This window comes from Eleutherodactylus coqui, chromosome 1 (genome assembly GCF_035609145.1).
Source record: "Eleutherodactylus coqui strain aEleCoq1 chromosome 1, aEleCoq1.hap1, whole genome shotgun sequence".
In the NCBI taxonomy this organism is placed as follows: Eukaryota; Metazoa; Chordata; class Amphibia; order Anura; family Eleutherodactylidae; genus Eleutherodactylus; species Eleutherodactylus coqui.
In genome coordinates, this window is record NC_089837.1 from 282,764,121 (window position 1) to 282,908,299 (window position 144,179).

At 43.6% G+C, this 144,179-nt stretch overlaps 2 protein-coding genes across 3 annotated transcripts; one reads left to right on the forward strand and one right to left on the reverse strand.

Annotated features, from left to right (window-relative positions):
- Positions 1 to 24,961: 24,961 nt before the first annotated feature.
- On the forward strand, positions 24,962 to 37,909 carry TIMM17A (translocase of inner mitochondrial membrane 17A). Its single transcript, XM_066609363.1, has 6 exons — positions 24,962 to 25,039; positions 25,324 to 25,423; positions 28,263 to 28,326; positions 33,173 to 33,301; positions 34,854 to 34,964; positions 35,139 to 37,909. The coding sequence occupies exons 1-6, from the start codon at positions 25,014 to 25,016 to the stop codon at positions 35,210 to 35,212; spliced, it is 504 nt and encodes a 167-aa protein (XP_066465460.1). The 5' UTR covers positions 24,962 to 25,013; the 3' UTR covers positions 35,213 to 37,909.
- Positions 37,910 to 46,062: 8,153 nt separating this feature from the next.
- Positions 46,063 to 108,145, reverse strand: HEATR6 (HEAT repeat containing 6). Of its 2 annotated transcripts, XM_066609373.1 has the most exons (20): positions 107,849 to 108,145; positions 104,812 to 104,919; positions 102,437 to 102,577; positions 100,082 to 100,197; positions 93,379 to 93,493; positions 88,568 to 88,669; positions 86,411 to 86,548; positions 82,084 to 82,355; positions 81,269 to 81,446; positions 80,955 to 81,161; positions 74,637 to 74,736; positions 74,134 to 74,492; positions 70,057 to 70,179; positions 69,649 to 69,735; positions 61,887 to 62,021; positions 56,103 to 56,225; positions 49,264 to 49,388; positions 49,094 to 49,190; positions 48,440 to 48,644; positions 46,063 to 47,234 (listed from the first exon to the last, which is right to left on the reverse strand). In XM_066609373.1, exons 1-20 carry the CDS (start codon positions 108,110 to 108,112, stop codon positions 46,699 to 46,701), a joined length of 3,531 nt encoding a protein of 1,176 aa, XP_066465470.1. In that variant the 5' UTR covers positions 108,113 to 108,145; the 3' UTR covers positions 46,063 to 46,698. The 2 variants fall into 2 exon arrangements, with proteins under 2 accessions (XP_066465470.1, XP_066465477.1); XM_066609380.1 differs by lacking the exons at positions 102,437 to 102,577; positions 104,812 to 104,919; positions 107,849 to 108,145 and adding an exon at positions 100,487 to 100,594.
- Positions 108,146 to 144,179: the final 36,034 nt, after the last annotated feature.

A 144,179-nucleotide genomic window follows, 5' to 3' on the forward strand; every position in this document is an offset into this window, starting at 1 on the left:
GAAGCTGTGAGCGCAGCTGGAGAAAGCACAACACACAGTGCCTCCAACACCCTAGTAAAGTGTGATTATGCTCACTGTGTACCTAATCTGGTGCAGTGAATGCCCTGTTGGGGGGCTTTATATTGAGATTTTGGACAAAAACTGAGAGCCAGGATGAGATCTCATTGCCACTTAATTAGGGAGCTGCATTATAACCAGCAGTTCTCTGCTTCTTTTCCGAGGGACCTATAACTATCCCAGCAGTGTAGAGCTCAGTATGCCATATAGCCACATGTATTGGGATCCTTTTCTCTGGGGAACTGAGACCTAAGTCCACACTGGCAGAGCAGAGCAGAGTTTGCCACACACTAGTCTGTACGGTTTCCCCGGGAGTGAGCCATCAGTGGCCCATAACTGAACAAGCCCCTTTGGTGCTTCTTTGCTCCCAGTTCCTCCCAAATGTCTGGACTACTGGTCATACATGGGATCTTTGAACAACTCTGTGTTTTTGAGCGATAATCGTTGCGTCTAAACCAGCCTTAAAAAGTGGGTTTTTGTTGGCATGATATAGTTTTTTAAAATAAACCTTGCAGTATACATTCAAACTTCAGAACTAGATATTTTAAGCAATTGATACCAGTAATATAATGTTACTAGGGACACAATTAAGAACTGATGAGCCATATAGCATAATTTTAGTTAAATTTATCGTGTAATTGCAATTTTGCTGTGTTGCGATTTTAACATTAACAAGCCCCATGGACACCCGGAAAAAAAAAAAAGCTGAGAATTTCGCTGTGAAAAAAGAACGTTAGTGGGTAGGCACCCTTAATAAGAATTTGGCTTGCAGTCCCAAGCTGGGCCATTGCAATCTGGCAGAATACCAAAGTGAAGCAGCTACTGTTAGCCTATCCGAGGGTGAGCCATCAGTGGCCCATAACTGAACAACCCCCTTGGTCCTTCTTTGCTCCAAGTTCTTCTCAACTGTCGGGACTACTGGTCACACATGGGATCTTTGGACAACTCTGTGTGCAGTAGTGCCTGGAAATGGGGAGGGCATGGCAACATAAGGCTAAGTTCACACAGGGCGGATTTGCCGCGGAAATTCTGTCCGAAACTACGCTGTGGTAAATCTGCCTGTGGCCGCTAATCCCGGTGTTAGCCAGCTATGTGGACAAGATATTTTAAAAATCTCGTCCACACGGGACGGCCAATCCGTCACGGCACAGCTGGCAGAAGCCTCCGCTGTGGCGCGGATTCCCCTGGGTGCAGCATGTCAATTTTCTTTTTCAGTTGTGGACGAGCTCTCCTCTATGGGAACGCTGGCCGCAATGGAAAAGCATGCGGCCAAGCCGCTCCAAGACCCGCGGCTAAGTGCTGCGGGTTTTGAAGCAGCACTTTCGAGAGGGAAATCTTGCGGCTTTTGGCTGCAGCTAAACCGCAAGATTTCCAGCAGGATTCCACCCTGTGGGAACCCACCCTAAGCGATATTTGCAAATAAGTGTTGGACCACTTCTGTTGGAAAGCTGGGCAACCATCAAGACAGGAATTGGAAAGCTTTCGTTTCCACCTGTCTTGATCACAAAATAAAAATGAAAGGGGGCTGTTCTTCCTTGCACACCTAAATAGAACCTGAGTCCAGCACTAGAGGAAGCCATTGAAGTAACTACTCTTACCTTTCCACAGGTTCGGGCCATAGAAATAAAAGTAACTACATTAAATTTATGCAAAAATAATATAACTGGATTCAAAGGGGGGAGGAAATGGGAATAGTAACCACTGAACAGCCTGAAAATACTCTGGATTTTAAATCACTAGATCCCACAGAACAAAATTGCATCTGAGCATGTTCGGTTTTTTTTGTAGATTGTCCCAGAATATCATGGAAATGGACAAGCAGAACAGGTTGTGCATTGATGGCCAATATTGGTAATCTGGAGGAAAAAACAATCCTTTCCTGGGACATATCCGAGGACGTTGGAAATGATAGCACTCGCTGCAATGTGTCTTCTGGCTTGAAGATAAGCAGTGACTTGAGGTATGCTGTTGGAACCAAATTTGATTTCACACCATTGTGGCGCAGTGGAAATTTTTGTTGTTTTTTTTGTTGAACCATTGGGTAAACCAATCTAGAACGCAGAAGCAGTGTTTTTCTGTCTTTGTACAAGTCCACACAGATCTTCCCGGAGAGACCCATGTGGCACAGAGTGTTAGAGAAGCAGAAATCCCTGCGTGTTTCAGGTAGCTGGCCCAAGGTTGACTCAGCCTTGCATCAGTAAAATAGGGAAGGGGGGGAGTTAAAGGTGACTGGGGAAGAAAATGACAAACAACCCCACAAAAACAGTCTGCTTGCACCAGGGAACTTTGCCTTTGCCTACCTTTAGATCTTTGCCAAGCTCTCACCAAGGATGTGACTCCTGAACCGGAGAGTATGGCTGCTAACTTGGTTGGACCCAGAATGGGTATGGATATTTTCTCTGAGGAGGACTGGTTGAAAAAGGAAGAATGGACCACACACTAATGGGGTCTGGAGAAAGGATAAACTCCTGTGCTTTTCCCGCACATTCTACACCATGATGTCACACCTGAGCCATGAGCTATCGCATCAATCTAAAGAGGTACTGTGTGGTATAGTGTCTTCTGTTTGATTTACCCCAGGGTTCAACACTGCTGCGACGTGATTTGTACAGTGCTGCATGGTATGTGCCAGTTACAATCCAGACCAACTGGTCAACGTATCTCCTCGCTGTGAGCCAGACTAACCGTTTGAGTGACTGCAGGTGACTGCATACAGCTACCAGAGGTAGGTGTCTTGAAGTTTATATTAGTTTGCATATATTTTATTCTACAAGCCACGCCAATGCCCAACCTACAGCTAGGAGAATGACAAATGAAGTAATTATACAAATATACATGTACATATATGGTGTACCAGTAGTCATGAAAAATAATCGAGTAGAGGACTAAGAAAATGTGTACCTCTATTAGACCTGTCCCTAGTCATAAGACTGAGTTGAGTTCCTATGAAGTTTTGATTGGTAGGGCCCCTATAAAAGGCCTATATTTTCTCCAGTCCCAATTAGGCAAAACGAGAAAAGTTTAGCACCATGTTAGCCAGTGAAGCAAAATGTGACTGTATAAATATATAGACAGGCGTGGCGGAGGAGTAGGTGCTCTTCTCTCCCCTAAACATACCTACCAGGTCATCCTCCCCCCTGTACCCTCACTCACTTTACCATCATTTGAGGTACATATGCTACGTCTTTTCCGCCCGCTGTCCATGCGAGTAGCAGTTATCTACCGCCCCCCAGGTGCCGCTCGCCTGTTTTTGGACCACTTTGCTGCCTGGCTCCCCCACTTCCTATCCTGCAAAATCCCAACCCTCATCTTAGGTGATTTTAACATCTCCACTAATGACCCCATCTCCCCATCTGCCTCTCAGCTTCTTTCGCTCACCTCCTCCCTTGGTCTCTCTCAACTCACAGCCTCTCCCACTCACAGGGATGGCAGTACTCTGGATCTGGTCTTCTCCATCTCTGCTCTGCTTCCAACTTCACTAACTCCCCTCTCCCACTCTCGGATCATAACCTCCTCTTTTTCTCTGTCACGCTCCCTAACATCTCTCCAGACCCACCTACCTACCGTACCTACAGGAACTTTGAGGCCATTCACACCGAGGACTTTGCTGTGTCTGTACAGTCCTCTCTGTCCCCTATCTCTCTCCTCTCCTGCCTCAACCTGGCTGCCGATCACTACAACACCGCTCTCAAACATGCCCTGGATGAAGCGGCGCCCCCCCAGGATCTAAGCCATCTGATGTAGAACGCGGCAACCCTGGCTCACGCCTCAAACGCGCTTCATCTGGCGGTGCTCTAGAAGTGCTGAACGGCTGTGGAGCAATACGCAAACATCTGCGGACTTTCACCACTACAAATTCATGCTCAAAACCTACAACCTTGCCATCCATTATACCAAACAAGTCTACTTCACCTTTCTTGTGTCTTCATTATCGCACAACCCTAAACGGCTCTTTGATACTTTTCACTCCCTTCTCAGCCCTAAACCGCAGCCCCCTGTGATGGATCTCAGTGCTGTAGAGTTGGCTGCCTACGTCAAAAAGAAAATTGATGACATCCATCAAGAAATAACTTCCCAATCCCAGACTAACCCTGACCCTAGTCTTGTCAGCACTGCATCTAGCTCCTGCTCACTGTCTGTACCTTAGACCAACGACAGAGGAAGAAGTCTCCAGATTGCTCTTCTCTGCTCGCCCCACCACCTGCGCTAGGTACCCTCTCCCCTCACAACTCCTCCGATCCCTCTCCACAGTGGTCATCTCCCATCTCACCACTATATTCAACCTCTCTTTGACCTCTGTCATCTTTCCCTCTTCTTTCAAACATGCCATCATATCCCCACTGCTAAAGAAGCCGACTCTTGACACGACTGATGCTGCCAACTACCGACCCATCTCAAACCTCCCCTTCATCTCCAAACTACTAGAACGCCTGGTTTACTCCCACCTTGTAAGCTATCTATCAGAGAACTCTCTCCTCGACCCCCTACAGTCTGGCTTCCGACCCGAACACTCAACAGAAACTGCCCTTACAAGGGTATCAAACGACCTACTGACAGCCAAATCTAGGGGCGATTACCCCCTACTGATCCTCCTTGACCTCTCCGCAGCATTTGACACTGTCCACCCCAAACTCCTCCTCAGTATGTTTCGCTCCATCCACCTAAGGGACACTGCTCTCTTCTGGTTCTCCTCCTACCTATGTGACCGCTCTTTCAGTGTCTCCTTTGCTGGCTCTACTTCCCCTCCTCTTCCCCTTCCTGTTGGGGTCCCCCAAGATTCGGTCTTCGGCCCCCTCCTTTTCTCTATCTACACATAGACCCTGTTGGACAAACCATCAGGAGATTTGGCCTCCAATACCACCTCTACGCTGATGACACCCAGCTATACATCTTTTCCCGTGACATCTCTGCACCTTTCCTCCAAAACATCGCCGACTGTCTGACCGCTGTCTCTAACACTATGTCCTCTCTCTACCTAAAACTAAACCTCTCTAAAACTGACTTATTGGTATTTCCATCCCCTACTAACCGACCTCATCCTGACATGTCCATCTCGGTGTGTGGCGCCACCATAACTCCTAGACAACATGCCTTGGGCTTATATTTGACTCCGATCTCTCATTTACCCCCTACATCCAATCTCTCGCCCGAACATGTCAGCTGCACCTCAATAACATCCCAAGAATCCACTCTTTTCTCACCATAGACACGCTAAAAACGCTTATTGTTGCCCTCATCCACTCACGGCTCGATTATTGCAACTCGTTGCTGATCGGCCTCCCCTGCACCAGACTCTACCCCCTCCAATCCATCCTGAATGCAGCAGCCAGGCTCATATTCCTGTCCAGACGCTACTCAGACGCCTCTGCCCTGTGCCAGTCATTGCACTGGCTGCCCGCTAAATACAGAATTCAATTTAAACTTACTACCTTCATCCACAAAGCCCTCCACAGCGCAGCACCCCCATATATTGCCTCCCTCATCTCAATCCATCACCCAGCCCGGGCTCTCTGTTCTGCTAACGAAACTAGACTGCGCACCCCTCTAATTAGAACTTCTCACTCCCGCCTCCAAGACTTCTCCAGAGCAGCACCGGTCCTCTGGTACACACTACCAAAGGATACCCAGGCAATCCAGGACTTTAAAAACTTCAGGCGTGCTCTAAAAACGCACCTCTTCAGGGAGGCATACCACATTCCCTAAACAAACTCCTCTGTACGCCGCTTAATAACATGCTCCCTGGCCTACTGACTGCAATCCCTGCTAGCAGTCTTAAACCGCTCTTGCAGTCATACCGATTCTGCCGTCACACGGCTAAATCTCTGACTATTGTCTGTGTATAGCATCCCTCACTCTCCACCTTGCCATACTGTGCACATCTCCAGCCCCTTTACCTTCTGTATCACCCCACTATTTGTAGTATGTAAGCTCGTTGGAGCAGGACCCTCACCTCTATTGTTTCCATCAACTGATTACTATTGTAACCGTGGTTCTGTAATTTTTGTATTTTTGTCTCACTGTATTCCCCCTATGTAAGCGCTGCGGAATATGTTGGTGCTATACAAATAAAGATTATTATTATATATATACAGTCACATTTTGCTCCATTGCATATAATATACATCTTCAGATGTATTCCATTAGCCTGAAGAGGCACCTTAAGTAGGTTCAAAAGCTCACTATGACATCAGGTCTTTTTGCTAGCCATTAAAAGGTATCATATGTATAATATCACTTTGTTTCTCTTACTGAGAACAGTCACATTTTATTCCAGTGCCAGCATGCGAATCTCACTTCCCATGTGAGTATTTTATGATAACAGTTAACTGTCACTCCTAAATGTGTTTTCCTTGATTTCAAATCCAAACTTAAAGTTGTGTTTTAAGGTTACTGGGTTGTCCTCAGAAGGACATATTGGGAAAAGGTTCGGAACCGAGACTTGATGGACCATACCAGATCCAGTTGAGTGTCACTTCAGTCAAACTAAAAAGAAAAGATAATTGGGTCCATGCAAGTCTCCATCCGAAAGAAAGAATTGAATACCCGCTAGACTATGCATATCTTTTAAGTTAGGGTTATAGTACCATGGGTTTGGGGCTTGATGGATATGTTAGAGAATAATATGTTAGAAAATAATTGAGACAATATATGTGTTAAAAATCATGAAGTACTTGTTGTAGAAAATTGAAGACCTGTTTTATGTATACGCATGCTCCTATAATATTGTCCTCTACGCTTTTGTGTGTATACCCCTCGTTACCTCATTATGAAGAAGGTCATGTTTTAAAAAATAAAACAAATGTTGTATATATTCATGTGCATTAATATGTATGTATGTGTGTATATATATAAATATATATATATATGTGTGTGTAATATATATATATTTTGGCAAGGGGGGTACTCTTGCCTGCTGGATCGCTGACTTCTAGACCGGAATGGGCACCAGCCGTGTAGAAACACTCTCTGGAGACATGGAAATTTCTTTAACCCTGGCTCCTGCCAGTCTTTATTCACGGCACCAACAACATAACAGAGTCCAGATCACGTACTTCAGTACAACATAAAGTTCATATATACACACCACACCTGCGTGTTGAGGTTAGGGGCGTCACCCTGTCAACCTCTTGCCTTTCCAGGCCACCAGCCTGCAGCACCTCACTCTGCTGCGCTGGTTCTTCCCCTCACTCTTTGGCAGGAACTGGCTTTTATCTGGTTCCTGCTCCACCCCTTGGTTAACCCTCGCAACAGAAGTCCTGTCTCTGGCCCTCTACAGGCCCTTCTGTGTACTGCACTACTACAATATATATATATATATATATATATATTATGTATATACATATATATATATATATACATACATATACACACACACACACTATATGAAGAAAAGTATTTGTGCACTGCGGAAAATCAGCAAATATGCAAATACTGAGTTTGCCGAACAGTATGCTGGGAAGGGCATGGATAAAATAAAAAAGCTGCTCGTTTTGTAATAACCATTCATCCGATCGAACAATTGTGGGACGAGCTGGAGCGATGGGTACGACACCGCCACCCATGCCCATCTTCACAACAATTTCTTCTCACGAGTAATGGCGAGCTATTCCTGCCCAGACATAGAGAACCTGTGGAAGGTATGCCTCGACGTGTTGCCGCTGTAATACAATAAAAGGAGGGCCGACACGTTACTAAATAAAATAATAAAGCGCTTTCTCTGAAAAACATACAGTGTCCAAATACTTTTGTCCACATAGTGTACGTATATGTATTTTTTCTTGGCACCCGTGTGTTGTTACAAGAACACCAGAGCACAATTGCCCCAGGAATGGTCACACATGGCTCAGTGACACCTGGTTAGTTCTCATGAACTGGGGATCATCATGCCATCTCATTTGTGCAGGAGAAAGTGTCACTATAGACTGTATCCTTCCTGGTCAAGATGTGTATGTACAGAACTCACAATAATGTAGTGCCTCTGTTTTCAAATCACACCCTCTATGGGGATTACAATGGGCTACCTAATAAGATAGTATACAATATGTGAGATAAGATGCTAGAAAATCGGGCCAGAACTATGCTCTGCCTATTTAGATGACATCACACGGTAGTAGTCATGCTAAATTTTGTGTTACTGCATAATGGTCTGTCATAAATGATAAGCTTTGAGTGCACATTTTTTTTCCAGGGAAGCTGCAGATAATTGGCTGAGGACAATAGTAAAGGTCCTTTTAGATGGGACAAATGTCGAGCAAATGATGCCCAACACTCGTCCGTGCACATACTAGGTCCCATGCACCTGCATCATTCATATCATTAGCTCTCAGCATAAACAATGGATGATGAGCTGATCGCTCATTGTTCAGTGTAAACAGCGGCCGTTCAGTATTGAACGGCCACTCCTGCAGCCACCTCGCCCCCTGCTGGCCGCTCCCGTGCAGGAGCATCATTTGTCCAACATTTGTCCCTTCTAAATGGACCCTAATCCTCAGGTAATGTTTATGAACTAGGCTTACTAGATGATTTTATTTGCCCAATCATACTACAGATGAAAGATTAGTTAATGCAAGCTACCAATTGTCTAGATTGTAAAATGTTTCAATATTTGGGCTTGCCAACCAACTAACGCAAGATTAAAGGGGTTGTCCCGCGGCAGCAAGTGGGTCTATACACTTCTGTATGGCCATATTAATGCACTTTGTAATGTACATTGTGCATTAATTATGAGCCATACAGAAGTTATAAAAAGTTTTTCACTTACCTGCTCCGTTGCTGGCGTCCTCGTCTCCATGGTTGCCGTCTAATTTTCGCCGTCTAAAATGGTCGAATGGCCAAATTAGACGCGCTTGCGCAGTCCGGGTCTTCTGCTTTTCTGAATGGGGCTCCGTGTAGCTCCGTGTAGCTCCGCCCCGTCACGTGCCGATTCCAGCCAATCAGGAGGCTGGAATCGGCAATGGACCGCACAGAAGAGCTGCGGTCCACGGAGGAAGAAGATCCCGGCGGCCATCTTCAATCGGTAAGTATAGAAGTCACCGGAGCGCGGGGATTCAGGTAAGCGCTGAGCGGTTTTTTTTTTAAGTCCCTGCATCGGGGTTGTCTCGCGCCGAACGGGGGGGAGGGTTGAAAAAAAAAAAAACCCGTTTCGGCGCGGGACAACCCCTTTAATTAATTGACTGTTGTTACTAACCAATACACAATAGTGTTGGGTTACTGCCCAAGAGTGGCATATGCTAGTATGTTTTGGATTTTGTTACATTTAGATATTATTATGCATCAAACACCTGACTACAATTTAGAGCTAAAGGGAATCCTGTATAGTGGTTGAAGCCTGTGATAGACCTTTCACACTGCTGAGTAATAGTGAAGTAATAGCTCTGGGAGTATCACTGGTGGGGGTATAACTAATGGTAGGGTAATAAATGACAAATCATGGGATTTAGCAAGAGCACTTAATGCTACCTTATAGGCTTTTGACTTATTACTCTTGGATGTACAAGGTACTTAGGATGCTATTCTACAGAACAGATTGATGTTATTTGATTAAAAAAGTAAGAAGCCTTGTAGTATTAGCTTTTTTAATCTCACTAATAGTTTGATTGACTTCCTGGTTTCTGGTTCAGTGTATTTTGTTTTTTTTTTCTTTATACTTTGTAATGTAGTGGTAAATTGTACATTCCTTAGCTGTTGCATTCAGTGCATACCTGATCTGGTATTTATACAATAATTGATTCACAGGTCTGTTAATACACAGATTTGTAATTGATGTTTTGTTAAAAAGAAAAAATATGGTTATGTTGTTTAGGTGAAATCCAACTCAGATATGACTTAATGGTTGCGTCATGCTTCGTCCTCTATCCTAGTATGCAGCATATATGAATCCTCTGCTGTGAGACCCAGGGTTAGAATAGAGGCCTTAGGGACGAGCTGGGACCACCCTATGTGGGTGTAGTCAGGGGACCATGGATGGTTTCTAGAAACCTCAGTATTCCTGGTTAGGCAAAAATCAGAGGGCAGTGCTCCAGAGTGGGAGAGGAGTTTTCTATATAGAACTAATTAGTGGTATTAGAGTAGAATGCTTTTAACTTCCCTAGAGCAGTGGTGGCAAATCTGTGGCATGCGTGACAGAAGCGGCACGCAGAGCCCTCCCTGCTGCCACACGCCATCGTCAGCCATTCAACACATTAGTGAATACCGGCAGGGACCGCAGCTCCCCTGCCGGTATTCACTCAGCTGCGCTGCTAGCAGCACTGATCCCGGTGCACAATGTGACGTCAGTATGCAGCCGGGATCCTCCTTCCTCCTCCCCTGACGTCTCCTCTTAGGTTCCGTAAAAGCAGGGGGAGAAGGCGTACAGGAGCACACTGACATCACAGTGTTTACCCGGGATCAGCACTGAGCAGCAACACCAAGCAGAGGAGCAGCGGAGCTTCCACAAGGAGGAGGGGATAAGGATGTGGGTCTCGGGGGGGAAGGTGGTGGGGGGTTGGAGCCGCTGTGGGATGTCACTATTATATTGGTGGCCACTGTGGGGTGTCACTATTACTACTGGGGGCCGCTGTGGGATGTCAATATTATACTGGGGCCGCTGAACGGTGTCACTATTACACTGGGGCCACTGTGGGATGTCACCAATACTGCTGGGGGCCGCTGTGGGATGTCACCATTACTACTTGGGGTCGCTATAGTTTGTCACCATTACTACTAGGGGTCGCTGTGGGGGGTTACTATTACTACTGGGGGCCACTGTGGGAAGGACGCTATTACTGCTGGTGCCACTGTGGGAGGGGGGGTTGTCACTATTACCGCTGGGGCCACTGAGGGGGTCACTATTTCACTATTACCGCTGGGGCCACTGAAGGGGGGGGCACTATTATAGCTGCGGCCACTGGGGGGGGTCACTATTTTTTCTGTGGTCACTATTACTGCTGGGGCATGTTTACGTGTAGTGCAAATCGGCAGGGCTGTTTCAAATGGATAGCATGCAGATTTTGACTGCTTTTTGGATGCAAAAATGCCGCCACTACTTGTCCACCTCCTTAGCAGCAAAGCAGCCAGACACAAGTGACAACTCGAATTCAATAATGCCAACATTTCCATCTTTCCAGATTTCTCAGCTGCCCTACAAAACCCAGAGCCACATTTATCATCAAGCACAGATTGCAATCTGTGGACATAAAGTATTTCATAGTGTTTCCAGCTCGCCTTCACATCACTCACAATGACTGTACCAACTTTTTCTCGTCTCCTGGAGAGGCGGAGGACTGGTTTAATCAGCTGCCGAGGCCTCCAAGGTGTTAATTATCCTTGGATATGCAAGAACCGGTAACATAAGATATGTGATCCTGGCGGGTGGGGCCCCCGTGTGGGTCCAAGCAGGGAGTCTACCCCTGGTCCCACCCTTCCATATCCTCCATCCTCCTTTTCTCTTTCCTTCCCCCCCCCCCACCCCCTTCATTCCTTGCCAGGGGGACATGCTTGGGCTGCCTCACAATCTCCGACAGTGAGACTTTAAATCATGATGGGTTGTAATATTTGGGGAAATGTTTCTCTATATTTCCACGGGGTCTGGAGCTCCAAAGGGAAAGCAAAAATTTTTAAACTTTGGCCCTATATAACAACACCTGTTGGGTGCACACTTTATCCCTTAAACCTTTTCTAGTTTCAAGCTTTGAAAGCTGACGTTAAGTTTCTGACTTGCTTGGATAAGCAGTGAAATGTTATTTCTAAGTGTTCATTTCTGTGGCTTGGTTGCCTTATTAGGCTTGCACAATTATTTTCAGAACATGACAAACTGGTACATTACCCTTGCTGAGGGATCAAATCTTCACACAGACTTCCCAGAGCCTAGTTAGGATGTCTAAGAACATCCTACCAAGTGATGATAGACAAATCACTCATGACTAGTATTACCATAATGTACTAGAATGTTCGTGAAATGGGAAACCCAAAAAAATACATTAAACATGACTGGAGAGTTCATCCATTTTGGCTAAGCCTCTTTGACCCACATGATCGAATCCCCGACTAGTTAGATTGCTTTCTAGAAATTAATAGACCTGGTACAGACCTGGTTTTGCTCTGGGAAACTTTTAAAGCTTATTTGCAGGGCAATTTAAAATCCTCCATTTAGTATGTCAAAAGGGATACATCCGCTGTGAAAATTAGAGGCAGTTTATATTGAAAACCCCACTGATCACAACAAGGACCAATGTTTAAGCCAAGGCAGGCAATACTTTCTATTACAGGAAAAAGTGCATAGGGCTACCTTTTTTGCTAAACCAAAATACTACGAATTTGGTAACCAATATAGGTGTCTGTTTGCTCATCTGGTCCATCAGAACTCGGCGTCTCCCCTGATATTATGTGTCAGGTGGGATAAGGACGAGGTCCTCCTTGATAGTGATTCCAGTTGGGGGTGAGGTTCCAACAGTTCTATAGTGATCCCTATAGTACCAGACTTCAACATTCCCAGAGTGAAATAGATGATTTTCTGCCTAACACCACGTTTCCAACTCTTACTGCAGATCAAAAAATATTTTTGGATGCCCCATTAACTTTAACAGAACTTAGGCAGCACTTTCTGAAATGACTAAAGGAAAATCCACCCAGCTCATATGGCCTTCAGGAAAAGTTTATGTTAAATATAAAGGTACATTTCTTCCCATTTTATTGGCTACATATAATGGGACCTATGACAAGGGATCTCTGCCGATATCCTTTCATGAAGCAACAATCATACTCCTGCTAAAACCAGACAAAGGTCCCCTCGATTGTGGCTCATATAGGCCTATATCCCTCCTGAATATAGATTAAAAATTACTGACTAAAATGCTAGCTAATCACCTTAATTCTATTATTCTAGATTTAATATATTCAAACCAAACAGGTTTCATGCCAGGAAAATCCACTCAGTAAAATTTACGGAGCATACAGGTAGTGGCGCAGATAGGAGAGGCCACGATTGCAAATTGGGCACTTGCTTTTCTAGATGCCACAAAAGCATTTGATTCCATAGAATGGCCATTCCTTTTCGAAGCACTACGGAAAATTGGTTTTAGCAAGGTTTCTCTTAACTGGGTTTCAATGCTCAACAAATCGTCTCGGGCATCTGTTTCGGTAAATGGCTCCTGCTCCCCGTATTTCTGACTGCATAGGGATGTGAGACAGGGTTGTCCTCTAATCCCCCATTCTTTTTACCCTGGCTACAGAACCTCTGGCCACCATGCTTCAGAGGAGTCCATTGTTTAGGGGTGTAGTTATGGGGGAGCACGAGGATCGAGTGGCATAACATACTGACAACCTCATGTTATTTATGTCAAACCCTGAAATTTCTCTCACGTATTCCATATAACTTATAGATCAATATGGAGGCTTTTCGGGTCTCCATATTAACTCGGCAAAATCCGCATTGATGACTCTGTCTAAAGCGAGCCTGCTGTGTAACACTGACTTGCTATGTGGTCTTCAGATTACAGATGACTTTAAATATCTGGGAGTTCGGATCTCTAACAGCTCTGGACGATTCTTAGATTTTAATGTATATCCTCTCATAGACCTATTTAAAAATAAATTTAAAACCTGGTAATCCTTGCCAATTTCAGTTGCCGGACAAGTCAACCTGATAAAAATGATAGCATTGCCGAAATACCGCTATATACTAAAACACACCGCAATAGTAATTCCTTCCTCATTTTTTAGGTCTATGGACTCAAAGGCTGGGGCTGGGGCTGCTCTTCTAGACTTACTCCTATATTACATTGCTAGCCAGTTGGTCCACTTGGGATGCTGGTTGCGAGAAAACCCGCTTCCTAATTCGGAGTCACATATAGCTCCTTTCCTAAAAATCCCCAATTTGTGGCCGGTGTTGGAACACTCCTGTATGGCAAAACCCTGGTCTAACAGAGATGCTTCCCCTGCAGGGTGCCTCTCTGGTATTTCTGGAGAGGTGATACACATACAATCTTTTTCTGCTTTGGTGATTATTTCAAATGCTTATTGAATGAAAAGAAGTAAGGATTTTTTTGATATCTGTAGTTGGATTTACGGTCAACTTCTTATAATGATCTTCATTTTCTAGCATGTTCCTTGCCTCTTGATCGTATGATTGACTGTTAAGGATGACTATCCCTCCTCCTTTGTCTGCTCTTTTAATAATAATATTCCTATTAGTGGATAACTATTTCAGGGAATTCCATTGAGCTTTATTTAGATTGCCAGAAGTGGGTTTCATGGACTCACGTTTTTGTAGATCCTCCAGTACTTTCTGATAAAAGATGTCAATGAATGGTTCTTTGGATTCAACTGGGTAGAATGAACTTCAAGTTGGTGGTAATGGTCTCATTGAAAAGGACATGTATTAGTTCATCTACTTCCAGTGGAGGGGAGGCAGTAGGTAAATCACTTAGATTTGAATTATCTGAAGTTTTTATCTTAAGGTGTCGTTGTAATGTGAGCTTTCTAATAAAACCATTTAGATTCACAAATAAGTCAAAGAGGTTTGGGCCTCTTGAGGGGCTAAATGAAAGGCCCTTACTCAGTAGGTCTATTTCATCATAAGTAAATGAATGATCTGAAAGCTTGAAGATTCCATGTTGTCTAGCTTCATCATTGGAAATTATTATTGAATTGTGGTTTATTTGACATTTTTATTATTCTTCCCTCCTCTAGTCCTCCTTCTTTCACGTAGCTTCTTTTTCTGGGGGTGGGGGTATTGTTGGTGAGTTATTTTTAGAGGAGTCGGTAGTATCGTTGGTGATGACGTTTTCCCCTAAGACAATGGTTGCTTTGTGACATTTACGTTTGGTTTTTGGATAGTGTTTGTCTTTATATTCTTTTTCTCTTTTCGATTTCGATTTGCATGAGTGGGATTTTTCTCTAAAAAAAAGAAACCAAAAACATTTTGCTGCTATTGTTAATAGAGGCCCAGACAGGAGCCATAGTAAAAAGAGTGGATTCGGAGGGGGGGGGAAACGGGTCAGACGTATTGGATACAAAATGGCGATCATGTGACTTAGCCCGTACATGTGACGTCACGACGCATGTGTGTAATGGAACGCAAATATGATGCATATCATTCTAACCAGTGTACTGTACAGACTGCATAACAATGCTGTGACATCATCTAAAAGTGACACATTTATATCATATAGTCCATGATATAGTAAGTGACAGATTTATTGCTGCTAGGCTTGAGAAAGGAGCACAGTAATGCCCCAAAATAAGTTGCCACTGTGTACATATTGCTGTATATTGTATGTTAACTCCTTAGTGATGAAGCCTGTTTGCGCCTTAGTGACGGAGCCAAATTTTGGAAATCTGACATGTGTCACTTTAGCATATCCAAGTGATTCTGACATTGTTTTTTTTGCCACATATTGTACATCATTTAGGTGGTAAAAATAGAGCAATAGAATTTGTGTATATTTATTAAAAGTGCCCAAATTGGATAATTTTTTTTTTAAAAATTGCAAATTTTTAAAAAAAAATATTCGTTTTTCACATTTTCAACTAGAATATCTCAAATATGTGCAAACATACTATACAAATTTTTGATAAGATATATATTTCCATGTGTTGACGTTTTTTTATTCTGAGCGCACATTTGGAAAACTTTTTTTAACCATTTAGGAGACATACAAATTTTATATTACTTATTAACATTTTGAGGAACACTGTGTTTTCCTGCACCAAGCCAAGATTGCAAGGGTTCATAGGTGTCAGAATGATAGATACTCCCACACATGACCCCATTTTAAAAACTACATCCCTTAATGTATTCACAGTTTTTTTCAGGAGTTAATGCAATTTAGAGGACAAAAAATAAAATTTAATATTTTTGCAAATATGTCATTTTAAATCCATATTTTTTTTCTAAAGTGCACATGATAATGAGCAACTGCCGGCCGCCGCCGCTGAACTCCGGCTGCAACGGAAAGGGGAGTATACATTTTTTTTTATTTTTACACATTTCTGGATGAATTGCAAGGAAGGGCTTATATATTTAAGCCCTTCCCAACAATTCATCCCTCGCTCGCCCGCAGCGCATTGCTTTCAATGGAGCCGGCTGTATTGCCGGCTCCATTGAATTCAATGCGCTGGACAGCTCCGGCCGTTTCTAATGAAATGCGGCTAGGAGCAGATTTTTCGGGCGATTTTTTGGCCCCGGTCACGCGATTTGCGGATGCGCATCCTTCATGCGATCCGCAAATCGCGCGAAAAAACGCCCGAGTGACTAAGGCCTGACTAACTCTCTATGTCATGACCAGGGACGATATTTAATCCTAGTGGGAGAACTATATAATAAGCTCTGCATTGTAAATACTTACGCACCAAATGATAACCCAATAGAATTTTTCTTAGCAACTTGTGATATTCTCACTTCTCTAGATTACACCAGAATAATATGGTGCGGAGATTTCAATTTTACTTATGACCCTAACATCGACTCCACTTCTCAGGTCCCTCCCCCGAGGGATAAAAACCTGAGGACTAGGCTCAGAGAAGCATTCCAACTACTATCATTATCAGATACCTGGAGAGAATTCAATCAACACAAGAGAGGTTACACATACTTTACCCCAGCCCACAAACACCACTACAGATTAGACTGGATCCTCACTAACTCCCTGACCCTTCCCTTATTATCCTTCTCTCGTCATCTGGTAAGTATATTGTCAGATCACGACGCAGTCATATCCAAGTTTTTATTTACCCCCCAAACACAAATCCCGTACACAGGAGATTAAATGGAGATTAAATGAAGCCCTCCTCACTAATCCAATGCTAGTCACTACTATACAACAGAAACTTGAGGAATACTTCCACCACAACAGCCTTGATGACACGGAGGTGGACATTTGCTGGCTAGCACATAAACCCGTGATTCGGGGTGTCCTGATCTCCCTAGCATCACAACAAAAAAAAGAGAGAACCCGAGCCCAAACCAATTTAGAACACAAAATCCAAAAACTAGAAATAGCATACACTCAACATCCCTCATACTATTTGAGGAAGGCCATCCAGGACATCAGACTGGAACTAAATGCAATACTGACCCATAAAATGGAAAAGGCGCTCGCCTGGACCCAAGCAACATTTTTTCAATATGCAAATAAACCAGGCAGACTTTTAGCAAAGAAACTCAGAGAAAAACAAACCATTAATACAATCCACAAAATTTAATTTAGGCATGGTCATCTCACCTCCAATGACCCCCGACAAGATATATAGGGTTCTCCACCAATACTATCAAAAACTGTACAAACACCCGCAAACCCCCTCAGAGACCCATACTACAGTTTTTTTCCCCACCTTAAGCTACCCCACTTAACAGAGTTGGGTATATCAGATCTCAACTCTAATATAACTGAGGAAGATGTTGACTGGGGGATCAAGCGCCTTAAGCAGGAATGGTTTTACATCTCTATATTATAAAAAATTTGTCCCAATACTAAAATCCCATCTGGTTAGACTTTTTAACCACATTCTTCACAAAGGCCACATCCATCCAGATTTCCTACAAGCCCTGATTACAGCCATCCCTAAACAGGGAAAAGATCACACTCTTCCCTCTAATTACAGGCCTATATCCCTCCTTAATGTTGATTTAAAACTTTTCACCTCCATAATAGCCAATAGGGTTAACAGGTTACCCTCATTAATACACCGAGACCAAGTGGGCTTCATCCCAGGTAGGCAAGTCCCCGATAATGCAAGAAAAATTCTAAATCTTATTTATATCGCAAATAACACCAAAACCCCATGTCAGTCTTAGCATTAGATATAGAGAAGGCCTTTGATTCTCTCTCATGGCCCTACCTCCAACTGGTTCTTCGCAAAATGGGATTCGTCAACCCTTTCTTAAATGTAATTTCCGCCCTCTATTCCAATCCCTCCGCATATCTTAAAATTCCATCAACCCACCCATCCCCAATTCAAATTCTGAGAGGCACCCGTCAAGGATGCCCACTCTCACCTGCCCTATTTGCATTGGCACTAGAGCCATTGGCCATTGCTATTCGGGAAAACCCCAACATTACTGGAGTACTGGTGGGTAATACCAACAATAAGCTCAGCTTATTCGCCGACGACTTACTTTTAACCTTAACCAAGCCATTAACCTCCTTGCCCAACTTGCTAGTGCTTCTATAAAAATTTAGTCTTATATCTGGACTTAAAATTAATCAGTCAAAATCAGAAGTTCTCTACTGCAATACTCCCTCACATACACAAAAACTAATGGAACTTAATTTTCTGTTTAAAACCCAATGCCACTATCTACCTTATCTAGGAGTTAAGCTCACAAACACACTAGACACCCTATACAAATGGAACTATGAACTGCTCTTCCGTCAACTAAGTTTAGATCTAGTCAGATGGGATTCCCCATACCTTTCGTGGATTGGACGCATTAACAGTATAAAAATGACTTTACTCCCAAAACTGCACTATTTGTTTAGAACACTCCCTATTCCTGTTCCTGCCGTAGATCTCCGAGCCTTTAAAAAAAAAAATACTTGCCTTTATCTGGGCACATTAACGCCCCAGAATTTCCAAACCCATAATGTGTTTGCATAAGAAATATGGAGGTCTTTCTGTTCCATGCATTCTGAAATATTATAAAGCTGCCCGCCTGGTGCAAGTTCCACCTATTTATGCTGGTTCCCAATCCCCATTGTGGACCTCCATTGAGGAAAGTCAATTTTCTCCTTATAACTGGCCCTCCCTACTTTGGACAAAAGCCCCCTTTCCCTCTAACTTTAGAAATAATGCGCCATATTCTATTTTCTCCATCTTGTTATGGAGACAGGTCAGATTCAAATTGAACCCTCAATCCACCCCATCTCCACTCACCCCCCTACTTTACAACCCAGATTTCCCCCCTGGCTTGGATGCGACACAATTTGTATGGTGGGAAACAAATGGTTTGACTTCGCTTTACGACTTTCTCATACATGGCAAATTGATTACAATATCCTCTTTTAATAGTCAATATAAACCACCTCCAGAGTAATAGTGGAGAAGAATGCAGGTTTTCCATTATTGGTCCTCAATCATACCTCCATCGGCCAAAGTAGAGATGAGTCGCATGGAAGCCATATGTAAATTTACGGCCACACATCCAGGCACTCTATCCCATTTCTACAACATCCTGAATAGAACATTACAAAATTCCAAGCTTCCCTTTATGTCACAATGGGAGTCAGAATTGCATTCCTCCTTGTCACTAGGCTGTTGGCAGCACTGCTTTGAGACTTTAAGCAAAGATAGCTGGCAAGTCTCTTTGACAGAGACATCCTTAAAGGTATTACATAGAGCTTATCTGGTACCTGAGAGGCTAAACGTTATCTACCCGGAGATCTCCAATTTAGGTTTCCGAGGATGTAACGACATAGACTCACATCAGCACATCTGGTGGTCATGTTCAATAGCACAAGCTTTTTGGAGAAGGGTCTCCCATCTCATAGCCAATGTGACTGGGATAAGTCCTGGACTCTATGTCCTACTGCTGGGAAATAAACCTGCAGGGATACACAATGCCCCCCTTTAAATTATTGCAATATATTACTATGGCAGCACGTATTTCGATAGCACAGCAGTGGTGAAAACCAACACTCCTATCCCATTTGAACCTCTCATATCCCGCATAAACAAAATTTTATTGAATGAAAAACTCATAGCTATTCGCCAAGACAAAATCTCACAATTTGAAAAGATTTGGAATCCCTGGATAGACTTCGCTAATGTTCCTAACCTACACTATTCTGTGAGACTATAGGAGGAGGGCGGGTCAGTAATAAATTTGGAGAATAAGGATGATATTTTAACAGCTCTATACCCCTATGTTTCAGGAGATTCAAAACACCTTAAAAATGGAGATACTGAGATCAATTCCCTTCTTGTGAGATGTATGGAGAGACTTTGATTATTCCCTGTATACATTTTAAAAAATGTTACCGTTTTTTCTTCTTTTTTTTTGTTTGTTTTTCATATCTGTCTTTGTTAATCCAAAAATGGAATCTCTGCACTCCAACAAAGACTTGATTACATCCCCCTGCATGGTTTTTTTTTGCGGCAGAGTGTTGCCAACCTGAATATTTAAATCAAATAAAACGTTTTGAAACATAATATTATGTCAGTATCCACAACAGGGCCCAAACCAAAAGGAGCAGCCGGTGGCTATTAAAACAGGCATTTTGCTTGAAGGTGAAGTGGTCAAAACGATAGAGAACCCCCACAAATGAACCCATTGTGAAAACTAGATCCCTTAGGGGTGTACTGCGTATTTTGATCCCACAGTTTTTGAATAAATCTAAGCAAAGCAGAAGGAAAAAAAATTCCGATTTTCTTTCTTTTTTTTTTTTGCAATCGTGTCATTTAAAAAAAATTTTTTTTTGGACAGCATACATATGAATGACTTGCGACCCAAAATGGAAACCCCTGTTTGTCCTTTGTTCAGAAACATACCCATTGTGGGCCTAATCTTATGTCCGTATGCACAATGGGGCCCAAAATGACAAGAGCAGCCAGTGGCTTGCAGAACAAACATTTTGCTTGAAGGTGATTTAGGCCCCATTGCACACTTGTAGAACCCTTGAGTGGCCAAAACGACAGGCAACCCCCACAAATGAACCAATTTTGAAAATGAGACCTCTTAAGGAATTCATCTAGGGGTGTACTGTGTATTTTGACTCCACAGTTTTTGAATGAATCTAAATGAAGCAGAAGGAAAAAAATATGATTTTCATTTTTTGGTAAATGAGTCATTTAAAATTTTCTTTTTTTGTACAGCATATGTATGAATGAAGACTTTCACCGCAAAATGAATACCCCATTTGTCCCATGTTCAGAAATATACCCATTGTGGCCCTAATCTTATGTCCGCATGCACAACCGGCCCCAAACCGAAAGGAGCATTAGACTTCAACTGTTTTTAACTTTTACATGATCACGTGACCGAGTAGCCCTCACCGCGGCCCTCAGTCACTGCTCCAGGCTCTCGGCTACATTTACCAGTGAGAAGCACGAAGATTTTAAATTTTTCCCGCCTTCCTTAGTGCCGTAGTCCTTGGTCACATAATTTCATCCTCCCTCACGGATATGATACATGAGGGGAGATGAGGAAGAAGATTTTAAAACTTTTTTTTAACCTTTTTTTTTTTACACTTTTTAAAACTTTTTTATTTTACATGATCGTTGTTATCCATTGGATAACAGTGATCATGTGACCAGGAACTGCATACCATGGCCCCCCGTAAAATTTGCAAGCTCTCGGCTATGTTTGGTAGTCATGAGCATGGAGATATTAAATTACCCTGGTAATCCACGTCTTTTGCGCATTCGTCCACCACTTTGGCGACGGGCGTATGCGCAGAAGCAGTGGTAAGGTCCGCGGATAAATCCGGGGGCCTTAGTTACGTAATTTCATCTTCCCTTATGATAGGGATATGATACATGAGGGAAGATGAAACGTAACCTTTTTAAACTTTTGTATTTACACTTTTTTTATTTTAAGTGATCACTGATAATTATTGGATAACAGTAATTACATCACCAGAAAACACATACAGCGTTCCCTGGTGACATCTCTCTGCTCCTGGCTGCACATAGTAACCAGGATCAGAGGGATTTAAAATTTTCCGGGGCACGAGCCCCTATGTGCATGCGCCCGGTAAATGACATCAGGAGCACATGCGCAGGAGGGAACGTCAGGTCCTGGAAGACCGGGACATCGCAGAGGACGGGGGTGAGTATTTTCACCTTCCCTCATGGCTCCGGTCCGTGAGGGGAGGTGAAACTTTATTTTACCTTTTTAACCCCTTAGTGACCACACTGTTTTGCTTTTTTCCATTTTCGTTTATTCTTTCCTCCCCTTTTAAAAAATCATAACTCCTTTATCCATTGACGTAGCTGTATGAGGGCTTCTTTTTTGCATGACGAGTTGTATTTTTCAATGGTACTATTTAATGTACCATATAATGTACTGACCCCTGAACATTGTTCGGGGGCTTTAAATGCCGCTGTCAGATATGATAGACATTTAAAGGGTTAACAGTCGCGATCAACCGGGTGGCCAAACGAAGCTGTTGCCCGCAGGTGTCAGCTGTAATAAACATCTAACACCTGCGATGTATGGAAGGTGATAGCAGAGCTATCTCCCTTCATACACGTCCTGCAACAGCAGGACGTAAAAAGACTATAGCGTGGTCACTAAGGGGTTAAACTTTACTGTGATTGCCTCTGTCGATTGGATAGCTGTGATCACAGACCCGGGAACCGCTCATTGCGATCTCCGGTGACATCTCCTGGTTCCCAGCTGCCTTCAGTAGCCGGGAACCAGGCGATATCAAATGTCCCGCGCCAATCTTCTCTTCTACACATGCGCAATTTTTCCTTTGGCGCGCGTGCACAGAAGGGTCCGTTCCCGACCAGTTCAGTGGGGGACATCGTGAAGGATGGGGGTGAGTAGTTTTAGCCCCCCTCATGGATGTGGTCCGTGAGGGGAGCTGAAACTCAAATTTTTAAACATTTTTTATTTACTTTAATGTGTCACCAAGGCTCAGAAATCTTCCACAGCGTTCTCTGGTAATCTCTGGTGACCCTGAAATGAACTCCAAACACCATTAATCCCCTACCAACATCTAAATCACCTCAATGCTTCAGATTCCATGAGGCCCCAGGACCTTAATGTCCTTTTGCCATACATTAGATGTCCATATGATTCTGCTGATTTTTGGCACATGATTTGGTAGTGTCCAGTTATTCAGGCTTCTTGGCAGAGGTCATGGATCTCCTCTCAGAGGTTCTGAAAATCCCTGTCCATACAAGCCCTGAAATATGCCTCTTTGGGATACTCGATGAGGAGGTTTGGCAGCACCATATTAGAATATTCTTGAGAGAGGTATTTTCCTTAGTTATGAAGGTAATAACATTACGATGAATGGATCATAGGAATCCCTCAGTGACAATGTGGCAGAAATTGGTCAATTCCACTATTGCTTAAAACTATATAGTTCATAAAGGGCGCAGATGCCCAGGAAAGTTTGATAAGGTATGAAGTCTGTGATATGATTCTCCATTCATGTCCTACCCTCCACAATTACTCTCATTCTCCATTTAAAGATTTCAGAGTCATCCCCATCAACAATCACATTCCTGGACTGGAACCTGAGGCCTACTAACACTGCATGTATATTCCTTCTATTTACCTCTATTTAAGGATTTCTGCTTCTGGTACTTACCTTCTTTGTCAAATGTTATCAGTTGTATGATACTTTGTCATGCTTTTGGTTGTATCACAATGCTACAAAAGATGTTGTATTTACTTACTTTTCAAAAAAAAAAACCCTTGCATCACTTCAGGGAGGCAGTGATCCTCAGTGATCCTCAGCTTTTAGCCACGGCGGAGGATCGCAGAATGTTTCCTTTTGTTTTTAATGGGAAGCCGCATCGCCCTCACATGCACCTAGCATGCGGTGCAAAGCTTTGCCGGCCACATTGAAAACAAATAGGCGACCAGAAAATGCAAACCTGGTGAGAATTATCATTGTATTGCTTCTAAGTTGTGCTGTATCTACTGTATGACATTGTAATGCAAATTTCATAAAAGATTGAAATAAAAAGATGTCTGGAAAAAAACAAAGAATGGGCGACGTGTTGGGAGGTGTTCCCGAAGGAAAGCCCCAAGACAAGACATGCATTCAAAAGAATGGGGTTCATATTCGTGCATGAAAACGTGCGTGAGAGGTATTAGTGTATCTTGACGCCACTGGAAGCTATGGGTTTGACAGGAGGAATGCCCCTATCACACCCCTAGTTCCCAATTGGCTCAAGTTAGGAAGGTCCTAGCAGCCTGTGGAGACATTTCTGCCATCCGTGGATGGTTAGGCTGATGGTTACAGTTCTTGTTAAGGCTTACATTATTACCTGTAAATGCTGCCATGTTACCGCTGTAACATGCCAGCATTTACATTTCATAGTCTAAGCCTAAGAAGAACTGTAACCCTCAGCCTAACCATCCACGGCCGGCAGAAAAATGTATGCAGACGGTGTAGCATGTCACCTCAGTGCCGGCCGGCATTTGAGGCATCCGTCCCATGCGTCCGCCGCCTTAGCCCTGTGTCCCGGCCGCCGGCTGTCAGCTCCCTGTCCGCCAGCTGCATTTGTGTGCTCCGTGAGGGAGCCGCTTACCCACTCCCAACTGGCAATCGGATGCCGAATTCGGCCTATGGGGCCACCGCATGGAAACTTCCTTGCAGATGTGGGTGCGCGGCTGCAGCGCCGGTCGCCGCTGTATCCCCCTTTTTCAAGAAATCTTTAGTGGCCTTCCAGCACCCTCCGCCTAACAAGCTGTGCAGCCAATCAGCATCAGGGGCGTCACCTCCCCCTGTCAATCTTGACTCCACCAAGAATTCCTGGTGGCGTCAAGATACACTAATACCTGCGTGAGATCCACCGTCATGCGCAGGCATACGCAATCATAAATGTGATGATACGCAGCTCCACACATAATTAAAATTTTGGTTTTTTTATGCAGCGTTTTACCATACAGTCGTGTGAGCCTGGCCTTATCATTTTAAAACTGAACTATAGAGAACATGGCTGCTGCTGGGTGGACCTTCTTATAGTAAATCAAATCTAAGTAGCAGAGACCAATAATGGCGAAAGAACAACACTTTGAAATTACAAACGTCAGACATTTTTAGAATACATGAAAAGTAAAAATAACACTGCAAATTTGGAACTATAATATTGCTGCTGCCATCTAAACCTCCTAGGAGCCCATGCATTCTAGCCTCTTCATTACTGCACTGGCTAAAAAGTATGGGCTGCTGGGAGGAATGACTGGTAGCAGAAGATTGACGTTACATGTCCTGGCAGCCAATAGGTGACGAGCCTGGTGAGTCACGTGCTTTGTTCTCTTCCTGTGTCTCCTCTTTTCGACCTTCGCTGACATCATGGAGGAGTACACACGGGAGCCCTGGTAAGTGAGAGCCCGGCGTTTGTGTAGTGTTACCCTGGCAGCGGGTGGGAGTGCGGGGCTGCGATCACTGCATGCGGTACACGCTGCCCGGAGGGCCATTACTGCTGCTTCCATGGATCCTGTATACATGTGTCCCGTTGTGAGCCCATCCCCGCCTGTACCGGCCACTATAGCCGCAGTGACAGCGGCTGTCCTCGGTGTTGCCGCATGTCGTCTTGTACTCGTTCAGGACACGTGATGGGCCGAATGGCGGCTGTGTGTAACAAGTGTCTGTCTTTCTGCAGCCCGTGGAGGATTGTGGATGACTGCGGTGGTGCCTTCACTATGGGCATCATTGGAGGCGGCATTTTTCAAGCCATCAAGGGGTTCAGGAACTCCCCGCAGGTATGTATAGTGTTAGTAATAATAATAATCTTTATTTGTATAGCGCCAACTTATTCCGCAGCGCTTAGTAGGGACTTGCACCTTGCCATGAGAGCGCCCACATATGCTGTGGCTGTAGAGAGTATGACAGGACTGAAGCAGCAGAGAAGTGCAGAGTGTTAGGGCAGCAGAAAAGCAGTCCTGAGCTCTTGCTCACGACCTGAAGGTTGCGGGTTCAGGTAGCAGGCTAAAGGTTGACTCAGCAGTCTTCCATCCTTACGAGGTCAGTAAAATGAGTACCCAGCTTGGTGGGGGGTAATAAATATATTACCTGAAAGCGCTGCGGAATAAGCTGGCGCTGTACAAATAACAAGATTTCTTTCTTTAAGTGTCCTGGTACAAGGATTCCGAATGGCTCCATGCGCTAGTGTCATGTGACCAACCCAGGAACCTATGGGCCTGTGTATTACATATGGAGACTTCTCAGTTGCTACATCCTCTGGAGCAGAGAGCAGCCTGCACACACAGGGCGCCTGCGCATTGGTGGATTTGCATTATGGAATCTGGAGCGGGCGACCGCCTCTGGATTCTGCAGCACTAACCGCCCATGACATGCTATGGCAAAATGTGATTTCCTCAACATGAGCGGAAATCAATTGTGATTTCCTGCTTACGGAGGAGAAATCGCAGCATGCTCCATTTCTGTGCAGATTCCGCACGGCCAGCTTTCATTAAAGTCAATGGAAGACGACCGATCCACGGCCCTTCTGCAATGAATTAGCGGGATGGCTGTGGATTATGCGTCATCACTAGGCGATTATGCGGGAAAAGCAGAGATTTAAAAAAATTAAAAAAAAAGGATTGCAGCATGCTTTATTTCACCGCATACCACATAAGCATGAGCGCTATACTTGTGTATGGGCAGCGTATTCCGTGCTGTCCATATGCAATACATACGCAACCCAGTTTGAAACAGATCGGGGAATTAGAAACAAGGACCTAACACGCAGACACGCACAGTGTGACTGAGTATATGCCCGTGTTATATGCGGTCCTGCACAGTGCACTCACTGCCATACGCAGTCTCTGCCGGCAGTGTTACACATATGGTTGTGTGAATGAGGCTTTAGGCTGGACTCTGAGAAATCTGTGAGCTGATTGCTGTGATAAATTTGGTGCGTTATTTTTCAGCAATCTAACCTTAACTTTATACCACCTATTAGTTGGCTTAGTGCGCAAAAACTCAGAGGGACATTTGGTGGAGATTTTGACGCACAATGTTGTATTAACCCTTTCCAATCCACTGTCTGACGTCTGAAGACATTTTGATTTAAGTCTGTACAGCTCTGATGTTGACAGACGTCCGGCAGGGTATTCTTACTGTATATTACTGGACGCTCTGTTGTAAGGGGCCTCTCCAGCATGTCCCATACCGCAGTACTGGCTCTAGCCAGCAGATGGCGCCATTGTATAATGGTAGAAAGAGAAAGCCCCCTAGGAAACCTTGAATATAAAATTGGATTGCACAGGGTTAAGGACAACCCCTGTGTTGGATGAGTGGTAAAAGTACCTAAAACGCTCAGTCGGTGTGACGCATAGCATGTTTGACATGTTTCTGGAGCACAAAACTGTTGAATTTTCAATATTACATCTCCCCCAGGTATGTGGATGGCCGCCTCTAGAAAACACCTGCCGGGTCTAGAACTGTACTGTTTGGGGACAGCAGGGTTTGTGCTCACACTTTGTAAAATGATATGTTGGAGATGCATCTGCACGGATGGCCCATAGGTGATATACGTTTCTGCAGAGGGTGCCGGATGTACAGCTATTGTATATGCATGCACTCCTGCACTGATGCACCATGGGTAAACAGGCCGCAGATCAGTCTCTTCTGAGTGACTGTAACATATCATATATGTTGTACAGCCTCCTCAATATGCTTTGTGTGTCCAGTCCCAGCTTGTTGTTGTATTTCCATAACTGTAATTCAAGCCACATTGTGTGCCTGTATAGAATTACGGCCCCCCCCCCCCACACACTTGCGTTTTGTTTTTTTTTTTTAATGCGAATGTCATTGGGATTTTCTAATGTTAAAAAGGCATCTCAAGATTGTGCATTGCATGTTTTTTTTAATTTTTTTATTTTTTTGTGCAATGCGTTTTTAACATTAGAAAATGGCATAGACATTCGCGGTAAAAAAAACTAAACGCAATTATAATGCAGCGTTTAAAAAAACCTGCAAGTGTCTGGGAGCCCTTATGCCTCACGCACACGACCGGGTTGGATTCCGACTGCGAGATTCTTGCAGCAGGATGCGACTCGTGCCCCTGCAGTGATCTCTCGCTTTGCTTGTCTGGCGTCCTCTCTCTGCTCTGCAAAGTGCCGGCTGGCGCACAGCCGGACATGAGCAGAGCCGGTGCTGCAGCCGTGACGCTTCTGTGTGAGCCTCTGTGAGGCTTGCACACAAATAGGACGTGCCGCGGTTTTGTTACCGCGCAGATTTTCTGCGAGTTAAATCATGGCTGTCTGCTTCACATTGCGTGCAGGCATGCAATCCAATGGAAGCGTGCAATGGCGGAAATTCCGCGCAGAATCTCACTGTGCATTTCTATCCATTGGCTTTGGGTCTTAGGGCGCTTTCACACGACAGTTTTTTTTCTTTTTTTGTGAGCCAAAACCAGGAGTGGAGAGAAGGTATAATGGAAAGGTTTGCATGTCTTCCATATTTTGGACCCACTCCTGGTTTTGGCTAACAAAAAACTGGACATAACTGTGGTGTGAAGGCGCCCTGTTATATAACACAAATGGTTAATCTGTGTATCCTGGAATAATCAGTAATCTTCTGACTTGTTGTTTGCAGGGTGTTAAGCACCGTATGAAGGGCAGTTTTTTTGCCATTCGAACCCGGGCCCCACAACTAGGAGGTAACACTTCATTCCTCACTTTCCTCCTCTGCATATGTTGATTGGCAATCTCAATATTGCCAGTAACTAGTTTTAAAGTGCCACTCCTGTGATATTTTTTTCTTCTCATTCATGATGTAGCTATCCCCCCAATATATAAAATGAGTTAGAAAGGAACAAATAACCAACGTAACTCTGTCTGAAACTCCTGGCCGCTTCTCCTCAGTTGGTCATGTGATTTCAATTCTGATGAGCTCACATTTACTTGGGGTTAGGTATCCATTTTCTAATCAATTCCTCAGTCTGTTGTTATATGGACACTACCGAGAAGGGGACACAGACACTCCTGTCACAGTTACTGATGTTGATCGCACATCTCCTGTCACACGGTTATAATACAGCTCATCCTCCTAATTGTATACTTATGGGCTCTAGCTTATTTAGGTGGATATAGAATGCAGATGGTGATATTAGTGTTGCAGATATGGTGCAGGTTGTAGCTAGTCATGTCATGTGATGCTGTGCTGTTGCATCCTGGGATTGATGTTAACCCTTTCCAATCCACTGTATAACGTATTCCTACATTCTGATTGAAGCCTGTGCAGCCCTGCTGTTGGAAGACGTCCGGCAGGGTATTCTTACTGTATATTGCCGTCCGCTTTGTTGTCGGGGGGCCTCTTCGGCATGTCACATACTGCAGTACTGGCCAGCAGATGGCACCATTGTATAATGGCAGAATGAGAAAGCCCCCTACGAAACCCTGAATCCAAAATTGGATTGCAAAGGGTTTAAGCAACTTTAAGATGGTGCCTAATAAGTATCAGAAAGAAGGCTGCACTCATGGCAGTGAGTGCAATACGTAGAGAAAATGACAAGAGTGTGACAATCAGGTGAGGGGGGGGGGATGGAAAATGTTTGCACCAGAGTGGCCCTTGTAGGAGTAATGTATATACTACGTACCATTATCTAGTTTCATTCTGATTTTGAACTACATACATAGTCATTGCACATTGTATGTCATCGTGTGCTGTTATGGAAACCTTAACCTTTGCCTGTTCGACAGAGACCTTGGAGTAGAAAGTGTTCTCTACAAGTCAAATTAACTTGAATGATAACCAAACCAGAAGGTCAGGTTTTCAAAAGTAAATGTTACTTCTCAGTGAGCAGCTGTGTCAGTATACACATACTAGTGTACATGGTAGCAGCGCTGGGCTTGGAGTCCCTGCAGCCACTTGAAGGCTTAGGTTGCCTGTCCACAAGCGTTTTTACCTTGTGTTCCCCGCGGCGATAATCCGGCCTTGGGGAAAATAATGCACACTTTCCATAGCTGTGAATTGCCGCGATTCTCTGCTGTCAACCTGTCAGGCTGACTGCGGAAATCCACCTGCAGGCTCCCGCTCCCAGGCGGCGGAGATCCGCCGCGGGATACCGCAACGCCTGTGGACACGCAGCCTTACACTAATGATCAAAAGTGTTAGAACACGTTAATTTTTCGGGGTTTTATTGATATTTACACAATTTAATGTCTCAAATGTATTTTGAAATGAAAGCATAGAACAAATAAACAAGGTAAAATGAATAAAAATAATGGAATGGCAAGTGATCGAGCCAGCAATGATTTTTAGTCCTGCAGAAACTGAACAACAAACGAGTAGCGGCCTCTTGTTTGTCGTTGGCTTGTGTTTAGACTGAACGATTAGCGTTCACTTTTGTTCGTTTGAACAATAGACTAAAGGTGAGTTTAGATGGAATTATTGTGCATTGGCTTTGGGCATTAATATCAGATTGTGTGCCTCATAGCAGACGGACTTGGAACAGAATATTTAATGGTGATTCTAGTAATTTCGCCTCCTGAATTTAAATATGATCTTAGAATTTTTCCATCAGGCAGGATTGTCTTGTGACACATTTCAAGTTCACTAAAATTAGTGAACAACCTACTTCAAATGTAGGATCACTTCTTAAATTGCTGCGTTCCCTCTGCAGTGTGCATAAGGTCAGATCTGTCACTTAGTCGCAAAATCTGGACACTTTGGTACAGGATACTCTTCACTATGTAAGACATTAACTAATATGGCTGCTTAACTAATATTAAAGGAATCGCATCTAAAACAAAATATACAATTAATTATCCCAATTTGTAATCTATTAAATGGCCCTTCTGTTTCCTCTAAATCATTAAATGGCATATGTTGTGTACCATTTTTCTAACCAGTAAGAAGCCTAACACATGATGCGGGGCTCAGTATCATCGTTACACAAGCAAAATATTCCCGTCAATCATCATCAAAAACTTTCTAGGTAAACTGCATTTCACATAATGTTGACTTATAGAAGTACTAATTTTATAAAACTTGGAAGTGTGTGCCACAAAGAAACACTGCCTGATGGAAACATTCTAACTATATATTTGAATTTAGGAGGTGGAAGACTACTAGAATCATCAAATATTCTTGTGAAAAGGGGAAAAAAAATGTTTTGTTTTGTAGGCCAGTGTAATTACAGTGCCGCAGAATGTCAGCTCTGTGTATATAATAGAAACAAAATACGTCTAGTTTCATTTGAACACTGAGGTGCAAGTAGTCAATTACCTTTGCCAATATTTAGTGAAACTCAGGCCTCATGGCCTCATGTCGGGGAAAATAAGAATTAAAATCTGCAGCGTTTTTCCCGCACGCGGATCCGCGCCCCAGAGGAATGCATTGACCACCCGCAGGTAGATAAATACCCGCAGATGGTAATTAAAAAATTTCTTGAGCATGAAAAAAAAGGACATGCTCCATTTTAGTGCGGATCACGCGTGCGGGAGCTCATAGAGCACATAGCTCAATTGATCTCCAGCATGAAAAATAAAAGACAATTACAGTGCATCCGCGTTACAAATCCGCAGCGGATCTGATTTTCCCCGTGGACATGAGGCCTAATACTTCATTGTAACATAGTATGTGAGGCTGAATGAAGATCTTCTTCAGCCTGTTTCAACCCACCTCCCCTTGTTGGTCCAGAGGAAGGCAAAAAAAACCCTAACGAGCCAATTTAGCTCTTTTGGACTTCCTGACTCCATAATGGCAGCCAGAGTAATCCCTGGATCAAGATATGATTAACAACCCTGCTGGACACCTAATGTCTATATCCTGTGGTAATATAGTGCTCTAGAAGGACATCTTGTACCCTCTTAAACTACTCTATAGATTTTGCCATCACTATGTCCTCAGGCAGAGAGTTCTACAGTCTCACTGCTCTTACAGTAAAGAACCCCCTTCGATGTTGGTGATGAAACCTGCTTTCTTCTAGATATACAGGATTCCCTTATTACCGTTGCAGGGTATTAGTGTATCTTGACGCCACCAGGAAGCTAGGGGTTTGACAGGGGGAACGCTCCTCACACCTCTAGCTCCGATTGGCTGGATTTGTCAAGGTACTTGAAGGCCTCTAGCAGGGTCTGCATACAGTTCCCCTTTGCTGTTTCCCTGACAGCGGTCCCTGGCTCCCTCACAAGCCGGTGGTGAGTTATATGCCCCCCCCCCTCTTCCCGTGATTGTGACAAAGGGTGTGTAGACAGCACTTGAGAGGCCAGGAGTGCACATGCAAACACTGCGGCGGCACACTTACAGCTGCGGGGTCCCTGGAGTGCCAACTGCCGCACATCACAGTGCCGACTGCAGACAGAAGTGTCCTCAAAGCCGACAGCCACTCAGGGCAAAACAGAGGGAATGGGAGACTTCCACAATCTGCACATCGCAGCACAACGGTCACTGCACCCTGGCATTTTCTTTGAGGTGACAACCACCGGTGTTTGCGGATTGCCGACACCCGCACATCGCTGCACACCAGCGAGCTCACTCTACTGTGTACTCACAGCCCACAGGCCATAAGAGCGGTGTCGGGATCGTTAGAGTTGCGGGGTGGTCCTGCCTCAGCCCACAACCACACATGCGACCAGATACTTACACCGCCGCCCTCTGTGTACAGCGGGGTGACTGAACAGATTCCAAGTAGCCCACTACACAGACAACATTGGCCACACAGCAGCAAAATGCTCGCAATCCTGATGCTGCTTAAGGACCTTTAGGAATGCAGCCAATAGAGAGCTGGGGGTGTGAAAGGGGCGTATCCATGTCAAACCCCTAGCTTCCTGGTGGCGTCAAGGTACACTAATACCCTGTCACAGTCCTGGGTATAAACAAATCACAGTAGAGATCTTTGTATTGTCCCCTAATGTATTTATACATAGTTATTTGATCGCCCCTTAACCGTCTTTTTTCCAGTGTAAATAATCCCAATTTTGATAGCCTCTCTGGGTATTGTAGTCTGCCCATTCTGTTTATTAATTTAGTTGCGCTTCTTTGAACCCCCTGAAGCACTGCTACATCTTTCCTGATCACTGGTGTCCAGAACTGTGCGCAGTATTCCATGTGAGGCCTGACAGGTGCCTTTTATAGTGGAAGGATAATGTTCTCGTCCCTCGCCCCTATGCCTCTTTTAATGCACCCCAAGACTTTATTAGCTTTAAGCAGCTGACTGGCATTGGTTACTCCAGTTAAATCTACAGTCCACTAGTACCCGCAGGTCCCTTTCCATATTACTTTTCCCTAGCAGTACCCCGTTTAGTGTATATTGGTGACATCGGTTTCTCCTGCCCATGTGCATAACCTTACATTTATCCACATTGAACTTTATTTGCCATTTTTCTGCCCAAGCCCCCAGCTTATCCAGGTCCGTTTGTAGCCGTACCTTGTCCTCCATTGTATTAATTGTCTTGAATACCTTTGTATAGTCTGCAAATATTGATATTTTGCTGTGCAGTCCTTCTATCAGGTCGTTGATAAATATATTGAACAGAATGTTGTGGTTTTATTTTTTTTAGGTAGCTTTGCAGTATGGGGAGGTCTGTTCTCCATGATAGATTGCAGTATGGTTAAAATACGGGGGAAGGAAGATCCCTGGAACTCTATTACTAGTGGGGCGATGACCGGGGCGATACTGGCTGCCAGAAGTAAGTATGGTATCCCTAAGAACAGTGTGCACTTTTTACTTCTGCACTGTGGTTATACAATTCATTGTTTTTATGGAACAGAGGCTTAATAACTAGAGATGAGCGAGCATACTCGTCCGAGCTTGATGCTCGTTCGAGTATTAGGGTGCTCGAGATGCTCGTTACTCGAGACGAGCACCACGTGGTGCTCGTCTCGATTAAACGAGCACTGACCATTAAATTCAATGGAGCCGGCAATATAGCCGGCTCCATTGAAAGCAATGGGCTGCCGGCTAGCGCGGGATGAATTTTCGGGAAGGGCTTAAAAATATAAGCCCTTACCTGCAATTCATCCTGAAATGTGTAAAAAGTAAAAAAAAAAATATACTCACCTGCTCCCGGCCGACGGAGTTCAGCTGCGGCCGGCCGGCAGTTCTCCTGAACTGCTCTCTGTAGTATTCAGCAGCCGGGGATTTAAAATCCCCGCGTGCTGAATGAGCTGCCTCTGATTGGTCACAGCCTGACCAATCAGAGGCAGATCTCACTCACACCCATTCATGAATGGGTAAGTGAATGCTGCCTCTGATTGGCTCAGTGCAGCTCTCAGCTGAATGACAGCAGTTCAGCACCACAGTGCAGGGGACAGCAGGAGAAGACGCAGCTGTGCCCCAGCAGCTGAAGGGAGGTGAGTATCTTATTTTTTTTTTGTTTTTTAAATCGCTTTTAATTCATTTCCAGGGAATGGCTCATATGTAAAGCCCTTCCCTGAAAAAGAATTCAGGTGTGCCAGCAGACCATTGTCTTCAATGGAGTCGCCGGCAGCAGCAGCGGCTCCATTGAAGAGTGCCTGCATTTTCATTCTTTTTTACACTAAAATCTTTCTTTTTCAGGTAAGGGCTTATATTTTTAAGCCCTTCCCGAAAATTCATCCCGCGCTCGCCGGCAGCCCATTGCTTTCAATGGAGCCGGCTGTATTGCCGGCTCCATTGAATTCAATGGGCTAACATCGTTCTTCTCTTCCACAGCTGTTACAGCTATGGCAGAGGAGAACGATCTTTATGCTGACAGTGCGGGGGGGGGGGGGGGGGTCTCACTCTTGCCACTATTGTGGCTTAATAGTGAGACCTCGGAGCCCGAAATGCAGCCTTGCATGTTGCTCCTCGCCTGCCCTATCCATTTCTGTGTTTTTTGTACATGACTTTGGTGATTTGCTAAGATTTTCACAAATGAAAACCTTAGCGGAGCACCAGTCATATACAAAAATGCTCGAGTCACCAATGGGGTTCGTTACTCGAAACAAACTCTCGAGCATCACTGAAAGTTCGACTCGAGTAACGAGTACTCGAGCATTTTGGTGCTTGCTCATCTCTATTAATAACCCTTTTCTTACCCATAGCAACCCATCACAGCACAACTTTATTTTTTCAAGAGCTGAACACAAAATGAAAAGTTGCGTTGTGATAGCTTGCTTTGGCCAAGAAGGACCTTTTTTTTTTTTTTTAGGAAGTTTTTGTAAATCTTCCCTGTTTGGTCTTTCCTAGGATACTAAGTTTGTCAAATTTTATTTTTCCAGATGGTCCTGTTGCCATGGTAGGCTCTGCTGCAATGGGTGGGATTCTTTTGGCTTTGATAGAAGGAGCAGGAATCTTATTGACACGATTTGCCTCTTCACAGTTTGTAAACGGTAAGTGGAGCTGTACAGACTGTTTGGAACGTGAGTTTGAAACCTTGGAGAAACCGGATAGAACCTGCATTTTCCCCCATTTGTTTTCAGTATAAATGCAGTCAATACAGATTGTCTGATATTGGCTCAGGTGTTCATCAAGGTTAATGTGGATTTTATTTTTCCCATTTTAAGGTCCACCACTACCGGAGGACTCCTCACAGCTGAGCCCAGCATCCCCTTTTGGTAGTTACCCACAATACCAGTGAATGACTGACAGGACAGACCTAAACCACATCCTCTGGAACAATCTCCGCCATGCCCTGTGTATATTTGGATTCTTTGCCTTCTGAGTTAGACTTATAGCTGTGAATGCATGGACAACGACAGGATTCTGAACACAAACATAACTTATATTAAACCTGTTTGATAGTTGCATATTGAGGTTCAGCCAGTGACTGCTATAAAATAGCCTGGACACATTAGTTATAGATTCACAGGTTTGCCCCATAGCAAACACCTCTGATGAAAGGCTTTTTAAACCTAATAATATCCAGTATTTATTCTCCTTGGAAAGTCAAATGAAAACATGTAGCTGGAGCAGTAACTCATTCCGTAAAGTCATCAAAAGGCTCAAGAAGTTTTGGCATTTCTGTACACAGTCGATATCGTTTATATTTTGTATCCCATGGATATTGTGCTGTATTCAGTTTACGACAAGTTTTCAGCTGTAAATAACTGGCAGAGTGTTAGAGCCATGAAATCTCATGGCTGTGAATAAGAGCAGTATCTGCTATCTTCTCGTTATACTGCAATCCATACGCCAGAATCAGTCAGTGGTATCTTCTCAGATCCATTTTATATTAACAGAACTCTGCCCTCTACTTTTTCTATTCTAGTAAAGGAGATCCTTATACAAACTATTAGGCAATCCTCTAAATGTAAAAGAATATAGATAGGATCATTTACACATACTGTTATTTTAGCAGAAGACCTGCTCCTTTTGATGACCAACCCAGCTTGAGGTATTCAATATGTTCTAGATCTTTTCCAGATAGTCGGAGAAGAATCTGACTTCAAAATTTCAGCAAATCCAAGGTCCTTAGACCTCCCTAATACAGAGCAGAGCTGTGCCACAATTTTACCTTCACTTTCGGTCGCAACTCCCTACGGCCGACCAAGTATAGCACCCCTCATCATTGATGAGGTGCGCTAAATGTTTAAAAAAAAAAAAAAAAAGACAGTCTGCTCGAAAATCCAGCGCTGCGATTGAGTGGCTGTTTGGGAGGCTCCATTGAAAACAATAAGGACGTTATACCGCAATTAGCTCAGCACTGAAAATATAGCAAAAATTGCGGTAAAAAGCGGCTGTGTGAGGGAGGCCTTAATATTTCTGCCCGTGAGATTTCCAAAACCTTAAAATAACCTCCCCATTTACCTCACGAAAAGGGACAATTAAATATTTAGAGATTCAAATTGCTGCAGACCTAGCACTTCTCTGATAGTAACTATGCTCCTCTTGTTAATTACAAGAAACAGCTAGAGAGCTTGCCTATCCCTTTTATGTCATGAAAGGGTGGGGAAAACAAGCTCCTTTATGTGTCGCAGATGGTCCCAATTCACCTTCCACAGGCCTTCTTAAGTCCCAAAGTTATTTATCAAGTGTCTTTGGAACAACAAACACCCACTTGTAGCATACTCACAATTGATTCAAACAAAATGGGTCTTGTACTACCTGATATTTTTATATATTATATTATAAAGAAGCCATTTGGTTCGTTGGCTTTCATTGGTATCACAATTGACCCTGCATAGCAATAGTCAAAAATCTCTTATCTTTGGACTCCCTGTACTCATACCTCAGATCTAGTAGTTAGCGATATCACAAAAGGAACACTTCAAGTCTTGAGGATAGTACAGACAGGCCAATTTTGTGGTCATCTCCTTTGTCATGAAATGGCTCGAGGAACCAATCAGAGCCATCTCTTGCTGGAGGTGGGGTCTTCAAACCCCATCACTAGCAAAAGATGCTCTATTAGCGTTGACAAGTGCCTGGAGCTTCGGAGAGCAGTGGGAGGGACCCGAACGGTGCCTGCTAGATGAGTACTTTTATTTGATTTTTTTTATTTTTTTCAAAAGTAGTGCAGACAGCTTTTAGCGCTGTCAAAAACGTGGTACCAACCGCTGCCCATTAATTTCAGTTGGCGACGCACAGCTGGAAACTGCCAAAGATAGAACATGCATCACTGTCAAAGTGCAGCATTGAAGACGCTGCATTTTGATGCTTGTGTGAACAGCCCCATTGAAATTAATGGGAGCGTTGTACATCGTTTAGTGCAGCGCTAAACAATGTACAAAACATCAGTGTGAGGGAGGCCTAAAGATTTTTGGCATGAAGTAGATAATTAAAGAAAATGTTTGATTGAGAGTCCTCTTTGTCCAGAACTGCTGCTACTTTTGGATTCTCTCATAGTTTTAAACCTTCTAGATTTGACCTGGATGTTGCCAGCCACTAGACTCTTAATCCTTTTAAACTGGCGCTCACGGACAAAGTTGGAAAGCTATTTCTGTCATTGTTTTTCCATACTCTAAGCTCCTCAAATCTGTATATCTATGAGCAATAGATGGGCACTTCAAGGTCGCAACTTATCTAAACAAATCAGATAACTATTCCATTAGACATCTTATATTTTTCTTGGTCCCTCCTGCACATTGTACCCCTGGAAGTGTATGTATGTCACTCAGTGATGCTGTATGTTATATTAAATTAAACATAATGTACTTTCAATTCACTCACAGTGGAAGATGTGATATTAATGCTCTTTATTCTTAATGGATGTCATGTCTTCATATTTTCTATTTTTTGTTAACATTGAAGACATAACATTGTCTCTGGAGATCTGTGGATTGTAAAATTGTTAACTTTTATTGTTAATAAAAACATTTGAGAAAAGATAAAAGCGGTATTTAGTGTACCGTATTTTTCTGACTATAAGGATGCGATCACATGGGTGACAGCAAATCGCACTCTCAGGAACGCACTCACAGACACCTCACTTATATGATGGGCGGGAAACCGCACCTCTGCATCCTCTATTCTACACATGAACATAGAACCTGCTGCAAGAGAAAAACTGCCCATGTAAATTACACCCATTGCAAATAATTGGTTGTATTTTCATCTCTCAAAAGCACAAAATGCGGGGTTTTTTTTTGGTTTTTTTTTCCTCCCATGTAAATGCACCCTTAGGGTATTTTAACACATGCGTTGTTTTACCCCTGTGTAGGTGTGTAACAAAAAAAAGTGTATCTAAAAGAACCCATGCTTTTCTATGGGTTCTTTCAGATGCACGATTTTTTTCGGCACGCCCCAAAAAAATCGTTCATCAAAAGTGTTTTTTTTCCCCTATCTTTTGACGGCACAGCGCCTGTGGGTCCCATAGACTTCTATTGGAGCCAGCTGACCAAGGGAGGTGGGGAAGGGGCATACTCGCTAATAGTAGCTATGACGTGCTTGAGGCTGCTATTCGTTCACCTAATTTAACACTCAGATAGCCGAGCTGTTAAATTGGGTAAACGAAGAGCAGCTAATTTAATAGCCAAGATAAAAAAAACATATTGAAAAGTGATGCAATTATCAGTGTATGGAGATTAGAGGCTTTGGCTGGGTACATTGGCAAGCGCCTACACCATATTTAACAATGCACTTTCACCATCAAACTCTTTAAGGTTGGATTCTATCTCTCTTACTTCTGGTGAAAAGAACTGTAAAAGGGAGTCTGTCAGCAGTTTTGCATCAACCACTAGGGGGAGAGCCAGAGCATACCTGTGTGTAGTGTGTTCTCAGCAAGTGTCCTGGGGACAGATCTTCTGACTGGATACAGGAGATCATTTTAATGAGCTGAGACACAGCAAAGCCGTAGTGTCCAACCAGCAGACTGCTTCACTGGCAGCCCAGCCTCCACCATACATGTAGCGGCAGAGAATAGACTCGCTTTTAGAAGTCATGGTGTCAGCAAAAACTTCAGGCAGATTCTCTATAATATATACTTTAGGTTTTTAGCTCTAACTAGATTTGCTGTACAGCACTTTAATTACTACTTTATAGTCAAATATTGATAGTACCAGTCTAAGAGTTTTTATATAGGGATTATTAGTACAGCAGATTTTCCTACATCCAATAACCAATTTTTGTTGTGCTGATTTTAAGCTACAAGTTTGCAGCATTTTTTTGTTCCGTTGGGTAAAATTCTGTTCCAAATGGTGTCATGCTGGATCCACAGTGATACTGAAATCCTGATGGATTTCAGTGACTTCTAAATGTGTCAGATTTCTATATTTTTGATGGTGACAAGAAGTGCTGCAGTATGTGCCATTTAATACTGGAAATCCCCAACTGAAGAGCAAGTCAAAATCGACAGTTTTAGGGTGACTACCCACTAGCGTATTTTTTCTGCTGCGAATTTGCTCCTAGTTTTTCTTCCAATTGTCAATGGGACTTCCTAATGTTAAAACCGCGACGCAACTTTGAGTTTTTAACATTAGAAAGTCCCATTGACAATTGGAAGAAAAAATAGGAGCAAATTTGCAGCAGAAAAAAAACGCTAGTGGGTAGTCACTAGAGATGAGCGAACGTACTCGGATAAGCACTACTCGTCCGAGTAATGTGCTTTATCCGAGTATCTCTCCGCTCGTCCTGAAAGATTCGGGGCGCTCCGCTGCTGACAGGTGAGTCGCAGCGGGGCAGAGCGGGCGGGAGAGAAGGAGAGAAAGATCTCCCCTCCGTTCCTCCCCGCTCTCCCCTGCAGCTCCCCGCTCCGCAGCGCGTCCCGAATCTTTCAGCACGAGTACAGCGGTACTCGGATAAGGTACATTACTCGGACGAGTAGTGCTTATCTGAGTACGTTCGCTCATCTCTAGTAGTCACCCTTATGAACATATTCTAAAACCTGTTAGATGGTGACAGTGTACAGCTTTTTTTTTTTTTTGCAGCCCTCACTGTGAGCCTAATAATTGTAATCAGTGTGACATACACACCATACACAGAAGGTAGTGCATCTGTGTAGTAGTTGGAGAAACTTGCTTTTAATTAGGCCTTGTGCACACGGGCGACACGGCATCGCCGCAAGGATATCGCTGCTATTTCTCGCAGTGACACCGCGACTTTTGTAGCACCACATGCAAGGATTTTTGGGGGAGGCTTGCAATATAAGCCCTTACCTGAAAATAAGCCGTAACTGAAGAAAAAATACACATACATCACCTTAGAATTATTTTTAGGGAGTCAATTTTTTTTTCAGCACAAGTGAGCATGGTTACTTCGGCAAGGTTATTCCATGCAATCCAACGGGTGTTCCCTCCATTATAGGCCTAGCCACGTGTCCTGTAAGTAGATTAGGGCCACGTGTTTCTGAACACAACACAAACTTCATTCATATGTTGGGGTTCTCATTGTTTTGGCAGCTCAAGGGCTCTACAAGCGTGCTATGGGGCCTAAATCACCTTCATGCTAAATTTCTGTTCTGAAAGCCACCAACTACTCCTTTCATTTTGGGCGCTGTTGTGCAGCCAAACATAAGATAGGGCCACAATGGGTATGTCTCTGAACACAGGAGAAACAGGGGTATCCATTTTGGGATGCAAGTCTTCATTTTATGTGTGCTGTACAAAAAAAAAAAAAGCTCTTCAAAAAGACAGAATTACCAAAAAAAACAATACTCATTTTTTCCTTGTGCTCTGCTAAAATTCATTCAAAAACTGTGGGGTCAAAATGGGCAGTACACCTGTAGATGAAGTCGTTAAGGGACCCTGCACATTGGGGCAGAAATTCCCGTAGAATTTCTGCCCCCTAGAAGCTGCCATAGGATTGTGTAAGAAAATGCAATCCAAGGCAGACTGCCGCGATTTGTCCTTGCGAAATCACGCATGGAGAACAAATAACGGCATGCTCTATTTCTATGCGGGGCTCTGCGAGTCTCTCACGGAAATGTCACTCCCTGGCCGGTTGCTCCGCTCTCCGCATGCGCTTGCTAGCCAGCAAGGAGCCGGAGCCACGGGAGAGGTGAATGCCGGTCGGGTCACGCTGCGAGAATTCTCACAGCGGGGTCCAACCCGGCCGTCTGCAGGTGGCCTAAGGGGTCTAGTTTTCAAAATAGGGTTATTTATGGGGTGTTTTCTATGGTGTTGGTGTGCTATGGGGCCTAAAAGGCCTTAAAGCAAAATTTCTGTTCTGAAAGACACTGTCATTTTGGGGTTCCATTGTGCATCCACACATATCCATTGTGGCCCTAATCTTATGTCTCTGAACACAGGACAAAGATGTATCAAAAAAAAAAAAAAAAAAAAGAAGATTCCCTAAAAAGAATGCCCACACCTCACACTTTTTGGCATTCTGTAAATATTAAAGGTAATAGTGTAAAAAAGTGTGTGGTATGTCTCAAACCAGAGGTAATTACAGAGGCTGGTTAGGCTGGACACATGGGGTAATCCATCCTCCTTACATTCTTGCTGCAAACCAGATCCTTTTTGGGGGGTATTTCTTGACCACAGAGGCAAAGATGGGGTGTAAACGTGGCACCCTGTGAACCTTCACTGCCCCTCGGCAAGCTTACGAGTCTTAGGAGGTGCGGTCTCACACAGAAGGCAATCAACAACTTGCTTCTCGAACTGCAGAAAGGTGAGCGTTCCCTGGGACTTCTTGTAAGTTAAGTAGGCCTTACAGGTAGTGATCTGAATAATACTGGGCTCACGCAGCCATATGCGGAATCAGTTGGCGGAGACGCACGGTGGATCCCAGAATTGCCCCTGCGTATGGCCGCATAATGTTTTTTGCATAACTGCATACTCACACAAGCAGTCATGCACAGTACATCTTTTGTTTGTTTGTATTTCCTGCACCATTGCTTAGCGCTGTGGGTACCCACAGCCCATACGCAATCTAATTGCGTATGGATTGCGAGTATATCAGTGACCATAGAACACAATAGGGCTTTATGTTGTGAAGAGCGATGGTAAAATAAAGCATGCGGCATGTTTTTGTTTTTTTTTTTACAAGTGGATTACGTAATTCTGACCCGCTAATGTGAACAGAATTGTGTAATCCAATGCATGTGATTGATCCGCAGAACAAACACATGCAGAGTCTGCAATTCCTAGCTGGTCATGTGAGATTGCTACCTTTTTATACCATTGGATAAGTACGATCATAGGGACTAAGGCTTCTGGTCACTGGTCCAGGCTCCGAGCAAGGAGATTTTGCAATTTCCCGGGCCCTCCCTGGCTTCTACACATGCAGCTGCCATTTTGCTGGTGGGCGCATGTGCAGAAGCCAGGGAAGAGGTTTCATCTCACATTACTGATTGCATCAGTGAGGGAAGATGAAACTTGTAAAAACATGCAACGTTTTAAACTTTTTTTTGTGATCGCCATTATCTATTGGATAACAGTGATCACGTAACCGGGGACCGTCTACTACTGCCCTTGGTCACTGCTCCTGTCTCTGCGCTTTTATGCGCCATTTTACAGGGAAAGATTCTTCTATAAAGATGCCATTGGGATTTGGGGTCCTAGACAAGTAATTTCACCACCCCTCATGGATCGGAACCTTTTTTTACTTTTACATGATCGTCATTGGATAACGGTGAATATGTGACCAAGAACCGCACACCGTGGTCCCCAGTGAAATCTCCAGGCTCTCGGCTACCTAGCAGAGAGCAGGGAGATTGTAAATTCCCTGGGAAATTTTCGGCTTCTGCACATGCATCCACCATTTTGCCGAAGGGTGCATGCGCATAAGATGGGCAACAAATCCGGAGGCCTTAGGCAAGTAATTTCATCTCATCTCACAAATACAATTCTAAGGGGGAGATGAAAAGTGTTAATTTTATTTTTTTTTAAACTTTAGATGACTGCCGACGACCTCTTGCTCTTGGCTAACTTTCATAGCTGCGAACAGGGAGATTAAAAAATTTCCCGGGCCCTCCAGCCTTCTGCGCATGTGCATGATATTTTGCCGCTGGTGCGCATGTTCAGAAGCCAGTGGCAGGTTCTTACAGGACCAGATCGCACGGGACGGCACAGAGGCGAGTAGTTTCATTTACCCTCACGGATCCAATCTGTAAGGATATATGAAGATACGTTTTTTTTCAGTAAACGCAATAGTCTTCCCAATCTCAGCTGGCAGCTGTGAAAGTTGGTCACTGAAAAAAACAGCCCGGAGGAAGATTGATGTCCTTCAACTTTTGATGCTGTTGGACACTCTTACGAATTTCTTGGACCTGCAAAATCACAAAAAAACGGTCCTAGACCACATCAAATTAAAGTTTTCATTGGCAACATAATGCAAGCTAATTCATTAGAAGCATCAATACTGCTTGGAGTGGTGGTCAGTGGCAAAAGACGACCTGGCCAACATGCAAATGACCAAAGATGCAGTGGAAAAACAGAACTGCAGGGAGAAGGCTGATTCATAAAGTGTCACAGTCGTACCTGAGTAAACGGATAAGGTTGGATTAGAATATATAAATTATAATCTATATAAGCGTGCATGCATATTCACATACACACGTGTGTGTAATATATATTTTCAAATATGTATATATTACATAGACATGATTATATAAAAAACCCCAAATTTAAAATTCATTGTTATTTGTAATTGAGTATCAGAAATCACAGACTCAGGGTATGTTCACATGTGGCCAAGTCCATTCTATCTAGCCATATTTTTTTTTTCCAGAATGCACGTGAATTTTTACAAGCCCCATTCAGATCTACAAAACAAACGTCAGTTCCTGCTACAAATCAGTCACATGTGTACACTCTTGGCTCTTTGTCAAGCAGTTATTTTTGTCCCCTGCAAGCAATACATTTTTCACCTCTTCCGGACCACTCACTGTAACTATGTCCAGATGTGTGCCATTTGGCAGAACGGACATTTAAATTCATTCTGTTGCCGATTGTGTCCCCCACAGAAACCCCAACACCCGGAATTGTGATCCAACCTCCTCTCTGGTTCTGATGCCATCAGAACCTAACTGATTTGGGTCCCACTGCACCATGGCAACCAATCTTGAACGTACAGGGAAAAGAAAAAAAAGTTGTAGCAACAAACCTTACTAGACTCTGCTGTAAAAAAAAAAAAATCCTCACTCATGTATCCTGTCAGAATGCATGCTGTGTAAAAGCTTCTCTCCCTTCTCCAATCTCACACACTTAAGTGAAATTCACAAAGGGCCCGCCCCATGGGATCTCTGGGGATCACCCAGCTGGATAGGACTCCTAGGAGATGGGAGCGGAAATGCCCTCGCTGGCATACTGTCCATTAAAATTAATAGGAGCTGAAGCAACTATTACACTTCTGCATCTGTCTCTAGAGCTGAAGCCAGCTAGTCAAGTCAGGCCCGCTGAACTGACAGCAGGCTGGGTGATCAGTGTGTCGAACAGAAAAATTAGGGGATTTATTTTTGGATTAAATATTGCAGACTGAGTCAACTACTTTAGAAAGGAACATGAAAATAATGTCTATTTTTCCGTTTCTGCCCATTTGTGTAATGGCTTATTTACACAAACAATATTGTGCACATCACACAACTTGTGCGAATATGAAATCCATTCTTTTAAATGACTTAACATTTACACTAGGGGCCTTGTGTAGCGCAGAGTGTTAAGGTAGCAGTATGCAGTCCTAAGCTCTTGCTCACGACCTGAAGGTTACAGGCTCAATCCCTGCATGGTTCAGGTAGCCGGCTCAAGGTTAACTCAGCCTTCCATCCTCCCTAGGTCAGTAAAATGAGTACCCAGCTTGCTGGGGGGTAATAAATAAGTTACCTGAAAGCTCTGCAGAATAAATTGGCCCTATACAAACAAGTCCTTAGTGATTGTTTTCCTCAGTGTCGCCACATGGGGAAGGGAAAAATAAAATTGAAGCATGTTCTATCTATTTTCAATGGACCCTTACGATATCGCATGACACTTGCATGCCGAGTGATGGGCATACGAGTGCGGTGCAAGGTTTAGCATTGAAGTTAATGGGAAACACGAACCTAACGGGCGTGAGGTTTGCAATTTCACAGAAACACTTCACATCGGTGTGAAATTTGCAAGTTGAGAAGCGTGATATATTGCTCACCCGTGTGAATATAGCTTAAAACCTACTGAAGATTATGAAATAATCTACTCCAATTTGTAAGAGTTAGAATGCTATGTGTGTGCTGCAAAAAAAAAAAAAAAAGGTTGGGTACAGCATTCCAGTATGTGAAATTTTGCTCTGGTCATACAAGACCCAAACTACACTGGTCATGGAAGGATAAAGTCCAAACCAGGACACTAAATCTGGTGCTATATGGGTAAAGAGAAGTTTTAAATAAACATGCAAAGTGTATATGAAGTTCTACCTGAGGTACTTGTTAGTATAAATTTTCATATACAAAGCGTTAAATGACATTTTTCTCAAAACATAAAAAGTTTATTTCAAATTATAGTAGGCTGTACACAACATAAGTTAGAGTGTTTCACATCTGCGCTCAGGGTCCTGCTTTCCTGCTCTGTTTGGAGAGCAGGAAAGTGGAATTCCCGTGGCTAAATAGCTTCGTAGGACAGAGCTGAACAGCGCCAAATGGACCCATTGACTATAATGGGGTCCGTTTGGTTTCTGCTCAGCTGCCCAGCTTTAGACAGAAGAAAAAGCACTGCATGCAATGCTTTTTCTTCTGGTATTTTGAGCCGCAGATGTGAAACTACCCTTAAAATTCCATAAAATGTATAAAAACAGGTAATGGACAAGTAAATGTTTGACAGAGTTAGCAAAAAAGTTAAAGTTGTTTCTCAACAAATAGAACAACTGATGTCCCTAAATTCATAACTAGAGATGAGCGAGCATACTCGCTAAGGGCAATTGCTCGTGCGAGCATTGCCCTTAGCGAGTACCTGCCCGCTCGAGAGACAAGGTTCGGGTGACGGCGCGGGGGAGCGGTGAGTAGCGGCAGTCAGTGGGGGGAGAGAGAGATCTCCCCTCCGTTCCTCCCTGCTCTCCCCCGCAGCTCCCTGCGCGCCGCCGGAACCCGAACCTTGTCTCTCGAGCGGGCAGGTACTCGCTAAGGGCAATGCTCGCACGAGCAATTGCCCTTAGTGAGTATGCTTGCTCATCACTATTCATAACCATTGCCTAAAATATAATAAAATATGCCTACAAGGCTAAAAGTTTCCAGATGATTATTTAAAAACAAATTTATATGATAAACTAAAGATATTGGGGCCTCACATGATTGACATGACTGCCTTAGAATAACTGAGACTAGTTGCTTTGGGCAACAACCAATCTTCTAAACTCCACCGGAAAATGCATGCTAATTGGTTGGTAAACAAGGAGCCTCTTATGGACAGTTTTAATAGACAAGGCTCATTTTGTTCATTTTGCATGTAAATTAAAAGGATTTTCCACCACTTCAAGAAATCCCATTGTAAGGCGTATACAGGTGAAAATACATACTATCTATCTATATCACCATCACTGCTATGGCCAATGCTTGGCTGCCACTGTCACATGTTGAGTGCAGAACATTATTGATGGTGAACAAAGACCACAAGGGCCATATAGAATTTCAAAGAAGAGTATGTAACTGTCTTTATCCATGTGCAGCTTACACTGGGCATACCAAGAAACATTACCTCTGAACAGCAACAGTGGACTTCTAAAAAGTTATATACAGATTTGTAAAAAGAATGTGCATTTTGTTAGTCTATGGATTTAGTTTGGTTAATAGTTTATTTCTTTCTCACAACTCCTTAAAATGTCTGCAAAAAAAGTCTCCTCTGTGATCTTTTTCATGCCCATTGTGGTCTCATGTATACTGTGTATATGGTCTATTGCATTTTTAAGCATCTGATCCCTCTGTTGGTATTCTCCCTGCGTTTCTTCTCCATCTACTCCCGACTTGATATACTGCAGCATGTAATTTCTGATTGCATCTCCTTCCTCCATTAAAGTCTTGCGAATGCAGGGCAGATCTTCTAAGCTTGCCATGTTCAGCAGGTGGATCAATGCCTGGCAGATTTGTGCTCGTAAACTAGCACAGTATTTAAACTCAAGAAAATCTTCTGTGTCCTCACTCTTTTGCAAAGCTGTAATCAAAGAATTCCAGATATTGCCAAACTGCTCAATACTTCCATACTGCTCCCTACTTGCTGGTGTGGCTAATGCCATTGCAGACTTGATTCTGACTTTAAAGTTCTTACAGGATTTGACAACGGTGGTGAGGGCATTATAAGCATCAGCGCTCCATGTGGCTTTACCTGTAAATCAGATATTGTGTATCTTTTAGTATCTCCAGAAGAACAGTATACACTACATACATTAAAAATAACCCAAATTAACCCCTTAAGGGTCCTTTTTTTTTTTTTTTTTTTTTTGAAAGATGGGAGGAAAAACCAAGAAACAAAAAAATTACTAACTTATTTTTCCAGCGACATATTTTTCAATGACACCAGTTAATTTACCAAAAACACCTTTGAGCCATGGATAAGGGGGTGGGCTCTTGTTTTCACGGTGGATAGGCCACAGTAAAAATGACATTCTAGGTCAGTGCGATTACTGCTATACCAAATTTATAAAGTTTGTCATACTACTTTAAACAAAGCTATGGTGGTCAGAATATAGCAACAGTCATTTTTTTATTCAGTCAATGGCATTGTGTGAAGTCTTTTGCAGGGTAACCTGTACTGTCTGCAGGTATTTTGGTGATATATAGAAATTTTTGATCGCTTTTTGACAAAAGAAAAAATAAAATTCTGGTGTAGTGAATTTTTAATTGCATTCCCTATGCAGATTAAACAGTGCATTTTAATAGGGCGATCCTTTACAGATTTTGTGATACCAGGTTTTGTTTTTTTTTAAAGCGATCCTTTGACATTACTGTGGCCAGTGATAGGCTACAGCAGTCACATGTCCCGGTTGGCAGCAACCAGAAGCGGCAGAGTGGTGAATCAATTTTAAATCATGGGAGAACCCTTTTAAGCTCCACATAACATTTTACACTCCATCCATTCCGCCAAGAAGTTCCATCTTTGACTTCATTTTAGTTTTTTTTTTTTTTTTTTAATAGGGCAGAGTAGCTACAAAAATATTGGGAAACTAATGAAAACCTGCCCAAGTGGAGAATGTTTACATAGGCTGGACATAGCATTTTTCACCATGTGTACCTAGCTTTAGGGCCCTTTTATATGAGACAAACTTTTGCCTCCATTCACAATAAACAGGCAGTCGTTCATAAGTGAACGACTGCCTGTTTACATAGGCCAATCAGTTTCTGCATGTAGAAAACTGAACGGAGCAACAAAACGAGAAGCGAACAAAATCTCATTCGACGTTCAGTCGAGGCATGCATTCATGCGATTGATGGAAGAAGCTGAACGATTTATTGCTGCATATAAAAGGGCCCGTACGCAGTCCTGAAAAGACATAGAAATCACATGTTTACAGAGCAATAAGAGCTACTCACCAAGTGGCAGAGCTGTGTTTTTGAACACGTTTCCCAGCGCATAGCATGCATTCCATTTGACTTTCATGGTTCCATCCCCAAGTACTGTAGCAATTAGGGCTTGAATTGAGCTTTCAATGCTTTCACTGAACCTTGGTTTTACAATATGGTATGGCTGCAAAAAATGGAGCAAGTTTCCTAAGGCCCGGACAGCGTTGCTTTTTACCTGAGGGGGAAAAAAAATTTATATTAAGTTTTCCGGTGTTAATATTTCATTCTAAAAAGTCTTTCTGAAGTCTGTTTTATTTTGTGATGCTTACGTAATCCAGAATATTTGATAAGTCAGCATCAGGTACCATAAACGAGAATGTACAGTGAAATACATATGAATGTGTGAATTTTTTTTTTCTTTGACAACAGTTACTAATTTTGGATATTTCCAAGATTTGCATGACTTTTCTGCAGTCTCCCTTCTCACATCACTAAAAATATTCTATGTTTTAATGCATTCCTATGAAGCTGGAAGATTCCCAAATTAGTATGAAACACTTACTGCTATCAACAACAGCATTTTCTTTTTTATTGAAGTTACTTAAAATAATAGTGTGTGGTACCCTTTCCAACTGTTTTATTCTATGCAGTCTCCCTTAAACCACATTTTATACAAGTGCATACCTTGTCTTTGTCTTTTGATGCTTCAGTTGCCGACCTCAGCATTTTCAAAAGCAACAGGTCTGAAAATTCTTCTTGGAAAGTATGTCCCATAGACTCCCTGAAATTACCATAAATAATGATCATCATTGTTAAAAAATATGATTAGAATGATTGATATATGAAATACTTACATATTAACAATTAACGTGTCCGTCAGGTTGCCCAGTGACCACGCTGCTTTCGCACGCACATTTGGGGATTTGTCATTGAGAGACATCAAAATGGCATTCGCTGTATCAGCTACAAACATGACATCCTGCATACAATACATAAGAACCAGAGTAAAATATCACACCAAATTAGAATCATGCTTCTATTTTAAATACCTTTATTTTACAGTGGTCAGTAAATGCAAGTAACAGTCAGCAGGAAAAGTGGTGGGTGTGCATTTTTCTTTAAAAATTTGTCAGAGAATTTATCAAAAAAAAAAAAATCAAAAATAAAAAAATTCTAATGCAAGAATGTTTTGCATAAAACAAAGGGCAGATGTAGGAATTTAAGTGCCCTGACAACAGAGCAGAACAGTTTGAGTTATAGATAAAGACTAGAGATGAGCGAGCGTACTCGGATAAGCACTACTCGCTCGAGTAATTGGCTTTATCCGAGTATCGCTGTGCTCGGGTCTAAAGATTCGGGTGCCGGCACGGAGCGGGGAGCTGCAGGGGAGAGCGGGGAGGAACGGAGGGGAGATCTTTCTCTCCCTCTCTCCCGCCCGCTCTCCCCTGCTCCCCACTGCGACTCACCTGTCAGCCGCAGCGGCACCCGAATCTTTAGACCCGAGCACAGCGATACTCGGATAAAGCCAATTACTCGAGCGAGTAGTGCTTATCAGAGTACGCTCGCTCATCTCTAATAAAGACCATTTACACACAGATTTGTAAAATTTGCATAGTTTTATAGCATTTTTACTACATATTTTGGGCAGAAAAAAAAAACATGGGCAAATCAAGCCGATGACATCACCATTTTTCCCCCCTTAGTGGCATAGTAAGCAGCGTTAAAAATGCTGTAACACGCCACCTTAACCCCTTGCTGGCACAGGGCATAACTGTACATCCTGGCAGGGAGGTACTTAGCACAACTGGACGTACAGTAATGTCATGAGGATAGCACAAAATCAGAAGAGATCCCGCAGGATCCGGCAGCGGGATCCGGTTGTCCCCAATAGCCAAGCTCCCTCTGTAACAGCGGGGGTGCATCAGAGCAGCAACCCCCACCGTTGATCGCGGCATGTGAAGGGTTCACAGAGGGAGCACGCCAGCTACAAGCATCCTGCATTGCCATTACCTATGATCGTAATAACAAGCGATAAGGCATTAATACCTTATCATAGCGATCAATTAAAGTCCCAAATATTTGGTATTGTCGTATTCGCAACGACGTATACAATAAGTTGAACATGCTTTTTATCCTGCATGGCAAAACGTTTTTAAGAAAAAAAACAAAAAAAATGCAATAAGAATCAAAAAAGCCGTATCTACCCTAAAATAGTACCAATAAAAACTACAGCCCGTCTCGCAAAAAATAAGCCCTTACAGCACTCAGTCTATGGAATAAAAAAGGTATAGGACTTTGAATGCAGTGATTTAGAAAAAAAAGTCGCAAAGCTTAAAAAAAAAAAAAAAAAAAAAAAAAAATTATATATAAAAAAAATATTTTTTTTTTTTAGCTTTGCCACTTTTTTTTCTAAATCGCTGCATTCAAAGTTATTATATATATAATTTTGGTATCATTGTAATCGTACCGACCCGCAGAAAAAAAAGTATCGTGTCAGTTATGCTGCATGATTAACGCTGTTCCCTGCCATCATTTTTTTTTTTTTTTTTTGTTTTAGTTTAGTCTATGTACCCAAAAAATGGCACAAGAAAAAAAAAAACCAAAACACTACAGTTCGCCATACAAAAAACAAGCCCTTGTATGGCTGTGTCGATGGAGAAATAAAAGTTACCGCTTTTGAAAAATGGAGATGAAAATTCACCAAAAATCGTTGCATCCTTAAGCCCAGAATAGGCCATGCCCTTAAGGGGTTAAGATTAAAATAGACAAAATTGCTGGCAATTAAGTAATGTGATAGACAGACCCTTATTTCTTATAGTGACGGACTCTGTTCCACTGCATTAGCGCATAGTAAATGTGCTAATATTCAAAAAGTGAACCTGGAAACTATAGGCCTGACTTCTAATGTGGGTAAAACATTTGAAGGGTTTCTAAGAGATGCTAAATCGCTGTGCAACTCCTTATCAGCAACTAAAACTAATTAAAGGATTGGCAGACTACAATACCTAGAAAGGTTATCTAATTTGTAGTTATTGAGATTAGAAAGAAAATAAATAAATAAAAAAAAGGGGGGGGGGGGAACCAGACAGCTGACGGGTGACCTAATAACCATGTATAAATATATCAGGGGACAATACAGATCTCTCTCCCATCATCTGTTTATAACCAGGACCATGACTGTAACAAGGGGTATCCTCAACATCTAGAGGAAAGAAGGTTCCTACACCAACATAGAAGGGGGTTGATTACTGTAAGAGCAGTGAGACTATGGAACTCTCTGCCTGGGGATGTAGTGATGGCAAATTCAATAAAAGAGTTTAAGAGGGGCCTCAACACCTTTCTTGAGTGATACAATATTGCATGTTATAGTCACTGATTACTCCAGAAGGGTTGTTGACTCAGGGATTCATTCTGATTACCATCATTTTACCCCTTGTAGAATTTTTTCTTTTAATATTACAATCAATAGTACCATTGAAAACATATGTTGTCTCACAAAGAACAAGCCCTCATGCAGCTATGCTGCAAAAAACAAACAAACAACAACAACAACAACAACAAAAAAGATTGCAGCAGGAAGGGATTAAGTGGAATTGATGGGGACAAAGTGCGGCTAGAAATTTTGAACGGTAAAAAACTTAGATCATAATGCGCTATAATCTAACCATTTACAAAACGCATCAAAAAGAGCCCACTGGGATGTATAGATGGGTACAGTACTGGGAGAGTAGAATGAATGTCTTTTTACTGTGTGGTGTTTAGAGATGTGAATGGATATTGCAGGGGGAGCAGGGGTTTCTACTTGCATTTTATATATTCTATATAGATTTGTATTGCATGTTATACATCAGAAATAAAACAAAATAAAAGAATATGGGAAGGGAAGTGAAAGACCAGGTAAAAATATACAGCTAATACATACATTTGAGAACCTTGCTATTAGAAGTGGAAAGAACAAAGAGTTCAGAAGGAAAGTAGAGGAGTAAGAGACAGCAGTCACAAACTAAAATGTTTCTAGACAAATACAGAGCATGGAAAACAAGCAAGTAGAATTAGACCTCCTAATGCAGGAAGAGAAATAGGTTGTCATGGGCATCACGGAAACTTGGTGGAATGATACACATGATTGGAATACAAGGCTTTAAGGATACAACTTATTTATAAGAAACAGACCCTTAAAAAAAAAAAAAAAAAAAAAAAAAAAAGGCGGAGACATTGCATGGTATGTTAGGAAAGTATACATTTTCACGGAGAATCAAGCTTCAGAGCATGGTAGTTTTGTAGAAACTGTTTGGGTTAGAATACAAGGAGAGAACAGAAAAGACACCATTGTAGACATTTACTTTAGGCCAAATGCACACGGGCGGAAATTCCCATAGGATTTCCACCTATTCCCACTGCCATAGGATTGCATTAGATAATGCAAAACTATGCAGACAGCCGCGATTTGCACGGGTGAAAACACGCGCGGTAAACAAATTGCGGCATGTCTTATTTTTGTGTGAGCCACTGGGAACGCATCAGCTCTGGTCTGCGCATGTGCGGCTGTAAGACAGCCGGCACAGAGCGAGATGTCAGGAGGTGGTGAGCGCCGGGTCACTACAGGGGCACGGCTTGCAACCCACTGCGAGGATTCTCGCAGCGGGATCTGACCTGGCCGTCTGCAGGAGACCTTAGGCTGCCTGGAAAAGCAGAAGATATGGATTACCGTTTTTTACATCAGATAGCCAAGCTCTCAAAAAAAAAAAAAAAAAAAAAAGAAAAGCATGACATGGGGATCCTGGGAGATTTTCAGTATTCAGATATTTGTTGGGAATCTCTCTCAGGCATAAGTAATGGGTCCAAAAAATTCTTAGGCCTCATATCCACTAGAAAAACAGAATTAGCAAATCCGCTCGTTTTTCTGTGGGTGAGATCTGCAGTTAAATTTTCTCATAGGGAATCATTGGCCATCCACGGTCAATTAAATAGAATTTAACACCCGCGGATGTGATTTAATTCGATTAGCAGATTTCACGTGTGGAAAAAAAAACGCAACATGCTCCATTTTACTGCGGGTGGGCTCCATTCAACTCATTGCAAATGATCTTGCGCAAGCAGTAAAAAATAATTTAAAAAAAATCAAATTAATGGTGACCTGCAGTGCTTCAGCTACAGAAATCCATAGCAGAAATCCGCGCAGATCATATTTTTCTAGTGGACATGAGGCCTTATCCGCTCTTGCTGACAACTTTATCTTCCAAAAAGTAGAAGAGAAAACAAGGGGATCTGCTATCTTGGACCTAATTCTTACCAACAGGGAGGAAATAGCTGAGGAAGCACAGGTGGCTGGGACCTTAGGAAGTAATTATCATGCAATCCTTGAATTTTGGATAAGAAGGGGAGAAAGACCTGAGAAAACTCAGACCTCAAGGTTGGATTTTAGAATGGCAGATTTTAATGGACTCAAAGAGGGTAGGGAGAGTCCAATGTGTTCTTGAAAACTGAAAGGTCTAATAAGGTTGGGAAATATTACAAAATGAGATTCTCAAAGCACAATCATTAACAATTCCTAAAAGAAGGAAGAACGGGAAGCATTTAAAGAAAAGAGACTATGATGGATGAACACAGAACGTGCACACTTTAAAATGGAAGAGAAATGTGTTTAGCAAATGGAAAGAGAAGAAATATCTAAAGAAGAATACAATGCGGTCTGCAGAAACTGTAGGGCAAGTGTCAGAAAAGCTAAAGACAATACCGAATTGAAGTTTGCAACAGAGGCTAAAAGCCATAAAAAAAAAAAAAGGATTTTTATTGATTTATTATTTTTTGGGAGGGGGGGGGGGGTATATGTCAAAAACAAAAGAAAAAATTTAAGGATGCTATAGGAGGTCTACAAAATGAGAGAAAACTGATACGAAAGAGAAATTAAAAATTATGTTGAGAGGGCCAAACTTTTAAACAAATTCACCATTTTCAGACAGTGGATGCAACATCAGCTGATTTTCCCTGTGTTAGTGGTTGAATACAAGGATGCAGGTTTGTGAGCCTGACTTCTATACCGGGAAAGATCTTTGAACAAATTATTAAACAGCATGTATGCAAGTACTTAGATGAGAATGGACTATTTAACCAGAGCCAGCATGGGTTTGTAACAAACAAGTCATGCCAAACTAAATCGAATTTCCTTCTATGACAGAATCACCGACTGTGGTGATCAGGAAAATGCGATGGATATAGTCTATCTTGACTTTAGTCAAGTATCTGACAAAGTAGCTCATACCATACTTAATGAAAAAAATGACCAAATATGGGATCGATAAGGCAACTGTTAGGTGGATTCACAACTGGCTGAATGATCGTGGTCATAAATGGCTGCACATCCAATTGAAAGAATGTGTCAAGTGGGGTACCACAAGGCTCTGTCCTGGACCCAGTGTTAAACATTTTTATAAATGAGGGATAGCTAGCACTACAGAAGAGAGAGAGGATTCAAAACATCTAGAAAAGTTTTAACAGTGGGCGGTGACTAACAGAATGGTATTTAACAAGGAGAAATGCAAAGTTCTACATGTGGGAAAATGAGAAAAATACACACATAATGAGAGGTATTGGGCTAAGCAGCACATGTGAAAAAGATTTGGGTATACTAATAGATCACAGACTGAACATGAGTCAACAGTATGATACAGTAGCAAAAATGACAACCACAATTCTGGGATGTATTAGTAGAAACAGAGTCTAGATCACATGAGGCAATTACTCCCCTCTACTCTTCCTTAGGGCGCGGTCACACGAGCGTAGGCGTATTTACGTTCGCACGTGCGCAGCGTTTAATCGCCGGAAAGAACGTTTTTCGGCGATCATGACCAGAGCTAGAAAGCGTATTATCGTTTGTTCCTACTTTGCAAACTATCTTTTCGGACATCGAATATGCGTTGGCGCGTATTTCGGTCGCGCATGTTCCGTTTTTTTTTCTGGTTGCCGTTTTTACGCGCCGTAAAATCGCCCGTGCGAACGAATACATTGGAAACCAATGCCTCAGATGGTCACGTTTATACGATTGGGCGCAAAAACGCGCCGTTTATGCGCTCGTGTGAACGCACCCTTAGTCAGACCTCATCTGGAATACAGTGTCCAGTTCTAAGCACCAGATTAAAAAAAAAACAAGGACAAATTGGTGCAAGTTCAAAGAAGAGTTACCAAGATGGTGAGCGGTCTGCAAATCATGTCCTATGAGGAACAGTTAAAGGATCTGGGAATGTTTAGCTTACAAAAAAAGACAGCTGAGTGAACACTTAATAGCTGTCTACAAATATCTGAAGGGCTGGCACAATGCGGAGGGATCAGCCCTATTCTCATTTCACAACGAAAGACTAGAATCAATGGGATAAAACTGAAAGGGAGGAGACACAAATTAGATATTAGAAAAAAAAACTTTCTGACAGTGAGGGTGATCAATGAGTGGAACAGGTTACCATGGGAAGTGGTGAGCTCTCCTTCAATGGAAGTGTTCAAACAAAGGCTGGACAGAGATCTGTTTGCTGAATGCAGGATTCACTAAATGTCAAATAGTGCACCCCAATGACCCTGGAGTTCCCTTCCAACTCTACCCATTCTATGATCTCCTTCACTTTCTAAGCTAGCTGACATTACATGACACTGCACCCATTCTCCTACTACACCTCTCTAGAGAGGGGGCATAACGACTAACCTGTCGGAGACATGAAAATAGGATGTATACACCAAGAGCTCGTGCAGCTGCAGCCTTTACCAGAGGATTTTCACTGTGATTCAGACCAAGCAGCAATGTTATGCACAGAATCTGACGGTCATCCTGTAATTACAAAAACAAATACTTAGGATTAGTTGGTTATGATGAGAGTAGCAAATTTAATTGGTAAAATCTTCTGGAATAATGTGTTTTGATAACTTGTGCACAATGCTTTCATTTCAATACACTGCAAATAAGGGAAATATACATTGTTTATAAATGAACGGAGCCTTGATTCCCTTTAATGTCTCTAAAACTATGCAAGTATCTAGCAGTGATCATAGTATGTATCGGCCTAAATAAGCTAGGTTGTACAACTTGCGCAGTGAAACTAAATCAGCTGTACTTCTCCTTTAGTTGAAAATATATCAAAGTACTTTAAGAAGCTGCTCTGTCCATTTTTTTTTTCTAGACAGGTTTTCAGAGCCAATCTAAAAAAATCTTAATCTCTCACCATCTCACACACACACACACACACACACACACACACACACAGAAAGCAATCCAACATCTTGTGGGTTGTGAAAGGTTTTTCCCTCATGGGTTTTTACAGCAACGTGTTGGTATTACATTTTCACTGTTTGAAAAAAAAAAGGACTCCAAATCAGGCACCAAGTATATAAACTCACCCACATATTTAACAGCTCATATTACAGAAGGTATGAAAAGTGTAGCCATTTACAGTGCTTGTTGATTATAAATAAATTCTGTTACAATGATATATTACAGAAGTATTTTAAAAAATTTCAAGCCGAGTATAATTGAGGGTCTGGAACTCACCATAGTCGGAACACAGAAGGTAAAACTAGTATTTAAAATGTAATTGCGGCACTCAACCTGCTGAGCTTACTTCGCTTGGAAATAAACACAATAAGCGGGTCAGTAAAGTAAGGCTCCACTGTGGACTTTGCAGTCTGATCTTTGACGCAGCACAGTGAAATATCTAATGGTCTAACAGTGGGTGCAGTTTTTCCATTTATTTGGAGGTTACACACACAGGCGCGCGCAATAAATTCGGTCTGGAGGTTGTCATCAGCTCTGATTCTTTCAATGACATTTATGTTTACCCTAATGGACCCATACAGTTGTCATCCATGGCACCACTTATGAAAGAGCATGAAAAAAATACCATGATCTGCAGTTAAACTCGACAGTGGTTGATCTGATTGCTCCACTAAAGCAACATCCTACTGATCCTATACTAATTAGGTCAATGAGGATCTGTTGACTGCAATATGACCTGCTTATTAGGTTTGCACTATTTGGAGCCAATTCAAATAAGCTTCCCATTTTGCATATCTAAATTGCTGTATTTCAGAATATAAGACTTGACTGACAGTCAGCAACGGTTCCAGGAAATTAATTTCAAAAGTCATGCTAGGGATCAGAACACTTTAAATGAGAATCGTCCTGTATAAAAGGGGAATTAAACTAGTGAGTGATGTCACCGCTAGTTGTTCACGCTTTTGCAGAATGTTTAAACAGGGAAATCGCCGAGAGCTGTTCACTTCTCGTTTAGTGCTTCACATTCTATGTGATGCACTGAGCGGGGAGTGTTTAAACGCAACAAGCGAACCAGCAACGTTTTTTATGCAGGCTGAAACTGAGTGACAAACAAGTGCACAATGGCTAGCATTTAGACATAATTATTGTGCACTTTCATTTGTTTGAGCGAATTTTGAGTGACAATCATTACATGTAAATAGGCCTTAAGAAGCTTGCATAGGTATGCTGCTTCCAGACACACTGAACAAGCCCTAAATGGTCACTGTTTGAACAATATGTGATTCAATGATACCGAATGAGATAAGTAGATGAATGAATTAAACTGCACTTTTCCTAAAGTGATTTTTCATCACAAAACCTCAATTTTCAAGTGCTGATAACCAGATTTTTTTTTCCTTCTTAACCCTTTCCATTACAATTTGTATCCTGGTTTTCCGCCGAGCCGAAGCAAGAAAGATGCGGCCGTGAGGAAGAGAAGACCTTCCCGGCCCGCTGCGGGTGAGTTAATTCTTTTAAATTCCTATTTTAGGTCTCCCGCGCATCCGGACGGCTTCCATAGGCTTCAATAGAAGCCTGCGGGAGCCGTCCCCGCGGGAGACCCGCACGAAAATGGAGCATGGTCCAGATTTTTTCATGCTCCATTTTTTTTAAAATCCCTTTTATTGACCATCCGCGTGTATTTATCTACCCCGCGGGTGGTCAATGCATCCCTATGGGGTGCGGATCCGCGGGCAGGAGAAGAGTTAAAATCCGCTGCGGACATGAGGCCTTACTCTTTTCTGCCATTATACAGCGGCGTTATATGCTGGCTAAAGCCAGTACTGCATGAGGTAACACGTTGGATAGGCTCTGACAGCAGAGAGGCTGGCAATATACAGTAAGAGAACCCCAACGGATGTCTTCCAAAGTTGGAGCTGTGCAGCCAGAAAGCATGACATCTTCAGAGGTCATCCAGTGGATTGGAAAGGGTTAATCTGCTGTCCACTGCCTGTTAAGTGATGCTCTTTTCTAGTAAGATAAGACCCATAACATGATGTGAAGGAGGGGGTTGACACGTGCTGTTCCCAGATGTCAATAGAGAGAAGAGGGGGACATAGTGGGAGGGAGACACTCACACAGACTGCCAGCAGATAAAAGTAATTGTTCACCATATTATAGCTATTGAATTCACATCTACACTGCTCAGTACTTTTCTAGTGTCTTACATGAGGATGGTGATGGATATTTCTCTGTGTGTTACACAAAGGGAACGCAATTAGCAGTTTTCTCTGTGCAGTGTACAGGGCACATAACATTGAGAGAGAACTGAAAATTAGAGATACAACTCATAATAAATCAGAAATACAGTTTCTCCTCATGTAACAACTTGTTCTGAATGGTCAAATGGACAATTAGGTACACTTTTAAGTCTTATTTACACAGGTTGAGGATTGGGAAATATACATGTTTGCCTGATTGGGCTATGTGAGTATGCCACTGAATAAGTTAATTTATCAGCTTATCACCTTATTTGAGCTGCAACAAAAATCATTGCCGTTAGCCTGATACTACCTGTTCAGCAGGAAAGATGTGCTGCTAAGGTCACGCGCACGCACGCAAACACGTTAACAAAAACATGCTGCGTTTTTAAAACGCATGTTACAGCGTTTAACGCACCCCATTATGATGGGTGATGAGGTGCATTAAAAGCAATAAAACACACGAAAATAAAGTAGACAGCACTCAAAAATCCTGGTGTTAGAAATACCACGTTCAAGCGCTAGTCTGCGAAGCCTCATTGAAATCAATGGAGGTGTTGTACCACAGTTAGCGTGGCGTTTGAAACATCATGCTAATCAGAGTAAAAACCAGGCTGTGTGGGAACAGCCTATTAGGTTCAATGACCAGAGTAAAAACTGCAGGATTCTTTTTTTATATAGTGACATTAAAAATACAAAATTGAAAGAAGTTTTTTTTTTTAATATATACTAGATTTAAACAATATCATTTTCTGACGAGACATTCCCTTTGCAGTTTGTGAATAACTGGGAACATTTTTAATCATTCCGTGCAGTTTAGTCCAGGAGTATCATCTCTCCTTAAGGATAGCACCTAGGTGGGGTGTGGAGACACCTAGAAGGTGAGTGAGGAGAGTTAGAAGTTCATGCAAGCTCCTCTGGAAAATTTATGCAAATAAGGAAGATGGAACAATACCTCTGCAGCGCCACCTATTGGATTGCAGCATTCCTTCAAATCAATTTTAGACCCTTTAACCTCTTAGTGACCAGTGCATTGCCTTTTTACGTCCTGGCCTGCTGGGTTTTAATCTTAGAGGACATAAAAACATGCTTCCTCTAGGAATAAAAGCCCTGCAGGCTCTGGACGTGACAGCTCCATGCTGTCGGTTACCAGAGGTGGCCGACATGCTGGAGCTGTCATCCCGGGCCGCGGGATCCCTCCCCCGGTCACGTGATTGCCGGTATCTGCCGGATACCGATCGCGTTAAAGTCAATGTAAAATAAAAGTTAAAGTTTTAGCTCCCCTGACGGATCCGATCCGTAAGGGGAGCGGAGGATACCCACCCCCGTCCTCTGCGATGTCCCTGAGCGTTCTGGTCCTGCAGGATCTGACGGCATTACGTCATGCGCACGCGCAGAGGGCCGGGAAGCCCAGGAAATTTTAAAACTTCTTGCTCCCGGCTAGTATTAGTAGTCGAGAGCAGGGAGCTGTCACTGGGAGCCGCTATATGCAGTTCTTGGTCATGCGATTGTTGTTATCCATTGGATAACGGCAATCACGTAAAAGTAAAGAAAAAAAAAAAAGCTAAAGTCTCACCTCCCATCTTGGATCCGATCCGTGAGGGGAGGTGAAATTACTGAACTAAGGACACCGGCGATGTCCCCCGATGCGATCCTTATCCGTGGACCTTTCCCAAGCTTTGGCGTATGCGCCCGTCGCCAAAATGGCGGGCACAAGTGCAGAAGCTGGGGAGGGCGCAGGAAATGTAAAATCTCCTTGCTCCTGGCTACTTAAGGTAGCCGAGAGCTTGGAGCAGTAACAGAGGGTTGTGGCAAGCGGTCCTCGGTCACATGATTGCCGTTACTCAATGGATAATGGCGATCACGTAAAAGTTAAAAGACAGTTAAAGTTTGATGCTCAGTTCAGTTTGGGCCCCGTTGTGCACCCAGACAGAAGATTAGGGCCACAATGAGTATGTCTCTTAAAAAGTAATTTTTTTCCTTCTGCTTTGCTTCGATTCATTCAAAAATGGTGGGGTCAAAATACACAGTACCTAGATGAATTCGTTAAGGGGTCAAGTTTTCAAAATGGGGTCATTTGTGAGGATGCTCCATCGTTTTGGCCGCTCTAGGGGTCTACAAGCGTGCAATGGGGCTTAGAACGCCTTCAAGCAAAATGTCTGTTCTGAAAGTTGTATTACAGCCACAATGGGTAGGTTTCTGAACACAGGACGAACGGGGATCCATTTTGGGGTGCAAACCCTCATTTTTATGTGCATTATTATGCAAAAAATCCTGTCTTTAAAATGACATTTGCAAAAATCTTATCAAAAATTTCTATATTATGTTTGCACATATTTGAGCTTTGCAGTTGAAAAGAAAAAAAAAAAAAAAAAAAAGACGACTTTTCAAAAGTTTCCCAATTTTGACGCTTTTAATAAATATACAAAAATTCTATTGCTTATTTTTACCACCTAAATGAATGTGGCGAAAAAACAAAATGTCGGAATCACTTGGATATGTAAAACCTTTCTGGTGTTATTCCATGTTAAAGTACACATGTCAGATTTCCACAATTTGGCTGGGCCATTAAGGCGCAAACAGGCTTGGTCACTAAGGGGTTAAACAAGTCTTAAAACAATGATTGGGAATTGAAAACCAACCCAGAAATCCATATACAGACAGTTGTTTGGGGGGTGATTGCCCCTCATCAGTGTGCTTTACTCATGTCATAGTTTGCTCCAGTGTGCCAAGTATGTTACGCGTCTCATAGTAGGCACAGTTTTTTTCGGATTTATTTCACCAACACAAATAAGGTTCTATAGAATAACAGAAAGTAACACAAAATGGGCAACAAAATTATTAGCTTAGCGTTTGAGCTGTGGCAGGAATGGAACTTCTAATGTCATTGAATGCAGTTATTTTATAACCACCAGTGTGTTGTGGCAGTGTAAGACCTAGAACACCACAAAAATGTAGCATTTTCATAATCTCTACTTACTGGTAAACAGGTGAAAGCCTCTGGCAACACAGATGATAAGGCGTCACAAGCACTTGTCTGTAGAGTAGGATGCTGCTCATTCTGTAAGGCTCCAGGCAAAGGACCACTCAAGATCATGTTCCAAAATGCTGTGGCCTATTAAGCAAAAAGTATCAACAAGAACAATAATTCATACCACCCTATAACATCTAAGTATTGCATTGTCTATAATCGTATGCACTCTTCATGATACATCACAATGAGCACATCATCAATTAGCTCTATAAACTGGAAGATTCTTGGGGGAAAAAAAAAAAAAAAACCTCAACCACCACGAACAGACCCTCTGCAACCATGCCATTTAGGCCGCCTGCACGTGGCACAGCTGGATTCTGCATGTGGATTCCGGCTCTGACCGTGGCTGGCAACCCTGCGTACCAGTCTTCTCATGTTTTTCTGTACTGCAGATGGTTGTGGCAAGCCACCGTCAGACATGCGCAGTACAGGCATGACGGGCACCCGTGACTTTTACGCAGCGCCATTGCAGAAAGACTGCGGATTGAACGGCTTCCATTGACTTTAATGAAAGCAGTCTCGCGGAATCCGTGCAAAAATGCAGCATGCTGCGATTTTTCCTACGTGAATGGAAATCACAATTGATTTCTGCTCGTGTGCAGGAAAAAGTGGATTATACCCACCTGATAATCAGGTTTCCAGTAGTCTCCACGACAGCACCAATGAGATTGCCTCCTCCTGGTAGGACAGGAACATACTGAGAGGTTAAAAGCTCCCCCCCTTCCCCACTTTCCTCAGTGGATTCTAACGAATTGCCGGGGCAGGAGCTAAACTTAAATTTTTTCCCCTAACCGGGGTTTTTTAATTTTTAAATTTATTATTTTATTTTTCTAGGGCGGGAAAGGTACGGGTGCTGTCGTGGAGACTACTGGAAACCTGATTATCAGGTGGGTATAATCCACTTTTTCCCCCAGTCGTCTCCACGACAGCACCAATGAGACGTACCAACTAAAGTTTATTAGGGTGGGATCGCTGCCGAGAGGACTTTGCGGCCGAAGGCCATGTCCTCGTCCTGCTGCACTTTTACCCTATAGTGTTTAGTAAACGTGTGGGGTTTTTTCCAGACTGCGGCCTTGCAAATTTGCTCGACCGAGGCTGAACTGTGTTCGGCCCACGAGGACGCTACTGCCCTTGTGGAATGGGCTTTAAGCGCTAGCGGGATCTCCTTCCCGAGGGCTTTATAGGATTCTATGATGGCCAGGCGGATCCACCTGGCTATGGAATTTTTCGCTGCTTTGCTACCCTTATTTGGGCCACTGAACTGGACGAACAGGTTGTCGTCCCGCCTCCAGTGGCTTGTTGTATCTATGTAGGTTAGGACTGCTCTCCTAACATCCAGGCAGCTTAGGGTTCTTTCCTCCTCGTTTTTTGGGTGGCTGAAGAATGAGGGGATTATTATATCCTGGGACCTATGAAAATCTGACACTACTTTCGGCATAAAGGCCGGGTCTGTTTTAAATATTAGTTTGGTGTCTGTAATTTTCATAAACGGGTGGCGGATGGACAAGGCCTGTAGTTCGCTAACCCGTCTTGCGGATGTAATGGCTACTAGGAAGATGGTCTTGATTGTCAGCATTCTTATAGGTAGCGCTTTGATCGGTTCGAATGGTACCGCTGTCATGGCCCCTAGAACCCAATTAAGGTTCCAGTCTGGGAACAGGTTTATGGGCCTAGGGCGTAATCTAGCTGCTGCTGTTAGGAACCTGTGGACCCATCTATCGTCTGCGAATTTTGTGTCGCAGATAGCGCTAAGGGCTGAAACTTGGACTTTTAGGGTGCTCGGGGAGAGGCCCATCTCTAAGCCCTCCTGCAGGAATTCTAAGATTAGCGGAGTGTCGGGGATAGAATCCCCGCGATCCCTTCCCTGTCTCCATGAGGAAAACTTTCTCCAGACCTTCTGGTAGATCAGGTGGGTCGTCTTTTTCCTACTGGACATTAGGGTTTCTACTACTTTCTCTGAGAATCCTTTCTTTCTTAGCGAGGATTCCTCAAGAGCCATGCCGTTAAATGGAGTTTGTCTAGGCCGGGGTGGTTCAGTGGCCCCTGCGATAGAAGATCCGTCCAGGTAGGCAAGGTGACTGGGTCCTGGACGCTCAGTGTTGTCAGAAGACCGAACCAGCTTCTTTTTGGCCAGAAGGGGGTCACTAGGATTAGCGTGCATCCCTGGGTTCTGAAGTGCTGTAAAACCCTGGGGATTAGTGGTATGGGAGGAAAGGCGTAGGCCAGTCCTTGTCCCCAGTCCTGGCCCAGGGCGTCTACCGCTATCGGACGATCTCCTGGCCGGAGGGAGAAAAAGTTGCCTACTTTTGTGTTCTCCCTGGTTGCGAAGAGGTCCAACTGTGGGGTCCCCCACCGGTTGGTTAAGATTTTGAATGCCTCTGGGGAGAGGGACCACTCTCCTGGGTCTATCTGCTTCCTGCTGAGGAAGTCTGCTTTTCCATTTAGTGTCCCCTTTAAGTGGGTTGCCGTGATCGAGAGGATCCGGCCCTCCGCCCAGTGAAAGATTTTCTGTGCGATGCTTTGCAGTGGGGGAGATCTTGTGCCCCCTTGGTGTCGTATGTGAGCGACCGCGGTGACATTGTCTGACAGTATTTTTATGTGATGGTTCTGTAGCGAGTTGCCCAACTGCTGTAGAACCTGCCAAACTGCCTGTAGTTCTCTGAAATTTGAGGACTGTTCTTTTATCCTCTGAGGCCAGGGACCCTGAAAGAATTGGTTCCCCACATGCGCTCCCCATCCACAGGCGCTTGCGTCTGTTGTGATGTGGATGGCTGGGTTTTGTAGCCAGTGAACCCCTCTCCGCAGGTTCTCTGGGGATGTCCACCAACGCAGGGATGTTTTTGCCCTGTTTGGGATGTACACCCTTGCCCCTAGCGAGGACTGCCTTTTGTCCCACGAGGATAGGACTACGGCCTGTAGGGCTCTGGTGTGGGCCTGGGCCCATGCTACTCCTGGGATGCATGATGTCAAGCTCCCCAGAAGAGACATTGCCTCCCGAATTGTGCAGAATCGTCTTCGTAGGAAGGTTTTGACTATTCTGCGGATTTTTCGTATTCTCTCCTCGGGTAGGTAGGAGCATTGCGATTCTGAGTCGAGAGTTATTCCCAGAAACGTCTTCTGCTTGCCGGGATCTAGGCTGGATTTTTCCCAGTTTATAATCCATCCCAATGATTGGAGAAGTTGTAGCACTGTCTCCAGATGTTTGGTTAGGAGTTTTTTGGACTCTGCTATTAATAGAATATCGTCCAGGTATGGTACTACTAGGATCGATTTTTCTCTCAGGTGGGCGGCTACCTCCGCCATAATCTTGGTAAAGATTCTGGGAGCTGAGGATATCCCGAAGGGCAGGCATCTGAACTGGTGGTGCTCTGTTCTTCCGCCCATGTCCACTGCGAACCGCAGGTATTTCTGTGAATCTTTGTGGATCGGGATGTGAAAATACGCGTCCTTCAGATCGATGGACGCCATGTAGGCTCCTCTGGGGATCAACTTTATTGTCGAGGAGATGGTTTCCATTTTGAATCTCCTGTATCGGACGCAGGTGTTCAGGTCTTTCAGGTTTATTATCGTCCGGTGTTTCCCGCCGGGTTTTTTTTACTAAAAAGAGCCTGGAGTAATAGCCCTGGGTTTCCTCGTTTCGCGGTACGGGAGATATTGCGTTTAACCGCTGCAAGTCGCGCACGCTTTGCCCTAGTAAATGTAGCTGTTTTTTTGGGGCTCGCGTGGTAATAAATTTCCTTCTGGGGATGGATACCAGCTCTATCTGGTATCCGTGCTGTAGGATCTTTGGGATCCATGGGCCCCCGCAGATTGCGGCCCATTGATCCACAAAGCTCCCCAGCCTTGCCCCTACGGGGATGGCGTCAGGGTCTTTGCTTCGGCTCCCCCTGATGGGGGTTGAAGAGGATATTCCTTCCTCTGCCCCCCTTGGGGTAACTCCAGCGGCCTGTCTTGCCCTTGCCTCGGTAGGCCTCGGGCTGCTGCATTGGGGCCCGGGGAAAGGTCTTCACTCTCTGTGGTTTTCCCTCAGGGAACCCTTTTTTCCTGTCGGCCGCCTTCTCTAGAATTTTATCTAGGTCCGGTCCGAATAGAAATTGGCCGTAGAATGGGAGGGCACACAATTTGTTTTTCGAGGCCAGGTCGCCTGACCATGACCTCAGCCATAACACCCTTCTGGCTGAGTTAGCGCGGGCTGTGGCTTTTGCTGAGAGTTTGACGGTCTCGGCCGCGGCGTCCGCTAGGAAGTTAGTGGCCATGCGCAGGATGGGAAGGGAGTTAAGGATCTGATCCCTCGGCGTTTTGTTGGTCAGATGTAGTTCCAGCTGCTCTAACCATACCCCCAGGGTCCGCGCCACGCAAGTGGCTGCGATCCCTGGCCTAAGGATGTTTGCCGCTGCCTCCCATGATTTCTTTAGGAGTCCCTCTGCCTTGCGATCCATGGGGTCTTTTAGCTGTGCGGCATCCTCAAAGGGCAGAGTCGTCCTCTTGGCTACCTTGGCCACCGGGACGTCTACCTTAGGTATTTCGTCCCAGCTTGCGCAAGCTTCCTCCTCCAGGGGGTATCTCCTTTTTACGCCTCGAGCGGAGTAGGAACCTGCGTCTGGTTTACTCCACTCTCTCTGAATTATTTTAGAGATGTTTTTGTGGACCGGGAAGGTATGTTTGCGCCTCTCCCCAAGTCCACTGAATATCTCATCCTGTCGGGTCCGCGGCTCTCTGGGCTGTTCTATTTTTAACGTAGCCCTAACTGATTTAATTAGTTCCGTCAACTCATCTTGATGGAACAAATATTTCCTGTAGTCCTCCTCCTCTGAGGACTCTTCGGCCGCCTGCTCCTCTTGCTCTGATCCGATGGAGTTCTCGGAATCAGAAGACTCCTCGGGAACATATGCCTTTCTTTGGCGTTTCGCTGGCGGTGCCGGCAGTGACGTTAGAGCTGATTGAACCTCTTCCTTCACCAGCTTTCTAACGTCATCCAGGAATCCCCCCGATTCCTCTCTGACTAGCCTAGCCACGCATGCCTTGCATAGAGGCCTCTGATACGTGGCTGGCAGTCTCGTCCCGCATTCCACGCACTTTCGCAGTTTTGTTCTGGGGGGGATGTCTTTTTTATCCCCCTGACAAACAAAGCATTTTTGCGGGTAAACATGCAATTTTTCCATACACAACATACTGGATATTTGCTTTGTATTTTTGCCGCACTGGCTACTTACGGCCGCTGAGGCTGAGGTTTCAGCTGTCTCTGGGGCTGGAGCACTCATCGTTATACCAGTGCTGCAGACACCCTGCGACCTGTGATGCTGGTGTTCTGGCTTCTCTCAGGTTCCTATTTGAATTTTCGCGCTCCTGCGCTAAGCCCCGCCCCCTCCGCTCCTAATGCAGACGCGATGACGTCATCGCGCTGGACGTGAGATGCGGCGCCCCGCCCCCTGCCGTCAAAGGGCTTCCTGGAGCGCCGCGCTGTAATTTCTGCCGGAGGACGAGGGGGACTGAGGCTCCCGCTTTGAACCCCCCATGGGCCGCCGCGGGAGGAACCTGGCCCGGGGGTTACCACCCTGATGTGGCGTCCCGGGAGTCGTCTGGCTGCGAAGGGATGACAGGGTGAGCCACTGCCTTCCGATCCGCCTGTATGCTTTCGCTGGCTTCTCCACCAGCTCCTCTCATAGATCCTGCCTCCTGGCAGGACAGGAAGACACTGAGGAAAGTGGGGAAGGGGGGGAGCTTTTAACCTCTCAGTATGTTCCTGTCCTACCAGGAGGAGGCAATCTCATTGGTGCTGTCGTGGAGACGACTGGGGGAAAAAGCGATTTCCCATAGCATGCTATAAATGTTATACACTGCGGATCTGCGGTGGGGATGCCCACAGCAAAAATCTGTTTGTGTACAGGCAGCCTAATAGTACAACTACAGGCTTATGTGGAAGTTGGGCCTTTGACCTTCTCTGGCACCAATGCCCCAGTGTCCCTGCAATCTAATACTCCCTACAATAAGAAAACTGGATTGGCTCTTAACCCCTTAGTTACCAGCCCATTGCCTTTTTACGACCTGGCCTGCTGGGCTTTATTCCCAGAGGACGTAAAAACATGCTTCCTCTGGGAATTAAAACCCTGCAGGCTCTGGACTCCAAAGTGAATAGACCATAAATAAAATCAGATCCGTAAGGGGAGCTGAGAATACTCACCCCCATCCTCCGCGATGTCCCCAGTCATTCTCGTCCTGCAGAAACAGACGCCGGCGTCTGCACATGCGCGCCAAACGGCATTACGTCACACGCATGCACAGAGGGATGGGAAATTTTAAAACTCCATGCTCCCGGGTACTATGAGTAGCCGAGAGCAGGGAGCTGTCACCGGGAGCTGCTGTATGCGGTTTCCGGTGACATGATCGCTGCTATTCAATAGATAACAGCAATCATGTAAACGTTGAAAAAAAAAAGTTGAAAAAAAAAAAAGAGTAAAATAAAAATAAAAAAAGTTTGTTTTATCTTCCCTCAAGGATCATGTCCACGAGGGGAGTTGAAATTAGGTACCTTAAACCCCCGGATTTATCTGTGGACCTTACCCCAGCTTCTGCGCCCGTCAACAAAATGGCAGACACAAGTGCAAAAACCGCGGATTGCCAGGTTTATTAAAAATCTCCCTGCTCCTGGCTACCAAATGCGGCTGAGTGCCTGGAGATTTCACAGGGGGCCACGGTACGCAGTCCCTGTTCACTTGATCGTCGTTAAAGTAAAAAGCTAAACTTCCACACCCCGTTACGGATCCGATCCGTGATGAGGGGAGGTGAAGTTACTTAACTAAGACCACCGGCGATGTCCCCCGACAAGATCCTTATCTGTGTACCTTTCCCCAGGTTTGGCACATGTGCCCATCACCAAAGTGGCAGACACGCGCAGAAGCTGGGGAGGGCACAGGAAATTTAAAATCTTCTTTCTCTGGCTACTAAAGGTAGCCGAGAGCTTGGAGCAGTAACAGAAGGCTGCGGTTGGCGATCCTTGTCATGTGATCGCCATTATTCAATGGATAATGGCGATCACGTAAAAGTTAAAAAAGACAGTTAAAGTTTGATGCTCCATTCAGTTTGGGCCCCGTTGTGCATCCAGACAGAAGATTAGGGCCACAATGTGTATGTTTCTTAACACGTGACAAATTGTGGTATCCCTTTCGGGGTGATAGTTTTTTTTGTACAGCACACAAATTAATGAAGACTATTTTTAAAATGACACAATTGCCAAAAAAATGAAAATCGTAATTTTTTCCTTCTAGTTTGCTTCAAATCATTCAAAAATGGGAGTATCTATTTTAGGGTGCAAATCCTCATTTTCATGTGTATTAGAAAAAAAAAATCCTGTCTTTGCAAAAATATGAAATTTTATTTTTTCTCCTCTAAATTGCATTAATGAAAGTGGGGTATACAAAGGTTACATTGGGTAAGACCAGGTCAATGTTGCCTAGTCAAACGGTGCCTTTTATCCTTTACCTTTTCAAACTGTTCTTCATTTTCTTCTCAGCTTGTTCTTTTGAAAATAACTGTTCTGATTGCATAAGTATTCTTTACTTTAATGACATTATCAAAGTGTATGGTGAGGAAAAAAAAGGCTTTGTCTACCGACTTTTCCACTAAAGATCACAGGCTAAGCTCAGATAATACTTGAATCAAGTATTCAGATAAATTTCAACTATATACAACAACTATATTATGAACATACCTGGCAAACAGTCACCCTCTGAGAAACAGGTACCAAAGAGTCTGGTTTTTGCTGTTGGACTATTCCTGTTCCCAATTCTTCTAACAACTGTGTAAAGAAACAGATTTCATTATATGCTGTGCTATAGATCACAAAGCTATTATAGTAAAAAGGGGTTGTTTTCATAAAGACAACCTTATCTATATTGCTCTATTACAGAATACAATCATGTTGGCAGATAAGTTGTTCTTGATAATATGGACAGCTATACAGCTGAATGGCCACCATCTAATAGTTTAACCTGTAGCAACCACTGAATGGGAAATACCTGGAGGTAACATTCCCTTGTAATAATCAGCTGTTTGCTGAAGGTGCCATGTGTGGTCCAGCTAATTATCTCAGAAATCAGAAAAATAAATCCAATTTCACCTTAGCACCATGCAGTTGTATTGAACCATCTGCTTCTTGTATACACTTGCAGGCCACCTCTCCCAGCTCCATGAGATAACTTTGTGCCATATTGAAGTATCCTTTGACAAGACGAGCCAACACCTATGTAGTGGATAAATTACATTTTGTAAGCAGGTTCATCTCATACATTAATTATTAAATTACAATTCCAATCTAATGCTTCATAAGGCCTCCGGAACACTAGTTGTGAGTGTGAGTAGCACTCAAGAGGCTGAGGTGCTGGGGCTTGGCCTGGACGAGCTGAGTGTTGGCAGCGTAGTCACTGCGCTCCGTGTCGAACCCAGCTAACAGCAACTATAATACAGCTTTACGCTCACCTGCAGTGCCCCGAGGCAATCTCCGTGTCTCTCCTCTGCAACGCTGTCCCGACGCCGAGCCTCCCACTCTCAATCGCGGCGCCTGGACGACTTCTTCCTGCCAACAGAGGCACCGCGTACTCTTGCAGACAGTCTACCGGCCTCTACCGACTCACTGCCGGAGAGCAGGTAGGAGGAGAATATCGGCTCTGACCGGGACCCAGCTGACTGTTCCTCGCCGGACCAGACGATGCAGGGACAGGTGAGTGAGGGCCCCAGCTCCCCATCTCAGAGCCAAACAGGGGGGGGGGCGCGGGGGGGGGGGGGGGAAAGAGACAGAATTCCCGCTCCCATACCTCTACCAAAATGGCGGCAACCACCTCAGCCCAGAGAGAGAGCCCCTCTCCTTCAGCTAGCCCACTTAAAAAGCGCAGCAGAACTGATGGAGATGACCCCCTTAATAACCAATCAGCTTCACTGAATACCCTTGTAGCTTCCTTACCATCGTCTTCTCAGCTAGCATCAGAAGCCTTCATTAAGGACATGGTGGTCACTTTAAGTGACTCCTTTAAAGCGAGCTTTATGACACTCAATTCTTCTCTTAATACTATTGAAGCCATTGGGAATAGAGTATCTCACACAGAGAACAAAATGGGAGAAATCACGCAATCCCACAATGTTCTGATCGACGCGCATTACGACTTGGTAGAAGTAATGCAGCTCAAAACTAAACTTGCGGATATAGAAGATAGAAACAGATGCAACAATATAAAATTCCGTGGAATTCTCGAATCTGTCATAACACCTGAAATTTCTAACTACAGATGACCACACTTCTCCCAGACGCTACTCCGCAAGATTTAATCATCGACAGAGCGCACAGACTCCCCAGACCAAAGTTCATATCCGACTCTACCCCAAGAGACATTATAGCTAGAATTCACTTTTATCACACAAAAGCAGCTTTAATGACAGCAGCTCGCAAATTAAACCAGCTTCCTGCTCCCTACTCTGATATACGCCTCTATGCAGATCTATCGCAGGTCACTATGAATGAAAGGAAAAAAATTCTTGCCAGTCACTGCAGCTTTGCGACAAGCTAAAATCCCCTACGGATGGGGTTTTCCAACTAAAATTATAATCCGGAAAGACACCACCCACGTCCTTCAAAAGCCTGAAGAGGCCAACTTTCTACCTAGATCCTGGGGCGGTGGCTATTCTGGCTCCACAAAGCTCTCAATCATCCTAAAGGAAACCAAGAAAGCAACCTCAAAACTGGACCCAAACTTGATATATCATGCGTAACTTAAGCTTTTACAACCTTTTAGGTGGTTTTGGACCACTCTCCATCAGGCGAACTTTACCGTTCCCATCTTATTTACCAGGCCTGAGTAGCCTGTTCAACTACTGTGTTTTACCCATTCTTCTCAAGCCTTGCTAAAACAGAAATATTGTTTTTCTTTCTTTTGTGCTTTCCTTATAAAAGATTCGTACCTCCCTACGGTATTACGATATTGTAATTCCATTTTCACGTAATTGTTGGATAACATATATCCCTTTTGCACTGTAGGAGATGTATTGTTTCCGGTTGAGGTTTCCTTATTTAATTTTGTCCTGCCAAGATTTTCAGTTTCCACATGTTTTCAAATCTGATCACACTTCACTACGATGTCAGTTAAAATACTGTCCCTAAATGTCAATGGGCTAAATTCGCCATATAAGAGGTCATCTCTATGGAGGGAAGCTTTGTCTATGGATGCCGAAATTATTTGCGCTCAGGAGACCCACTTCGCTTTCGCAGCCTGTCCGAATTTTTCCCACAAAAATTTTTTTCAAAAATCTTAATGGCATGCTCTTCCAAAAAGCAAGTCGGGGTTTTAATAGCCTTTAAAAAAAACTCTACACAAATAGACATTACTTCTCAAGAAGCAGATACTTGATTCCAACAGGCTTTCTTAACTTTAAGCCTTTTACACTTGTCAATCTATATATGTCCCAAACAATGCTCAATTACGCTTTTTAAATAAGATCATCAAAAAAATAAGGAAATGTGAAGTAGGTATTCCTTAAAAATCCCTATTGAAACCTTAGAATTTTTCATTCCCAATCTACACTTGAAGCCCTGGCTTAAACTGGGCCTAAGATATACATCAGATCTTTTTTCATCAACCAGGCTTTTCGGGCCCTGACAACTAGATTTTATCTTACAAACTCGAATATCTACAAATATATTCAAATACCCTCCTTTTTGCACTGTTATCATCTAAAGGATCTTAAGATCCCAGTGATAATCCACTCATTCTTAGACTCCCCGCAGGCTAAAATATATACCTGGCTATCCTATGACTTTTTTTCAGGCAATTTGAGACCATCCGGGTAATGCCACTTCATAAATTGGGGCAGGGACATTGGGCAAAACATATCCACTGACCAATGGCTTGGGGCCTTTAGGTGGGCTGGGAAATCCTCACATGGAACTAAACTTGATTGAAACCCATTTAAAAATTCTAACCCACTTGGTACTACACCCCCTCCGTGTTGGCTAGAAGGAGCTTGACCGATAGCAACAGATGCTGGACAAACTGTAAAAGGCAAGGCTCCCTCCTTCATGTTTTTTGGTCGTGTGCCCTCCTGGTCCCCTTCTGGAGGGATGTTTACAATCTTATTCATAAGGTCTCAGGCTTCAACCTCCCTTTTACCCCTGATGTAGCCTTACTGTTTCGGACTACGGAAAAAAAATCCACCCTCCTTTGAAACAATTGATAAGCCATATATTATTGATGGCCAAGTCCCTGATAGCCAGAAAATGGAAAACTGAAACAATCCCGACCATACAAGAACTCACTCGCCTGGTATCGGAGCATAGTGTATATGAAAAGATTAAAGCCCTCAGAAACAATGATATTTTAAGATGCTCCATTTCCTTGTTAACTCAGAAATCTTGGTGGACCTTACGTTATTGCTCTTAAGGTTCCCTGTTTTTCAAATTTAATGACCTATCCATCTTGTCCCCCCCCTTCCCCCTCCCTTCCTTACCCTCATCTACCTATCCAAATCTCTGATGATAATATTGATCATTTTCTTTTCTTGCATATATTGAATGCTGGGTGATGTTCTCTATGTGCACTAGATTTCTGTGTCTAGAACAAGTATTATATGTTTAGGATGTTGAGAAACTCTTTTATACAAACAATACGTATCTTTGCTCTGTAACATACCCCTGCATAAAATCAATTAAAAACCTTTTCTTTTTTTTTCTTTTCTTATAAACAATAAGAGGCTGAGGCGCAACTTACATCAGATGAACACCAGTCCGTGTGCTGTACAATTAACAAACACGCACATTGTTTCACAGATGAGAAATAGGACATGTCTGTGCTTGCCAGACGGGAATAAAACATGCCGTGAGTTTTCACGTGGACCATCAGTCCATGTGCAAAATAAAAATCTCAATGTGCATACCCCTAAGTGGCCTATAATGGAGCCGTGTGCTGTCAGTGCATTAACATGAATAGCCCCATCTCTCCAGGACTGCGCATTAGTAGCTGCAATTCTGGCACAGAGATCTCTATAGTACAGAAGTGTGCATCTTGCAGCTGCTTATTATGGAACTAAACATTTCAGCAGGTGTACATTTAAACGGAGCAAAACAGCAATACAAGAATTCTTTAGCAATAAAATCTATATGCTTCATTTCAACAAATACTGGTTTACCAGACGTAACATTTAGAAACCACACCTGCAATGCTTCAAGTCGTACAGGAGAGGGTTCATACTGAAGAACAGATGTGGAACTGACATCACTATCAGAACACGAGTCTTCTCGTGGATTAACTACCAAGGAGATGCACAATCGTATTAGCCAGCAAGACTCAGACTGCAGCTGGTCAGAATGAAGGCTCACTCTCCCTTCTTGCTCCTGAGCAGCCTCTTTCCTCCACCATTCTGGATCACTGAGCCGAGTAATTGTTGCAGGTCCAGCATTTGGCAACAGTGCAACAACTGGTTGTTGTAAAAGAACTTGCACTTCAGGTAAAGGTGTCTGAGCGGACACAATAGCACCGAGTAGTGTAAGGCTGGAGACGCGAACATTCACATCTAGAAAATATAAAAATGCTATGAGATGTATATGCAGGTCTTTGTTTTACATGAAGTCAGTGCCGCTAAATATGAAATAAATGTTACTTGCTCATCAGACTAAAACCACCAATTAAATAGCAGAGACTTTAAAGATGTACAAACCTTTATTACGAATGTAAGGTTTAATATGGTTCCAAACTCTAGTGAGTAGGCCAGCTTTCAACCGATGATATGGTGCATTGGACACCAAATTTGCAAGGCACTGCCAAAGAAGAAAAAAAAAAGGCGTAAAACATTACGTCAGACTGTTGGCGTGTCCAAGCAAACATAGGGAGCTTAATCTAAAGCTGAATGTCCACGAACCATCCGCAATTCAAGCTGCCCATAGGGAGACATGGGCGTCCGCAGGATAATTAAAGCGTGCAGATTTGTTTTGCAGAAACCCGGAAATGATGCTGCATTTTTAAAATCAAGACCAACTAGCAAAGTGGATGAGATTTTGCAAAAAAATCTCCTTCCCATACGGCAGACAGTCCGCTGCGGACAAACTACGTGCAGACCGATATGCGGCCCGGAATTTAAATCTGCAACAAGTCAATTTTAGTGCCGTTTCCGCTGGCATCTCTCTTTTCTCTATGGAGATAAATTTCCACAGTAGCATAAAGCCGCTTTAAATCCCGTGCCAAACTTCCACTGCTAAAATCTCGTGGAATTTCAGTGCATTCCCACTGCAGACATTCTGCAAGACTTCTGCCCCGCGTGAACCCAGCTAAAGCAGGATTACAAATGAAAGGTCATGCCTTTATATAGATAACATTGGAACCACCATTCACAATAGGTGATGACACAAGCTCCCCCCTCCTGCACAGTCTCCCATAGAAGTCAATGGGTCAGTTGCAGTCCATTGTGTGAATTGCTCATCAGGCTGCTGTAAAGCATCTTTAAATGTTGTTAACTGTAGCTCAGTCAAGATTGCACCCATCTTAATGATGTGCAGAATATAGAATTCCACAGGTCAGGAAAAGAGAAAAGTTGAACATGTTTCACTATCTGGTTTTAATTTAAAAAAAAAAAAAAAAATAGGCGATACATTCCATTTAAGTAGAGTCGTGACATAACATACTTGTTTATATGCAGTACAATTGTGCAGTTTTATACATACTAGTTTGACGCGATGTTCGCTACACGAACATAAAATGAACTGTCGGGCCGAGGATTCGGCATGAACCGATCACCTTCCATGGCTTGGTCTCCATGTTTTTGGGACACAGCAATAGTCAAACTGGTGTTTTGGCCAAAACACGTAAGCTAACACCTGTATTTATCAGTGTTTTTTGCATGCAGTGTGCTATAGATGCTGGGGAAGCCCAGGATGCTCTGCTAGTGTGGCGCCCTGGGCGACCCAGGCAATCCACTGCTTTGCCAGTAGGGGTTGTATTCCTGTATGGAGTGGCGCACTTATCTATGGCTAGCATCTTTGGTATCATTTCATATGTGCGGACTAACTAAAGTCGGATTCTAAACTGTACTTCCACTGCAAACATCCAACTGCGCTCCTTAGGTTCTGTAGAGTGAGAGTTATGAGTTTAAAGGCAACAGAGCAGAGGAGAACATTATTTTGGAGTGAATCCCATCCAAGGATTCCATATAAAAATGTTTGCTATAGCTGATGAGAATTTACTTCTTTGACCATGAGAAGAACAGCAGCTCTCCACTTTATAGTCAGGGCAAGTTTAGCCGCTAACATGAAGTGGCAAATCTATTTTAGAAACTGGAGGGAAATATTCAATCATCAATAAAGATAGTTTTGGTCTTTTAGGTATTTTGCAGTCTGTTACATTTTGCAGAGTTTTAAATATTTCTTTCCAATAAGTATGTATTCGCAGACAGTCCGAGAATAAATGGTATAAGGTCCCCTCCTGTCCACACTCTCCAGCATCTGTCGCCAATCTAGAGGGAGTGTAGTACCACCTAGTTAATAGCTTGTAGTGCATTTGAAGATTTGCACTTAGTATGGATTTGTTTACCCACTGAAATCCCGATGTTCTAGGTTCAGTTCTAACTATGGACAATATCTGCATGGAGGCTCTATGTTCTCATTGTGTTTATTCTTCTTTCTTCTCAAGCATAGTAGCTTAGTCATTACCACTGCTGGTGTGGTGGTTCAGTTGTTAACACTGCTGACCTGCAGTGCTGAAGTTGTAGGTTCAAATGTGGCAAACAGTGATGGCTGTATGGAGTTTTTCAAAATAGATGTTGACCTTGAGACTGAAACCTAGGACCACCAAACATCTGCCTCCCATTGAGTACAAGGAAATAAAAGATAAATCTGTATTCCATTTATGAAACTGGAAACAAAAACCACAGCAGTCTAAGCTTTTGATCCAGTGTGTAAGGAAGAAAAAATGATTATAGGTAAATCTAAATCTACCTTTCCCCCCTCGTCTCCACGACAGCACACCCAAGACGTACCAACTAAAATCAGGGTGGGACCACAGCCGACAGGACCTTGCGTCCAAAGGCTAAATCCTTATATGCCTGAATATCTAACCTATAGTGTTTGATAAATGTGTGGATTCTTCCACATCGCCGCTTTACATATTTGTTCTATGGAAGCAGAGGCCCGTTCTGCCCAAAAAGTGAACATTGCCCTAGCAGAGTGAGCTTTGAGTCCCTCTGATATTGTTTTATCTAGTATTGCGTACGCTTCAGTGATGGCTAGTCGGATCCACCTAGCAATGGAGCTTTTGGCTGCCTTCTTCCACTTATGTCCAAAGAACTGGACAGACAGACTCCTGTCCAGTCTCCACTGACCTGTGGAACGGATGTAGTGTAGCATGTCTCTCCGGATGTCAAGACACTGAAACTTCTGCTTGATTGTTTTTTTTGAGTTGTTACAAAGAGAGGGGATTATTAGGTCTTGGGACCTATGATAGGATGATGCTACCTTAGGTATGAATGTGGGGTCCAGTTCAAAGATTTTACTTTTAGTGATGCCACAAAATGGTTGGCTAGTGATCCATCTCACCTTGGATGACCTAGTATCATAAAATGTGCTATGGGCCACTACCTGTACCCTTAACATGCTGGGAGAGAGGCCCATTTCTAGGCCGTCCTGAAGAAACTAAGATTGAGGGTACGTCTGTGGATGTGAACGTGAAAAATTTCCCTCCATACCAGGATGCAAATTTCCTCCATATCTTGTGGTACATGCTATTAGTTATTGCTTTCCTGCTGGAGAGAAGTGTTTGCATCACCTTCTCTGAGAAGACCCCATTTATCAGCATGGTCTTCTCAGATGGAGGCTGGCTATGTTCGGGCACGTAAGGGGACCCTGCGTTAGAAGATTTGGATGAGTCAACAAGTGTACTGGCTCCTGCCAACTCAGGCTTTTCAATAAGCCACACCAACTTCTTCTGGGCCAGATCACTAAAATTAGTGTGCATTTTTTGTCTTAAAACTTTTTGCAGTACCCTTAGAATCCGGGGGATTGGAGGGAAAGCATAGGCTAACCCCTGACCCCAGTTTTGTGCTAGAGCATCTACTGCTACTGGGTGGTCCCTTGGGTTTCTGGTAAAACAACCTCTCCACTTTGTGGTTCTTTCTTGAGGTGAATAGATCTATGTATGGTATTCCACATTTGCTTGTCAGGACCCCGAAGGCATCCTGGGAGAGAGGGACCATTCCCCTGGGTCCAAGGGCTGGCGGCTGAGGAAATCCACCATTATATTTAGAGCTCCCTTCAAGCGGGTCGCCGAGAGACAGGGCATGGTGCACTGTCCAATGGAAATTTTTTTTGTAAAATCTTTGTAGGGAGGGGTGTCTTGTATCTATCTCCCTGGGGTCGGGTGTAGGTCACTGTCGTAATATTGTCCAACAGTATCTTCAGATGTTCCCTGAAGTTTGATGATTGACTGATTTTCTAAGAACAAGTCTCTTGAAGATAAATAGTTCCCCCATCTGGGCCACGGCATCTGTTGTGATTTGCACTACTAGATCTTGTATCCAGTGTACTCCCTCTGACAAGGTTACCGTAGACAGCCACACACAGAGATGTTTTCACTGCATTCCCTATCGTCATTTTCCTGTCTAGGGTAGATTGCTTTATGTCCCAGACCAAGAAGATGGTTTCCTTAAGTACCCTTGTGTGGGACTGGACCCAGGCTTCTGCTGGGATACAAGATGTTAAATTTCCTTAGGAGGGACATAGCAGATCTAATGGAACAGACCCTCTGCCTCAGGGAGCCCCTGATTTGAAATTGTAGGTCCTACACCTTTTTTTGTAGAGAGGAAGGGATGATATTCCACAGAATCCAGCAGGATCCCTAGAAAGGATGTTTTTGGCTGGGGATGGTGTCATATTTCTCCAAATTGATCACCTAACATAGAGGTTGGAAAAGCTGGATGGTTGTTTTTAAGTGGATCATCAAGTGTTCTATTGTTTTGGCTACCACTAAAATTACATCCAGATAGGATTGATCACTACCTTAGATTGGCTGTCAGCGCCGCCAGGACCCTTGTGAAGACACAGGGTGCTGAAGATATACCGAATGGTAAACACGTAAATTGGAAGTGGCGTACCTTCCTCCCCCCCCCCCCTCCATGGGTAATGCAAACCTGAGGAATCTCTGGGACTCTGGATGAATTGACACATAGAAGTGGGAATCTTTTAAATCTATTGATGCCATAAATGCTCCCTTTTATCATCAATTTTACTGTGGAGTTAACAGTCTCCACTTTGAACCTCTGATCTCTTATTGAAGTGTTAGTGGCTTCAGGTTTATATAATCATCTGGCTAGAGCTGCCATGTGAACAGACAGTTTGTTTCAGCAGAAGCATCCGCTAGGAACCTAGTTGCCGCTCATGCCACTAAAATTTGCTCTCATGGGGTTTTATTTTGTATGTGTATTTCCTACTGACCTAGCCAGACATTGAGTATTCTGGCTACACAGGTGGTTGCCACACCAGGCCTAAACAGGCTCAGGCCACCTCCCATTTTTTTTTTTAGGAAGCTCTTAACTTTCCGATCTATTGGATCCTTTAGCTGTGTGGCGTTTTCAAGAGGTAGAGATGTTTACTTGGCTACTTTTGCCACTAATACATATACCTTGGGCATGGCTGCCCAGTCAGTGCAATCTTCCTCCGCAAAGGGGTAGCGCCTTTTAATATCTTTAAAGAAAAAAAAAAGAGCCCGCTTCCGGTTTGCTCCACTCCTTTATCAGTTTCTGGATGTTGCCGTGAACCAGGAAACTATGCCTGTGCCACTCGCCCAGCCCTCCAAACTTTCTCGTATGGTTCTAGGTTTTCGGGCTCTTACCTATTGAGGGTAGCCCTGACTAACTCACTTATATCCTCTGGATTGAAGAGGGGTTTTTTTCTTTTTTTTTTAAGTCCTAATTGTCATCTAAGGACTCATTTAAATTTACATCCTCTTCAATGTCCAAAAATGTCAAGCTTTTTTTGTTTAATTAATCATCCGATCTACTTGGCCTTCTCACCTGTTTCTGAACATAGGACAGACTGTGGAGTGTTCGTTGATACTAGTGCTTAGCGAACTTAGTCTCTAACCAATAGCCGAATATCTTCCATAAAGCCTCCAGATTCCTTAACCCGTTAATGACGCGGCCCCCCTTCCCCTCTCCTTTAAAAAAATCATAACTCCTTTATTTATCCATCGACGTCGCTGTATGAGAGCTTGTTTTTTGTGGGAGAAGTTGTATTTTTCAATGGTGCTATTTAATGTACCATATAATGTACTGAAAAAAAATTCTACGTGGAGTAAAATGGAAAAAAAAACAAACCCGACATTCCGCCATTTTTCAGTGCGTCTTGTTTCTACGGCGCAGAAGCCACAACAAAAACGACATAACTTTATTCTATGGGTCAGTACGATTGCTATGACCAAACTTGTATAGTTTTTTTTCACTGTACTATTTTTTTTTCAAGGACATTTAATTGTTTTGCAATGATTTTCTGCCACCATCTTCTGCGCGCAATAATTTTTTTATTTTTCCGTTGACGTAGTTGAGCGAGGGCTTATTTTTTGCGGTATGTCCTGTAGTTTCCGTTAGTACCAATTCAGAATACATAGGACTTTTTGATCGCTTTTTATTGCGTTTTTTTCTGGGAGACAGGGCAACTGAAAAAGTGCATTTCTACCATTTTTTTTCCCCTCGGACGATGTTCACCGTGCGGGGTAGATAATGCACTAATGGGGGCGTAGGGGACCCCGGAACATCACTCGGGGGATTTAAATGCCGCTTCTGTGTGTTACTGTCCTATTAGGAGTAGGCAATCTCAGGTGTGCTGTCGTGGAGAAAAAGGAAAAAAAAAAAAAAAAGGGTTTTTGCCAGAATGACCCTTTAAAAATTCACTTAAAGCTAAGATTATACATACAGTGGCTTACAGGTACTTTAACTATGGCCAGTATAGAACAAGTTAATGTGTTCATGTTGCAGTACCAAGAGAATAAAACCTACCTTAATTATTTGCGTTAACGTTTGTGCTGAAGACTCTGCTACCACTGCTAGCAACAGGCATCTGTGCAGCTCCTGTATACTTGAAGCAAGTGTGACAGAAAAAGGAGTGAAGGCTCTTTTATGGTTATTTGCATCATCAGCAACCGAAAGGAATTGTTTTGAACCATCGAGAATAGCAGACAGGACTTGAAGGGCACATGCACGGGTCTAACGAAAATTTGATATGGAGAAAAAATAAATAAATAGCTTCACAGAACCGAAAACACCTATTTACTCTTTCCATAACATTGCGCCAAAAGCAAAATGACACATACCTTTGGAGAATAATCTTTAAGCACAACTGTCATCAAAGACACAGATTGTGGACTTCCTATTCCGGGCATATCTGGAACAAAAGCTGACCAATAGCCATAAAGAACTTTCTTTTCAATTGACTTTATTGTAGACAAAAAGCAGGATAATGCTCCTTGACGAACTTTGGCTTGGAAAGACCTTAAAAGAAATGTAAGAAAATGGCAAGTAGATAATACATAAACACGCAGACGAGTAATTTTACATCTACTCGTTAAATAGTTATATTGCTGTATAATCCATATTTTTACATTCTATAAGTTTATGGACACCCCCTCCTACTTCTTAAGTTCAGATGTCTTAGGCATGTGATAGAGCAGGGAATTTAAAAATATATAAAGTCACTGCACATGACAGTGTGCATGAGATATGCTGTCATGCGCAGTGCACAATCGCTGCTATACGCAGGAATAGCCAGTTCATTGCCAGCTCCCATGGCAGTAAACACTGCGTGATTCATGCAGTGTTGTACGCATACGGCTGTAGGAATGAGGCCTAACTGCTATTATTGTGAAAAGGAAGCATCTAGAGAAATATCTCCTCAAACATAAAGCAGTAGACTATACAAACTCACAGTAAGTGAGGCCTTTGATGCTAAAGAGTCTGCCTGGAAAAATTCTCAGCAGCAGAAAGAATCATGTGTCTCTTAGTTATCTTTAGTCAAATGAAAAAAAAAAAAAAAAGACTGACTTCATTGAAAACGAGTTTGGCAATATTTTGAATTATCCACATAACGCCTAATTTAAAAAAAACAAAAAAAAACAAAACACTTCCTAACCTTGTTTTACTCTGCAAACCTCCTTCTGCATCTGAATATTCAGAGTCGCTGCTATATAATTTCTTAAATCTTGCAGGCGGCGAAGTTGTAGGACCTTTGCCAACAGATTTTACTGGTGATGTTTGGGGACCCAAGTAAACACTTGAATTTGCTTCTCCCGCATCCATTGTCAGATTTTGCAGTGCAGGGGCGAGGTTATCTGTCAATTCATTCTCTCTCTCGTCTCCCTGTTGGCCTTTCTTCTGTTTACCTCTAGATTTCTTCTTTCGATTCTGCATTCACACAAAATCACACAACATCCAATGTTAACAAGTTTAGGCTCACAATATTTTCCTCTCCAAGTGACCACATCACTTTTACTTACTTAACCCTTTCCAATCCACTGTCTGACCTCTGAAGACATTATCCTTTAAGGCTGTACAGCTCCGATGTTGGAAGACATCCGTCGGGGTTCTCTTATTTTATATTGCCAGCCCCTATTCAACGTGTCACTTCACGCAGTACTAGCTTTAGCCAGCATATAGCGCCATTGTATAATGGCAGAAAAAGAGTAAGCCCCCCCTAGGAAAATCAGGATACAAATTGGATTGGAAAGGGTTAAGGCTCCTGTCCTCGGGCGATGATTCGCTGGCGGTAAATCGCCGGCGAATCACGCCATCTGAAGCTTTCCATAGCGTTGCTATGGAAAGCGCAGCCCCCCTGTCCACGAGCGGAGAATGATTGTGATTCTCCGCTCGTGGACAGCAATTCGCAGCATGCTGCAAATTGCCGCAATTCTCCGTGGTCAGCCTATCTGTTAGATAGGTTGACAGCGGAGATCCGTCTGTCAACTCCTGCTCCCGGGTGGCGATCCATGGGATACTGCAAGCCCATAGACAGGCAGCCTTAAGTAAATGCACAAATTAAACAAACAAACAAAAACAAACAAATAAAACACCTGTGTCTTTTCTCCATTACACACTAATGTACTAATCCTGTCTAATATTTAAGCTGTGAAAACGCACACTAAACAGTCTCAAAGTGTGCCAAATTTATCACAGTAGCTCATGGCATATAATACATTTGGCGCATCTTAAAAACCTTTAGGTTAATTTTACTCCACCTATTGGTTCTTTTTTCACCAGAACTCTGTGATAAAACATAAAATGTGACAATATGCATCAACCATTCACCACAGTTAATGTGTGTGTGTGAACAGCACATGAGCACCACAATTGGCTGCAGCGGTCACATGAGCAAGGAACTTGATGTAGTTGCTTCCTACATTAGACTGCGCTGGAATGGAGGCAATGTGAGAGGGCGAATTATTACTTTTTTATATTATGCACAATTCAATACCCTGGGGCACTTTTTCTTCAAGATCAGAAAACTCCTTAAGTTATGCCCTCTTATTAAGCTACATCCCCTTCTTGAGTGAGAAGCGAAAAAGGATCCAAGACTAAGTAAATATGGTGCCACTTTTTTGGCATGAATTCTGCCACATTTAGTTTAGAAAATCTTTCGCTAGTGCTTTAATTTTTTCTATAGTTATGTTGGGTTATTGGGTAAGTGTAAATAGAAAAAAAATAGTGTTTGTTACTTACCGAAAAATCACTTTCTCGTTCACTGAGGGACACAGAAGATATTGAGTATAGTTTAGAAAAAAAATGTTAGTCTCTCCTACTACCGGTAGCTATACCTCTTCTGGAGGAACTGAGCTATTTAGTTTATATGTAAACTGTAGGAGAGAACAAACTCATGAAGTTGAGCAATACAGACTAAGTAGAAAACAAACCGTTCTAGGGAAAAAAAAAATTAGGCCAAATTGAGAGACCACCAGCAGTAGTAGTAACAACAACAGGATGAGTGCGGTGTCCCCCAATGAATGTGACGAGAAAGAAATTTTACAGGAAGTAGCAAATCCTGTTTTCTCGTCAGCATCATACACAGCAGACCTTGGGACATTCTAGAACAGTACCCAAGGAGCTAGTATGAGAAAAAGTTTTCATGATTAGCCTGTTCCCAATGGGCGCTAGTAAGAGATAGGTCCACTGGCGGCTAGCAAGTAATGCATTTTGTACAACAGAATAATGAAGGCTGTGCGTGTTCCAGTCAAAAAAAAAAAACAATGCAAAAAAGACAGAGGAAAATACTGCATGCTTTGCAGTTTGCTACCATCAAAAAAGTCAAACTACTATCCTAGGTGAACCAGAGGAGGAAAAAAAAAAAAAAAAAAAAGTTCCATATTAAAGCTCTCCAAAATAGAATGACATGCTCTGGACAGGGCTGCTCGACAGTCAATACCGGCCCTCCATTTGCCTGCTGTTGAATGCAGGAATTCAGGAGAGTTTTAGGGCTCATGTCCACGGGCAAAAGAAGAATTAAAATCCGCAGCAGATTTTAACTCTTCTCCTGCACGCGGATCCACACCCCATAGGGATGCATTGACCACCCGCGGGGTAGATAAATACCCGCGGATGGTCAATAAAAGTGATTTAAAAAAAAAAATGGAGCATGAAAAAATCTGGACCACGCTCCAGATTTTACTCACCCGCTCCGTTTCTTCTCTTCGCCTCGGCGCCATCTTCTCTCAGTCGCGGCCGGATCATTTTGCTTCGGGACGGCGCATGCGCGGGGCACGTCACCGACGTCATCCTGCGCATCCGCCGGGCCGAAGAAAGAAGATCCGGCCGCGACGCAGAGAAGATGACGCCGCATCGAAGGAAGTATCCGGAGCGTGCGAGAGGTGAGTTTATTCTGATTTATTCTTATTTTCAGCGCTCATGTCCGCGGGGCAGGAGGGACCCGCTGCAGATTCTCCATGGAGAATCCGTAGCGGGCCCGATTTTCCCCGTGGACATGAGGCCTTAAGGTGGTATTAAGCTCGGTACCATACACTGAATGCCGTAGATATGGCCATAGCCATTTTTTTGTGATCTCAAAAGGGAGTAAGTATCTAAATGAATGCACCCTGTCCATTAGAAACCAATAGTTGCCAGGGAAAACCGAGTGATGATTTTCTAACATGCGCTAAGGACCTATCCGAAATAATTGTCCTAACACCATATGCCTGACACCCTGACTTTATGTAGAAAGGTTGTACACTAAGAGCCTACAGTGAAAGAATTATGCAGAGGCTATTCTTTAGCCTTGTAAAGGGAAAATGTAGAGCATAAACACTTAACATGCTGTCAATTTTAACACTTGTACAGGTGAAAAATGCGACCCAAAGCTTATAGAAGAAATGCAAAAGAGGAATACAGGGCAATGCACTCGATCAGTTCCCATTAGTCCCCATGTAAACACTTCAAATGTTTTGTTTGCTTTGTCCTGATGGAATCTGTTAGTTTCAGCAATAAAACGTATGTGTCCAATATGGAGCCATGTTATGGCTGTCTGAATGCATCCTAATAAAGACACTCTAGACCTACTTCCCTCTAAGAGAACAGACAGCCAAACATTTGTGTCTTTACTTTGTATTGTCCTCCACTTAGATCAGCATGTAAGATCGCAAATAAAGCCTGTATAAGGCCACTCTCATAAGGGGCATTCCGGACAAAAATCCCATGAACGAGAGAAAGCTGCAACCAAGTCACAGCTACATCTTTCGTTTCCTCGTTTGTTCACATGGCTGGGCTGCAGCATACATATGCTGCAGCCCGGAATTCCATGGGCCAGGGGAGAGCCCTTATAGCTGCCAGCAAGGGGAGGGAGAGGGACTTTAGCAACGCGAGCCACTGCTAAACTCCCTCCCCCTTACCTTTTCTGATGGCTCTCACAGGCTTCCATAGGAGTCTATGGGAACAGCTGGTGTATTTCAGCAAAAGATGGAGAAGGAGAAGCTCTATACTTTTCGGCTGCGTGTAAAACAAATGCATTGAAATCCAATGCTTCAAATGATCACGATTTTCGGCCAGCATTTTATTGCAGCAAAATATTGCGATAAAACGCGTGTGTGAAAGAGGCCCAAGGCTCATATTACATTGTACGATTCTCGTCTGCATAAGGAAACAAGCTGGTGACGTCGTCATCATCATCATCATCCCGTTCTCATTTAGAGAGGCAGATTCATAGTTAACTACTTAAACGAGAATCGTTCAATTCTCGTTCCGTTTAAACACTTCAGTTTCCACAGAACGAAATCATCGTTCAGTGTTTCACATAGTGAATGTGAACAAGGCCCACGGTTCTCATTCATCAGTCATTGGCTCACATTTAGACTGAACATTTATTGTTCACTTTCGTTCGTTTAAATAGTATAAACCGTAGCCGTTCCATCTAAAAACACCCCAACAAGTATTTTTTTTCTAAGCTTTATGGGTTGAGGTGCTCAGTAAGAATTTCTTACCCAAGTCTGTTGAACTAATGCGGATTCACTTTGCTCTGGTTTCAAAGGTGATCTTCCATCGTACTGAGGCAGAGGTAATGGATATAGAACTGAAGACATTTCTATATTGAGTCCAGGAAGTCCATGAAACATATATTTCTACAATAAACAATTAAAGAGTTAACCTGCAAGGACTATGCAATACAAGTTGCACATTACTACAATGCATACCACTGTAGGGCTGACTAAGTTAGAATTGTATAGTTACAATTCTGACAGCGTATTTAAAATCCCCTCCCCCCCCCCCCCCCCCCACGATAAGCTCACAGGGAACTGTGCAGGTGTCATGGCAGCCGGGGGCCTTCTGAAAGAAGAAAAAAAAAAAACCAAGAACACCAGAAATGCACTTTCGGTCACCCTGTATCCCAGAAAAAAAATAAATCATACATATTCCAAAATGGTACCAATGTTAACTACAGGACCTCTCGCAAAAAATGAGCCCTCTTACAACTATGTCGGTGGAAAAATTAAAAAGTTATTGTGCGCAGAAAATGCAGAAGAATGTAAAAAAATTAAATGTCATTGAAAAAAACAAAGTAGTATAGCAAAAAAAACTATACAAGTTTGGCATCGTAGTAATCGTACTGACCCATAGAATAAGGTTATCATATTTTTGTGACAGTTTTTGCGTTGTAGAAAACAAGACGCACCAAAAGATGGAAGTTTTTTTTTTATTTTACTCCACTTCGAATTTTTAAAAAGTTTTTCAATACATTATATGGTACATTAAATAGTACCATTAAATAATACAACTCCTCCCGCAAAAAACAAGCCCTCATACAGGGACGCGGTGAGATCGGGGAAGCCGTGCAGGTGTCATGGCAGCCGGAGGCCTTCTGAAAGGCCCCAGGGCTGCCTTAGGAGACTGCCTATCAAGCCATCCCCGTGGAGTAGCTTGATAAACTACCTGTCAAATCGCAGTATGACCTAATGCTATAGCATCAAAATAAACCAAAAATACGTGTTTGTTATCGCTGCGCCAAAGTAGTTCATTATATTCCCCGCACGGTGAATGTGGTACAAAGAAATAAATAAAGAACGCCAGAAATGCACTTTTTTGGTCACCTTCTCTCCAAGAAAAAAATGGAATAAAAAACGATCAAAATTTCAATTATATGCGAAAATGGTACCAACGGAAACGACAGGACGTACTGCACAAAATGAGCCCTCACATAACTATGTTGACGGAAAAATAAAAAGGTTATTGTGCGCAGAAAATGGACACAAAAAATAATTTAAAAAAATTAAATCTTTAAAAAAAAAATAAAAAATTAAAAATCCAAGTAGTACAACAAAAAAATAAAAAATAAAAAAAAGTTTGGTATTCTAGTAATCATATTGACCCATAGAATAAAGTTATCAGGTAATTTTTGTTGCAGTTTGTGCGCCGTAGAAACAGGACGCAACAAAAGATGGTGGAATGTCGTTTTTTCCCATTTCTCTCCACTTAGATTTTTTTTTTTAAAGTTATTCAGTACATTATATTGTACAATAAATAGTATGTCAATGGATAAATAAAGGAGTTACGATTTTTTAAAAAGCGAGGAGGAAAAAACGAAAATTGAAAAAAGCAAAAAAGCTGTCACTAAGGAGTTAAAATAGCCACTTGCTGCTTTATTAAATCAGTCATAGACTGATAAACATTATAATAATCTTTATTTGTATAGCGCCAACATATTCCGCAGCGCTTACATAGACAGGGGGGAATACAGAAAGACAAAAGTACAAAAATTACAGAACCACAGTTACATAGTAATCAATTGATGAAAACAATAGGGGTGAGGGTCCTGCTCCACAGAGCTTATATACTACAAGTAATGGGGTGATACAGAAGGTAAAGGGGCTGGAGATGTGCACTGTATGGCGAGGTGGAGAGTGAGGGATTCTATACACAGACAATGGTCAGACATTTAGCTGTGTGACGGCAGAAAATAGCAAGAACAAATGCCTATCAACATGCTAGATTGTTGATTGGTGCCTGTTAATGGGCAGAAAGTCTACCCACGTAAAACCACTATTCTACTACTAGAAGAACAAAGTGCTCTAATAAATGTTGGGAAAAAAAGTGCACATAATGGTCTAATATTCTAACTATTGCCAGAAGCGAACATGTTATACCTTTAACACAGCAAGCAGCGATCCAAGTTGATCCGTTTCCGCCAAGATCATTTTGCAACCGTTCAAAATAGACTGTATGCCTTTCAAAGCATTTTGGAACAACTGAAAAGAGATCAAGATAAGTTAATGTGTAATTGCAGAAAATACACATATCAAGTAATACACAGAATTGTTCTCATCAGTTTTGAAGTAAATGTAACTCAATATATAAAAATAGTATTCAGATCTATTAAAAGGGGTTTTTCATGTAAATTATACATCTTTAAATCCAGCTCCCGACATAAAAACAATAGCTAGCCATATACTCACCTCTCCTGCCTCCTGTTGTGTCCTGTGCTGGCACTCTGTCCTGCTCCTGCAGTTTGTGTAAAGGCTGCAGTCCCACCCAGTTTACGGGATGTCACAGGCACTGCAGCCAAAAGAGCCCACGGCTCGATCGCCGAGCTCTGTTATTGACTGCAACACCTGTGTCGTCCCATAAACCGGGTGGAGAAGCCTGTAAATGTGACGTCAGAGGGGAGACCCAGAGAGGCAGTGCAGAACACAGTAGGAACGGGAAGAGGCAAGTATAAGCCCATTTGTTTTACGGCAGGGGAGCTGGATTTCATGTACATCATACATCTTGGAAAAGCCCTTCAAAGAGTCTGTTGGGACAGCTACTGTATATGAATACTTGTGCACAGGACTGACTCCAGCTGTACGTAGGCACCTGCTGGTAAATCACATACACATAGTCCCGTCTGTCTGTCTAGCACTGCACTGCTATAAAATGATCATGCTGGTAGTTTTCAGCTTCCTCTTCTTGTCCATCACTGAGGCGGACGATTAGGGGGGACACCAAGAGCAGTATTCAAGAAATTACAAATTTTGGAATATGGCACATTTGCAGTTTTGGGGCCTTTTGCCACCCCACTTACCACCTTTCTAAAAGCAAGCAGGGCTTGGTAAAAAAGGGGCAGGACCTCACTATAATTTACACCAGAGACTGGCATTATAGCCACAGTAGCTCTAAGCTAGCAATACAGACTTGCTAGATTTATACCAAGTTTATAAAGTGTGTGCCTCTTAATAAACTTTGTGCACTTCACCTCTCAGGCACCTTTTACTTATACTGGTATATAAAATGGGAGCCTAAGTAGATCCCCTTAACTATTTAAACCAGGGGTGCAAAGCGTTTCCTGGTCTCGGGGCCACATTGCCATACTGAACCACCTTCAAGGGCCGCAAGAGTTTTCCCATCTGTGTAAGTACTGTGTTTCCCCAAAAATAAGACACTGTGCCCTTTTCTGGAAAAAAAAATAATATAAGTGTTATTTTCGGAGGGCTTATACTCACCTGGTCCGCGGCGTCCGGATGGTGTCCTGTGGCGGTGCGGCGTCCTCCTCTTCGAACAGCTGTCTTCTGCTAGTGACAGGGCTTTGAATACCCCACCTCCAGCAAAGCGAGCGCTGTGATTGGCTTATCGAGCGCCGGCAGCCAATCACACCCGGCGCTTGATGAGCCAATCACAGCCATTCAGAGAGGTCATTCACTGAATGGCTGTGATTAGCTGCCGGTGCTCCATTAGCCAATCGCAGTGCTCGCTTTGCTGGAGGCGGAGTATTTAAAGCCCAGTCACCAGCAGATGATCAGCTGTGAGACGAGGACGCCGCACCACTGCAGTGCCGAAGACCATCGGGACGCTGCGGACCAGGTGAGTATTGTTTTTTTTTTTCCACGGGCACATTAGCTAAGTCCTATTTTTGGGGAAGGCCTTATATTTCAAGCCTTCCCAGAAAACCCGAGAGGTCTTACTATTGGGGTGGGACCCATTTGCGGGGAAACACTGTATATGCTATAATCATTCTCCTAGAAGTGGAACTTACTTAGACTTGAGGTCACCTTTCTTTTCCTCCCCTCGTCACTACTGGTCAAAAGTTTTGAAACACTTCAATTTTTTCCCACTTAGACCTAGTGCCCACGGCCGTGACAGGCTCTGCAAGTGGACTTCTGCAGCAGAGTCCATCACGGCGCCCCCCCTAGAGACCCCATACCCACCTCCGGATCCGCTGCCCGACGTCCTGCATCCCGTGCACGCCCACACCGTCACATGACGCGCCAGCCGCGTCATATGACGCGGGCGTTGGTGGGCGGGGAAGCGTTTTCACGCCATCTTCCGCTGTGCTACAGCAGAAGATAGCGTGATGGATGGCTTCCATTGACTGCCGCGTATGCCCGCGGCAAATAGAACATGCCACGGGTGATTACGGGCTCTTTCACAGGGCAGAATTCCGCACCGTGAGCATTGTGCTATTAAGTACAATAGAACCTAATAGCTGCGGGGCAACGCCGCGGATTTCCGCCACGTGATACGTGGTGGAAATCCCCCTGTGGGAATTAGGCCTTATTTTTGACATTCACACAGTTCAAGTCCAGCAAATAACGTAAAATGGTTCAAAGCTTTAGAAACATAAAAATATGAAATTTTAACCTGAAAAAACACAATAGTCTGAATTTATGATTTTAACCAAAGAGTTGAAGGTCCAATGAATCAAAATGTAACATTATTATGCAAGGTTTTTGTACCCTGACAACTACATGAAAGCATGGGTCCTGAGTGTATGACACTAACTGTCAAACATGGAGAAAGCGTGATCTGGGGCCCCTTTTGCTCAATACAGAATTGGCAACTTGCACAGGGTGACTAATAATCTGGATAAAAAAGGGCTACCCACTGCATTTTGATATGCTACATGTACAATACCCTCTGGTCTACGTCTAAAACATATTTCTAGGTTATGTCAGAACTACTTAACACAACAAGAAGTAGCTGGTAGCCTTCAAAAGAATGGAATGGCCTGCACAGTCTCCAGATTTACATCTCATTGAGCCAGTTTGGGATGAGCTGGACAGAAAGTAAAGCAGTTGTTGAAAGACTGCCTCGATTGTGTAAAGCTAGTTTGAAGACTCAAAAATCTAGATTTAGTTTGGTGAAACAAAAGTTAATCTATTTTTATTCATCTTGTATATTTGTTCTATGCTTTCATTTTAAAGTACATTTGAGACATAAAACTGTAAATAAATATCAAAAACTGAAAAAGCTGAGGTGGTCTAAAACTTTTAACCGGTAATGTACATGCAGCTTTTTTGTATAATAAATGAACCCCTTAGTGACCAAACTTTTTTTGCCCCCCCCATCCCTCATTTTCATTTTTTTGCATCCCACCTTTTAAAAAAAATCATAACTCCTTTGTTTATCCACCAACATCGCTGTATGAGGGCTTGTTTTTTTGCAGGAGTTGTTGTAGTTTTCAATGTCACTATTTAATGTACCATATAATGTACTGAAAAACGTTAAAAAAAAAATCTAAGTCGAGAGACATGGGAAAAAAAACCAAAAAACAAGATTCCGCTATCTCTCAGTGCGTCTTGCTTCTACGGCGCACAAACTGCAACAAAAATGACATGACAACTTTATTCTATGTGTCAGTACGATTACTACGATACCAAGCTTGTATAGCTTTTTTTTGCTGTACTACAATTTTAATAATTATTTTGTTTTTAAATTATTTTTTGCAAGAGCGCTTCTCTGATCGCTCTTGCAGTATGATGTAATGCTATATCATTACATCATACTGCATTATGACAGGCAGCCTATCAAGCCAGCCAACGGGAATGGCTTGATAGGCATTATGCCATGACAGCCCTGGGGCCTTTCAGAAGGACCCCGGCTGCCATGACACCCGCACGGTTCTATCAATCTCAGATTTGACAGCGGCATTTAAAGGGTTAAGAGCACCAATCGGCCGCACGCCCAAACAGGGCTGTTGCTCACAGGTGTCAGCTGTAATAAACAGTTGACACCCGTGATGTATGGAGGGAGATAGCGGCGCTATCTCGCTCCATAAACGTCCTGCACTGGTAGTACGTAAAAACACAATAGGGTGGTCATTAGGGGTTAATAAATGGAATGGGCGGACAAAAATACCCAGAGAGGTGATCAAAATTAGGATTTAGTTTAGAGAAAAAAAAAAAAAAAAAAGGACGGCTGAGGAGTTACCTAATAACCATGTATAAATATATCAGGGGACAATACAGAGATCTCTCTCATCATCTTTCATACCCAGGACTATGAATGTAACAAGGGGGCATCCTAGAGTAAAAAAGGTTTTTGCACAAACATAGAAGGGGGTTCTTTACTGTAAGAGCAGTGAGACTATGAAACTCTCTGCCTCAGGACATGGGGATGGCAAATTCGATAAGCATTCAAGGAGGGGCCTGGATGATTTTCTTGAGCAATACAATATTATAGGTTATGATCATTAATAACTTCAAAAACGTTGTTGGTCCGGGGGATTATTCTGATTGCCAGATTGGAGTCAGGAAGGAATTATTTTCCTTACATGGGGATAATTGGTTTCTACCTCACTGTTTTTTTTTGCCTTCCTCTGGATCAACATTGTTGGGGGTGGGGTTTATAAACTGGATGGCCATGTCTTTTTACATATTAGATTACATCAATCCCTCCTCAAACAGATTGTGTGGGTCCAGCCAAAAGAGTGAATGCTGGCTAATCTAAGCTAGGAACTCCATAGTCTTTTCCAAAGTTTTATTTTGTATTCCTAACTGCTTTATTCAAGTGGATCCATATATTGAAATTACAAATAGAGTCGTAATTAAACCAGAAAGTTATCTGTACACGACTATCCATCTAGTAGTTCCATTCCTCTGCCACAATATTATAAACACGCAGGTTGTTTTCTTCTGTTGTACTCATATTTTCAATTCTTACCATTTTGCTACTGACTAGTTGACCTGTTTCTTTCACTTACAGTGCATATTGATATTTCATCCACTATGTTAAATCTTGTGGCTTGGAGGACGGCAAGAAAAATTTTAAAACAGGTAATTCGGTATGGTTCTTCTAAGTAAGGTTCTCCAGGCATACTAGAAAGAAAAAAAAAAAAAAAAAAAGTTTATAATGAGAGATGAGCGAGCATGCTCGGTAAAGGCAGATACTCAAGCGAGCATCGCTCTTCTTATGTAACTGCATACTCGTCTGAGAAAATGCGGCTCCCCCCGCCGTTGCTCGTACGAGTATGCAGTTACAAAAGAAGAGCGATGCTCGCTCAAGTTATCTGCCTTTACCGAGCGTGCTCGCTTATCTCTATTTATAACATACTTTTTCCTGATAGCAAAACCATGTGTGCAAATCTATCGTTATTTCAAACAGCAGCGGCGGCATCATGCTGGGATTTCAAATGACCAAAATTACCCATATTCTTCAATGGATTTTTATAAAGGTACTGAAAAGACTGGACTAATAATTCCAATATGTAAAAAATTGGTTGGTAGTATACATCATTTCTACTAATTGAGTTTCTGCCAATTGACAAGTTACACTTTGTATTATCTCTACAATTAAACAGCTTTAAAAGGCCATGGACAACTTTGGAAGGTAACTTTTTTCATTAAAATTCATATTTTAACCGACTTTGAATGGTGGATAGCCAGAAACCTTACCAGAATGATTGATTAGGCTTCAGACAATTTGAGTTCTTTCAGGCTTTTCACTCCATTCCAAACAAGGAGATTTTTTGTCTACAGCAAATTAAGCATTATGTATTAACTCGTACAGAAAATAGACAAAATCTGGATGAACTACCTTTGAACTACTTATCTTTGAAAGCCTTTATAAAAACACAAATGCCAGGGGCCCTGGAATAATTGCCAAATTATATTCTAACTTTATAACACCCAAGGACAAACTCCCCTACATGAGGAGATGGGAAAGGGACCTAGGTGAAGAACTGCCAATTTCTGAGTGGCATAAAATCGCAACATCAACTGCAAAACTCTATTAATGTATCAATAACAGAAGCGGGTTATAAACTTCTTATGCGTTGGTATGTTGTTCCTAAAAGAATCTCATGCATGTTTCCAGGGACGTCAGGCCTATGTTTTAGGGGATGCGGAGGGGAGGGAACCTTCATATAAATCTGGTGGAACTGCCCTAGCACCACAGGCTCTGGATTCAGGTATACACCCTTATATATTCCATTACTAATATTGTGTTACAAAAATCGTCCTGGGAAGCTTTACTGGGCAAACGTATTCCCAACATCCCCAAACACACTCATAAATGGATATCTTATTGTTTTCTAGCTGCACGTATAGCAATCACTCGCTCCTGGAGAAAAAGACAAATGATTTCTTACCGATAATTCCTTTTCCATGAGTCAATAATGACAGCACACATGGAGGTTGCCCCGCCTGTGTTCGCTGGGACAGGAAAAAGGAGAGTTCTCTCTCCTCCCACTATCTATCTCCAGTGACTTTAAATCAGACTACTGTCTGGGGAACTTTACGCCCAAAGGCCAGTTCCCTACTAGAATGGAGGTCTAGCCTGTGGTGTTTTGAAAACATATAAATGCTCGACTAAGTTGCTGCCCTGCAAATTTGTTCTACTGAAGCCCCACTGCGTTCAGCCCAAGACGAAGCGAAAGCCCTGGTGGAGTGGGCTCTCATTCCCTCTGGAGCCAAAAGACCCCTGGCCCTGTAGGTCTTCTGGATTGCTAACTGCCTCTGCTGCAACCCTGGAATTGAAGAAAAAAAAATCTTCCGACTTACGAAAAGACTGAGAGGCTTGTAAGTAGGCCTTGACTGCTCTACGTACATCCAAATTATGTAGCTGCTGCTCGCTCTTATTTTTTAAATTTTGGTAGAAAGAAGGTAACATTATCTTTTGTCCCATGTGAAAAGGAGAAATGACCTTTGGTGGTTCTAAAGACTATGTGGTCTTCTAAAATTCTCAGGTAAGGTTCTATGCAAGATAGTGACTGCAACTTGCCAATTCTTCTTGCGGCTGTAATGGCAATCAAGAAGGTGACTTTAATGGATACATTTTTCAGGGAAATCTGTTGAATGTGTTCGAAAGGAGAGACCTTCCAGTGCAGCGTTAAGATCCCACATGGGCGTGAACCCCCTCACAAATGGTTTTATCCTATCAGCTCCTTTTATCTAGCCCTGCCTGAAGAAAATCCAAAACCTTTAAATAATCTGGGTTATCTGTTTCCGGAATACTTGGCTTACACCATGCAAAAAATTTTCACCATACTTTGGAATAGATCTTTGAGGTAACATCCATACGGCTTTTTAATAGAGTGTCAATCACCTTATGGGAGAGCCCCTGATTTCTCAGCCTTTGCCTTTCAGTAACCAGGCTGTCAGTTTTAACCAGTGGACTTTTTGAAAGAACACTGGGACAACATATCCTCCCTGGGAGGCAGCGCTATGGGGGATTGTATCGCCAAGGAGTTCAGCACTGGATATCAAGGTCTTTGTGGTCAAGCTAGAGCAAAGAAAATCACCATAACCCAACTGTTTTGTTTTTTCTGCAGACACCTGGATATTAATGAGAGAGGGGGGGGGGGAAACCGTATGCCAGAGACATCTCCCACTCCTGGGATAGCGCATCTAGCGCCACTGGGTGATCTGTGGGATCTAGCGAGAAGTCCTGGCATTTGAAATTTCCTCTGGTCGTGAATAAATCTGTGGTTGACCCTACTGGGCCGTGAGGTGGTGGAATACTTCCGTGTTTAGAGCCCAATTTCCGGGATCCACCCTTTCCCTGCTTAGGAAGTCCTCTACGTAGTTTAACGATCCTTTTAGGTGGACTTCTGATAATGATGCCGTGTTGCCTTCCGTCCACAACAGGATACTTTGCGCCATACGCTTTAAGTGGGGGTGCTGGGTGCCTCCCTGGTGACGGATAAAAGATATGGCTATTATGTTATCAGACAACACTTTCACGTGTTTCCCTCGTAACAAATCTCCAGACCTAATTAGGGCTTCCTAGAGTGCCCTGAGCTCTCTGAAATTAGATGAGCGGGCACTGGTGAATTTTGACCAGGAACCTTGTAAGGCCCTGCCCGCTACCTAGGCTCCCCACTCGGAACTGCTAGAATCTGTAGTAACCGTGACGCAAGGAGATAAGGACCACTGAACCCTTCTGCTAAATTTTGAGGGTGAGAGCCACCAGTTTAATGATTTTTACCCCCTGTGGTAACTTAAATTTTGTAGCCAGGGAACTTTGACTACGATCAGATGTTCATACAAGTTTTCCCTGTAGGGACCTGGAATGAAATGGAGCCGATGGTACTGTAGGTAAGCAAGCTGTCATTTGACCCAGGATGCACATTGACTCTCTCACTGAGACAAATTTTTCTTTTTAAATTTCCAAATTGCAAGAATAGTATGAGAGATTTTAGGTTCTGGAAGAAACGAATGACCTTTTACAGAGTCCAGAAGGACTCCCAAAAATATTTTTCTGGTTTCGGGAAGAAGACTGGATTTATCAAAATTGATAACACAACCCAAATACCTGAGATTTAATGTCTGCTCTAAATGAGACTGCATAGTATCTGTATCTTTCGCAATCAACAAAGTTATCCAAGTATGGAATAATCCTGATGTCTCTTTCTCGTAAAAACCTGATTGGCTCATCATCACCTTAGAGAATATTCTGGGGGCTGAGGAAACGCCAAAAGCTAAACAGATGAACTGAAAATGGGAAATGATTCCCCCTATTCGGACAGCAAACCTAAGAAAACTCTGGGATGCTGTGTGAATAGGGATGTGATAATATGCGTTCCTTGAGTCTTTTGTGCACATGACATGAGAGGGCACCATTAACGGAACCGTTGACCATATCGTATCCATCTTAAATGTAGAATTATTCACATAATTATTTAGGGATTTTAAGTTCAAAATAACTCAAAAGGATTCATTCGATTTGGGAACTAAAAAGGACGACGAACAATAACCCTGGCCCTGTTCATGCACAGGGACAGGTGCAATGGCTCCTATTTTAATTAAATTAAGAACACCCTCCTCAAGTCGCTCTTGGAGGAGAGGAGTTTGCATTGGTGTTACTAATTATTTTTGGGGGGGCCCTAGATGATAATTCCAATTTGTACCCATATCGTAACCACCCCTAGTACCCAGGGATTATCAGTAATCTGATGCCATTTCCCTAAATACCGAGAAACTCTACTTCCCACTGTAAATTTTTATCTGGGCTCGGGTTTGGAAAGAAAGCCGGAGATTTTCTATCTGCCCCCTTTCGGGTACCACCTACCCGATTTCCCTTTGTACCTCCCTCTTGGTTGGTATGGTTCTTTTCTGAAGGACGACGTTTTCCTCGGAAGATTATCTGTTGGAAAACCCTTCCTTTTGTCTGCCACTTTCTCCAAAATTTTATCCAAAATTGGACCGAAAAGATACTCGCCATGGCAGGGGATTGTGCATAATTTATTTTTGGACACTGAGTCCCCTGACCACGACCTGAGCCACAATGCTCTTCTGGCGGAGTTTGCTAATCCTGCGCTTCTTGCAGCTAATCCAATAGATTCTCCTGATGCGTCAGCCAAAAAACCATAGCATTTTTAAATCAGTGGAATGCACTCGAGAATTTCTTCTCTGGATGTTTTGAATTGCAAATGGGATTCTAACTGGTCAAGCCACAGGTACATAGATTTCGCTACTGATGTGGCAGCTATGTTAGCCTCAACCAAGGTGGTTGCCAATTCTCACACCCCTTTTAGAAAACCTTACATTTTTCGGTCCATATGATCTCTTAGTTGGGAAGCATCTTCCAACGGCAGTGAAGTTTGTTTTTTTTCACTAACTTGGCCACTTGTACGTTTATTTTTGGGACCATACGCCAAAGGGTACCATTGTCTGGTGAAAACAAGAGTCTTTCTCTGAACACTTTCTGGGTGGAGGAACCCCTTCTTGGCTTATGCCATTCTTACACGATAATGTTCATTAAATTTTCATTAACTGGAAAACATTTCTTGCATCTGGTTCTGAGACCACCAAACATTTCATCCTGAACCGATCTAGACTGCTGCACGACAATAACTTCCATGCTGTTTCGTACAGCTGTAATCAGCTTGTCCAAATCCTGATTTGAGAAATAGTATTTTTTTCCTCGTCATTACCAGGAATAGGCGCTTAGAGATCTGACGAATCGTCCGATTCCTCTACCTCAAAAAGCTCAGGTGATGAAACCACATATTCACGAGTTCGGGCTTTTTTTTGCCCTAGAGGGCCCCGGCTGGGAGTCAGAGGTTTGCTCCCTCAAAGCCTGCACCATATCCTGAATTCCTTGCAAGAGGTTTTGTTGCTCGTCTTTCACAATCTTAGACGTACACTCTGGGCAGACAGGCTCTTTTACATTATCATCCAGTCTCTTGAAGCATAATGCACATCTTTTAATTCTTTTTTTATCTGGTTTGGTTTTTAACGCTTACTCCTAAAACATGAGAAGCCATTACCAATACCAGACAAAATACTTTTAAACCATGCTGAAATCTTGCCCAAGTGGACGACTTACTATTGGCACAATTCCCTTATCACCATCTGCGCTATCCATGGCGCCTCCGAGATGTAATGGATCCTATATCTCCTAGGAAGTGCTCCAGGGATTTGAATTTGCCTCCTTTAGTGCAGAAATACTGCCGGAACGGGAAGCCGGTCGCCGGGACTGAAGCGCAGAGAGCAATCGCACCTGCCACGAGTCCCTCTACTGCTGTCGACTCCTGAATGGTGCCGCAGCCCGACCGCACAGACCTGGCCGGCTACCCGCGCCCCGGTGTGTAACGCACACCAGTCCCAAACTGCTTTAGCATCCAACCTCGGCATAGAGAACTCCGCCCTGTGTCCATTTGGGAGAGGAAGAACACTGGAGATAGATGGTGGGCGGTGGTGGGCGGTGGCCTAGAAAAGAACTCTCCATCTTGTCCCAGCAAACACAGGCAGGGCAACCTCCATGTGTGCCGTCAGGATTGACGCTATGGAAATATCAGTGTTGATTTAGTTAAAATAAAACTATCATGGATTATGGTTAATGAGAAACTGGCGGCTATTCTTGCAGAAGATAAGCGATAAAGCTAAGCGTGCAGTTTAAACAGTCGTCGTTCCATAGCGAACGGCCGCTGTGTATCTCAATGGAGGGGGGGGGGGGCGTGGGAGCGAGGGGAGAGAAATCTCCTGCACTGCCCCCCACCGCTGCTGGCCACTTGGTGAAACAGCCAGCTGTGCTAGCTCCCGTGCAGGAGCACAGGAGCGCGGAGACACAGGCAAACCATGCCCGACACTTGTCCAGTGTAAATGGGCCTTTAAGGTACAATAAACACAAGGCAATCTCCTGAACAAAATCGCTGAGTGCAGCGATTTTGGGCGATAGTCAGCAGAGTGAGAAATTGCTCACTTGTCACTTGGTTTATGGCTCAACTAAAAAAGCCAAGTGATATCAATACCCTTGAACGACTGCATATAATAGTGATATGTAGAAAAATGGTGTCAAGTTTTCAGCGAAACCCTATTGCATTGTCAACCCAAAATACATGCATTAAAGTGATAAAGTAGTTCACCAAAAGGTATCCATAGGCTTTAAAAAGCAAAACAGACACTTTATATATACTTTCCATCTTTGTTTACCAAAGATGGAGAATAAGAAATCTGGCTCACCAGACGCATAAGTTAGCCATACAATGAATAGCAGCTCTCAATAACTCGGGATCTGACGTGACAGGATCACTTAATTGTACCAGGATTCCAGATGACCCCAATAAATCTGGAAGATACTGAAAAAGCAGAAACAAAACCTGTTTAAATATGAAAATTGCAGTTACAGCAATGCACAGGTTGCAAACATTTAATATATAGCTGTTAATACTTATATGGTTAGGAGCCCACATGCACAACATATGATGCAGGGATGACATGTTATTCTGTGCAGCTGCAGCAAAAGTCAGTTGCAGTACATAACATACATCAATAGGCTACTTTATTAAAGGGGTGTCCTAGATTTTAAAATTAGTTTCCTCTATAAATCACTTTAATGAACAAGTATTTAAAATGCTGCTCACATACTCTTTATAGATCAGTGCAGTGGATCCCCAGGGCCTGCACAGCAGAATGGTATACAGTCCATGGACCAGTCATTCCTGGGAGTCATATGTAATACAGCCATTGGCTAAGGCTGCTCTCTCACAGGCATCTGTTAAAACACCGTGTTTTACAGCGTTTTCAAATGGCAATTCAAACACGGTTGACAGTGTTTAACGCACCCGACCATTACATATACATATATAAAAAGAAAAAAGATGGTAAAACGCACTAAAATAGAGCAGACAGCATTTGAAAATCACAGCGTTAGAAAGGCTGTGCGCCAAAGCTCATCATAGAAGCCCCATTAAAATCATTGGAGGAGTTGTACGGCATTTAGTGCAGTGCTTGAACTAGCGCGCCAAAACACAGACAAATCGGTTTGAGAGAGAGAGTGACCTAACTGAATTAGGACTAAACAGGTGGTGAATGAATGCTAGGGGGTCACATGACTAAACAACTTGGTCACATGATATGCATATGTTGGGTCAGGATACATTTATTGGAAAACTAAATAAGACTTATGGTGGAGATTTTTATTGTAGGTATTAAAACAGCATGTGTGTACAAGGCTGCATGTCTACATAATGTGCAATATGCCTGGTATTCGTAAAAGTTAGCCATGAAAGGGAGGAAAACAAAAAAAAAATTATATAATAATTGTATAATATACCAATACATGAAGACACAGGAAGAATATTAGAGATGCTTCTACACAAGCACTACAACAGGTATTAGTACTGTAAACATTCTGCTAGTCAGTAAATTACTAGTAATTATTAGGAAATTATTATATAGCACCAGCTCTGCTACATATGCGCGCGTGCCACACACATACAGCTCTGCTACACGCCTGCTTCACACACAAAGTTCTGCTCCATCCATCCCCCCACACCCCCCCCCACCTGTGACATCACCACAGGTCCTTCAGCCCGCCTGATCTCCGTGGTGGGGGTAGGTTGGTGTCTTCTGTCAGGACTGCTGAGTTGTGTCTGAGATAATAACGGCTTAGTTGTATTTGTTATTTTTGTCCTCCCCTTATAAAAGCGCTACCTTTGTTGTTTTTCTGTCAGCCTATGTCACAAGATGAAGGACCTGTGATGACATCACTGTCATGTGATCAGGGGTGGAGCATGTAACGGACTCACTCACAGACAAGTGGTCGTTAGCACTTTGACTACTTGCCTGATACCTGGACAGTTAAAGGAAGTTCTTTAGGGGGCTTTTATTTCCCCCCTAATATCTGGCTCAGTCTGAAGTACCAACATAAAATAAGATTTTATCACTGACTGGATTATCTTTGACAGTCACATGACCTGGTGTCAGAACATCATTGCTCTGCACCCGAGAGAGAAGACCAGCAGGAATCGAGCACTGGTAGAACAAAAGCAACAAAGCAGGCTCTTTTTCATGTCAGTGCTGCAGGCTGAGGCAGTTTTTGGAGAAAAAAAATAAAATCCTCATATAACCCCTTAACTAAATGCCAAGGTCTCAAGACTAATGTCATGTTTAGTTCCATTCCTTTAGCCCATCGGACGCATTACACAGGACAAACTGGTCCATGGGCGCTAGTGTTCTAATGGACAGTGTACTGATAAAAAAAATGGCATATGAGCAGATATTTTTAAATACACGTACATATAAGTACAAGTGTGGAAGATTTGCTAGCCTGTAAGTAAATAATGGAAAAAGAGAGACAGACACAAAAATGCCAGTGATGGGGTGTTCAAATCCAGACCATGTTCAATCAGTTGTTGTTCAATCAGACCACTTTCAAATGTAGCAGGAGTGACATCTGTTATTCCCACGGCAATAACTCAAAAGGAAACCAAAAGCAAGCAATTTTTCGCCAGAGATGCTGTGAGACCCATGGCAGAAAAATACTGATGCCTGTAGACTTTCCCTAATGGGTAAAACACAATCCACAATGCTTACCTTCTGGCATTTGTGCCTGTTGGCATACACTAATGCTGCTACCGCATGCAAAATATCCACATGTGTCCAGGAGCTACACTGCTTCAAGGCAGAAATAGAAAACCCGAGGAGAAAATCCAAATTGTTCTCATCAACAATCACCTGTCACCAAAGACAAAAATTAAAAAAGGTTACCATGGATCAAACAGTTCCTGAGAAAGAGACATAACTACTAGAGATGAGCGAGCGTACTCAGAAAAGCACTACTCGCTCGAGTAATTTGCTTTATCCGAGTATCGCTGTGCTCGTCCCTGAAGATTCGGGTGCCGCTGCGGCTGACAGGTGAGTCGCAGCGGGGAGCAGGGGAGAGCGGGCGGGAGAGAGGGAGAGAAAGATCTTACCTCCGTTCCTCCCCGCTCTCCCCTGCAGCTCCCCGCTCCGCGCCGGCACCCGAATCTTTAGGGATGAGCACAGCGATACTCGGATAAAGCAAATTACTCGAGCGAGTAGTGCTTTTCCGAGTACGCTCGCTCATCCCTAATAATTATGCTTCTCAAAATAGTCAAGCAGCAGATTATTCAGGTTAGCTAGAGCAGCAGATTGCCATCATCTTACCATCCTTTATTTATTAGGCATGTTGACACGGTCACAACACGTGACCAGATTTGCACTGTGGAATCTGCGGTCGATGTCCGCAGCAAATACAGTTAGGAAGTTGCTATGCATAAAAAAAAACAAAAAAACTACAAACTATTTTCCGACACTCATGGAAACAAACTGCGATTTCCACGGGCGGAGGGAAAAAAAAAAAATCCCGCCCGCCCACCCCCCCAAAAAAAACACAGATGACTGTAAGACGAGTTATTCCTTGATTGACTGGACGTCAATCTCATACTGTGATGAGAGCGCACATTAGTATGTGGCTCTGGACGGCCATAGCCTGCGCCTCATCCTGGAAGCAGAAATTTTGCTAAAGCTGCCTGCAAGGAAACTGCAGGCAGGCCACCATAGGGGAGCTAGCAGTTTGGTAGGGCTCACCCATTCCAAAGCAGAGATGAGGAGCGATGCATCCGCAGAAATCCTGTGCACAGTACTCTTTCTGGTAAGGAAGGTACCACAGGTCTCAGCAAGCCCGGGAGTAACGCTGACACTGTGTTCGTAAGACGAAATATTCTCTGCTGGATGTAAATCTCGTACTGTAGCGAGAGTGCACATAGTACGTGGCTATGGCCGGCCCCTGTCCGCGTGTCATCCAGGACTCAAACGTTGCGCTAAGCTTGGCTGAAGGAGGGGCAACAGGGAAGTTAGCAGTTAGGCAAGGCTCAACCCGTTTTGGTGTAGACATGAGGAGCGAGGTGTCCAGAAAATCTGCGTGCAAAGTACTCTTTCCGGTATGTAAGGTACCACAGGTGTCAGCAAGCCCAGAATCACACTGAGGTTGATTGGGCAAGGAGGAGGCGAGACTATGGCATCTAGGATTAGGGCCCATAGCGTTTGGCGGTGAGGGTGGATGAGCTGTGCAGAGGTCCATAGCTTAGACCCAAGGCTGGGGCTTAATTAGCGCTACCTCCCACGGTAGCCCTTTGTGACACATAGGCCACATCGCCACACAAAGGCCACCTGCCGATCACAGCCATCAACAGGGTTAGGGGTTAGTTTTCCTATTAGGCTTACATTTATAGCTGTAAAGGCTTCTGCATTTTCAGCGAATAATGTAAGCCTAACCAGAAAACTAATCCTTAACACGTCAGGGCAGGCAAAAACCAGTACAGAGGCTGCAGCTAGGACATTCAAGGACCTTACAGAAGTCACCCAATCGGGAGCAATGGGTGTAACAGGAGCGTTCCTCCATCCAAGCCCTGTCAAACCCCTAGCTTCCTGGTGGTGACAAGATACAATAATACCGCCACACCATATAAGCCCTTTCATACTTAGCAATACTTCTACAGAATACAGCAGCTCAATGTAACTGTAGTTTGATGAAGCATCTCACAATTTTATTCACCATTTAATGCACAAGCCAACAGAAAAACTTCTGCAAGATTTCGCACGAGATGGAAAGCATAAGGGAGATAGTAGCATGAGCCCTCTATGCTTGAGCCCTCTATGCTTATTACATACATACATGGAGCTGTATGTATGTATTTCAGTGTTCATGAACCCTAAGCTATTAGTTTGTCTGACTGAAGGGCAGAAAAAAAAATTGAAACAAGCAAACAACCCCCCCCCCCCCCCCGAAAAAACAAAACAAAACAAGGTTTTCCTTTGTTTTGCATATGATTGAACAATGTAACTTTAAATCAGTACAATGTAGTAATATAATGTAATGTTTAAGAAGTTAGATTTTGACACAAAATTACTGTTAAATCCTGCAGTCTTTAAAATAAGCTTCCTACCTGCAGTCTGTTGAGTAAATAATGTATAAGCTGACAAACTTTGGTGAGAAGGTGTTCTTGGCTCAGTTGAACGAGGCGACACGCTTGAACAAGTAAGGCACAGACCTCCTAGAGGGGCAAGAACAGATGACAGAATCACATTTTGGATATTTTATGCTGCGATTATTCCCATACATATTCTAAACCAAACAATAGATGACTATGTATGTTGTGAGCAGGAACTGAATACCACTTGTGGATGACAGAATCTTGTGTGCAGTATTTTATACTTCAGAAAATTACTGCAAGGTGTACGAGTCTAAGTAAGCTGTCTGATGCCATCAACGTGTTAACATAATTCTGCTCAACAACTTCTATGCCCAATTCCCCCTTCATATGCAGGTTTGATGGTGCTTCAAGTTAGAAAAGGTGAATAAGTCACTAACAGACCTTTCTGGTGGCATCCTCTTTTTAAGAGGAGAACAAAAGATGCTCAGAGCGAGGACACTAGCCTCCACCCATGCCGAAATCCTTCTGCAGGAACACTGGCCCATGTGGACGGAAAAAAAAAGAAAAAAAAAAGAAACTTCCAGTAGCTGCTGCAAGTTGGATGGCAGTGCCAACTTGCTCTGAACAGCTGACTAGAAGGGTTCATTGATTCATGGTGCTTGTGCCAAATTCTGCCCATCTCATCAGCATGGTGCAATACAAATCTGGATTCAACTGACCAGGTAATCTTTTCCCACGGCTCTGTGATCCAAGTTTTGCGCTTTTTTGTCCCCTGGAGTCTTGCCCGATTCTTAAACCAGTGTCACACGGCATAAGTGTAAAACACTGAGTGGGTCATGCAGCGTTTTACTGCTGTGGAGCCGGCAGTAGCACAGCATACTGCTGTGTGTGGCAGTGAAATAGTACATGACAGCGCATCTCACGCATCCTGTCATGCACCTGTTTTTTTTTCTATTTATACGCAATGTAAGTGCGTATGAGTGCACATATATAAAAGCCCATATAGAATAATGGACTCTACGCACGTATATACATGTCAAAATAGAACATGCTGTATTATTTTTTTTGCACGTGCGTATTACACAATTCCGACATGCTAATGTGAGTGGAACTGCTTAAAGGCATTTAGTAGAAAACAAAAATTCTATACTTCCCTATTCCTCCCCCATCAGTTTTCTTACCGCATTTTCTCCTGTACTACCCTCCCACCGGGTCAACTCACCGTAAGCCAGCCGAATCTACTTCCTGTGACGTTACATACATTCACAACATTCTGCTTTCTGCAGGGCAATGTACACCATGTCACTAGTGATGAAGCGTTCATAGCCTAGCTATTGCCAAGACTAGGCATGTGTGCTGTCTCTGCAATAGTATATGAACTCTCGTGGCGAGAGCGCACCTGCAGTCTTGGCAATAGATCTGCATTCCTTCCTAGGGAGTGAATGTTACATCACTAGTGACGAAACCTACGCTGCCCTGCCGGAAGAAGAATACCGGCAATGGTCGCATCATAACAAGAACAGGATCCGGATGGCTTGTGGTGAGGTGAGCTGTGTATTTGGACACATTAGGTGGAACACCAGTGTTATAGTCAACTAAGATTGGCATGACTGTGTACCGCCTGTTTGCCACAAGATCTTAAACACTGCTCTGTGACCCTTATCATAGACGAGCCACTTATATCCACAAAAATCGTCTTTTGCTGGATGTTTTTCCCCAAATCAAACCATTCTTAGTATACTCCTAAGGCCGCCTTCAAATGGGCATCAAAATCGTGTGGGATTTGTGCGTTGTGAGACACACATACGAATCCTATTCTTTTGAATGGAGTCATACACATGAGCAATGTTCTCCTAATCAAATCGCGGCATGTTCTATCTTGCTGCATGCTCTCGCGTCGCACCGCCCATTGCTTTCAGTGGGGCCGGCGCAGCCTCGCGCCGCATGCTAGGTGCAGGCGATGAAAGGTCTTCCATTAAATATAGGAGAAATTACACTATCCTGTCAGCTGCAGCTGACAGCTTTTTCTGGAGGATCCCAGGATCCCAACTCTTTGCATCCACTGGGAATTCACATAGTGGGGAGCGCGATATGGGGGCAGGATTCACAGCCCCATATCACGCTCGCCCGTGTCAAGTTAGCCTAACACTGGTGTGTGAGAAAACCACAAAAGGTTGGCAGCTTTTGAAATACTGGCCCTATCTAGCACTGACAACCAACCCTAATGGCCCTTTTACACGGCCGACAGTCGGGTAAACGACTGCATGAGCGCTGACGTCAGCAGAACTTATGCAGAGCAATTACACTGAAAGACCTCTGCTGGATCACAGGCTTCTTGCTCAAGGAGCTTACACAGAACGACAAGCCCAAGATCCAGCGATGGTCCTCAAACTGACCGGAAGTTCAGCTTAAAAGCCTGTAAACAAAAGGGAGCAGTTTCTATGCATTTGCACGACTATTGCTCAAATGTCTTCGTTTGAACAAATGTTGAGCGATAATAGTCACGTGTAAAAGCCCACTAGTCGCTCCGAACGCTTGGTTTTTCCCATTCAAATGTGAATTCTCACTGAAACTGATCCATGGCAAACATGCCCACTTCATTTTGCGCCGCACTCTGGGGTCACGTGTCTAATTCGCATACAGGGAAGCTCCGAGTGACCAGCGTATAGCAGTAGGCTATCAAAGCGAGGCGAGCCCGCATGAGCGTACGATTACCGCGTATTACGCGTGGGCTGCACCCCTGTGGCCACGTGAGCCCGGCCTTAGACATTAGAGAAGACCTTTAAGGTTATAAGAGGTTAAAAATAGGACAAAACCATATATGGTGGGAACACGCTTTTTTAATGCTATTGCTGCAAAAGCCACGGTAAAAATGCAGTTTTTTCTCCCACCACCTGCCTACACCAAGTATGCTGTATACCAACTGCTGCCCGTACAAAGATGGTGAGAAACTGGAGAAACCGCCATATAAAGACATTACACGGCCTGATGAATACGGCGCTCAGACCTCCTCCCAATGCCCCCAGCACTGCAGTGCCCGCGGCCGCACCTCCTCCCCGATGCCGCCCTGGGTGTACTCCTGGGAGATCAGCTGATCCAGCAGCAGGTTGATCTCGGTGCGGAAGCTCTCGGAGTCAGAAGGCTGCAGGCTGCGCAGCTTGTTCAGGTAGCGGCGGAAGTCCTGCACCGTATCGGGCTGAGCATAAGAATCCAAACCGCTGCTGTGCAACGAGGCGAAGTGGTGTGAGGCAGCCAGCGCCCGCCTGCCATGCGGCATCCCGACCAGCAGTCCAGCACCTTCGTGAGACGCCATGTTTCCCAGACAGCCGCTTTCTATGGCAACCGCCAGTCACTTCCGAGATCGCGGGGTCAAATTGTGTCATCAATGTGCGTCGTCAGCAGCAGGAGGAGGCAGTACAATATGCGTAGGCTGTCAGTAGCCGGTCTGCGCCTCTAATGAATGTTCCTGACACACCACCGAGTAAAGCTGTGGAATTGTCTATTACCCATAGCAACCACCCAGAGCTAAGCTTTCGTTTCTATAGTGCCCTTGGCAAAGGAAACCTGAGCTGTGATTGGTTGCTATGGGCAACAAAGGCAGTTTTCTTGTAGACAGCTTTATACATCTGCCCAGCTGTGTAATCGACTCTTGTGGACATTTACTTTTGCTGTTGCGCAAGTCTACTTAGGCAAATTTACTGATTTATTTTGCACAAATCAATAGATGTTAAGCCATATCTCTTAAGTGCCCCACTTCTGGAGGGGCAGTCCCTGTTTTTGATTAAAGTCCCTCTTTGTCCGTTAAATGTCCCTCTTTTAACCTGGGGAATAAGATTTGTATTATTAAACATAATATATTGCTCCATAAACTATCCATATGGTTCCTCACTGGGTACTGTTGTATCTTGTCGCCACCGGAAGCTAGGGTTTGACAGGCCTTAGATACAGGAACGCCCCTGTCACACCCTTAGCTTGCGATTGGCTGCATTGTTGTCCGGGAAGCATGGCTCTGAGAACGAGAGCAGCGTGGAAGGAGTTTGTGCTGGAAAGGAGGATTAGGGTTAATTTCAGTGTTAGCTGTTTATACCTAATAAGTGTGAACCCCCCAACACCACAAGAACAAAGGAGGCCCTGCACCCTTGACTGGAGAGAGGAGCAGGCGTGTAGAAGACACATCGCCGGGGTGGGGTGAGTGACAGCTGTGCGCTAGATTGAAGCAGGCAGAGGGTCGGGGGTGAGTGATGGCAGGAACAGCGACTGGGCAGCCCGGGGGTGAGTGAAGGCACGGGGAATTCAGGAACGGCAACTCCACATTTTCCACTCAGCTAGCGCATATCAGCAGGAGAAGGGGAGCAGGGAACCGGAACAGAGTTACCGGAGAGCGTCCACAGCCAATCAGAAGCTGCGGGCATCACCAAATGTCAACACGGCTGTATTATGTCCCCACCCCTAACTTCCGGTGGCGACATAATACAACAGTACCTCCTCACTGTATATTAAATGCTAGTTTGTATATTAATCATATGGGGCAAATTGGATCTTTAAAATTACAAATTGCGTTGATTTTTTTTTGTCAGTATTTAAATTAAAACTAGTCAAGTGTTTAGCTATACATTGAAAAATGTATTTTTGCAGACAATGAACCATAAATTTACCTTTTTGACCTTTCCAAAAGTTGGACGGTAGGGTTAAGCCTCACCAGCAGATGCTTTTCAAACTTGCATAGGGGATAGGGTTTAAGGGAAGTGAGGTTTTCAGGCAGACACGAATTGAGATATTTTAACCCCTTCCCCCTATAGAACATACATGCTGCAGGGTCAGGGTATGTATGAAGAGAAATCATGCAGCTATCTCTCATCATACATCGCAGGTGCAGGCTGTATATTACAGCTGACACACGGCAGCAACAGCTCCGATCGGGGCTGTTATCCCTGTTTACCATAGCCCCCCGCTCCCCCTCTGGGAAAAATAAAAGGGCCGTGTCATTTGGCGACATGCAAAGTGGGTGTACATTAAAGCTGCCAAGGTCTTAGCGCAAACTGCCGTAAATGTATGGTGCTCGCGCTGTGCAGGCTCAAGAGCTGAGCCCACCATGTCAATAGCAGGAGTTGGCTGTATGCTGTAGCCGCTGGGAGTGAAGCCAACTCCAATCCCACCAAATTAATACCATAGATGCCGCTGTCAGTGCAGACAGCGGCATCTTTGGGATTTGGAGGGGGCTCCCTTTTTCAATTCATCAGCAGTAGAGATGAGCGAGCATACTCGTTAAGGGCAGATACTCAAGTGAGTATCGTCCTTTTCGAGTACCTGCCTGCTCGTCAGAAAAGATTCGGGTGCCGGGGGGGGGGAGATCTCCCCCCCCCCAGCTCTAGCCCGCCCCCCCCCTCCCCCGAATTATTTCTGAAGAGCAGGCAGGACGATACTCGCTCGAGTATCTGCCCTAATAAGTACGCTCGCTCATCTTTAATTAGCATTCCTACAATGTACCCAAAGGACAAATCATAGCCTCTGGGTCTGGCATGTACGGTGGCCTAGTGTCAGTTTTATCACTGACAGGCAACTATAAGCCTTTCCGTTTAGTTTCAAAATTTTTTTATATCTTATAGCCTATTGAAATCAATGGGGAAAATAAATTAATTTTTTCCCCATTTTTTCTTTCCATTTCTCTCCTCCAAAAACCTAGCAGAGAGACAGAAACCCTGAACTGAGTCCTAAAGCAGCCTTAAGGACCATTTACATGGGATGATTACACTGCCAAACAATGATTTTGTTTTGGACTCAAAATTAGTGTATTCTTATGTATTTCCATCAGTTGAATTAAAAAATCTCCATAAAAATAAACAATTAGCTCTTGCTTTGGAGATACAGTGATATGTCATTTTTTGTCACACCTCTCAACTGACATAACACAACGTTCTCCATATGTTTGTAGGTTATAAACATAATAAATGTTGCTATGACTGAGTTTCATATTGTTTCTGTTTTTCTTTTTTAAGAATTTCTGGTTTTGTAGTGCTTTTGAAGTATAAAATTTGCTATATGAAAATGCCACAAAAATGTGTCAATTTAGGGAATATTTTTTGTTACATTTGTGGTGAAATAACATTTTTGTCACAGAAACGCAATCTGCCGCCTCTTGTGAAGACCTATCATCATTATTTTGATATGAAGGTAAGGGACCAGGATAAGTCATTGGCTCCACATATATGTTGCAACTCGGGTTCAGTTAAACTACGAGAATGGCTGAAAAATAAAAAAACATTCCATGGCTTTTGCTGTGCCTATAGTTGGGCGGGAGCCTACAAACCATACAGATGACTGCTATTTCTGCTTGACTCTGCCTATAAAGGCAGGATTGTCAATGAAGAAAACAGGAACAGTTCAATACCCGAATCCTACATCTACTATTCAACCTATTTCACATTCAGATAGTTTACCAGTTCCTACTCCACCCCAACATTATAAGCTGGAAGTAGAAAATAAAGAAAGTGCGGAAAAAGAAGAACCCAACAAGCCTTCCACATCCCATGACCCTGACTTTGAAGTAAAAGATGATACACCGGACAAACTGAGTCACGCGGAATTGAGTGATCTCATTTGAGACCTTGACTTTTCAAAGACTACAGCACTGAAATCTTTTCCAACGTGATGTCAGGGTCTCACAATACAGAGAATTTCAGAGGGATCTGCTTCCTTTTTGAGAAGAAAAACAATCTGGTTATTTGCTGTGGCGTTAATGGCTCGATAAAATGCTTGAATTTGAACCATGATCTAACTGAATGGAGGCTATTCATTGACTCCTCCAAGCTTAGTTTGAAATCTGTATTACTTCACAACGGCAACCGTCTTCCTTCTATTCCTATTGGTCATGCAGTTCACATGAAGGAGATTTATACAAACATGACAGCCCTCCTCGACTCAATCAAATATGCTAAACAAGTGGAAAATCTGTGGTGATCTAAAAGCCATCGCTGTACTCTTAGGAATGCAACTGGGGTACACTAAATACTGTTGCTTTTTATGTATGTGGCACATTAGGGATAGGAAAGCACATTACATTCAAGCGGACTGGCCTGCAAGAAATCTTGACTCTACCGGAAAAAAAAATTTGTTGCCCAGCTTCTCGTGGTCCCAAAATGTGTTTTCTTCCACCCCTTCATGTAAAGCTAGATTTAATTAAAAATTTGTCAAAAGTATGAACCAAGAAGCGCAGGCATTTAAGCACTAAAGAGACAAATTTCCTAGATTGAGTGATACAAAGGTTAAGGAAGGTATTTTTGTTGGGCCACAAACTTGTAAATGATCCTGCGTTTGACCAAGTTTTGGAGGGAAAAGAAAAAGCTTGGCAAGACTTAAAGAGAGGTATTTATGGAGTCTTGGGCAACAAAAGAGATACTCAGTTGGTGACAGTACTTCTGGAGAAATACCATCAACTCGGATGCAACATGTCCATTTTCTCCACTCCCACCTATACTTTTTCCCTCCTAGTTGTGGAGCTGTCAGTGATGAACACGGAGAAAGATTCCACCAGGATATTTCTGTAATGGAACAAAGATATCAGGGCCGTTGGAATGAAGCAATGCTTGCAGATTACTGCTGGTCTGTGTGTAGGGATGCTCCGGGACTCACGAGAGGCAAGCCAAAAGAAAACAATCTCATGAAGTCACCATATGATTCTCCCCACACCGAACCACCTGCCAGGAATTCTTCCATCAATTTAAAACTCCTAGAATGTAACTGTCATAAAAAAATTTCAAATTCACTTTCAAAGTTAACATATGTAATTAAAATGTATAATTTTCTCTTAATCCGTTTAAAATAACATACTTCCACCTCTTTTATATCACAGAAACTAAAGCTAATAAAAAATTTTCTTTGTCATTGTCATTCGTTTTTCTCACCACACAATTAGTACGATTTGACTCATTAAGTTGAGGAAACATTCCAAAATGTTTTTTTTTTGTTGGCCAGTGTTATTGTGCAAAATTTGTTCAAACCAACAAAAATGCGTGACATTTATTATGTCTACCTGGAAAAACATAGTTTACTATTAATTTACTTTTCGTTATTGCTCAGGGAAAAATAATGTAATCAACATAAGTCAGCAATCCAGCGATGATTTTTATGCTGGTAGTAATGTAACGTCTATATCCTTCGTCAAACCGCCACTTTTTGGAAAGTGACAGGTACCACAGCCCCTGTCCTTTTTATAACTCTTATGCTAGTGTAATAGCCCCCCTCCTTCTGGAGGTTTGATACCTGCCCATACTAGCCTAGGTTATTATGCCGCCCCCTTTAGTGCATCCAAATTAGCATAGGACAACAGAAATGCCATCATCTGTGCATCCGCTAGTGTAACCCGAGGCCTCCTGTTTATCCCTAAGATGTAATTTAATGTAGGGTACAAACAGATCATCCGAGGTCCTAGGAAAATTACAGATTTCGTAGATGTATGTTATCCTGTACCCTTTCTCCACGGCAATCTCTTTTTTTACCGTACACCAAGAACCAGTGATAGCACGGGCCTGCTCACTGTGTGTCCAGGGGTCCAACTGTGAATTCAGAGCGCAACTGTAACAGAGGGAAAACACCAACTTCTTGTTAATTTTCACTGGTAATACCAGAAAAAATAAATCTCTTGGAGGGTACACTTTAACTTTTGCAAGACCAAAGTAATTTTTGATGTAACCAAAATTTCCATAAACGATCTCTGGGTGACCTACAGAATACATTTTTGTTTTGTTGACAAAGGGATACAGACTTTTGAAATTGTAGTAATTTATCGTCGCCCCAGCAGCCTGCTTGCGATAGAGTTTTGTGGCATTTCTGCCGCCATAAAGCGCATCCCGCGGATCTAACGGCATTGGGAATTGCACTTTAAGAAGAAATGATTGAAGGTATGAATCCTTTTCAACCATTTCCTTCCACTCATGCTCCCACAAAATACGCAACATGTATCTACGCTGCTGTAAGAATCGTTTCTTAGCTAGAAAAGTGTGGTATGGCTGGCTGTAAGTAGTTTTAGTGAGTTTGTTTTCATCCTCATTGTAACAGACGAGACGGCCATGGTAAAATCACCTGAAATTCAAAAGCTATGCGATTGCCATTAAGAAATGCATAGCAGTTTAAAAAATAACGACCCAGAGCTAGCTGATGGTGAGGCAAGTCGCTCACTGAGTAAGCTCCCGCGGCATCGGCTCCTTTAAAGCAGTTACCGGCACAAACTCACGGCGAAACGGAGCAGCATGGGGCGGAGAAGAGCCCAGAGCACCCCGGGACACTCGCTGGGGAGAGAAAGAGGCGGCTTAGCGCAGTATCTGCGGCCGCAGAGGGATGAGAACGAGCGGCGCGGCTCATCCAAGATGGCGCCGGCGGGACTAGAGGAGGAACAGAACAGTGTGCGGGGGGGTGAGCGAGCCCTGCAGGCAGCGGTCGGAGAGGAGAACGCCGCTTCAGAGAGAGGCTGTCAGGAGATGGCAGGAGCAAATGAGGAGCAGGGCTCCCAGCAACAGCAGCCACACAGCAGACAAGGATGGGAGAGCAGTCCCCAGCCCCAGAGAAGGCTTTCAGCAGACCAGCGCTCACCCCTGCATACAGCATCCCAGAAAGCCGCGGAACAAGATTGCAGCCCAGCCAGCCAGGAAGGGGCAAGGGGTGAGTCCACAAGCCCCCCTGACACTCCAGACTCCCTCCACAGACACTCTCATGTACCCAGATATAGGGGTAACCCAAAACTCAGCCCCACAGATACAGGAGAGGGGGGAGAGGATTGGGACTGGAAGGCTCACCTGCGCTCCCTCCCCACTATATAGACAGTATATCTCTTTCACTGTCCCTGCCTCACCACTACTGGCCCTGGACTATGTAAAATTACTGCAGACTGTTTCCCTCTGAACAGGATGACAGCGGTGATGTAACGGCCAACGCAGAGCCAGGAAAGAATTTTGCGCAAGCCTGCTGTAACACTTAGCTGGCTGCGTATTAATTAGGACTACTACCCCCAGCAGAGACGCAGTACAGTCAGGACGGTCACAGGCAGCCCAAATACAATGTTTTTTCCCAAATTTTTTTGGAAAAGCCCACTGCCTATATAGACAGTATATCTCTTTCACTGTCCCTGCCTCACCACTACTGGCCCTGGACTATGTAAAATTACTGCAGACTGTTTCCCTCTGGACAGGATGACAGCGGTGATGTAATGGCCAACGCAGAGCCAGGAAAGAATTTTGCGCAAGCCTGCTGTTCGTTTCGAGTAACGAACCCCATTGAAGTCAATGGGCGACTCGAGCATTTTTGTATATCGCCGATGCTCGCTAAGGTTTTCATTTGTGAAAATCGGGGCAATTCAAGAAAGTGATGGGAACGACACAGAAACGGATAGGGCAGGCGAGGGGCTACATGTTGGGCTGCATATGAAGTTCACAGGTCCCACTATTAAACCACAATAGCAGCAAGAGTGGGCCCCCCCCCAACAACTTTTACATCTGAAAAGCCCTCATTAGCAATGCATACCTTAGCTAAGCACCACACTACCTCCAACAAAGCACAATCACTGTACACAATGCTGTACAGAAGCAATGAGAAATCCAATCCTGTGCCACCTCCATCTGGAGCTGCACACGTGGGCATAGCAATGGGGAACCTATGTGCCACACACTATTCATTCTGTCAAGGTGTCTGCATGCCCCAGTCAGACCACGGTTTTTTATAAATAGTCACAGGCAGGTACAACTCCGCAATGGGAATTCCGTGTGCACCCACAGCATGGGTGGCTCCCTGGAACCCACCCGCTGTACATAAATGTATCCCATTGCAGTGCCCTGGGCAGCAGAGCTAACGTCAGATGAAATGCAGATGGGCTTAAGCCCACACTGCATGCCCCAGTCAGACTGGGGTTCTTTAGACGTGGACACAGATGCATTTACAACTCCCTGTGGACCCACAGCATGGGTGGGTGCCAGGAAGCCACCGGCGGTACATAAAAATATCCCATTGCATTGCCCATCACAGCTGAGGTAATAATGTCATGTTTAATGCAGGTGGGCTTCGGTCCACACTGCATGCCCCAGTCAGACTGGGGTTCTTTAGAAGTGGACACAGATGCATTTACAACTCCCTGTGGACCCACAGCATGGGTGGGTGCCAGGAAGCCACCGGCGGTACATAAAAATATCCCATTGCATTGCCCATCACAGCTGAGGTAATAATGTCATGTTTAATGCAGGTGGGCTTCGGCCCACACTGCATGCCCCAGTCAGACTGGGGTTGTTTAGAAGTGGACACAGATGCATTTACAACTCCCTGTGGACCCACAGCATGGGTGGCTCCCTGGAACCCACCAGCGGTAAATAGAAATATCCCATTGCATTGCCCATCACAACTGATGTTACGTCAGCTGTAATGCAGGTGGGCAAAAAATTAATTGGATTACACTGTAGGCGAGGGCCCACAAAAATTGGTGTACCAATAGTACTAATGTACCTGAGAAAAATTGCCCATGCCCAACCGAGAGGGCAGGTGAAACCCATTAATCGCTTTGGTTTATGTGGCCTAATTGGTAACTAGGCCTGGAGGCAGCCCAGTTAAAATAAAAATTGGTTGAGGTGAAAGTTTCAACGCTTTAATGAGCATTGAAACGTATAAAAATTGTTTAGAAAATTATATGACTGAGCCGTGTGGGCCTAAGAAAAATTGCACGTTCGGCGTGATTACGTCAGGTTTCAGGAGGAGGAGCAGGAGGAGGAGGATGAATATTATACACAGATTGATGAAGCAAAAAGGTCCCCGTTTTGGATGGTGATAGAGAACGATGCTTCCATCCGCCGGTGCAGCCTACGTATTGTTTATGTATCGCTGCTGTCCGCTGGTGGAGAAGAGAAGTCTGGGGAAATCCAGGCTTTGTTCATCTTGATGAGTGTAAGCCTGTCGGCACTGTCGGTTGACAGGTGGGTACGCTTATCCGTGATGATTCCCCCAGCCACACTAAACACACTCTCTGACAAGACGCTAGCCGCAGGACAAGCAAGCACCTCCAGGGCATACAGCGCGAGTTCAGGCCACGTGTCCAGCTTCAAGACCCAGTAGTTGTAGGGGGCAGAGGCGTCACCGAGGACGGTTGTGCGATCGGCTATGTACTCCCTCACCATCCTTTTACAGTGCTCCCGCCAACTCAGCCTTGACTGGGGACCGGTGACACAGTCTTGCTGGGGAGCCATAAAGCTGTCAAAGGCCTTAGAGAGTGTTCCCCTGCCTGCGCTGTACATGCTGCCTGATCTCTGCGCCTCCCCTGCTACCTGGGCCGCGGAAATGCGCCTTCGGCCACTAGCGCTGTCGGATGGGAAGTTTACCATCAGTTTGTCCACCAGCGCCCTGTGGTATAGCATCATTCTCGAACCCCTTTCCTCTTCGGGAATGAGAGTGGAAAGGCTCTCCTTATACTGTGGGTTGAGCAGTGTGTACACCCAGTAATCCGTAGTAGCCAGAATGCGTGTAACGCAAGGGTCACGAGAAAGGCATCCTAGCATGAAGTCAGCCATGTGTGCCAGGGTACCTGTACGCAACACATGGCTGTCCTCACTAGGAAGATCACTTTCAGGATCCTCCTCCTCCTCCTCCTCCTCTGGCCATACACGCTGAAAGGATGACAGGCAAGCTGCATCTGTACCCTCAGCAGTGGGCCAAGCTGTCTCTTCCCCCTCCTCCTCATGCTCCTCCCCCTCCTCCTCCTCCTCCTCCTCTGGCCATACACGCTGAAAGGATGACAGGCAAGCAGCATCTGTCCCCTCAGCAGTGGGCCAAGCTGTCTCTTCCCCCTCCTCCTCATGCTCCTCCCCCTCCTCCTCAACGCGCTGAGATATAGACATGAGGTTGCTCTGACTATCCAGCGACATACTGTCTTCCCCCGCCTCCGTTTCTGATTCAAAAGCGTCTGCCTTTATGCTTTGGCATAGCAGAGGAATGGTGACGCTAATGATTGCAGCATCCCCGCTCACCATCTGGGTAGACTCCTCAAAGTTTCCAAGGACCTGGCAGATGGCTGCCAACCAGGCCCACTCTTCTGTAAATAATTGAGGAGGCTGACTCCCACTGCGCCGCCCATGTTGGAGTTGGTATTCCACTATAGCTCTACGCTGCTCATAGAGCCTGGCCAACATGTGGAGCGTAGAGTTCCACTGGCAGATTAAACCGATGTTGCAGTGTCCGCAGGGTGGCAGCGTGCGTGTGGGATTTGCGGAAATGTGCGCAGAGCTGGCGCACCTTTCCGAGCAGGTATGACAAGTGGGGGTAGCTTTTCAGAAAGCGCTGAACCACCAAATTAAAAACATGGGCCAGGCATGGCACGTGCGTGAGGCTGCCGAGCTGCAGAGCCGCCACCAGGTTACGGCCGTTGTCACACACGACCATGCCCGGTTGGAGGCTCAGCGGCGCAAGCCAGCAGTCGGTCTGCTCTGTCAGACCCTGCAGCAGTTTGTGGGCCGTGTGGCTCTTCTCTCCTAAGCTGAGTAGTTTCAGCACGGCCTGCTGACGCTTGCCCACCGCTGTGCTGCCACGCCGCATGACACCGACTGCTGGCGACGTGCTGCTGCTGCTGACACATCTTGATTGCGAGACAGAGGTCGCGTAGGAGGAGGAGGAGGGTGGTTTAGTGGAGGAAGCATACACCCCCGCAGATACCACCACCGAGCTGGGGCACGCAATTCTGGGGGTGGGTAGGACGTGAGCGGTCCCAGGCTCTGACTCTGTCCCAGCCTCCACTAAATTCACCCAATGTGCCGTCAGGGAGATATAGTGGCCCTGCCCGCCTGTGCTTGTCCACGTGTCTGTTGTTAAGTGGACCTTGGCAGTAACCGCGTTGGTGAGGGCGCGTACAATGTTGCGGGAGACGTGGTCGTGCAGGCCTGGGATGGCACATCGGGAAAAGTAGTGCCGACTGGGAACCGAGTAGCGCGGGGCCGCCGCCGCCATCATGCTTTTGAAAGCCTCCGTTTCCACAAGCCTATACGGCAGCATCTCTAGGCTGATCAATTTTGCAATGTGCACGTTTAACGCTTGAGCGTGCGGGTGCGTGGCGTCGTACTTGCGCTTGCGCTCAAACAGTGGCGCTAGCGACGTCTGGACGCTACGCTGAGAGACATTGCTGGATGGGGCCGAGGACAGCGGAGGTGAGGGTGTGGGTGCAGGCCAGGAGACGGTACTGCCTGTGTCCTCAGAGGGGGGTTGGATCTCAGTGGCAGGTTGGGGCACAGGGGGAGAGGCAGTGGTGCAAACGGGAGGCGGTGAACGGGCATCGTCCCACCTTGTGGGGTGCTTGGCCATCATATGCCTGTGCATGCTGGTGGTGGTGCCTCCCCAGCTGATCTTGGCGCGACAGAGGTTGCACACCACTGTTCGTCGGTCGTCAGGCGTCTCTGTGAAAAACTGCCACACCGTAGAGCACCTTGACCTCTGCAGGGTGGCATGGCGCGAGGGGGCGCTTTGGGAAACAGTTGGTGGATTATTCGGTCTGGCCCTGCCTCTACCCCTGGCCACCGCACTGGCTCGGCCTGTGCCCACACCCTGACTTGGGCCTCTGCGTCCTCGCCCGCGTCCACGTCCTATAGGCCTACCCCTACCCCTCAGCATGGTGTATTAGCAGTAGTGCAGAAACAGAACGCTGTAATTAAATGTGCTGCTTATTGGCCTGTGGTTGGAGGCTGACTTCGTTTACGGAACGCCAGGAAATAATTTGGCGCACGCCTGCTGTAACACTTAGCTGGCTGCGTATTTATTTGTAGAACTACTACACCCAGCACACACAGACCCAGAACACTGAGCACAGTGATAGGCAGGCCAAATAGATTTTTTGCCCAATATTTTTTGGAAAAGGACCACTGCGTATATTCAATCAATAATATATGTCTTCTGGCCCTGCCTACACAATTCTGTCCCTGGAGTGTGTCACAGAACTGCAGAGTGTTGCACTGTTATTAACTGCAACAGAGCGGTGATTTCAGAGCCAGGAAATAATTTGGCGCACGCCTGCTGTAACACTTAGCTGGCTGCGTATTTATTTGTAGAACTACTACACCCAGCACACACAGACCCAGAACACTGAGCAGCACAGTGACAGGCAGGCCAAATAGATTTTTTGCCCAATATTTTTTTGAAAAGGCCAACTGCGTATATTCAATCAATAATATATGTCTTCTGGCCCTGGAGTGTGTGACAGAACTAAAGAGTGTTGTACTGTTATTAACTGCAACAGAGCGGTGATTTCTGAGCCAGGAAATAATTTGGCGCACGCCTGCTGTAACACTTAGCTGCCTGCGTATGATTTTGTTGAAGTACTACACCCAGCACACACAGACCCAGAACACTGAGCAGCACAGTGACAGGCAGACCAAATAGATTTTTTGCCCAATATTTTTTTGAAAAGGCCCACTGTCTATATTCAATCAATAATATATGTCTTCTGTCCCTGCCTCCACAATTCTGTCCCTGGAGTATTACTGCAGGGCGCAATGCTCTGCACGGCCGATATAGCAAAAAAAAAAAAATGTGCAACACTGCAAAAAGCAGCCTCCACAGTACTGCACACGGTTAGATGTGGCCCTAAGAAGGACCGTTGGGGTTCTTGAAGCCTACAATCACTCCTAACACTCTCCCTGCCTAACCACCACTTCTGTCCTTGTAGTATTACTGCAGGGCGCAATGCTCTGCACGGCCGATATAGCAAAAAAAAAAAAAAGTGCAACACTGCAAAAAGCAGCCTCCACAGTACTGCACATGGTTAGATGTGGCCCTAAGAAGGACCGTTGGGGTTCTTGAAGCCTACACTAACTCCTAACACTCTCCCTACAGCAGCTCCAACACGATAGCACTTTCCCTCAGCTATGTCACAACGCATCTGAGGCGAGCCGCGGGAGGGGCCGATTTTTATACTCGGGTGACACCTGATCTCGCCAGCCACTCACTGCAGGGGGGTGGTATAGGGCTTGAACGTCGCAGGGGGAAGTTGTAATGCCTTCCCTGTCTTTCAATTGGCCAGAAAAGCGTGCTAACGTCTCAGAGATGAAAGTGAAAGTAACCCGAACATCGCGTGGTGCTCGTTACGAGTAACGAGCATCTCGAACACGCTAATACTCGAACAAGTATCAAGCTCGGACGAGTACGTTCGCTCATCTCTAGTTGTTACAGATACGACGATACTAAATATGTGGTATTTTTAAAATGTATTTTTTATACAAGGGAAAATGCACCAAAATTTTTTTTTCTTGTTTTTTACACTATTTTTTTTAATTTAAATGTCTCTTTAGCGGACTTGAACCATAATACCTATGATTGCAATGATAATGCATTGTCTAATCTATTACAATAGCGGTCATAGGCAATGCCAAGCCATGGCAACCCATCTTCCTCTATGATGTAATCGCAGGGGGTTCAATGATGTCGCAGAGGGAGCACGTTGCCTCTGTGAAACCTTTACATGTTGTGATCTACATAAATGGCATGTAGGGGGTAAACAGTGGGAATAGCTGTTCTTATCTTTCCAATCTATTAGGAACAGCTGGCTCCCACTACACAGGATGGAATGGGCTCAGCTTCTGTTCCTGTGCCATCCACAGGACATAAGTTTAAATTCTGTAGTGCTAAGGCGTTAAAGTGATCGCGTCATCAGGTTATGCTGCCCTATGCAAGGGCAGCATACCTTGGGATTTGAAAGCTGGCTGCTGTATATCTGTAAACACAATGACCCATGAATCACTGTGAGAAGTGCCTTCAAAATAAAGCACCAATCAGAGTTCAACATAAACAGCTGGTGTCTTATAGTTTACCTTTGTTTTTAAGACCACAGTATTTCAGTGGTAAAGAACCAGAAACTTTTCAGCAATTTTACCCAAGTGGTGATTTTGACCCTATTTTTTTCCTTGGGCTGCCAAGATTATTTTTGCAGGTTTTTTTGTGACACATATGACTATTTTTTTAATACCTTTTTACATTGAAATCTGTTTCTGCTTTTTTTTTTCTTTATTAAAGGGGTGGTCTCGCGAAACCAAGTGGGGTTATACACTTCCGTATGGCCATATTAATGCACTTTGTAATATACATCGTGCATTAAATATGAGCCATACAGAAGTTATTCACTTACCTGCTCCGTTGCTAACGTCCTCGTCTCCATGGTTCCGTCTAAATTCGCTGGCAGCTTGCTTTTTTAGACGCGCTTGCGCAGTCCGGTCTTCTCCTTTCAGCACGAGCCGCTTCAGTGTGCTCCCCGCTACAGCTCTTCTGCGCATGCGCAGACGAGCTGTCACTGCCTGGGAGCGCGCTGGAGCGGCCATTCTGTATCTTCCTCTGTTAGAGGAAGGTGCAGAGCTGCCGAGCTGTCCGGAGAAGCCGCCCAGCTGTCCCGCCGTCCTGCTGTCCTGGTAAGTGATGGGCCGGGGGGGCTGCCGCTGCGCCGGGCTGCCGCTGCGATGGGGGGGCTGTCGCTGCGATGGGGGGGGCTGTCGCTGCGCCGGGGGAACTAGCGCTGGGCCGGGGGAGGCTGTCGCTGCGCCGGGGGAATTAGCGCTGGGCCGGGGGGGTCTGTCGCTGGGCCGGGGGGGGCTGTCGCTGGGCCGGGGGAACTAGCGCTGGGCCGGGGGAACTAGCGCTGGGCCGGGGGGGGGGCTGTCGCTGCGCCGGGGGAACTAGCGCTGGGCCGGGGGGGGGCTGTAGCTGGGTCGGGGGGGCTGCCGCTGTGATGGGGGGGGGGGCTGCGCCGGTTACCTGCTGCCTGGCGGTGGGTGACAGGTCGGCCGTGTTCACTCCAGGGGTCCGGTCGGCGGCTGCGGGGCGTCTGGTTGCCATGGAGACACAGCTGGTAGCGTCTCGGGAGCGCGCACGTCGGGCTGCAGCAAGCGATGCGAAAAGAGCTGGCGGCCATCTTGGGAAAAAGTTTTATAAGTTGCTGAAACGCTGGAACGGTAAGTAGAAACCAGCTAGGAAAGTCATTTACAGGGGTAATTAGTAATGTATGTTTAATTAGGGGAACTGGGCAAAAAAAAAAATTCACTGCTTCCTTGAGACATCTCCTTTAAGGATAATGTGTACAAAAAGTTAAAAAAAAATATTTTTTATAATGTATAGTTTATTTTTAAATTATATTTACGCTAGAAAAGGTCTAGGAATTTATTTTTAAAATTATTATATTTACGCCAAAATAAAGTAAAGGAATGGCTTTGGCATTTTGTTTCGGACATTTTGATATATAATTTGCATAGCCTTGGATTACAGGATCGATATAGTAAAAGTTTATGTTGGTGTCGGCAGTGGATAGTTTTATTTTTTTAATATATATTTTCTATTTTAGTCCATAATTTTAAAAACTTTTTTGAACACTTATATAACATCATGGGGAACTTAAGACCTGTGGGGAACTTTCAGAATGTCATTTTTTTAATTTCATAGTTTTCTACTGTAACTTGGGTATACACAGAAGCCCCATTTACAGGAGAACACATCCTCCTAGTTACATTAGTTACTGTGAGAGCTGGTCTGGGGTCTGCTAAGATCCTGCAGCTCTGACTTGCTGGGGGTTTCCAGCGATCATGTGGTTGCCAACTCTCATACAGGAAATCATAACGAAATAAGTGTAAAGCGACTCTTGTTAAGGATGTGATCCTGATAGAATAGTTTTTTGTAGAATAGTTACTAGGGTGCTGCCAATCCAATTAACGTTATCATAGGTAATGGGGCATACAAATGCTTGATTGTTAAAAAACAAGTAAAACAAATAAAATGATGGACTGTTGGCACAACCCTTGTAATCTAAATTGTATTAAAGCAAAGAGATTACCCAATTTCTTCTTAATTAATTGATAGCCAGCAAAAAATAAGGCATTTAGGGGACGCAGCATGATGTTACTGGATATTCTTGTCCTGTACTACCAGGAAAGAAGATATCGGCCCATATAAAAGAATCATAAGAAAAAGATCAGTAATAAATAGTGATTGAGCATTAGCCTACTTGATGTACTCGTTACTCGAGCCGAGCACCACATAGTGCTCGAGAAAATTTATTCTCCCCGCATGTTTAGCGCCATTTTTTAGCAAATAAACATACAGGGAAGGCTTAACCACTTCCTGCTGTGATGTGCCAACCCTGTGCACATCCTTAGCAGTGATTGGCTGGGCTAATCAGGTGACCGCCGAGTATTAAAACTATGGTCACCTGCGGCTTGCCTCAGACGCATGCTGCATGAGCTGAGAGATAGAGCTGCTGCTATAGAAAAGTGTTAATGTATGGATTATTACTATGGCACTCCCCCAAAGGGGAGGGGGTTTACGGCTATATAATCTGGGCTCAGCCAGCTTTGGTCATTCAGCCCTGACCTACCATCCAGGCCGGAGGCTATGCTTCTCTGACTCTATCTTAGTCTAGCTATTTGATCTATTGGGATATCTCTATCAGATGTTAATACACTAATGACATTATCTATACTAGAGAGTAGTGCTCGGCAGTTCAGAATAGTGCTATTTCATTTAGGCATGTACTATAGCTCAGAGGGTGTACTTCAATAAGTGCTAAGAAATGCATTATCATCTATGCATTTTCTGCCTCTGTTGAGAGTTCACAGCTTGTTGCACTATTTGCGGTAACCAGTGCCATATAACGCTTGCACTGCTTTACTGTTACAAAATATATCTCAACGGTTATTCAGTAAAGAATATTTTTCTCCACTTTGAACCAACCGCTAAGGCACATTAGTGCCAATAAAGGCCTACTAAACTGCTCTATTACAATATCAGAATTTAATGAGCATTAAAGTACATATACCCTGACAAGTGGAGCTCTATATTGTTTAAGCACGCTCTTTTTCTGTTAATTTATACTACAACTATTGCCTCATCACGGCAATTATGTCATTGAAAATTACTCAGTGTATTTGCTAACACCTATCCCTGAGCACCAATTAAGTGTATTAATGACATAACTACATGCACTTTCAGGTTACAATGGCAACCATTACTGATATTATAATACAATAGAGCGGCTATCATCAGCCCCTCGCTTATTGTTTCTTCTTGCCATTGACCTGTAAAGTTTACGAGTTCATCTACTATCAATAGCTAAACTTTTTTCGTCTGGCCTGGACATACATACAATGTTCACAACATCTGGCCCAACCTTATGGAACATGACCATACCTACTGTCTAATAAATACGTTGTAAACCCTATATACTCCTGATGAACCGCTACGCATCAGCGGAGAAACGCGTCGAGTAACAAATAAATGACATGGGGAATATGAATAGTTCAGAAATAACAAATAAAGGAAGTGTGTAGTATGAATGGAAACATTCCATACAACCAATCATATAAGATCGTCCAGGCCATTGTTTCAATTCATTGACATCCAATTTGATTGTAACTTCAGAGAAATTTTTTTTATTATAGTGCATTTGTTATATTATGATATGTAAAATAATCATGTTGCTTGGACAGTATTGACAGCAAATACCTCCTGGTTCTTCATAACCAATACGAGCACGTCATTTTTCTACTGCCCAGTAAAAGTATAGTAGTTACATCTATGACTTAAACTCTGGACAGTCTGTTTGTCGATATATACAAACAGTTCAGCAGTACATCTATGCACTATAATAGTAACCTTACTATCAAGGGCTGAGTATCCATAGCCTTATACTTACCTTGATTAGGTGTCTATTTGATACCTCCAGATATTATTGTCTGTCTTTTCAGTGCCCTATTCATTAGGGATTACTGTGTTATTTGTTTGTGCCCCCACGCCATGTGTTTTTAAGTTATTTCTAATAAAAATTGGAAGTTTTAATTTTAGTCCCAACTGTGAAGGGCTTTAATGTAGGGATTAGGTTGCGGTTAGGCAGGAATCCTTGCTCCTTTCTAGGACTACTACTCCTCTCATTGTGTGCATCAGCATTTTGGCTGGCTGGGACCAGTAGTGCGCATAAAATTTTTTCTCAAGCATCCCGGATGTATTCTGCCCACTGTTACCGGTTTTTGATGCAGTGTACTGCCAGTGGTGTACACAGAGTACATAGGAAGTAACAAAACTCATTTTTTGGGGGGCTCAAAGTATACGCTATATACCAGTGTCTGGGAGCTGTGAATCTCTGCTATCTAACTACAGTATACACAGTTTTAAAATTTTCTGAGCCTGCTAAGAGCGTATGCTATATACCAGTGTCTGGGGGCTGTGAATCTGCGCTATCTAACAACAGTATACACAGTTTTACATTTTTCTGGGCCTGCTGAGAGCATACTCTATATGCCAGTGTCTGGGGGCTGTTATTCTCTGCTATCTGACTACAGTATACGCAGTTTAAAATTTTTCTGGGCCTGCTGAGAGCGTATTCTGTATACCAGTGTCTGGGGGCTGTGATTCTCCGCTATCTAACTACAGTATGCTCACTTGAAATTTTTTTGTGCCTGCTGAAAGCCTAAGGTATATATATACCTGTGTCTGGGTGGTGGGAATCTCTGCTATCTAACAACAGTTTACACTGTTTATTGTGTCTATTTTGGCTGATAAGCATATGCAAAAAAACTGGCATTTTGCGTAGCATTTAGTCCAAGTGCTTTATACAACATGATGAAGACTAGTGGTAAGGGTCGAGGAAGTTGACTTGGGCATCTGAATGAGGGTGTGGGCAGAGGCAGAGGTCCTGGGCGGGGTGAAACACTGCCTGTTGCTGAGGGATTAGTAGAGTGCCGCATATCTCAGTTCCCCAGCTTCATGTCACATTTTGCAGGTCCGCCTGGTAGACCATTATTAAAAGCACAACAGTGCTATCAGGTGCTGACGTGGATAGCGGATAACGCGTCCAGTACTTTATCCAACACCCAGTCTTCCACACAGTCCACTCACGCCAGCCAAGGGACTGCACCTCTGAATCCTCAGGCTGCTCCTCCTTCTTCCCAGTCTGGTCACTTCAGGAAAAGGAGAGATTCAGAACAGGCATACTCCCAAGAACTCTTCTCGGGTCCCTGCCCTGAGTCGGAAAAAACGGTTTATCAGCCACGAGAAGAGTTTATCGTCACCAATGCCCAAAATTTGGACCTTTCAAAGACTCAGGGTGATTAGGGTGGGGACTTCCACTCACCGCCTGCGGGTCACACGACTGCCTCTTCCCCTGTGTCACCTCCTGTCACTGAGATCCAATCCCCCTCCCAGGACGCAGGCACAGGCATCTCCCGCCCTGCACCCACACCCTTACCTCCACGGTTCTCCACTGCCTCCACCAATGTGTCCCAGCGCAGCGTTCAGCTGTCAATAACCTAAGCATTGGAACACAAGCGGAAATACGCGGCCACCCACCCGCATGCACAGTCTTTAAACGTGCATATTTGAAAACTACTCAGCCTGGAGATGCTGCCATATAGGCTAGTAGAGATGGAGGCTTTCCGCAACCTGATGGCAGCAGAGGTCCCATGCTACTCGGTCCCCAGCCGCCACTATTTTTCCCGCTGCGCCGTCTCTGCCCTACACCAGCACGTCTCACAGAACATAAACTGTGCCCTCACCAACGCGGTTACTGGGAAGGTCCACTTAACCACTGACACGTGGACAAGTGCTGGCGGGCAGGGACACTACATCTCCCTGACGGCACATTGGGTTAACCTGGTGGAGGCTGGCACCGAGTCTGACCCTGGGTCCGCTCACGTGCTATCCACACGGAGGATTGCGGGCCCTACCTTGGTCATGGTTTCTCCGGCATATTATGCTACCTCCTCCTCTTCCTCCACCTCCCAATTATCATGTGTGAGCACATCGCCTTCAGTCGGTAGCTCGAGGCGCTGCAGCACTGCGGTGGGAAAGCATCAACAGGCCGTCCTGAAACTCCTGAGCTTGGGTGACAAGAGGCACATCGCCCAAGAACATAAACATTCTTTAAGCTGGAACAGGAGAACCATGCACCCTTTGTCACCCCAAAAAAGGGGAGAAGTAGCTTGGTCTACCCTTCTCTGATCTTCCTCCTCCTGCTCCTCCTAAACCAGCATGTCAGCACACGGAACAGCCAATTCTTCAGAGGGCCAAAAGGCTCTGTAAAAACACATTTTTTCAGAGGGCTGCCTCTAGGCTCTGTTAGCAAATTAAACAAGTACGAGCTCTATGTTTAAAAAAAATTTCAGGGGTTCACCTACACTCTGGGTAAACCAATTATTCAGGGGTACACCTATACTCTTGGTACACAAATTTTTAAGGGGTTCACCTATACTCTTGTTAAAACAATTCTTTCAGGGGTTCGCCTATACTCTTGGTACACCAATTTTTCAGGGGTTCACCTATTCTCTTGGTAAACAAGTTTTTCAGGGGTTTGCATATACCCTTGGTACACTAATTTTTCAGAGGTTCGCATATACTCTTAGTAAACTAATTTTTCAGGGGTTCACCTATACTCTTGGTACACAAATGTTTCAGGAGTCCACCTATACTCTTGGTACACAAATGTTTCAAGGGTTCGCCTATACTCTTGGTACACAAATGTTTCAGGGGTTTGCCTATACTCTTGTTAAAGCAATTGTTTCTGGGGGTCGCCTATACTCTTGGTCAACAACTTTTTCTGGGGTTCGCATATACCCATAGTACACAAATTTTTCAGGGGTTCGCCTATATTCTTGGTATACAAAAATTTTTCAGGGGTTCGCCTATACTCTTAGTAAACTAATTTTTCAGGGGTTCGTATATACCCTTGGTACACTAATTTTTTCATTGGTTCGCCTATACTCTGGGTACACCAATGTTTCAGGGGTTCGCCTCTACTCTTGGTATACAAATTTTTCAGGGGTTCGTATATACCCTAGGTACACAAATTTTTCAGGGGTTCACCTACACTCTTGGTACAGCAATGTATTAGGGGTTCGCCTATACTCTTGGTACACAAATTTTAAAGGGGTCCGCCTATACTCTTGGTCAACAAATTTTTCTGGGGTTGGCCTACACTCTTGGTACACCAATGTATCAGGGGTTCACCTATACTTTTGGTACACCAATGTTTCAGGGGTTCAGCCTATACTCTTGGTCAACAAATTTTTCTTGGGTTCGCCTATACTCTTGGTACACAAATTTATAAGGGGTTCGCCTATACTCTTGGTCAACAAATTTTTCTGGGGTTTGCCTATACTCTTGGTACACAAATTTTTCAGGGAGTCACCTGCACTCTGGGTACAAAAATCTTTGGTTGTAGAATAGGTTGTTGAATTGTAGAAGTACTGGCATCTGTGTCCGCTTTATGCCCATGTTTGTGGCTCATGAAATTTTGTGATGGAGGTGGCATGGGATTGGAATTATTGGAACCCAACAGTCCTATTTAGGACTACAACTCCTTTCATTGTGTGCATCATCAGTTTGGCTGCCTGAGACCAGAAGTGGGCACAAAGCATTCACAAGCATCCCGGCTGTATACTGCATACTGTTACCGCTTCTATACAGTATACTGCTACTGGTGTACACAGACTTTATAGGAACTAACAAAACTCCTCTAATTTTTCATTTTTTTAGTTGTTTTTGGCTGAAATCACTTGCATAATAGGCCCAAGGGTTATAAAGTGCAGATCGAGAGGACACACAAGACACATTTTACACTGTCTATTTTTGACTTAAAGCATACAAAAAATACCTCGCAGTTTGCGTAGCATTTTGACGCAGTGCATTATACAACATGAGGAAGACTAGGGGTGAGGGTCGAGGACAAGGACGTGGGCGTCCGAATAAGGGTGTGGGCAGAGGCCGAGGTCCTGGATGGGGTGAAACAGTGCCTGCTGCTGAGGGAGTGCACACTGTCTGTTTTTGGATGTAAGCGGACATAAAATATCCTGTGTGGTAAACAGCTGGATTGGTTTAAGCCTGATAAACGCACGCATCCCTGGGGGTCAGCACTGGTCGGTATGTAGAATCTGCTCCAGATCTGCTGCCCAGCGTGTGGTCCTGCTTTGGCCACTCAAATTTATGCATGGGTCACCCGGTCCTCGTTGCGATCAAAGGAAGCGTAACTGATTTCATGAGACATTGACAGTTTCACTGTAGACCTGTGGTGGCAACTTTTGCGACACTTTCTGGTTCAAACCAATCTTTGGTTTTAGAATGCATTGCAGAATTGTAGAGATGTGTAGAAGTACTGGCATCTGAGTCCACTTTATGGCCACGTTTGTGGCTCATGAAATTTTGTGACGGAGGTAGCATGGGATTGGAATTATGATCGTACATTAATTTATCAGCAATTCTCATCGGCATTGTGGGCTATCACCCACGATTTCAAAGAGGGTCGCTGGTAGGCCCTGACAACCCTCTGCAGTGTGTGTCCTGTGCCTCCTCATCCAATACGCATTTATAAATATACATGTGGGTGGTGTGGCTATCAAGTGAGCGTGTAGCATGAGGACAGCTGAACGCTGTGCTGGGAAAAATTTTCAGTACGCTGTTGACGTAGTCTCGTGCCTGCGTCCTGGGGGGGGGGATTGGACAGCAATGCCAGCATGTAACACAGGAGAAGAGGCAGTGGTGTCACCCGCAGGTGGTGATTGGCCCTTGTTGCACCTAGTGTGGTGCTTAGCTAAGATGTGCCAGCGGGTGTGCCTTGCTGATTATGGTCTGTCCCAACTAAATTGTTAGGGGGGTGACCACCAGGCTCTTGCCCACAATTTGGCTTAATAGTGCGACCTGGGAGCCTCATAAGCATCCATGCATGCTGCCCCTGCCGTTCCTTATTTGTTTCTGTGGTGTTTCCATCACTTTCTGATGTTTTCAGGTGATTCACACAACCTCCCCTATGCGGAGCATGGGTCAACTTGAAAAATGCTCGAGTCTCCCATTGACTTCAATGTGGTTCGTTACTGGAAACGATCTCTCGAGTATTACGAAAAGTTCGACTGGAGCAACGAGCACCCGAGTATGTTGGTGCTCGCTCATCTCTAGTAATATACTCTAAAACATTTATTCATTGGCAATCTTAAATTTGCCACTGCAACAACTTTTTATGCAATCTGTTGACTATTTGGGGGAAGGCGCAATTTTACTTTCTGCCTCAGGCAACAGAAAGGCTTGGTTCACTCCTCAATAAAAGGTAAGACAAAATATTATGGTAATTTCCCTTTGCTGCCAAAGGTTTATCCATAAAGCCAAACTAGCTGTAGCATATACAATAAGCACATCAAACTGAATAGGCTTACATATTGTACTCTACAGCTGAAAGGATTTGAGGAATAAGCCGCTTAGTGAGTTATATTCTTCTGCTATTCAATAAAATAAATAAACAAATACAAAACTATGTAATTCCATTTTTATGCAGCATTGCTTACAAAATTTGAGGTGAACATAATAAGTATATAAAAATAAACTTAATTAAATTAATTTTTGTTCATGTTCACAAATGTCAATAATTGTGCATTTAAACATTGCCTTTTTTAAGTAGCCTGGAGGAGCGGAACACATAGTGATAATGCCTCTCCATCCAGTGGTATCAGGAGCCAGAGGCTGAGGTGGTGAAGAACGCTGAACCTGTGTGTGCATATATCATATGATGAGAAGCTGCTAAGGAGGGGGGGCAGCTCCAGGGGGTGATAGTAAGGCCTCCTTCCCACGAGCGTGACGGGCTCCGCAGCGTAATATTCCGCTGTGAAGCCCGTCACGGCGCCCCCCAGAGCCCCTATACTTACCTGCGGGAGATAGCGTGAAATCGCTTCCCCGCCCACCGCCGCGCGTCACCGCCCGTCACCGCCCACCGCCCTCGCGTCACCAGCCGTGTCACGTGCACGGCCGGCCGTGTCACGTGACGCGGCCGGACCGCGTCATTTGGCGTCATATGACGCTCGGCGGTGGGCGGGAAAGCGTTTTTTCACGCTATCTCCCGCTGGTTACAGCGGGAGATAGCGTGAATGGACGGCTTCCATTGACTGCAATGGAAGCCGTCAGTGCGTACAGCCCGTCCTCACCCGCAGAAAATAGAGCATGCTGCGGGTGAGGACGGGAGAAATCGCGGTGCGTAATTCCGCGGTGGAATTACGCATCGTGAGCATTGTGCTATTAGGTTCAATAGAACCTAATAGCTGCGGGCAACGCAGCGGATTTTCGCCGCGAATTACGCGGCGGAAATCCGTTCGTGGGAAGGAGGCCTTAAGGTGCAGTATATATGCTTAAAAAGTATAGCGGAGCAGTGGATGGATGTTGTGAGCAAAAGGAGAGCAGTGTATGCAGGGAATTTCAAAACCAAGCCAGGGAGATGACAACGGGGAGAAGACTGAAGCAGCTTGCCGCACCACTGGGGAGAGCATTGCGCCAGGGACATAGATGCCGGCTGAGAAGTGACTATTGCGTTTTTTGTTTTTTTTTAACCTAGGCTTATACTCGAGTCAATAAGTTTTACCAGTCTTTTGTGGTAAAACTTATTGACTCGGCTTATACTCGGATCGGCTAATACTTGAGTATATACGGTAACTCTCAAAAACGATTTTCATTTTGTTAAATTGTAAAAAAAAAAAGTCTGCACCTAATGAGATGTTGTTTTAGCCTGAAGCATGAAATGTGAAAATAAAATACATGCCATTAGACATTCTCATATCTAAAAACTTTAAACCATTTTTAAATAATAAACCGACTTTAGAGCATCACTATCAAAGCACTTATCCATACTCTGTGACTCCTTATTTAAACTTTGCACATGATCTAGTAACCTTGCTGACAGAAGTTATTGTATTCATTATCCTTTTCCTAGTGGATAGGCTTCTTTTCTTTATTATGTTTTACAACTTATAAACTCCTATTATTTGTTGTTATTTGCCGTATATGGCAAAAGTGAAATGATATTGGGCGCGGGAGGCTTTTACATGACCAAAAGAAAATAACAATGTAAAACTAACATATAGGCAAAAGTTCATGAAATGCAAACATCAGTAAAATTAATATTTTGAAAAAAGTTAAGTCATAACCCTAGTGTGCATATTTTTAATAAATTGTATTAACATTTATTCCATTATTTATCTGGTCCCACCAGGACCATCTCAGTGTGATCATTTGATCACTATTATAATACTTTGGTAAATTTAATATAGCAAAGAATTATTCCCTGTGAGTCTATAACGGCAAAGCAATTTATAAGGTTGTACTGAAGGCATAGACTAAGGGACATACAAATGCGGCTGCCATAGTTACTACCATTGGCATTCTGCAAGTGCATCTGCAATGAGACAATGGGAAGAGAGGGAGCCCTCTCCATCTGCTTAACCACCTAGATGATGTGGTCACTATTGACAGAGACCACAGTTTTCTCCTGGTTAATACAGCGAGAGCACGGCTTGCAGTCAACACGAGACTCTCACAGTGGTGGGTGTAGGACCCATGACATAAATGTCCATCGTAAAGTCTTAGGAAAAGCCAGACTTTGGTGTTTATTTACGTCATGGAGGTTTACTGGGTTAAAAATAGGCAGCACCTTAATAAATACCTCAGGTTCTAAAATATTCTGTACTTCATTGAAAATTTCCTGCTGCAAGCTATGGATGCCACATAGTCTTCTCCCCTCCTTCTGCCAACATGGCTGCAGCTGGCGGTTTCTGACCCCCACTTACTTGTGTTCATTCCACTTGCAGCTGGTTTGGGCCCACCTGCAACATGTAATTTTTTTCCAACACAGATACTCAAGTAGGACATATCAGAGCTTCAGAGAGTTCGAAGGCAGGCAACTAAAATAATAAACGGAATGGGTGGACTACAATACAGAGAGAGGTTATCAAAATTGTGATTATTCACTTTAGAGAAAACACAGCTGAGGGGCGACCTAATAACTATGAGTAAATATAACAGAGGACAATAACAGAGATCTCTCCCATCATCTATTTATATCCAGGACTGGACAGTAACAAGGGGCCATCCACTACGTTTAGAGGAAAGAAGGTTTCTACACCAACATAAAATGGGGTTCTTTACTGCTAGAGCAGCGAGACTATGAAACTCTCTTCATGAGGACGTAATGATGGTGAAAGAGTTTGAAGGGCCTGGATGCTTTTCTTGAGCGTTACAATATTACATGTTACAGTCACTAATTACTTCAGGAGGGTTTTAGATCTAGGGATTATTCCGATCTAAAATTGCTAAATTGGAGGCGGGAAGGAATTTTTTCCCTTAAATGGTGAAAATTGGCTTCTTTATTGGAGTTTTTTTGCCTTTTCAGTAATAAGCTGAACTGGATGGACATATGTCTTTTTTTGGCCTAACATACTATGTTAGTATGTGATATAGGTAGTTAGCTATTTCACGGTAATGAATATATTTGATATACTCGACAACTACAAGGCATGAAGGTAATGGGGATGGTGGGAAATAAGGAATGCAGGAGAGGAAACATTTTTTTTTGTGAAGCATCTGTTTATGGAACATTAGAAGCATGACAGAGAATATAATCTTTGACTCCCTGAAACCCAAATTAAATAGAATTTGATATCAGAGTGATCTCACCTTCTATGTCCACAGAAGCCCATTCATTTGTAGATCCTGGTGAGAAGGTATTCACATCCGGAACCACTCGTTCGGGTGGTTTAACCAAATAGCACAAACTTTGGGAACACGGACATATAGTGAAAAAACTTCTTCATTATTACATTTCAGTGCTTTACAAAATCAGGTTCAAGGAGTACGCATTTCAGCTCAACAGAGCCTTGTTCACCTCGTACAAAACGTCACTACCTGCTCATTTAAATATAAAACCAATTAAAACCAACTGATCATTAACCCTTTGTTAACTGGTGGATAATAGCTGTAACGTTCCCTTTGAAACAGTTATATCATTCATCACACTATATAGTTAGATAGAAATATGCCATAAATTTTCCTATGATACAATCAATATTAAATATTCAAATTTGATACAAAGATTCAAAAAATGAAAAACCAAAAATAAAGAATAATAATAATTAGAGATGAGCGAACGTACTCGGATAGGCACTACTCGTCCGAGTAATGTGCCTTATCCGAGTACCGCTGTGTTCGTGCTGAAAGATTCGGGGCGCTCCGCTGCTGACAGGTGAGTCGCAGCGGGGAGCGGGGCAGAGCGGCCGGGAGAGAAGGAGAGAAAGATCTCCCCTCCGTTCCTCCCCGCTCTCCCCTGCAGCTCCCCGCTCCGCAGCGCGTGCCGAATCTTTCAGCACGAGTACAGCGGTACTCGGATAAGGCACATTACTCGGACGAGTAGTGCCTATCCGAGTACGTTCGCTCATCTCTAATAATAATGTATGCAATGTTAATCTCAATTTTCTGCAAACCAAATGTGAATGAGCTATATAGTTTAAATCAATACATATTATTAAATACGTCTTATTAAAGATCAAATACAAACTCAATACAAATACCAATATCTCATAAATTATTAATAAATATATAAATACATATTTAATATTAATATTTGTACTCATTCTCATCAATATAAATAATTCATCAATATATCCAAGTATAACTCATTATATTATATATCATTTATATATTAATATCAAATATTGCAGAATTATCTATAAATAATTAGATCACATGAAAAAAAAAACATATCAACAGTCTGTATTTATTGATAACAGAATAAATGCTTAATAAATGTATAATAAATCCGTTTTGATGTTTAAACCTTTTGGAAATCTTTGATGAGCTCATATTGATGAGCTCATTCATATTTGGTTTGCAGAAAATTGAGATTAACATTATATACATTATTATTATTCTTTATTTTTGGTTTTTCATTTTTTGAATCTTTGTATCAAATTTGAATATTTAATATTGATTGTATCATAGGAAAATTTATGGCATATTTCTATCTAACTATATAGTGTGATGAACTGTTTCAAAGGGAACGTTACAGCTATTATCCACCAGTTAACAAAGGGTTAATGATCAGTTCGTTTTAATTGGTTTTATATTTAAGTGAGCAGGTAGTGACGTTTTGTACGAGGTGAACAAGGCTCTGTTGAGCTGAAACGTGTACTCCGTGCACTTGATTTTGTAAAGAACTAAAATGTAATAAAAAAGAAGTTTTTTTCACTATATGTCCGTGTTCCCAAAGTCTGTGCTATTAAATCGAATTTGACTGTTTGGACAACGGGTGCTGTTGGGCTCCACCACGCGTCTCCTCTGCATCTCCGGCACTTGTTTGAAGTACTCCTCTGGTCAGGAGTTTGAAAAACCCCACCTCCAGGAAGCACTGCCTGTAAATGGTTGAATATCTGTGATTGGTTCCTTGAGCGCTGGCTCTGATTGGTTTCAAGCACCGCGGCTTAGCCAATCAGAGGCAGCGCTTCCTGGACATGGGGTTTTTCAAACTCCTGACCAGGAAGCTCTGCTGGAGGACTTCAAACAAGTGCAGGAGATGCAGATGAAACAAGTGGCAGAGCCAGACAGCACCTCTTAGGTGATGTATTGTTTTTTTTTCATGTAGCTAGGGCTTATTTTAGGAGAAACAGTAGGATTTCGTACTGTAAACGTTGCCTCGCACTGCACGAAAACCATGTTTTTGTGCGATGCAACAGAAAGGAAGTCTCTATAGGGAAATATGGTATACAAAACCTTGCAAATCGCAGCAATGATTTTTCTCCCACAATGTAGCAGGTTACAAAACATCACTAATGTGAAGGAAAAAGAGATGAGCGAGCATGCTCGGTAAAGGCAGATACTCGAGGGAGCACTGCATACTTGTCCGAGCAAATGCTGGGGAGCGGCGGAGGTGAGCGGGGAGGGGGGGGGGGAGAGAGAGATGGGGAGAGTGGGCCCAGTGTGTATCGCACTTTCAATAAAACTTAAGCAGCACATACAGTGGCCATGTAAGCGTGGATACAAGCCCTACACTGGTGTTTTTTGCAGACCATATATGTGATTACAGTACTGTTATATCCAGTGATCACAGATAATGTCCTCTCTGGCTGAAGTTGCTCAATTGTTCTTTTCTTCTGTATTCAACCCAGACCGCCATGTCATAGACGTCTTTGGCACCTTGCTTTTCCATTACCCTCCTTACGTTATTAACACATTTACACAATCCCCCCTTCTATAGTACCCAAGATAGTAACAATGCCACACAGTAGTATTGTGTCCATTTTTGTGCCCCCTGTAGGCCCCACACAGTAATTGCTGCTTATAGAGACTATCACACATTTAAAGTGCCATCACTTAGCAACAATGCCTTATATCTCCACACAGTAATAATACTCCATTTTGCCTCCACTCAGTAACACTGCCCCTTTTGTCCCCATTCACTAATAACGACCCCTTTTAGAAATAATGCCCCCTTTGCTCCTGATCAGAAATAATACCCCCTTTCAAAAATAATGCACCTGTTTTCCCACTTTCAGAAATAATGTTTGTTTTCCCCCTTTCAGAAATAATGCCTCCTTTTTAGAAATAATGCCCCCTTTTCAGTAATAATGCTCCCATTTACCCTTTTTCAGTAATAATGGCTCTGCTTGCCCCCTTTCAGTCATCATGCCCCTTTTTCAGTAATCATGCTCCAACATCTCCATGCATGTAATGAAAAAAAACACAGAACTAATCACCTCAGGTATCGCTTCCCGGCAACTGTAAAGAGAGCATTGTTCCCTGCTCACTTCCATTCAGAATTCTGTGGTCATGTGACAAACACATGATCGCTGAGGCCAGAAACTGACTAAAACAATCATGTCACAGGACCGCACAAGTGAGCATGGGACAGTGCGACCACTGCAGCTACTGGGGAGGGATACAGGAGGTGAGTATGTGCTGTGTTTCTTTTCTTTCTTTTTTTTTTACATACTTTAAATAAAAATTACTATTGTGCCTGACCCAGCAGCCCAGGCCCTGCTGTAGCCCATACATGGTTACCAAGTGGAGTGCACCTACCCTGGCTCAGTAGGATCCAGTATCTGAAGCCGGGCATGCTGGCCTGGGTCTTCCTCTCCTACGCTTCACATGCTGCCTTACATAGCCCTGTTCCAATTACCTGCAAGGCAGCCTGTGAATACCCACCAGTATAGTAACTTGCAGTGACCCTATGTCCCTGTTATTAGAAAAGCCAAATGCCTAAGGATAAGCAGTTAAACACAATAAATGAACAGCGCTAGGGACTTAAGTAACATCTGATAGTTTTATCATATAAAATATATGAAAAGGGACTCACCTGGTGTTCGGCGGGGGTTTCCCACTCGCCAGCACCTTTAGTCCTGGTTCGCCTTATATAGAGAGAGATACAGCCATGCCTCTGATCCTGTCCTAACCCAGATGATCTGGAGAGTTGTCCAGGGAATATCAGCCCACTCGTTTTAGAGGGGCATCCATATAAAAATTTCAAAGTGAAAAAGTAAGCTCCCCGCAATCAGTAGCTAAGGATGGAGTTCAGCAGTTCAAACCGATAGTATCAGAGTTTCATCATTTATTAAAAAGTAAAATACCTGTATATATATGGCAGGATATCATGTACCTCCCTATGCTTGAGAAAGGTGCACTATAGCGCTAAAAAGCGTTGTATGTATTGTACTTTTTAACAAATGATGAAACTCTGATACTATCTGTTTGAAAAGCTGAACTCCATCCTTACCTACTGAGCGCGGGGAACTTTAACTTTTTCACTTGGGAATTTTTATAAGGAAAAGCAGTGGACTGCAAAGCTGATGGAAGGCAGACCCCTAGTGGCAGACACTTAAAACTTCATTTTTAATTTTAATGCCAGTGTATTTCAAGATTGATGATGTACACATAGACTATTAGATGAGCATAAGTTGTGCAAAAATTTAGTGTCCATTTAATGAGGGACACTATATCACGTAGCTCCACTCTTCGTGGTCTGGCAAACTGTTTGGACGTATCTCTCCCAGTTTAATAGCCTGATGAAGGGGGCGAGATATCTCCAAAAGCTTGCTGTAACATCATGCATTTTTGTTAGCCATTAAAATGTATCATATCTACAAGATTACTTGGTTTTTCTCACTGAGAACAATCACACATTGCTCTACTGGCTAAACCTTTTTTTTGTTCTCCCAGTTTATGCCCAGCTGCCCAATGCTACATGTGAATTATATAATTTATAAAGACTGAAAACAAACAAGACACATATACAGGACCTTCACACACAAAACCACACACAAATAACAAATCTGCATTATTAATGTGCAGATAACAAGATCAGTGCAGTAATATCGCAACCTACTAACTCACATGTTCGCAACATGCAGTTTCTAAAGTGCATCCCTCCCACTGGAAAGCACGTCATGTCTTGAAGACATGGAAAAACTCTCTCTAGGCAACTAACAGAGTTAGGTTTAATTGTTTTTCTTATCATTTCTAGTTACTCTGACCATATTTTCACATCTTTCCAAGCAGGGACTTCTATATGAAGCTATTCATCTTGAATCCATAATCCATTGTTTACATCTATCCACATCCAAACATCCAGTCCTTGGCATACCGATCTTTGGCACTCCCAAAGTGCCCATTAGCCAGAATGATTAAGCATGACCCCCACTGTGTCATCTCTTTGCTGCAATATCATTCCCTGAATAATTAATACTGACAAAAACTTTTCTTAAATGGATTGTCCCGCCGCCAAAACTGTTTTTATTTTCCCCCATAATGCCCTGTAGAGTAAAAGCATCATACACAACAGCTTTACACATAAAAATCAATATTTTGCTAACCTTTTTATTCCTTTTCTTCTCCTTATAAAGCTGGCCTGAAGAATTTTTCAAAGATGGCGACGCTGGGTAGTTCCTATTATGCACTGCTGTCTCTCTCTCCTCAGCGTGCGCGCTCCTGATGATGCTGGTCACATGACTGGAAGACGGGCGTCATAATGGAGACGCAGCTGTGATGGGGAGAGCAATATCGGGCTATCACAGCTTGATATAGCTCTCCCCCTCCGGGAGTCCCTTCACTGCTTTGAATGGAGCCGGCAGCCGCCCGGCTCCATTCAAAGCAATGGGAGAGCAGTGCGATCTCCTGCTACTGCTGTGACAGCTGTAGCAGGAGATTCCTTCATCTCCTCGGCATGTCCCCTCATCACTGGACACTGTGACAGCACTGCAGAAGTATAGTGTGAATACGCGCCCCACCCACCACCGGCCGCGTCATATGACACTGTCAGTGCTTCATGCGCTGTACAGCGCATGCACGCTGGCAGTGTCATGCAGGAGCTACACAGAGGATCTGGAGGTAAGTATGGAATCTTTGGGGGGCGCCGTGACGGACTCCGCTGCGATATTTCGCTTGCGGAGCCCGTCACGGCCATGAGCATGAGCCCTAACTGTCTCCACCTTAATAAAACATATACGCTCAGAACAACATAAACAAGCCATTCGATTTATACATGAGACAAATCTCTTAAGCAGACTGTTGAATCCGTGAATTGCACTATGACAGAAGCTAAATTATTTAATTTTGGTGGCATGGTGATAACTTCATTTCCTTTACCTACATAAAGTGACTAGGAAAGTGTGTCCTCTTTTACCCTCGCTGTATGCAGTTTCGGTAGGTTATTTGGAATGATTTTGTAATACAAATAGATGGATACATGGGTCCTCATAAAACAGTTTCACTTTATGCAGACAATATGCTGCTGCACTTGGGAGAGCTTTGGAAATGCTAAATATATTGGGTGACGTCCACTCTAATGCCCCTTCCACATGACTATTAGGTTAACATCATAAAGTAGCTTCAGATACATATGTGTGGCAGTTTCAAGAGATACAAATGAATATATATATATCTCGAAAGTGCTACAGAATAAGTTGGTGCTATACAAATAAAGATATATACATACATATATATTGTCATAAATTTAATTACTCTAAATTAAATCAACATAATACCTGGAAAAGGTATTACGTGCAGTTACGTTTAGATAATTTAGCTCTATACATGGTGGTGTTAACTATCTTTGACAGCTGTCCACCCACACCAGCTGCAAAAGCACCGATCGCAGCTGTTAACCCTTTAGATGCTGCTACTAATCCTGACAGCATTTACATGGCCTGATAGGGACTGTGATGTTGTATACAACACTACGCAAGATGCCGTCTTGGTGTCATGGCAACCATCGGCTTTCTGAAGGCCCCAGGTCTATTGTAATCGTTTGCTTATTAAAACGTGCCTGCAGTATGTCCTAATAGAATGCCTGTCTGAGAGCAGTATAATGCAATACTATGGTATAAGATTAAATGTTATGAGATTAAAGCTGAAATAAAAAATGGGCCACTACCTCAATTTAAAGAAGATAAAAATAATGACGACTGCAAAAATGGCAAAATCGACAATGAGGCCATAGAATGCGAACGAAACTTCATCTTCCTTGGTTTGAAAATTGACCAGGATGAAGAATCTATGCCAGAGATAAAACATAGAATAGCATTGGGGCGAAGCGGGATGCTAAACATAGATAAAATATGGAAAAGTAGGGATATCAGCGTAGCATCTGAACCCAGAATGGTGCAAACAATCGTTTTCTCCATAGCCATGTATGGATGTGAAAGCTGGACTATGAAAAAAAGCTGATACGAGAATTGATGCATTTGAGCTGTGGTGCTGGCGAAAGCTGCTGCGTATGCCCTAGATGGCGAGAGTAACAAACAGAGAAGTCCTGAATCCAATAAGACCCGATAAATCACTGGAGGACAAGATGACCAGACTCAGACTCACGTATTTTGGCCATATAATGTGAGCAGAGTCCTTAGAAAAATCTACAATGCTTAGACAGATCAGTGGCAAACGAAGACCTGGCCGCCAAAGGAGGGCCGTGAACGACTAAATGGCTAACAACAACAACATATATATGCTGTGATCATGCAAGTACACAATCGCAAGTAAAGCAGCTAATAAAGATCAATCCATTTTGCTGCTTTGCGAATAGCAAACTGGAGACACATATCATGCCTACAACATAAAGATAAGTGCACATATCAGGTTAGGTCAATAAAACATGAGAGCCAGAGCTTGTGCTGAAAAATCCTAAAAACCTTTTGGGGTGAATAAAGTGAGACACATTACATCGAGTCAAAATGTTCTTCTCATCTGTTATGGATGCATCAAAGAAGATCACATTGGTGACGTCTGTGGTCTAAGACGGCGGTGATTTCCTGGATGACAGGTTTCTATAAACAACTCAAAACCCTTTCGCAGACATTTTAGTAGCTCGAAATCCTGCACAACATTCTAAATAAAGGAATGTTCACATCAACAGCATGGAAGCTCATAGGCTAAGTTGAGTATTGGTCTGTAAGGATGATCCTGCTCTTTCCAGAAGCATCCAAGATTCTTCCACTGAAAGAAGTCTTAGAGTCAAAAACCATGCCCTCTTTGGCCAAAGTGGAGCAATTAGGACAAACGCTTTGTCTTCCCTGATCTTCCTTTGAACTGTGGGTATCAGACAAAGCAGAGGGAAGACATAAACCTTCGCCCTGGTCCAATAGTAGCCCAGAGCATTGACTACTGTAGGGCAAGCTTTGGGTTCCAAGTAACAGATCCAGTCTTCCTGTTTAGTCTTGTTGTGAATAGATCTATGGAAAGACAGCCCTATCTATTCACAATCATGTTGAATATTTCCTGATTCAATGACCATTCTGACTGGGCTATTGTCACTCTGCTCAAATAATCTGCCAGGATATTATCCAAAACCCAAAAATGTACAGCTGAAAGGAATAGAAGATTTGTCTCTGCCAGTAAAAAAAAAATCTGATTTGTTAAGACTCATTTACACACACAGATAATCTTTCAAAAGATTGAAATGGTTTTCCATAAAGTACTAATAGGCACTAATTGCTATTAGTACTTTATCAGCTTCATTTACATGCAAATGAGCTTCTGGGAGCTGTTGCACAACGTAATGTAAGATACAATGTAATCTATAGCTCCTTGTGGAGAATTCAGCACTATGGACATGGGGGAGGGTGGGGGGTCTACAACTGAGACAAAGCAATCAGCTGTAATCTCCCCTGGCAGAACACAGCATGCGGTCCTGCTTATAAGATGTTCTGCCGAACGATGGTTTTCGAACAGAACTGAAAATCGTAGCTTAGCAGAAAACTGAAAGATCGGCACATTTAGACACAACGGTTATCACTCAAAAGATGCCTTTTGAGCGAATTTTGAGCGATAATCGTTGTGTCTAAATGGGCCTTTAGAGATATTTAGAGATTATCTTGTTCCTCCTTGTCTGTTTAATTAGAATACTGCGGTTGTATTGTCTGAGTATATTTTAACATGTAGGAAGTATGTTTTGGAGGGCTAAGTAAACGAAGTGAGTTTTTGTAAATGGAAGTTGAGTGCTTCTGTAAAGCTTCATCGTGCCCTTTGAAGCATCGAAGAATATGAATGCACTCCTAACCCCACAGGCTGGCATGTCAATATTTACAGGAAAGGAGTTGCAGCACAAGGAAGGTGAAGCACTGACGTCTCCACTGTGGAACTAGCCTGTAGGATGTTATCTAGTTTGTAAATAAAAGTATAATCAAAAGGGGGAAAGATGTGAACATATTAAGGTGCTTTTAGACGGAACAGTATCATTCAACAAATCATTCAAGCGAGCAAAAGTGAACAATACTTGTTCAGTCTAAACACATGCCAAAAACTGAACGATTAATTTTCCGTTTGCCGATCATTTTATGAAGGCCTGAAAATCATTATTAGCTCATTTACTTATCATTTGGTTTAAACAGTGCGCATTCCGTCCTCATTCGCTTATACAATGAATGTGAAAGAAGGAGACCATATTTAGTCATTGCATCCACATTCCTTTACTCACTAGGACTTTGTTATGATTTACTATTTTCTAATGGTCCATTTACACGGGATGAGCTGTTGGACAAACGATACCCGGCAGGTCATCCCAGTGGTGCTCGCTCCTGTGTTGTAACGCAGGAGTGAGTATTGTGGGCATTGCTCGCAGCGCTGTCGCAATGGAGGCGGAGCGAGCAAAGGGTGCATTCTTTCCCTGTATAGTAACACAGGGAGATGCTGAGATACAAACAAGGATGAGAAAACTGTCTCAGATGTTTGATATATCAGGAACCACTCCTGTTTCTTTGGATCATGAAATTAAATAACTTATTTATGACTTAGAGAAACAGAAAAGGAGTGAAATGAAACTCACTTGTTAATACCTTGAATTAAGCATGATACTGAGGGGACTACGCCTTAGGAAAATCCCCGCAACACAATACAATGAGACTTTCACAGAAAAATAGAATCATGCCCTATCTACTTGCTCTTTGGAATTGATACGATTGATAGTGGAGCAGGAGCAAAATATATTGGATACTCTTAAATTGGAAATCAAGTCTTCTGAAGATACCCTCATTAAAAAGGTGGGGAATGATAATGAATATGAGAAGATTTCACATAAATCAATGGTAATTTGCACAAATTAGAAGAGAATATACTACAGGTAA

Coding starts and splice junctions, on each gene's coding strand:
- TIMM17A (XM_066609363.1), top strand. CDS start 25,014: ATGGAGGAGTACACACGGGAGCCCTG. Junction 25,040..25,323: donor GAGTACACACGGGAGCCCTG/GTAAGTGAGAGC, acceptor GTCTTTCTGCAG/CCCGTGGAGGATTGTGGATG. Junction 25,424..28,262: donor GGTTCAGGAACTCCCCGCAG/GTATGTATAGTG, acceptor TGTTGTTTGCAG/GGTGTTAAGCACCGTATGAA.
- HEATR6 (XM_066609373.1), bottom strand. CDS start 108,112: ATGGCGTCTCACGAAGGTGCTGGACTGCTGGTCGGGATGCCGCATGGC. Junction 86,549..88,567: donor CGCTGCTTGCTGTGTTAAAG/GTATAACATGTT, acceptor TGTTTATTGTAG/AAATATATGTTTCATGGACT. Junction 69,736..70,056: donor TACAACTGCATGGTGCTAAG/GTGAAATTGGAT, acceptor TTCTTTACACAG/TTGTTAGAAGAATTGGGAAC.